The 143401-nt window shown below is 40.6% G+C and overlaps 9 protein-coding genes, 2 long non-coding RNA genes and 2 pseudogenes across 20 annotated transcripts; 4 read left to right on the top strand and 9 right to left on the bottom strand.

The window, feature by feature from the left end:
• Window positions 1-21638: 21638 nt before the first annotated feature.
• LOC148204004 (uncharacterized) lies at window positions 21639-22673 on the bottom strand. The gene is made up of 2 exons (XR_015784346.1): window positions 22178-22673; window positions 21639-21926 (listed from the first exon to the last, which is right to left on the bottom strand). It is a non-coding gene; the product is annotated as an uncharacterized LOC148204004 (long non-coding RNA).
• A 4535-nt stretch (window positions 22674-27208) lies between these two features.
• LOC148204005 (zinc finger CCCH domain-containing protein 25-like) lies at window positions 27209-27867 on the bottom strand. Of its 3 annotated transcripts, none has more exons than XM_088106822.1 (3): window positions 27639-27867; window positions 27439-27548; window positions 27209-27332 (listed from the first exon to the last, which is right to left on the bottom strand). In XM_088106822.1, exons 1-3 carry the CDS (start codon window positions 27809-27811, stop codon window positions 27247-27249), a joined length of 369 nt encoding a protein of 122 aa, XP_087962948.1. In that variant the 5' UTR covers window positions 27812-27867; the 3' UTR covers window positions 27209-27246. The 3 variants fall into 3 exon arrangements, with proteins under 3 accessions (XP_087962948.1, XP_087962947.1, XP_087962949.1); XM_088106821.1 differs by having other exon boundaries at window positions 27218-27343; window positions 27664-27867; XM_088106823.1 differs by having other exon boundaries at window positions 27235-27343.
• A 4373-nt stretch (window positions 27868-32240) lies between these two features.
• LOC148204006 (uncharacterized) lies at window positions 32241-35161 on the bottom strand. The gene is made up of 6 exons (XM_088107827.1): window positions 35002-35161; window positions 34105-34944; window positions 33434-33795; window positions 33198-33238; window positions 32502-33113; window positions 32241-32334 (listed from the first exon to the last, which is right to left on the bottom strand). Exons 1-6 carry the CDS (start codon window positions 35159-35161, stop codon window positions 32241-32243), a joined length of 2109 nt encoding a protein of 702 aa, XP_087963953.1.
• Window positions 35162-46627: 11466 nt separating this feature from the next.
• On the top strand, window positions 46628-49490 carry LOC148204007 (uncharacterized). Its single transcript, XM_088106824.1, has 4 exons — window positions 46628-46891; window positions 46982-47091; window positions 47167-47354; window positions 48560-49490. Exons 1-4 carry the CDS (start codon window positions 46719-46721, stop codon window positions 49271-49273), a joined length of 1185 nt encoding a protein of 394 aa, XP_087962950.1. The 5' UTR covers window positions 46628-46718; the 3' UTR covers window positions 49274-49490.
• A 660-nt stretch (window positions 49491-50150) lies between these two features.
• Window positions 50151-55126, bottom strand: LOC124822490 (pentatricopeptide repeat-containing protein At5g48910). Of its 2 annotated transcripts, XM_088106826.1 has the most exons (3): window positions 53068-55126; window positions 52851-52977; window positions 50151-50396 (listed from the first exon to the last, which is right to left on the bottom strand). In XM_088106826.1, exons 1-3 carry the CDS (start codon window positions 54978-54980, stop codon window positions 50304-50306), a joined length of 2133 nt encoding a protein of 710 aa, XP_087962952.1. In that variant the 5' UTR covers window positions 54981-55126; the 3' UTR covers window positions 50151-50303. The 2 variants fall into 2 exon arrangements, with proteins under 2 accessions (XP_087962952.1, XP_087962953.1); XM_088106827.1 differs by having other exon boundaries at window positions 50374-50396; window positions 52851-55126.
• Window positions 55127-55356: 230 nt separating this feature from the next.
• On the top strand, window positions 55357-56263 carry LOC124834115 (uncharacterized). Of its 2 annotated transcripts, XM_088107983.1 has the most exons (3): window positions 55357-55672; window positions 55751-55844; window positions 55918-56263. In XM_088107983.1, the coding sequence occupies exons 1-3, from the start codon at window positions 55457-55459 to the stop codon at window positions 55956-55958; spliced, it is 351 nt and encodes a 116-aa protein (XP_087964109.1). In that variant the 5' UTR covers window positions 55357-55456; the 3' UTR covers window positions 55959-56263. The 2 variants fall into 2 exon arrangements, with proteins under 2 accessions (XP_087964109.1, XP_047164686.1); XM_047308730.2 differs by having other exon boundaries at window positions 55377-55672; window positions 55751-56263.
• A 2528-nt stretch (window positions 56264-58791) lies between these two features.
• Window positions 58792-62755, top strand: LOC124834114 (cytochrome c oxidase assembly protein COX11, mitochondrial-like). 4 transcript variants are annotated; one of them, XM_047308728.2, is made up of 8 exons: window positions 58792-58983; window positions 59806-59932; window positions 60189-60537; window positions 60637-60689; window positions 61169-61241; window positions 61685-61789; window positions 62085-62165; window positions 62243-62755. In XM_047308728.2, exons 2-8 carry the CDS (start codon window positions 59853-59855, stop codon window positions 62342-62344), a joined length of 843 nt encoding a protein of 280 aa, XP_047164684.1. In that variant the 5' UTR covers window positions 58792-58983; window positions 59806-59852; the 3' UTR covers window positions 62345-62755. The 4 variants fall into 4 exon arrangements, with proteins under 4 accessions (XP_047164684.1, XP_047164685.1, XP_087962954.1 ...); XM_047308729.2 differs by having other exon boundaries at window positions 60225-60537; XM_088106828.1 differs by having other exon boundaries at window positions 58837-58854.
• A 4078-nt stretch (window positions 62756-66833) lies between these two features.
• LOC124846415 (uncharacterized) lies at window positions 66834-75568 on the bottom strand. The gene is made up of 6 exons (XM_088107828.1): window positions 74976-75568; window positions 70827-71234; window positions 70267-70721; window positions 68426-69957; window positions 66968-67114; window positions 66834-66848 (listed from the first exon to the last, which is right to left on the bottom strand). The coding sequence occupies exons 1-6, from the start codon at window positions 75566-75568 to the stop codon at window positions 66834-66836; spliced, it is 3150 nt and encodes a 1049-aa protein (XP_087963954.1).
• A 2660-nt stretch (window positions 75569-78228) lies between these two features.
• Window positions 78229-84101, bottom strand: LOC148204008 (uncharacterized; annotated as a pseudogene). The gene is made up of 7 exons (XR_015784347.1): window positions 83842-84101; window positions 83454-83751; window positions 80860-82248; window positions 79661-80196; window positions 79535-79577; window positions 79241-79318; window positions 78229-78809 (listed from the first exon to the last, which is right to left on the bottom strand). The product of XR_015784347.1 is annotated as an uncharacterized LOC148204008 (transcript).
• Window positions 84102-89374: 5273 nt separating this feature from the next.
• Window positions 89375-90683, bottom strand: LOC148204009 (zinc finger CCCH domain-containing protein 25-like; annotated as a pseudogene). The gene is made up of 3 exons (XR_015784348.1): window positions 90424-90683; window positions 90036-90333; window positions 89375-89662 (listed from the first exon to the last, which is right to left on the bottom strand). The product of XR_015784348.1 is annotated as a zinc finger CCCH domain-containing protein 25-like (transcript).
• A 28653-nt stretch (window positions 90684-119336) lies between these two features.
• Window positions 119337-122691, bottom strand: LOC148204010 (uncharacterized). The gene is made up of 2 exons (XM_088106831.1): window positions 119466-122691; window positions 119337-119352 (listed from the first exon to the last, which is right to left on the bottom strand). The coding sequence occupies exon 1, from the start codon at window positions 122284-122286 to the stop codon at window positions 121006-121008; it is 1281 nt and encodes a 426-aa protein (XP_087962957.1). The 5' UTR covers window positions 122287-122691; the 3' UTR covers window positions 119337-119352; window positions 119466-121005.
• Window positions 122692-123107: 416 nt separating this feature from the next.
• LOC148204011 (uncharacterized) lies at window positions 123108-123797 on the top strand. The gene is made up of 2 exons (XM_088107829.1): window positions 123108-123434; window positions 123576-123797. Exons 1-2 carry the CDS (start codon window positions 123108-123110, stop codon window positions 123795-123797), a joined length of 549 nt encoding a protein of 182 aa, XP_087963955.1.
• A 2972-nt stretch (window positions 123798-126769) lies between these two features.
• Window positions 126770-130321, bottom strand: LOC148204012 (uncharacterized). The gene is made up of 2 exons (XR_015784349.1): window positions 129703-130321; window positions 126770-127054 (listed from the first exon to the last, which is right to left on the bottom strand). It is a non-coding gene; the product is annotated as an uncharacterized LOC148204012 (long non-coding RNA).
• Window positions 130322-143401: the final 13080 nt, after the last annotated feature.

A 143401-nucleotide genomic window follows, 5' to 3' on the forward strand; every position in this document is an offset into this window, starting at 1 on the left:
GTAATCGATTACAATGGCCTCGTAATCGATTACCAGAGCCTCGTAATCGATTACAATAACAAATACTGGTGTGGTCATATGCATCACATACATTCATTAAAGGAATTTCATGGAAGACCATTTTAACTTTGAAAAACAGAAAAAAGTTACAAAATAAGCAGCAAACAAGTTGTATATATCAGTTGATGTTGTTATCGAAATTGTTATGTACAGCTGACAACAACGACATAAATCCAAAATGACCCATTTCGGTATCTTGTGATAGTTGGATAGTGTCCGCTTCAAATTGTTCATGGTGATCACATTCAAGAACATTACTTGGTCTTTCGCCCTGAAACAACACAACTACTAAGTTAAACATAATTGATACACTAAAAACTATTTAATAAATATTTTGACCGTAAATAATGACTCACGCATTGTTCGGTGGGTGGTGTTGAAGTGTTTGTCAATGAAGTTGACTTTCTTCTTTTGGTTTTTTTCTCAACAGTGGACTTCAACCTATTTGTGCGTGGACGTCCTTTTCGCTTAACAGTTGCAAGACTGTGTTACGTGCCTGACCACGTAACTTGCCTCTCACAGTGAACAAACGCACTTAACTGAATAAAAACTCTTTATTATTGCAACTTTGGTAATCACAAAAACACAACCAATGACTGGGAGCAGGGTCTCCTTCAGTCACACGAGAGCATAACCTCTCTTACAATACTCAAATAATCAAAAGCTGTCTTTAACCCTAGGTTCCTCCTCTATTAATACTAATTACTCCTTCCCCAAAAGGGTCGAGAATAATAACTATTATTTATTATAATTATCTGGTAAGAATATATCTATCCTTATTTATTATATTTATGCGTATTTATTATAATTATCTGGTAAGAATATATCTATCCTTATTTATTATATTTATGCGTATTTATTATATTTCCTTCTATAATATCCTACTGCTGTCAGTTCGACGCTCGTCCTCGCTCAGGCCGCTCGTCCTTGCTCTGCTCGTTCAGCCCTTGTTGCTTCCACTCGCTCAGGACGCTCGTCCTCGCCCCTCATTGCTTCCATTCGCTCAGGACGCTCGTCCTCGCCCCTCTTTGCTTCCACTCGCTCAGGACGCTCGTCCCCGTCCCGCTCGCTCAGCTCTCTTTCTCTTCCCCTTGTCGTTCGGCCATCAAGCTCCTCCCTTTCAACCGTTCGGCCATTGTCTTCTTCCGTACGGTCCCCTTCTCTCTCCTTCCTATATCTCCTTCTCTCGTAAACTCGCCAAGTCCTAACAGACTGTGTACAAGGACATCAGATGTTCCAACTGGAGTAAGTGGTATTGACGTGCATGCACCAGTATCGTATCTTAGTTGGCCTGCATCACTGATGATGTTATTTGTCATGGAAGAACTGAATCCAAATTTTGTACCCAAACAATTAAGTTCTTTTTCCAATTCAGTACTAGCTTCCTCAGACTCACATGCAACTTCAGCAATTTCATAAAAACGTTTGCACAACAGTTTGTATCTTTGCATCCGTGGTTCATTTGTCGAAGAGCTATACGATGCTGTTATTAGTGTGTGTCTTCTTCGAATGTTTTTGCTCCAGCGCCTCAAAATGTATTGTGAGGGAACACTGTAAACATCTTCTTGGCCAAATACCAACAGGGAATGGCGACATATAATTCCTCTAAACTCAAAGAGGTGGCAAGAGCAAGTGGTTGTCTGTGTGATGGGATCAAATTGAACTTTGTAAAATTTATCCGGTACACGATTACCCTCCCACATTCGTTCCTCTTTTACAGTGTAAGTGTTCCACAAGTCCTCCTTTAAGGTGTCTTTGATGAAACAATTCATCCTTGAACGGAATTCTGTTTGGACCTCCTAAAACTTTGCATGTGTGTATTCCACTTGAAATTGTCTCTCAATTGGTGACTGAGAACCACATGCAATAGTGGTGTTCATGGAGGAGAAGTCGGCTTCTATTTCCTTCTTACCATTGTTGTGTTGTGAGTCACTTCTTTAATCATCCTAGTGATGTATTGTCCTTAACCTACAATTTTTATGTGGACAGGAAATTTCTGCATAATCATGGATGCATGGGAAGACCTTGTTTATGATGATGATGTCCTTGAATCGTGTGAGAACCTGATTAATTAACGCACCCAAATCCACACTCTGATCACTCTTTTAATGCACCGTGCCACGTCAAAACACACTCACACCCATTCGGCATGCGCTTGCCAAGTGTCACGACTGTAAGTTTGGAATTTGGATAGTGGAAAACAAGTGGCATCAGGGGAACGGACGTTCGTCCTGCGTGAGAAGGAAAACAATTCCACTCTCTGCATGCACTGAATGCCATCTGTCACGTTAGAAGCTTCTAAAAGCTGTAGTGGGATCCAGGTGGCAGTGCGGGAGTGCACGACCGTTTGACGAGGAAGAGAAAATGATTTCTCTGAAAACACTTCACTCCATTCTATGCATTCACCTTCTTCCTCACGAAACCCTGGCCATTTCTCTTCTCCAACTTCTCTCTAAAACCTTTCATCTTCTCTCTAAGATAACTCACCATCAACATCTCTGCTTCCATTTCAGAAACCGTAGGATCGTTCACGGTGTCGTGAGCTTTCATTTGAACCGAACAGAACTGAAATCGGAACTGGTAAGTTCTCAAACCCTAAAACGCTCCGTTCTGAGTTACATGCAGACGCTGGTACTGCTGCATGTTAGAATATAAGCTGAGTTCTTCTACATTTCTTGTGGTTAGATTGAGTGAAACACTTGAGAAGCACGTTGAGGGTAGGAAACTGTATTTGGACAAGTTAAAAGCATTCGCTTAGGGAGTTCACTGCTAGACCAGGTAAGGGAAGCTTTGGTGATTTAATTTAATACTCGTTTGATGTGTATGAAAACGATGAAGTGTACTGGATGTCTGAAATGCATGAAATATTTGATGTTAAGTATGCATGAACGAGAAATTGTTGTACTGGACGTATATGAGTGATGTTTGTTGGATCTGTATGTTGATGATGAGATGTTTGAATTGGAAAAATGGATAATTCTGTATGGTATGGAATGATAATATGAATTCTGTAATGTATGATATGTATGTTGGAGATAAATTCTAAGTTATGGATCGTATGAAAACTGTAAAGTTATTGTGGATGAAAAATCTGGAAAAAAATCTCAAAGTCTTTGCTTGATAGTGTACGCTCGTCATCGAACGGTCTTATACCGTTCGGTTTCCCTGGAAAATAACTTAGAATGAGGATTCTTTCATTTGGAAAGGATACTGATTAAGAACGAGCGTCCTTTGTGTAAAGGGTTAGGTTTGAGCGTTCGGTTCAGCCTAGCGTGTCTAACGGTTGAAATAATGAAAGTGTATTTAGTAACGCTCGGTTTTTCATTCCAGCGTTCGTCATAGGTAGCGCTTAGTATTATACTGAGCGTTCGTCCAAATGAGCTCTCGGTCTTAAATCGAGCGTTCGTCCTGATTAGCGTTCGGTCTGATACCGAACGTTCGCTATAAATGAGCGTTCGTTCTATTTAGTGCTCGGTCATCTACCCAGCGTTCGTCCTAAATATCGTTCGGTTTGATATCGAACGATCGTCCTAAATAGCGTTCGGTCCGATACCGAACGTTCGTTCAAAGATTAGCGTTCGTTTGAGTAATGTTCGGTTTTGTAACTGAACGTTCGTCCTTATCATTGATTCCTGAGCGAACGTAAATAGCGTTCGTCCTAAATCATTATTTGACGCTCGGTCACTGACTGGCGGTGTTGTCTCTTGAAATTAATCACGCTCGGTTTATTTATCTAAAGAAATTGTATTGTATCTATCATTGGGATTCAATCTAAAATCTTGATAATTGAAATATTCTAAGTATTATTCAGAACTTCTCGAGTCAATTCCCTTTTAATTGAGTCAAGTAATTATAACGTCCGTCAGAGGACTGGGGTTCGTTTCTTTTGTTCAGAAACGATTATTTCTCTGTACTGAACTAACGTTCGTCCTTATTTTGAAAAGGATGAGCGCTCGTTATTTTATGGAAGTGGAATAAAGAATGAAAATGTGAATAATGGAAATGGTTAAGATGTGTGAACGTTATTTTAAGTGAAATATTGAAAGTGGAATTTGAACGAACGTTCCAAGGAGGAACGTCTATATGATTTGAATGTGATAAGTTGTATAGTATGACCATGGTAAAATCGCTGATGGCTGTTCATCCTGATATTCCGTGAGTGCTCATCCTCATGTAGAGGGGAGTAGGTCATGCGTGGGAATGGCAGGAGGCTCTAGTCCTATTGAGTACTTTGGACTGATAGAGTTAACCTCGGGTGGCAGCTGATGGATGGTTCCAGTTACTACACCACCCGGGTGCACGAACGCCTGCGGTTACATGGATTCATACAGTCCGGACATTCGTTAATTATGAGATTTTGAATGAGTTATTCTATGATTGGATATATATATATATTGCTGTATGAATTGTATGATTTATTGCGTATGTTAAAATATGTTGATTCTATGAATTAAATTACCTAAGCTTACCCTTGCAATTTCCTTGTGTTGTCTACTGGTTATGTACGTCCGTCTTGTCAATGCAATGATCATCCGTGTGGATGTGAGCAGATGGAGAGGCGCCACTTGAAGAGATGCTAGAAGAAGAAAATTTGGAGGACGCCAATCTGGTAGAAGTAGAGGTTAAAGCTGAGCAGTAGAACGCTCGTTCTGTAGTAGTTGTTAGAGTTTCTGTATTGAATTTTGGGACGTTCGGTGTTTAGTTTTGTAGAACCGTTCGTCCAGAACTTGATATATTGTGAATAGATTCTGAACACTGTATATCCTTGTGCGTACGGTTTAATTAGCTGGTGTAATTTAAGACTGCACTGTTAAATCTGTAAATGTGATTAGTTCTAATTAATGGTTATTACTATTTATTGGGATGTTACATTTATTGGTATCAGAGCAGTTTTGTTCTTTTAAGGACAAGTAGGGTTATGAGTACACTATGCTTTCGTTGTGTGCTTGCATTGTGTTTAATGAGTTATGGAATTATTTAACTCTTGAACATAACTAACGTACGTTTTCTCTGGTCCAGAAAACGAATGGCTCCTAGACTTCCTCCCCCACCTCAGCCGAACGAATCTGACGCTCCAAATAATGCACGAATGTTGGAGACGGTCATTGACCGGCTGCAACAACAAAACACAATCTTAATAGAGCAGAATACCGCCTTGATGAGGCAAAATCAGGAAGCCATGCAGAGTTTGGAGGCTTCGCGTGTCAACTCCGAAGCAACGCAGAGACAATTAATGGATATCCTGGCAGCTGGCCGAGGCACACCAGGAGCCTCTTCTTCTAATGCTGCACACCACGCAGAATGGAGTTTGGAAAGCTTCTTGCAACACCACCCTGCCAAGTTCAATGGAAAGAGAATTCCGGATGAAGCGGATCAATGGCTAAGGGACATGGAGAGGATTTATGATGCCAAAAGGTGCCCAGACGACAGCCGTTTGGCATTCACAGAATACTTGTTAACGGGAGAAGCTAGCCATTGGTGGTCAAGTGTGAAGATGTTGTTGACTGAAGCTCAAAGTCCCATCTCTTGGGAAGTGTTTAGGACCAAATTCTATGAAGAATATTTCCCGGACAGTGTGCGGTTTGCAAAGGAGGTGGAGTTCCTTCAATTGATTCAGGGTAGTATGTTCGTCTCGGAGTACACCAACAAATTTAAACACCTGGTCCGTTTTAATACCATGGCAACAAATGAAGAATGGCAATGCAGGAAGTTTGAAAACGGTTTGAGAAGTGACTTGAAGGTATTAATATCCTGTCTGGGTATTAGATCTTTCCCTGCCATGGTGGAAAGAGCAAAAGTACTGGAGAAGAACGTTGCTGAGGCCGAACGACACAAGAAACAGCAAGTGAGCAGGGGGCCGGTTTTATCCAGAGGTGCAACGAACGTTAGAAGACCCTCTTACGTTCGTCCAACTCAATCACCTGGCGGATCACAAGCATTGGTCACTGTCGGCCAATCTGGACAGCCAAGGAGTTTGACTTGTTATCAATGTGGAGGACCGCACTATAGGTGGGCTTGTCCTCAACTCTCGGGAGGAAAATATTGTAGCAAGTGTAATAGGAGCGGACACTCAGATCAGGAGTGCAATATGGGAGGACGTGCGGTAATGAGGCCGCCGAACGCTGGAAGAGCCCAACAAGGGAGAGGGGGACGTGCGCAAGCTACAGGAAGAGTGTATGCAATTACTGGTGCCGAAGCTGCTCGTTCAGGTACACTCATCACCAGCACTTGCTTATTGTTTGGAAAGCCGTGTGGTGTGTTGTATGATTCGGGGGCAACTCATTCCTTCATCTCGAAGGCGTGCGTTGAGAAACTGGGGCTAGTGGAGAGTGAATTACAGTTCGACTTGGTGGTGTCAACCCCAGCGGCTGGTGGGATCAAGACGTCTACAGTTTGTGTAAGATGTCCTATAGAAGTTGAGGGGCGTAGATATAAGGTCAATCTCATTTGCTTACCCCTTCAAGATTTAGAAGTAATTTTGGGGATGGATTGGTTGGCTACCAATCGGATCCTCATTGATTGTGGGAAGAAGGAGTTAGTCTTCCCAGATGAAGAAGAGGAAGAATTGTCACTCACTCTCGGTCAGTTGAAGGAAGATATCATGGAGGGAGCGAGCTGCTTCCTGATCATGACATATGAAGATGAAGTAGTGAGGGACGCGAGAGTGGAGCGTTCGTCCAACAAAGAGCACAGTAGAGGACGAACGGTAGTAGATGACTTCCCGGACGTCTTTCCGGATGAAGTCCCTGGTCTACCTCCCCGTTCGTGAGGTTGAATTCACGATCGACCTAGTAACAACTGCTGCACCCATCTCGGTTCAACCTTATAGAATGGCACCAGCCGAGTTGGTAGAGCTTAAGAAGCAAATTGAGGAGTTATTAGACAAGAGGTTCATCAGGCCGAGTGCTTCACCATGGGGAGCGCCTGTGTTATTGGTCAAGAAGAAGGATGGCAGCTCTCGGCTCTGCATTGATTATAGACAACTTAACAAGCTGACCATCAAGAACAAGTATCCCCTGCCAAGGATAGACGACCTACTGGATCAGTTGCAAGGTGCGTGCGTGTTTTCAAAGATTGATCTACGTTCGGGCTATCATCAAATTAGAGTGAAGGAGGGAGATATTCATAAGACTGCATTTCGGTCTCGTTATGGTCATTATGAATATGTGGTGATGCCCTTTGGAGTAACGAACGCACCTGCAATCTTCATGGACTACATGAACAGAATTTTTAGACCGTACCTGGATAAGTTTGTTGTGGTATTTATTGACGATATCCTCATTTATTCCAAGAGCGTTGACGAGCATGAAGACCACTTGAGGATCGTGTTGAGCGTGTTGAGGGAGAAAGAATTGTATGCCAAGCGGTCAAAGTGTGAATTCTGGATGAAGGAGATCCAGTTTTTGGGACACGTTGTTTCTGCTGGTGGTATTTCAGTGGATCCAGCCAAGGTGAAAGCAGTGCTGGATTGGGAGAGTCCACGCTCGGTCACAGAGGTTAGAAGCTTCGTGGGGCTCGCGGGCTACTACAGGCGGTTCATTGAGGGATTCTCTAAGATAGTAGCCCCTCTGACTTATCTCACCAGGAAGGATCAGCCGTTCGCCTGGACTGATCGTTGTGAGGAGAGCTTCCAGGAATTGAAGAGAAAGTTAACAAGCGCTCCTGTATTGGTTATTCCAGACACGGCCAAACCTTTTGAAGTGTATTGTGATGCGTCGTATCAAGGTTTGGGCTGCGTGTTGATGCAGGAAAGGAAGGTAGTGGCGTACGCTTCCAGACAATTGAAAGTCCATGAGAAGAACTATCCCACACACGACTTGGAGCTGGCAGCAGTCGTGTTTGCATTAAAAATCTGGAGGCATTACCTATATGGAGCAACGTTTCAAGTCTTTAGTGATCACAAGAGTCTCAAGTACCTCTTTGATCAAAAGGAATTGAATATGAGGAAAAGAAGGTGGCTTGAATTCTTGAAAGATTATGAGTTCGAGCTGTTGTATCATCCTGGAAAAGCTAACGTGGTGGCGGACGCTTTGAGCAGGAAGACAGTAAGGGTCTCGACAATGATGGTAAAAGAGTTGAGTTTGGTGGAAAGCTTTAGAGATCTAAGGTTACAGTTCGACTTAGGAACGAACGTTATTAGATGCTGTAACCTTAGACTTTCCAGTGATGTGTTTGATCGGATCAGATTGAAGCAGCGTGAGGATGAAGAATTAGTAAAGATATTGGGGACGCTCGGCACAGACCAGGCTAAGGAGTTTAGTATTGGGGCGGACGGTCTACTGCGCTATATGGGTAGAACGTGCGTTCCAAACGATGGTGAGCTGAAGAGGATTATAATGGAGGAGGGACATCACAGCCGTCTTAGCATGCATCCGGGCATGACTAAGATGTATCAAGACCTCCGTTTATCATTTTGGTGGCCTGGAATGAAGAGTGACATTGCACGTTTCGTAGCGTCTTGTTTAACTTGTCAACGTGCAAAGGCCGAACACCAAAGACCAGGTGGATTGCTGCAGCCATTGGAGATTCCAGAATGGAAGTGGGATAGCATTTCCATGGATTTCGTGACCCATCTGCCACGCACAGTCAGAAACCATGATTCGGTTTGGGTGATTGTGGATAGACTGACGAAGAGCGCCCACTTCCTGGCCGTTAACTTGAAGATGTCAATGACAAACTTGGCCAAATTATACGTTAAGGAGATCGTTCGCTTGCATGGAGTTCCTTCAAGCATCATTTCAGACCGAGACACGAGATTCACATCTCGTTTTTGGCAATCGTTGCAAGGAGAATTGGGAAGCAAGCTGCAAATGAGTTCTGCCTATCACCCTCAGACGGACGGCCAATCTGAGCGAACCATCCAGACGCTCGAGGACTTATTGAGGACGTGCGTCCTAGATCATATGGGAGTATGGGATGAAGTTCTGCCGCTCGTTGAATTCACTTATAACAACAGTTTTCAAGCAAGCATAGGAATGGCACCATTTGAAGCTCTCTATGGAAGAAAATGTCGAACCCCATTGTGTTGGTTTCAAGAGGGCGAGAATGTATTGACCGGACCAGAATTAATCCAGCAAACAACCGAGAAAGTGAAACTGATCCAGGAGCGATTGAAGACGTCTCAAAGCAGACAAAAATCTTATGCTGATAAGAGAAGAAGACCCTTAGAGTTCGCTGCTGGTGATCACGTATTTCTCAGGCTGAATCCAATCACTAGAGTGGGAAGAGTCCTTCGTCCAAAGAAGCTTTCACCCAAGTTTGTAGGACCTTATCAAATTCTGAAGAAGATTGGATCAGTGGCATATGAGTTAGCCCTACCACCTCAACTGTCCAACCTCCATCCAGTCTTTCACGTTTCTCAGCTCCGGAAGTATATAGCTGATCCATCACACATACTGGAGTTAGATGACGTTCAGCTTCGTCCTGACCGAACGCTGGAGCTACAACCAGTTTGCGTGGAAGACAGCCGCACCAGACTCTACAAAGGAAAGGACGTTCGTCTTGTGAAAGTGGTGTGGGACGCAAAGACTGGTGATTCAACATGGGAGGTTGAAGAGGCTGTGAAGGAATTGTACCCGCACTTATTTCCTGGTAAGCTTTTAGAATTTTCGAGGACGAAAATTTTTGTAGTTAGGGGGAATGTGAGAACCTGATTAATTAACGCACCCAAATCCACACTCTGATCACTCTTTTAATGCACCGTGCCACGTCAAAACACACTCACCCATTCGGCATGCGCTTGCCAAGTGTCACGACTGTAAGTTTGGAATTTGGATAGTGGAAAACAAGTGGCATCAGGGGAACGGACGTTCGTCCTGCGTGAGAAGGAAAACAATTCCACTCTCTGCATGCACTGAATGTCATCTGTCACGTTAGAAGCTTCTAAAAGCTGTAGTGGGATCCAGGTGGCAGTGCGGGAGTGCACGACCGTTTGACGAGGAAGAGAAAATGATTTCTCTGAAAACACTTCACTCCATTCTATGCATTCACCTTCTTCCTCACGAAACCCTGGCCATTTCTCTTCTCCAACTTCTCTCTAAAACCTTTCATCTTCTCTCTAAGATAACTCACCATCAACATCTCTGCTTCCATTTCAGAAACCGTAGGATCGTTCACGGTGTCGTGAGCTTTCATTTGAACCGAACAGAACTGAAATCGGAACTGGTAAGTTCTCAAACCCTAAAACGCTCCGTTCTGAGTTACATGCAGACGCTGGTACTGCTGCATGTTAGAATATAAGCTGAGTTCTTCTACATTTCTTGTGGTTAGATTGAGTGAAACACTTGAGAAGCACGTTGAGGGTAGGAAACTGTATTTGGACAAGTTAAAAGCATTCGCTTAGGGAGTTCACTGCTAGACCAGGTAAGGGAAGCTTTGGTGATTTAATTTAATACTCGTTTGATGTGTATGAAAACGATGAAGTGTACTGGATGTCTGAAATGCATGAAATATTTGATGTTAAGTATGCATGAACGAGAAATTGTTGTACTGGACGTATATGAGTGATGTTTGTTGGATCTGTATGTTGATGATGAGATGTTTGAATTGGAAAAATGGATAATTCTGTATGGTATGGAATGATAATATGAATTCTGTAATGTATGATATGTATGTTGGAGATAAATTCTAAGTTATGGATCGTATGAAAACTGTAAAGTTATTGTGGATGAAAAATCTGGAAAAAAATCTCAAAGTCTTTGCTTGATAGTGTACGCTCGTCATCGAACGGTCTTATACCGTTCGGTTTCCCTGGAAAATAACTTAGAATGAGGATTCTTTCATTTGGAAAGGATACTGATTAAGAACGAGCGTCCTTTGTGTAAAGGGTTAGGTTTGAGCGTTCGGTTCAGCCTAGCGTGTCTAACGGTTGAAATAATGAAAGTGTATTTAGTAACGCTCGGTTTTTCATTCCAGCGTTCGTCATAGGTAGCGCTTAGTATTATACTGAGCGTTCGTCCAAATGAGCTCTCGGTCTTAAATCGAGCGTTCGTCCTGATTAGCGTTCGGTCTGATACCGAACGTTCGCTATAAATGAGCGTTCGTTCTATTTAGTGCTCGGTCATCTACCCAGCGTTCGTCCTAAATATCGTTCGGTTTGATATCGAACGATCGTCCTAAATAGCGTTCGGTCCGATACCGAACGTTCGTTCAAAGATTAGCGTTCGTTTGAGTAATGTTCGGTTTTGTAACTGAACGTTCGTCCTTATCATTGATTCCTGAGCGAACGTAAATAACGTTCGTCCTAAATCATTATTTGACGCTCGGTCACTGACTGGCGGTGTTGTCTCTTGAAATTAATCACGCTCGGTTTATTTATCTAAAGAAATTGTATTGTATCTATCATTGGGATTCAATCTAAAATCTTGATAATTGAAATATTCTAAGTATTATTCAGAACTTCTCGAGTCAATTCCCTTTTAATTGAGTCAAGTAATTATAACGTCCGTCAGAGGACTGGGGTTCGTTTCTTTTGTTCAGAAACGATTATTTCTCTGTACTGAACTAACGTTCGTCCTTATTTTGAAAAGGATGAGCGCTCGTTATTTTATGGAAGTGGAATAAAGAATGAAAATGTGAATAATGGAAATGGTTAAGATGTGTGAACGTTATTTTAAGTGAAATATTGAAAGTGGAACAGATTAACATCCCACGTGGCAGAGAGTGAAGGCAGAGATCAGTGATCACGTGGCATCGCCGTTTGCCACATCCACAAAAACTTAACACCGTCCATTTTTAAGGATTAATACTCAGAGTTTCAAAACTATAAGGACTAAAAACCATCAAAGTTCTGAGCAGGGACTAAAAACAAAATCGTCTGATAGATCAGGGACTAAAAACATATTTAACCCATAAAATATTAAGGAAAATGATACTTAGACAACAAATTTTGACAACATTTCGACACAGCACACGTGTCAGCGTTTGAGAGGGCCACGTTTTGAGGGAAAAAAGCTGCTGCGTTCTGAGCATATCTGATCAAGGCTGCTTCAAATTTGACGTGGCGAGGACGGGCACGGGCAGGCTTGCGTTTGTGCGTTTCAAATTTCAAATGGTTTTTTATCACTTCGTAGAGAGAGAAGCGGCGCGAACAACCAAAACGTTTGGAGAAAAGGGTGCACGAGCGACAGAGAGAGAACGAGTCCTAGCCGGAGTGCCGTCGTGCACAGCCCGTTCCGTTTGACGGCGCCGCAGCTCCGACGTGGAGCGCTGTTCGCGAAGACGGCATCGTGTTTCCTCCGTTCCGGCCCAGCGACCTAGGGAGGCGTTGAAGGTGTCGCTTCGTCCCAGGTGCTTCCGTCCCTGTCCCGGAGTGCCACCGGAGGTTCGCCGGACCTTTCTTCTAAAGAAATTGCCGTCATGAAGAGGCGGATTGCAAATCTTCTTGAACTTGGGGAAACGGTATGTATGTATTTTATCATTCTTAATTTTCTGATTTTTTATTTCTTTGTTCTACTGAAGTATCATTGTAAAATACAATATTTATTTTCCAATTCACTCCAGAGTAGTTGTAGATCATCCATTTGTTTAGGCAATCATTGGTTTTTTATGTGGCCAAGGAGTTGTGGAATTTCTTGCTAAGGGTAGTTCATATCCTTAAAAAATATTATCCAGTTAAAAATATTATGCTTAACTTTGGCTCCTTGACCTTTTTCGCATATGTTTATCATGAAAAGTGAGAGGTTTTTGATCGTGAAGCGGGTTAGTGTTATACACTATGCTTTATTCTACTTATATTATGTTTTGTTGTTTCATTATGTTTACATTGTTAACAACATGATGTAATATGCTGTTTGATTTTATAATTTATTTGATTTAACTACTTGGTTTTACTATTATAATACTGTTCAACTTATGTTGTTATTATGGTCATGATGCAAGATAGAATTTATTGTTTTATTATCAATATCATACATGGTGTTTGGTTATTCTTAGTGTTTGGAGAAACTATCTTTGGACCTCCATATTAGTTAAGTGTTGGATTTTGGGGCAGGTTATTAATTGTCAATTTTTCCTTGGCTCTTCTTTCTTCTTTCTATGATGTTGTCGATATTTAGGTTTATGAGAACGAGTGAAGGGTGCCAGTTTCGTGGTATTAACTGCTTAATGCTTATGCCTTCTACATTCTCCCCTTTTCAGAAGGATATGAGAAGTTAGCCCGGGCAAAAGAAGGTCCATCAAATCAACATTTGGCTAGTGGAGAAGCCTCTAGCACTGGTGAAGGTGATTATGATATGTTTGCTGACGAGGATGATAACAGTAAGCCATCTACAGATGAAAATAATACAGTTAGTCAATGTTCATCGGACGCCATAAATTCTGGCACTGAGGGTGGGTAAATTGGCCTCCAAAGTCTTTGTTACTGATTTTTATTTGATTAGTATTTACTTAACATTGTTCTACTTTTCTTTCAGGTGGAGCATTGCAAAATGATTATGTGTATGATGAATCTTCTGGGTATGGCTCTTCTCTTCCATGTAAATTTTGGGAAATAGTCTGATATACATGACATTATTTATCTTTGTTGTAAATTTCAAAACCAAAAAAAAAATCATTATGGTATTAAGGAGGTGGCAAAAGTTGAGGGTTTGTACCCACTTCTTCTTCTAATGAATTCTGTTACCAAAAAGAGCTGTTATAAGCTTGTTCTGACATCAATATTTGATGGTCCAGGTACTATTATAGCAGCAGTTTGGGCTATTATTATGATCCAAATACCGGGCTTTATTGCTCTGCAGCATCAGGACAATGGTACAGCACATTCCTTTATCATCTTTTCGTGTGGTTTGTCAATTTTTATCCTGAAATCTTTTAGCCTTTGTTTACAGTAAGTGGTGCCAAACATAGATGTGGATTTGGATGTGTGTTTAGTTGTTTGTTAAAATTTAATTTTGATTTGTGATATTTTTTGTTGGAAACTATATCAAGAGATGTGATATGTGTACGTCAATTTATAGATCTTTGGTGGCATAAAAACATGCAGGGTGATTAGTTGTATAATTAACACCTTTGGCTGAGAGGAGTGATAGGTGTAAATTTTACTTGTTTTTGTTGCTTAAATTGTTGTGCTTTTGAGTAAGTTTTAGTGTTAATTCTCATGAAAAGTATATAATTGTTGATATATGTTAGGACCTGGCGAGTTTACGAGAGACGAAGATATAGGAGGGAGAGAGAAGGGGACCGTACGGAAGAAGACAATGACCGAATGGTTGAAAGGGAGGAGCTTGATGGCCGAACGACAAGGAGAAGAGAAAGAGAGCAGAGCGAGCGGGACGAGGACGAGCGTCCTGAGCGAGTGGAAGCAACGAGGGGAGGGGACGAGCGGCCTGAGCGAGGGAAAGCAACGACGGGCGAGGACGAGCGTCCTGAGCGAGTGGGAGCAACGAGGGGCGAGGACGAGCGTCCTGAGGGAGTGGAAGCAACAAGGGCTGAACGAGCAAGGGACGAGCGGCCTGAGCAAGGACGAGCGTCAATCTGACAACAGAAGGATAGTATAGAAGGAAATATAATAAATACGCATAAATATAATAAATAAGGATAGATATATTCTTACCAGATAATTATAATAAATACGCATAAATATAATAAATAAGAATAGATATATTCTTACCAGATAATTATAATAAATAATAGTTATTATTATTCTCGGCCCTTTTTGGGAAGGAGTAATTAGTATTAATAGAGGAGGAACCTAGGGAAAAAGTTATGCTTTTGATTTGGGAATTTTGTAAGAGAGGTTATGCTCTCAGATAACTGACGGAGATCCTGCTCCCAGTTATTGTTTGTTTTCTTGATCCAGTATTCTTATTTAATAAAAGAGGTTCATTCAGCTATTGTTTTCATTATCCCTTGCTTGTGAAAGTGTGTGAAGACAGCGTTCTAGTTACATTCCAGATTCAGGCACGTAACAATATAAGTATAATTTTGACTGTTTAAATATTTTTTGATGCTTTTGTTTGTTTATTTCGAAGTAGAATAAGGATTGGATACTGTCAAAGACTTGGAGCGCATCATTTGGCTGTCAGCATCGAGAAGAGAACGCCCATCCAACAGCAAGCCAGGACGCTCGTCCAGCGCGCAGCGCAGAGGACGCTCGGCCAGCGCTCAGAGAAGGCTCGTCCAGCGCGCAGAGGACGCTCGTCCAGAAAGTGGACGCTAGTCCAGAGAGCGGAGATCGTTCACCCAGCTAGCGGAGAACGCTCGCCCAGACACTTGTCGCCCAGAGGGGACGCTCGTCCAGCGCGCAGAGAGGAGGCTCGTCCAGCGCGCAGAGGACGCTCGTCCTATCAACCATTTACAGCAGATATGTGGTGTGCTACGACTGTCTCATTTTTTGTGATTGGAATTGTTATATGGATTCTTGAACACCGAGTCAATAGTGACTTTCGTGGTCCTCCTAAGAACCAAATTGTAATTATGTTAATGTACGCTTTTGTAGCGTCATATGAAAACCTTTTACGGCCAGTTTATTGAATTTGGTGCAGCAATAGGTGCCCCAATGTTCATCTTTTGTTTAAGATTCTAAATCCATTTAACGAGTTATTGATGATTTGAATTAATGCAGTATAGACTAGGAAGTATTGCGGTTCAGTCATAGATGACACACGAAAAAAGGGGGGTTTTTTTTTGGATTGTTTTGCAAGGAAAATTAAATTAATTAAAAGTTGAAAGTTAAAAACAATTGACAAAATTATGAAAATTAAAAGCTGAAATGGCTTGCTGTTCTATGGGCGTCCTCTGCGCTGCGCGCTGGACGAGCGTCCTGGCTTGCTGTTCGATGGGCGTTCATTTTATGTGTTAGTGAACGTTCGTTGTCTACGATCTTATTCTCAGTTGAACGTTCGGTCTTTACAAGGCGTTCGTCATAACAGTATATAATAGGTTTTAAAACGGTTTGCTGTTTTAAAATAGTCCTAATCACTTCCCATCATCTATCGCTCGTCCTAGTCACTGTCCCTCATCTACCGCTCGTCCTAATCACTTCCCCTCGTCTACCACTCGTCCTAATCACTTTCCCTCATCTACCGCTCGTCCTAATCCCTTCCCCTCATCTACCGCTCGTCCTGATCACTCCCTCTCTCGTCTTGATCGCTCCCCTCGTTTAGGGCCCCAGTAATGATTCCCACGATCTTCACTAATGATTCCCACGATCTTCACTAATGATTCCCACTTAACAAACTTCCACTAATGTTTCCCACTCCACCAACCCTCCAATTATGTCTGCCTACCTAATGATTCCATTATCAACAGTCATCCAATAGTCTCCTGTGGAATTTCAAACCAATAGATGTGATTAAAACATGTAAGAACCGAAACAAAATTATCATTGTATCATGATTTGTCAACTCAAATTAACAAAATAAATCCAAGAACGACAAAAATAGTTTTGGGTCTATTCAAGCAATTAAAGAACTTGATCTCAATACTCTATCAAATCTAATGAACATATATTCTAAGCATAGTTTATGAGAAATTCGTCCAAAAAGACAGCATATATTGCAACAAATTTATGTATTTCTACCATCCAATGAATCAGTACAATCTAAGGAAGTTGGTTTACTGGCAAAAGAGATTTGCAAGTCCATAAAATATCATCAAGGGAAGGGAAGGGACCAAGTGGGACTATTTTTGGTCCGACGACACTCCGACGGCAGTCCGGCGGCCACCGCAAGGGTCCGGCACAGGGAAGGAAGCGGGTGGGAGGAATCGATACTCAAAACGCAAACTTGGTTGGCTGGGCCGGAGGGAAGACGATGCCGTCTTCGGTTCGTCTGCCAACACTGGCGCTGCGGCGACCCGCAAACGGAACTGCGTGGCTGGGTGGAAGACGACGGACACCGGCGGCACTGGATGGACCGAAAACGGCAACGTCTACGGGCGGCGCGTATCCGGCGACAGCTGTGGTGGCTGGTTCGAAGGAAAGAAGGAAAGAAGGAAAGAAGGTGCTCCATCAAATGTTCTCCGTTTTCTCTCTCTCTCAAAATATTTGAATCCCAAATTTTCGAAACAACCCTAAAATTTGAATCTGCCCCCAATTCTGTCATTGCCACGTCATTTTAATTTTTGAAACGCACACCCCAATCTGCCCGTGCCCGTGCCCGTCCTCGCCACGTCAGCGTTGAAGCAGGTTTCATCAGACTTTCTCAGAACGCAGCAGCTTTTTCCAACCAAAACGTGGGCCGCTCAAACGCTGACACGTGTGCTGTGTCGAAATGTTGTCAAAATTTGTTGTCTAAGTATCATTTTCCAAATATTAATAACATTTCTCCGCAAAGCCTCCCAGATGAGCAGGACCATCCACGTATCAAATGTTGTTTACACGCGTTTGCTTGCTGCTTTCTCTCGTCATTGCCGCCATCTGACGCTGTTTTGTTTGGTCTCAACATCTGTTTCCCCAAATAAAAATAAAAATCACTTTTTTACTTGAAGATTACCGATGGTTTCAGGTATGACCAGTCTGAATTTCGTTATTTCCTCTAAAATAATTTATCTTTATCTTAAATTTAATAATTATAATTCTTTTTATTATTTTAAATATTAATTAAATAACCTGACTTATTTGTCGTCTCTAATTAAAATAAACTTAACTTTAACGCATTAACAGTCAACGGTTTTCATTTTTCTTACATATGCATAACTAACTTAGTAACTAAGAGTGGTGTATATGCAAATATTTTTAATAAAATTTGGCTAATACTTGTGAATATTTATTATTTGAAAATAAATATTTTAATATTAGTTATAAATGAGTGAAATGTAAATATAGTATTAGTGAATTATTTGTAAGAAGTTAAAATTAAAATTTAATTTATATTTAATTAAAATTAATTATATTTTATTAGATAATATTTAATTAAAATAAATTTATAATTTATATTATATTTTTTCATATCTTTTAAAATTTTATAAAATATATGTAATATTAACATATATCTACAAGTATTTTAAATATTATTTATATATATCATATTCTTATTAATAATTAGGATTACATTGAGTTGAGTCAGGCACGTATAATGTTTAAGGATGACAAAAAAATTTGTGTCTGTAGATATCCGCGGATAAAATTCGCAACGAATAGTTAATATCCACGGATATTTACTATCCGTAAGTTGCGAATAGTGAATATTTTAATATCCGCTTATAAATGAATCGAATGTGGATATTATACTATCTGTATCCGCAAATATCCGGTTATCGCAAAAAATAATAATAAAAGTTTATATTATATTATATTAAGTTAAATTTAATTAAAATTAACATTAATTTATATTTTATATTAAATTTAATTAAAATTAAATTTTAATTTATATCTAATTTAATTTATATTATATTTTTTGTAATTTTATTTTAATATTTTATAAAAATATATTTTTTTAAATATTCGTAAGTATCCGCGGGTTTTAAAATATCCGCAGATATTTTTTAAGCGGATATCCGTGTAGGTAGTGAGTAGATTTTTTTTTATCAGGTCGGGTAGCGGGTAGACACTATCCGTATCCGATCGGATTTAAAAATCTACGGATACTTATTGGCACTCGCAAATATTTTAAAAAAGTATTTAATAAATTTTTAAAATAAAACTTGAATAAAATTACAAAACATTATATAAAATATATTATAAATTAAATTAAATATAAATTAGAATTTAATTTTAATTAAATTTAATCTAATAAAATATAAATTAATTTTAATTTTAATTAAATTTAACTTAATAAAATATAAATTAAATTTTTATTTATATTCTTTTGCAAGTAACATATATTCAGATTACAAATATTATCATACCCACACTCAATGTATTTATAAGTGAATATAAAATCTCCAACGTCAATAATAAATATTCATATAGACTAACTATGAGAATTTTATTTATGGTATTCGCATACGCTACTTTTTTTGTGATATCCTTATTAATAATGCATATCAATATCAGTTTGTTTCCATCCTCAACCGAGTGTTTTGAGTCTCCATTACTTAAAGAACGTGGGGGCTATGTTATTAGATGATGAAAAGATTAATGGTGATATATGAGAAAATGAAGTAACGATCCACAATAGATTAAAAGAGTAAAATATGCCTTATGATAGGAGGAAGTGGACAAAGAAGGTGACTCCAAAATCGTAAAAGAGCTAAGATTTTGAAATGAGATTGTGTGGGTAGAAGAGGTGGTTGTAAAAGAAAAATAGTGGTTAGAATTTGATACCAAGTAGAACACGAGATGGTGCCAAAAAAACGGATCGCTAACTTTATTTATTCAAATTATTAATTTAAACTGAAAATGTAATGATTAAACTAAGGACTGCGATATTCCAACAACAGATTTTTAACATTCTTTTGACAACGCCACGTGTCGCCACCTCATTGGTTCGTTTAAATTTTTTTTTTTTTTAAAACCTATGACCGTAACCCTTATTTTGAGTGAAAATCCTAAAATACCCCTTTCCCTTTCTCTGTTCCATTGCCTTTCCCTTTCTCTGTTCCATTGCAAACGAAGGTCCGTTCTCTTGAGATAAGGAGGAATACAGACCAACACCTAAAAGAAAGGATGCTAAACCAAGAGGAAAGAAGAAACAAAAAAGAGCTCGCAGAGAAACTTTTATGCGTGCCTTAGAGGAACAAGAATTTCTAATTGAAGAACTTAAAAGGAGGGTTGCAACTTTGGAGGCACAATTGGCTGAAGAGAAGGCAAGAAGGCAAAATAAAGATGACGTTGGACAAAGTGTGCCTCGTACAGAACCATCTGTGAACACTGGTTTTGTATCCCCTACTGACATTGACGGAAATGAACAACCTTTGAAGACGTATGTTAGGGTTGGATCACGAAGGCGTTACAAGGGAAGAGCACTTAGGACTCCATACACCGGGACCGTAGTGCTTAGAATAAAAAATGAGTGATTTGTGTATTTAGTTGATTGAAAATGTTATTTGGAAAGTAATGAAAATTGTAATCATTGTAAATAGATTAAGAAAACAATGTTCAATGTATTCGATTTGGTTCAATGAAATAAAATTTGAGTTTTGGTTTGAATTGGTCTCATATTTTATCTATTCAATACCATTGTTATTATGAGTTGTGGGTTTGTCGATTTCAGAATGTCGTAATTTTTTTTGTCTCCTAAGTTGCAGGCTTGTTTGTAACATGTTGGTGTTTGAGTGGTCATTTTGAGTAACATGTGATGTGATGTGAGTCCAAGGAGTGTGGGGTGACCCCTCATGAGTTGGGGGAGCAACCTGTGCAAGGAATGAGTGAGAGTGCTGAAAAAAGGAGCTGGTAATCGTTTACAGGACCTCTGTAAACGATTACCCGAGAGAAATTGCCAATTTGTACAGAAAGTCCAACACAGGTACTCAGTCAGGTGAACACAGGTCACCATTGGAAAAAAAAGTGACTTTTAGGCATTTTTGCACCTGTCTGAGGCTGGTGAAGGTGTTGCAGTGGTGGGAGAGGGTGGGTGGTGATGTGATGTGAGTCCAAGGAGGGTGGGGAGACCCCTCATGAGTTGGAGGAGCAAGCTGTGCAAGGAATGAGTGAGACTGCTGAAAAAGGGGCTGGTAATCGTTTACAGGACCCCTGTAAACGATTACCCGAGAGAAATTAAGAATTTGTACAGAAAGTCCAACACAGGTACTCAGTCAGGTGAACACAGGTCACCATTGGCAAAAAAAGTGACTTTTAGGCACTTCTGCACCTGTCTGAGGCTGGTGCAGGTGTTCCAATGGTGGGAGAGGGTGGCTGGTGATGTGATGTGAGTCCAAGGAGGGTGGGGAGACCCCTCATGAGTTGGTGGAGCAACCTGTGCAAGGAATGAGTGAGAGTGTTCAAAAAGGGCTCTTGTAATCGTTTATAGCACCCCTGTAAACGATTACCCGAGAGAAATTGCCAATTTGTACAGAAAGTCCAACACAGGTACTCAGTCAGATGAACACAGGTCACCATTGGCAAAAAAAAGTGACTTTTAGGCACTTCTGCACCTGTCTTAGGCTGGTGCAGGTGTTCCAATGGTGGGAGAGGGTGGCTGGTGATGTGATGTGAGTCCAAGGAGGGTGGGGAGACCCCTCATGAGTTGGTGGAGCAACCTGTGCAAGGAATGAGTGAGAGTGTTCAAAAAGGGCTGTGGTAATCGTTTACAGCACCCCTGTAAACGATTATCCGAGAGAAATTGCCAATTTGTACAGAAAGTCCAACACAGGTACTCAGTCAGATGAACACAGGTCACCATTGGCAAACAAAGTGACTTTTAGGCACTTCTGCACCTGTCTGAGGCTGGTGCAGGTGTTCCAATGGTGGGAGAGGGTGGCTGGTGATGTGATGTGAGTCCAAGGAGTGTGGGGTGACCCCTCATGAGTTGGGGGAGCAAGCTGTTATTTGCCAAAGCTGAGGCCTTCATTGGAAACTTCTACAAACAATTAAAGATGTAGAAAGAGATCTATCAGGAAGCCTTTTAGGAATGCATCACTTTTTTTTCTAAAAATAAATCATTTGAATTTTGCTAAATTGTATAAACACTGGTTCTGTTATGCTTCTGTTATATTTTTTCGTCATGGGTTTGTACATATTTTAGGCTAGAACCAAGGAATGTTTGTCAATTATCATATGATATTTCTGTTGAGAGAATTTTACAGTGTCAATTTTCATGCTTCCAAAACCAAAGCAATCCAAATCTGATTGGCAATATGATAAGTAACAACTAATGGCCAAATCAAATGCATCCTTCTTAACTTTGAGATCGGGAGAACTATCATGCTTCCTATACAAGACATTTGATATCAACGCCAAAACCCTTTACCGTAAAGCTCCTAACCATAGACCTAAGTATCCGTTGCAAGACATTCAAAATCCTCAACCCCTTGAACACAACCTGCTCCTAATGAATAAACACGCAAGTGAAACTTAACAGTAACCAACAATATCAAAGTGTCATAGACCAATAAAAATCTAATTCCAATAAGTCAAAAGGCACTGCATACGAATACTAAAATTTAATTTACAAAATATAGACCTTAACTCCAAGTTTTCACTGAGTTAACAGAGCTATCATCCACATATCTAAAACATAGCATAAAAAGAAAAAGAAAAACAAATTACTCTGACATTATCATATAACAGTTATCTTACTTGCTCATCATGAGAAAACTTGCAACATTATTCTAACATCATCATACAACAGTTATCTTACTTGTTCATCATCAGAAAACTTGCAGCATTTCTCAAACATTGTCATAAAACAGTTATCTTACTTGCTCATCATGAGAAAACTTGCAGCTAGCTCCACGAGTACAATCACCCCTTTGAAACGCACGACAAACGCCCCGTGCCTCCTGTTAGGATATTTATCCTATTTTATCATCATTATAGTGTGTCAAGGGTTACCCTATTTATCATGATTATATTATGTCTAGGATTACCCTATTTATCATGATTATATTGTGTCTAGGGTTACCCTATTTATCATGTACTTGTATATCAATTTATTCTTATAAATAGAAGATTGTGAGAGGGATCAATCAAGCCCTCTAGAATTATTTTACAGTTTCAATCTTAAGTTGGTATCAGAGCGGGTCGATCCCGCTCTGGTTTCTGTCTCGTAATATATATCTGTCCGGCGCCACAGTTCTTCATCGCCCGCCACTGTCCGCCGCTGCCCGCCGCCGGCCACCGTCAACCGTCGGCCACCGTTGTCCGTCGCCGGCCACCGTCCGGCCACCGCCGCCGGCCACCGTCGCCCGTCGTCGGCCACCGTCCGGCCACCGTCGCCGCCGGCCACCGTCGTCCATCACTGTCACAGTTTCCTTCGTCTAAACCCTTAGGGTTTTCTTGTTCCTCATTAGTATTATTCGTCTTCTTCAGAAATGGCGTCTGGCAGTACTCTTTCCTTCTCTGGAAGTCCATCAATTACCTCCGAGAAGCTAAATGGAAAAAATTATCTATCATGGTCTGCTGCCGTTGAAATGTGGTTCCTTGGCCAAGGGCATTATGACCACCTTGAGCGAGATGGAAGCCATGTGCCTACTGAAAAAGCTGATCAGTGGAAACAAGCAGATTTCCAGTTGTGTGCCGTGTTATGGCAATCAGTGGAACCCAAACTTCTTGTATCTTTGAGGGCTTTCAAAACTTGTCACTCCTTTTGGAAGAAAGCCCAAAGCATTTATGCCAACGATATTCAACGTCTCTATGACACTACGAACAAGCTTGCATCTCTTAAAATGGCAGACCATGATATGGTGTCCTTCATGGCTGAAGCCCAATCTGCTGTTGAAGAACTTAGGATGTTTTTGGAAGTAGATCCATTAGAGGATATCAAAAAGAAACTAGACAAATTTTACATGGTGTTGATCCTTCGTGCCCTACATCCCGATTTTGATCATCTCAGAGATCAACTTCTAACTAGTCAGGAGGTTCCCTCTATGGAAACATTGACCACTCGCCTTCTGCGTGTCCCAGTATCTCAAACTCATGAAGCGCATGAACTAGTGGAACCATCTGTCATGGTTGCCACACGAGGAAGAGGAGGACGTGGCACTAGAGGAGGAGGACGAGGAGGTCGAGGACGTACTCAATGCACATATTGTAAAAGGATGGGTCATACTCAAGAGAATTGCTACTCCTTACATGGTTTTCCTTCCAAAACTGCCAATATTTCGAAGACTGAAACTTCCACTTCGAAATCTGAAACCTCCACTTCTATGTTTTCTGAGGATGAATATCAAGAGTATTTAAGGTTAAAGTCTAACAGCTTGGCACAACCATCTCAATCTCCCAATACATCAACAGCCTGCGTTTCTCAATCTATGGAATGTCAAAATTCATGGGTAATTGACTTAGGTGCTTCTGATCACATTTCTGGTAATACCTCTTTGTTCTCATCTATTTCCTTTCGAGAAAAACCTCATTTCATAACCCTTGCAAATGGATCTAAAACTTCTTCCAAAGGAGTCGGTCATGTTTCTTTGTCTCCCTCCCTCAATCTCCACTCAGTCCTTTTTGTCCCTAATTGTCCTTTTAATTTAATTTCTTTAAGCCAGTTGACTAAAATGTTAAATTGTTCAATAACCTTTGATCATAAATCTTTTGTTATACAGGAGCGTGGTTCGGGGAGACAGATTGGAGAAGGATATGAAGCTGGCGGATTATACCATTTTGGATCTCGTCCAAGGGTGTCTTGTGTTGCTACTCCTAATCCTAAAGTGCTACATGATCGACTTGGCCATCCTCATTTGTCCAAATTAAAAAAGATGTGTCCTGAACTTAGTGGTCTCCAAACCTTAGAATGTGAGTCATGTCAATTAGGAAAACATGTTAGATCTTCCTTTCCTAAAAGGTCTCAATCAATATGTAATTCTAGTTTTTCCATCATCCATTCTGATATATGGGGACCTAGTCGTATCTCCTCTTTTGGTTTAGATATTTTGTTACCTTTATTGATGAATATTCAAGATGTACTTGGGTTTATCTTATGAAAAATCGTTCTGAATTGTTAGTTATCTTTACATCCTTTTTGAATGAAATCAAGAATCAATTTGGTCAAGTAATCAAAATATTAAGAAGTGATAATGCAAAAGAGTATTTCTCATCCTCCTTTTCTGCCATCTTGAGTTCCCATGGTATCTTACATTAGTCTACTTGTCCTCATACACCACAGCAAAATGGTATAGCAGAACGAAAAAATAGACACTTGGTTGAAACTGCTCGTACCCTTTTGCTTGGTGCCCATATTCCTGTCCATCACTGGGGGGATGCCATCTTAACTGCATGTTATCTTATTAATAGGATGCCCTCCTCCTCTCTTGATAATAAAGTCCCTTTCTCCATTTTGTTTCCTAATGATCCTCTCTTTCATACATCTCCCCGAGTGTTTGGCTGTGTATGTTTTGTTCATGACATGTCTCCAGGTCTAGACAAACTCTCCGCTCGCGCTCTCAAATGTGTCTTTTTAGGCTATTCTCGACTTCAAAAAGGATATCGGTGTTACTCTCCTGAAACTAAGAAGTATTACATGTCTGCCAATGTCACATTCTTTGAACAGACTCCTTACTTCTCTCCATCTGTTCAAGATGTTTCTATCCTCAAGCAGGTCCTTCCTATTCCAATGGTTGAGTCAAATAGCTCCACTGTCTCTGTCATTCCAAGTCTTGATCACAATCCTTCTACACCTGTTTCTCCACATATTGAGATCATCCCACACAGGGCCCCAATGGATAGTCCACCTCCCCAAGACAATGGTGAATCTCCTACTTCAGATTCTTCTCCCTCGTCACCTCCTCCCACGCCTCCTGGTGCAAATGATTCAGCATGGCCTATTGCCCTCAGAAAAGGTACTCGTTCCACTCGGAACCCTCATCCCATTTATAATTTTCTAAGCTATCATCGATTGTCGCCCTCCTATTTTTCTCTTTTATCCTCAGTGTCCTCTGTTGTTATACCCAAGAATGTGAAAGAAGCACTTGATCATCCTGGATGGCGACAAGCTATGATTACAGAAATGCAGGCTCTTGACCACAGTAATACTTGGGAGCTGGTGCCCCTTCCCCCAGGCAAAAAGGCGGTTGGTTGTCGATGGGTGTATGCAGTTAAAGTTGGCCCTGATGGTGAAATTGATCGGCTCAAAGCCCGACTTGTTGCAAAAGGTTACACTCAGGTTTATGATCTTGATTATTGTGACACTTTCTCTCCTGTAGCCAAGATGACTACTATTCGTCTCTTCTTTGCCATGGCAGCCATTCGTCACTGGCCACTTCATCAATTGGATATCAAGAATGCCTTCCTACATGGTGATCTCGAGGAAGAAGTTTATATGGAGCAACCTCCTGGGTTTGTTGCTCAGGGGGAGTCTGGTATGGTATGCAAATTGCATCGATCTCTATATGGCCTCAAGCAATCCCCACGTGCTTGGTTTGGAAAGTTTAGCTCCATTGTTCAAAAATTTGGGCTAAAACGCAGTGAAGCAGACCATTCAGTTTTTTATTGTCATTCTTCTCTCGGGAAATGTGTTTACTTAATAGTATATGTTGATGATATTGTCATTACAGGAAATGATGCGGTTGGAATATCTCAACTAAAAGAGTACTTGTGTAGACATTTTCAAACCAAGGATCTTGGAAGTCTCAAATACTTCTTAGGCATTGAAGTAGCGCAATCAAAAGATGGAGTTGTAATCTCCCAAAGGAAGTATGCTCTTGATATATTACAAGAAACAGGCATGATTGATTATAGACCGGTAGACAGTCCCATGGACCTAAACCAGAAATTAAGGACAGAAGAAGGTGAATTATTCTCCAATCCAGAGAGGTATAGGAGGCTGGTTGGCAAACTGATTTATCTCAATATTACAAGGCCAGATCTATCCTTTGCAGTTGGAGTGGTTAGTCAGTTCATGCAGGCTCCATGTGTTGACCATTGGAATGCTCTCATTCGCATTCTAAGGTATGTAAAGAAGGCTCCCGGGCAAGGATTGTTATATGAAGATAAAGGAAGCATTCATGTCTCTGGGTATTGTGATGCAGATTGGGCAGGTTCACCTATTGATAGACGGTCTACAACAGGATATTGTGTTTTTCTGGGAGGAAACATTATTTCATGGAAAAGTAAGAAACAGAATGTAGTAGCTCGATCAACCGCGGAAGCCGAGTATAGGGCAATGGCATCACTAACATGTGAACTTATATGGGTGAAACAATTCCTTCAAGAGATTAAATTTTGTGACATCCATACTATGAAGATGTATTGCGACAATCAAGCTGCTCTCCACATTGCATCAAATCCAGTGTTTCACGAGAGGACTAAACATATAGAAATTGATTGTCATTTTGTTCGTGAAAAGTTGTTGACCAAAGAAATATGTACTGAGTTTATTGGGTCAAACGATCAACTCGCAGATGTATTGACCAAGTCATTAAGGGGTCCTCGGATTGAGTTTATTTGTTCCAAGCTTGGTACATATAATTTGTATGCTCCAGCTTGAGGGAGAGTGTTAGGATATTTATCCTATTTTATCATCATTATAGTGTGTCAAGGGTTACCCTATTTATCATGATTATATTATGTCTAGGATTACCCTATTTATCATGATTATATTGTGTCTAGGGTTACCCTATTTATCATGTACTTGTATATCAATTTATTCTTATAAATAGAAGATTGTGAGAGGGATCAATCAAGCCCTCTAGAATTATTTTACAGTTTCAATCTTAAGTCCTCCCTCTTCTGCCGCTCTGTCTCCTCGTCTTCTTCCTCTTTCTTCTTGTACTTGTCAACATGGTCCACCCTAATAATTCTACCCATAATCTGAGCCCCATTTAAATTATCCGAGTTACACAAATAAACATCACAACGAAATTCACCATTGTGTCCATTAAAAAATAAAGAAAATAGAGACCCACCCACAGCAAGATTTGTGCTCCTTTGATCCTCATACGCAAGAAACGCAAAACCCTTTGATTTTCCGGTGCCCTTGTCTCTAACGAGATTAACATCAACAACCTCCCCATATCTGACTAATAAAAAAAATATCATTCAGATTTAAAAGAAAAAGAAAATAAAAAGAGTTGATGAATTGAAATGGAAAAGGGAAGCGAAATACTGAGCAAAAACGGCGAGCAGGTCACCTTCGGTGAGATCGAAGGGAATGCCACCGACGAATACGTAAGCGGAATCTTTGTACTTGGCGTGCCACGAAGCTTGTTCGCCAATTCCGAGTGCAGCTTCTCTGGCGTTGATATTCTGAGTGCGCTTCACCAGTGTTAAAGGGTTCATCTCTCTGCTCAAAACGAAGCAGTGCAAACAGAGAAAGAGGGAAATTGGGGGTTAGGGTAAACAAGTTTTTGACTCAAAGGTTCTATTTTTTTCTGCATTTGGACTAAATACGGATTTATTCCCTTCCACACATAAAATTCAAATTTACCTTCTGTCTCATTTTAATGTAATTTATTTGATCAAATTTTAAACTTTACAACTACAACTGCATTTGGTCAAACTTTCCTCTAATGTAAAAAAACAAATTAACTCAACAAATTATATTTTTTCTAAATTAAAATATATCAAGTTTAGAATATTTCTAATTTTAAAAATATAGAAACTAAAAACTTATGTACTTCTTTTATTCTTTGGTAAATAACTTTTTTGCTTTCACATTTATTCTAGTAATAATTTTAGACATTTCATAAATAATTTTTTTCTAAAATAAATAGTTTTACGAAAGTCACTTGTTTAAGAATTAAATAAGATTTACTGTAACATCCCAAAATATAGTGATAACCATAATCAGAATTAATTACATTAATCATTAAAACAGTGCAGTCTTTACAAGAAGATACTAGGTTCAGCACGTCGAACGGCTTAAAATACAAAATGTAATGTAGCCGACGGTATCCAAATTCTAAGACTAAACAAAATTACTAACAGCTACCACTTGTCGAGCACTCTAGGGCTCGACCTTAACCTCTACTTCAACCAGATTGGCATCTTCCAAAATTTCTTCTACCAGCGCCTCTTCCAGCAGCTCACTTCCATCTGCTCCCATCCACATGGATGATCATCGCAAGGACACGACGGACGTACAAAGCCAATCGACAACACAAAGAAGAGAACACAGGGTAAGCTTATTGAATTTAATTCAAGTAAAATCATTCATTTCATAGTACATCAACATATCAAATATTTCACAACATATGATTAAATCAATCCCTTAACTCAAATCCATTCCTGATACTAGACTGACCGTCCGGACTGTATGAATCTGTGTAGCTACAGGCGTCCTTGCACCCGAGTGGTGTAGTAACTGTATTACACTCGACAGCTGCCACTCGAGGTTAGTCCGTTTCTTACGTCGCCCATGTTAACTTATGGACTAAGGACCTCCTGCCATTCCCACACATGAACCACTCTCCTCTACGTGAAGACGAGTGTCACGGAATATCAGGATGGACCAAGCCAGCATTAGCATGCCCACAGTCATACTTTACCAAATTCCACATTCAACATATGTGAGTCGTTCCTCCCTGGAACGCTCGTACAACAATCATAAACATTTAATCGTCTCATATAATGTTCATCATTCAAAACCTTTCACTTTTATTCTCATTTTTTTGTCTTTCAGTCCGAGTACGTAAATATTGAACTTTCAGCCCTCTTTGTAACGAGGACGACCGAGAACGGGTGCTCGACACTGTCGGTCGACACAGATGAATGATCTGTATTAAGAAGGGTGCTCGACACTGTCGGTCGACACAGATGAATGATCTGTATTACGAAGGGTGCTCGACATTGTCGGTCGACACAGATGAATGATCTGTATTATCAAGGGTGCTCGACACTGTCGGTCGACACAGATGAAGGATCTGTATTACGAAGATGCTCGACATTGACGGTCGACACAGATGAATGATCTGTATTACGAGGATGCTCGACACTATTGGTCGACACAGATGAAGGATCTGTATTTCAAGGATTTTTCAAGAAAGAGTAAGAGCGCTTGGTGTAAGACCGAGCACTACCCAATACGATTACTATGTGTAAGGTCGACACTGCTCATTTTGAACTCTAAGTAAAAGACCTACATAACTCATGCTCGACCAGAATCCTTCCCAAATGAAAGTATTCCAATTCCAAGAAGTTTACTGGAACACCAAACGGTCGAGAACCGTTTAATGTCGGACACACATTATCATAGGGAATTTGATATTCAAGTTTCACTTACGTTCACTACTTCTAAGCATGTATATTTCATATTCCCACGTATCACTCATATCATACATTTCAACCAACATATACCATGTTCATGCAGTACAACAACGTTCGACCATGCATACTCAACCAATATACACTTCATACTTATAATCATATACCAACAATCAAATAACACAGTTCATACTTCATGCGACACACATAATGTTCATACAATACAAGACAAACATACGAATTAAATTTAATAAGCTTCCCTTACCTGAATAGCAGTGTACTCCCGAAAAGTAAGGTTTCGTCCGACCTCTAACAGCGTCCTACCCTCAGGTTTCGCTCGACAACTTTCACTTAATCTAAAACACCAGAAATCAGAAACAACTCAGACCTATAACCCATGCATGCAACTGAATCTTAGTTTGCATGTACTACAGAACAAACGTTCAGATCGACGTCCAGAGTCGAGTGACTTACCGGTTAAAGAACTAGGATCTGTTCGGTTCGGATTGAAGCTCACGGTGCCAGGAACGTTCCTACGGTTCTGAAACGTGATCGGAGAAGAAGAGGATGAGTTACAGTAAAGAGAAGGTGAAGGTTTCTAGAGAGAAGTTGGAGAAAACGAAAAGTTGGGTTCTGAGGAAGAAGATGAATGGTGCAGGTGAGAGAGGGAATTTTCAAAAATTCTAGTTGTGTCAACTCACGTTCAGTCGACGAACGTCTCCCAAGTTGACACCTGCACACCGAACTCTGAAATGGGAAGCTTCTCCCGCGACAGGTTGCGTGTGTGCATGCAGTGTTTGGTACGTTTTTAATGTTTCAGAGAAATGATGGGCGCGGCTTTTCCGTGTACGACAGAGAGGGAGGGGATCAGATTAGGTAGTGGGTTTTACTGGCTGAGTAATGATGTGGCGTGCATTAAGGGTGAGGATGTCAGAAAATTATCTTTGCTAAAATCAAGGGTCTTACATTCTCCCTAACTACAAAAATTTTCGTCCTCGAAAATTAAAACTTACCCGTAAACAAGTGCGGGTACAAGTCCTTCATGGCGCTCTCCACTTCCCACGTTGAGTCACCGGTTTTAGCGTCCCACACTACCTTCACCAAGCGAACGTCCTTTCCTTTGTGTAGCCTGGTGCGACTGTCTTCCACACGTACTGGTTGTAACTCCAGTGTTCGGTCTGGGCGCAATTGGACGTTTTCCAACTCCAACACATGAGAAGGATTAGCTATATACTTCCGGAGTTGGGAAACGTGGAAGACAGGATGGAGGTTCGACAGTTGAGGCGGTAGTGCAAGTTCGTAAGCTACTGGTCCGATTTTCCTCAGAATTTGATAGGGTCCGACGAACTTCGGGGATAATTTCTTTGGTCGCATAGCTCTGCCGACTCCCGTGGTTGGATTCAGTCTAAGGAATACGTGATCGCCAGCTTGGAACTCTAACGGTCTTCTTCTCTTGTCGGCATAGGACTTCTGCCTGCTCCTCGACGTTTTCAACCTCTCCTGGATTAACTTCACTTTTTCTGTCGTCTGTTGGATAAGTTCGGGTCCAGTTAGCACATTCTCTCCTTCCTTGAACCAACAAAGTGGCGTTCGACATTTTCTCCCATAAAGAGCTTCAAACGGTGCCATTCCAATGCTCGCCTGGAAACTGTTGTTGTACGTGAACTCCACTAGCGGCAGGACCTCATCCCAGGCGCCTAAGTGATCTAGGACACACGTCCTCAGTAAGTCTTCAAGTGTCTGGATGGTCCGTTCGGACTGGCCGTCCGTCTGAGGGTGATAAGCTGAACTCATCTGCAGTTTGCTTCCCAACTCGCCTTGTAACGATTGCCAAAACCGAGATGTGAATCTCGTGTCTCGGTCAGAAATTATGCTCGACGGCACTCCATGCAGACGAACAATTTCCTGAATGTAGAGCTTGGCCAGATTGGTCATCGACATCTTCAAATTTACTGCCAGGAAATGGGCGCTCTTCGTCAGTCGATCCACGATCACCCAAATTGAATCATGATTTCTGATCGTACGTGGTAGGTGAGTCACGAAGTCCATGGATATGCTATCCCACTTCCATTCGGGAATCTCCAGCTGCTGAAGTAAGCCGCCTGGTCGTTGGTGTTCAGCCTTTGCACGCTGGCAAGTTAAACATGATGCCACAAAACGAGCGACATCACTCTTCATTCCAGGCCACCAAAATGATTTCCGGAGGTCTTGATACATCTTGGTCATGCCAGGATGCATGCTAAGACGGCTGTGATGACCTTCCTCCAGAATAATTCTCTTCAGATCTCCATCATTCGGAATGCACGTCCGGCCGTTATAACGTAAGAAACCGTCCGTTCCAGTATTAAACTCTTTGGCCTGATCCGTACCGAGGGTATCAAATATCTTCACTAACTCTTCATCCTCTCGTTGCTTCGTTCTGATCCGCTCAAACACGTCGCTGGATATTCTAAGGTTACAACACTTGATACTGTTCGACTCCAACTCAAATTGTAACCTTAGATCTCTAAAGCTTTCCACCAAACTCAGCTCGCGCACCATCATGGACGACACATGCACCACTTTTCTGCTTAGAGCGTCCGCTACCACGTTCGCCTTTCCTGGATGGTAGAGTAGCTCGAAATCATAATCCTTCAAGAACTCAAGCCACCTCCTCTGCCTCATATTCAACTCCTTCTGATCAAAGAGGTACTTGAGACTCTTGTGATCACTGAAAACTTGGAACGTGGATCCATACAAGAAATGCCTCCAAATCTTCAGTGCAAACACGACTGCTGCCAACTCTAAGTCGTGTGTGGGGTAATTCTTCTCGTGAATTTTTAGTTGTCGAGAGGCGTACGCCACTGCTCGTCTCTCTTGCATCAGCACACAGCCCAACCCTTGATGGGACGCGTCACAGTATACTTCAAAGGGCTTGGACGTGTCCGGAATGATTAGTACTGGAGTGCTCGTCAACTTATTCTTCAACTCCTGAAAACGCTCTTCACACAAATCAGTCCACGCGAATGGTTGGTCCTTCCTGGTAAGCTGTGTAAGTGGCGCTACTATCTTAGAAAATCCTTCAATGAAGCGTCGATAGTAGCCCGCGAGACCAATGAAACTCCTTACTTCCGTGACCGAACGCGGACTTTCCCATTCCATAACTGCTCGTACCTTTGCCGGGTCCACAGAGATTCCTTCAGCTGACACAATGTGCCCCAAGAACTGCACGTTCTTCATCCAAAATTCACACTTTGATAACTTGGCGTACAGTTTCTTCTCCCTCAACACTCCAAGCACAATCCGCAAGTGTTCTTCATGCTCTTCATGGCTCTTGGAGTAAATCAGGATATCATCAATGAAGACCACTACGAACTTGTCCAGATATGGTCGGAATATCCTGTTCATGTAGTCCATGAAGATTGCTGGCACGTTCGTCACACCAAACGGCATCACTACATACTCGTAGTGTCCGTAACGAGACCTGAAAGCAGTCTTCTGGATGTCGCTCTCCTTCACCCTGATCTGATGATATCCCGAACGCAAATCAATCTTAGAAAACACCGTCGCCCCATGCAGTTGATCCAATAAATCATCTATCCTTGGCAGCGGGTACTTATTCTTGATGGTCAGCTTGTTCAATTGCCTGTAGTCTATACATAACCGAGAGCTGCCATCCTTCTTTTTCACCAAGAGCACAGGCGCTCCCCATGGTGATACGCTCGGCCTGATAAAATTCTTCTCCATCAGCTCTTCAATCTGCTTTTTGAGTTCAATCAGCTCTGCAGGCGCCATTCGGTATGGTTGAACAGAGATAGGTGCTGCTGTCGTCACCAAGTCAATAGTGAATTCAATTTCACGAACCGGAGGAAGTCCAGGGATATCTTCCGGAAAAACATCAGAGAATTCGTCCACTACCTTGGACGATCGTTCCTCATTCGCATTCACAACTTCACTGTCTTCGTGCGTCATGATGAGGAAACAGTTGGCGCCTTCCATAATATCTTCCTTCAGCTGACCGAACGTCACTGAAAGAACTTCCTCTACTTCACCAGGAAAGATTAATTTCTTCGCTCCACAATCTATGAGAATGCGATTGGCATTCAGCCAATCCATTCCCAAAATTACCTCTAAGTCTTTTAGAGGCAAACATATGAGGTTCACCTTGTATCTATGCCCTTCTACCTCAATAGGACATCTAACACACACAGTAGATGTCCTGATCTCACCAGCTGCTGGGGTCGACACCACCATATCAAACTGCATCTCGCTCTCAGCTATTCCCAACTTATCAACGCACGCCTTCGAGATGAAGGAGTGTGTCGCCCCCGAATCAAACAACACACAACATTGCTTTCCATAAATCAAGCAGGTACTGGTGATGAGCGTACCTGAACTCGCTGCTTCCGCTCCAGTAATGGCATACACACGTCCAACAGCGTGGGCTCGACCACCTCTCCCTTGCTGGTTCCTTCCAGCGTTCGGCGGCCTCATAACAGCGCGTCCGCCCATATTGCATTCACTCTCCAGATGTCCATTTCTTCTACATCGAGTGCAGAATTTACCTCCCATCAGCTGTGGGCAGGAAGAACGGTAGTGTGGTCCTCCACACTGGAAACAAGTAACGTTCACTTGCCCAGACTGTCCGACAGGAACGATTGCTTGTGATCCGCTTGCATGAGATGGTTGACTAGGACGAGCGTACGGAGTCCTGTTCCGGTTCAGATTGGGCCTCGACAGAACTGGCCCCCTTGACGCTTGTTGTTTCTTATGTCGTTCCACCTCAGCCATATTTTTCTCTAACACCTTGGCTCTCTCCACCATGGCTGGGAACGACCGAATGCACAAACTGGATATCAACACCTTAAGATCACTTCTTAGCCCGTTTTCAAACTTTCGGCACTGCCACTCCTCACTTGTCGCCATAGTATTGAACCTCACCAAGTGCTTGAACTTATTTGTATATTCTGAAACTGACATACCCCCTTGGACCAGCTGTAGAAATTCCACCTCTTTTGCAAACCGAACGCTGTCAGGGAAGTATTCTTCATAAAATTTACTTCTAAACACTTCCCAAGTGATTGGTTGTTGAGTGTCCATCAGAATGGCTCTCGCGCTTGCCCACCAGTGGCTCGCTTCTCCAGTCAATAAATACTCCGTGTACGCCAACCTGTTCTCATCTGGACATCTCTTGGCGTTAAAAATCCTCTCTATATCCCTCAGCCACTGATCTGCCTCATCAGGGAGGCACTTCCCACTGAATTTAGCCGGATGATGTTGGAGAAAACTCTCCAAGCTCCACTCAGCAGCAGGTTGGGCAGCGTTGGAAGAGGACGCTCCCGGCGTGCCTCTGGTGGCGGCAATGAGTTCCATTAATTGTCGCTGAGTAGCTTCGGAGTTCTCGCGTGCGGCCTCAAGACTTCTTAAAGCAGCTGCGTTCTGCTCCATTAGTGTAGCATTTTGTTGTTGCAATCGTTCGATCACGGTTTCCAACAATCTGGCACTGTCGGTCGTATCCGATCCATTGGGTGGTGGAGGAGGAGGAAGTCTAGGCGCCATTTGTTCTCTGAACACAGAGAAAAACGAGCGTTAGTTCTGTCCAAGAGTTAAAATAATAATAACTCATTAAACATATAAAAGCACACAGCAAAAACACAGTGCACTCATAACCCTACAGTGTCCTTTAAAAGAACAAAACTGCTTTGATACCACTAATGTAACATCCCAAAATATAGTGATAACCATAATCAGAATTAATTACATTAATCATTAAAACAGTGCAGTCTTTACAAGAAGATACTAGGTTCAGCACGTCGAACGGCTTAAAATACAAAATGTAATGTAGCCGACGGTATCCAAATTCTAAGACTAAACAAAATTACTAACAGCTACCACTTGTCGAGCACTCTAGGGCTCGACCTTAACCTCTACTTCAACCAGATTGGCATCTTCCAAAATTTCTTCTACCAGCGCCTCTTCCAGCAGCTCACTTCCATCTGCTCCCATCCACATGGATGATCATCGCAAGGACACGACGGACGTACAAAGCCAATCGACAACACAAAGAAGAGAACACAGGGTAAGCTTATTGAATTTAATTCAAGTAAAATCATTCATTTCATAGTACATCAACATATCAAATATTTCACAACATATGATTAAATCAATCCCTTAACTCAAATCCATTCCTGATACTAGACTGACCGTCCGGACTGTATGAATCTGTGTAGCTACAGGCGTCCTTGCACCCGAGTGGTGTAGTAACTGTATTACACTCGACAGCTGCCACTCGAGGTTAGTCCGTTTCTTACGTCGCCCATGTTAACTTATGGACTAAGGACCTCCTGCCATTCCCACACATGAACCACTCTCCTCTACGTGAAGACGAGTGTCACGGAATATCAGGATGGACCCAGCCAGCATTAGCATGCCCACAGTCATACTTTACCAAATTCCACATTCAACATATGTGAGTCGTTCCTCCCTGGAACGCTCGTACAACAATCATAAACATTTAATCGTCTCATATAATGTTCATCATTCAAAACCTTTCACTTTTATTCTCATTTTTTTGTCTTTCAGTCCGAGTACGTAAATATTGAACTTTCAGCCCTCTTTGTAACGAGGACGACCGAGAACGGGTGCTCGACACTGTCGGTCGACACAGATGAATGATCTGTATTAAGAAGGGTGCTCGACACTGTCGGTCGACACAGATGAATGATCTGTATTACGAAGGGTGCTCGACATTGTCGGTCGACACAGATGAATGATCTGTATTATCAAGGGTGCTCGACACTGTCGGTCGACACAGATGAAGGATCTGTATTACGAAGATGCTCGACATTGACGGTCGACACAGATGAATGATCTGTATTACGAGGATGCTCGACACTATTGGTCGACACAGATGAAGGATCTGTATTTCAAGGATTTTTCAAGAAAGAGTAAGAGCGCTTGGTGTAAGACCGAGCACTACCCAATACGATTACTATGTGTAAGGTCGACACTGCTCATTTTGAACTCTAAGTAAAAGACCTACATAACTCATGCTCGACCAGAATCCTTCCCAAATGAAAGTATTCCAATTCCAAGAAGTTTACTGGAACACCAAACGGTCGAGAACCGTTTAATGTCGGACACACATTATCATAGGGAATTTGATATTCAAGTTTCACTTACGTTCACTACTTCTAAGCATGTATATTTCATATTCCCACGTATCACTCATATCATACATTTCAACCAACATATACCATGTTCATGCAGTACAACAACGTTCGACCATGCATACTCAACCAATATACACTTCATACTTATAATCATATACCAACAATCAAATAACACAGTTCATACTTCATGCGACACACATAATGTTCATACAATACAAGACAAACATACGAATTAAATTTAATAAGCTTCCCTTACCTGAATAGCAGTGTACTCCCGAAAAGTAAGGTTTCGTCCGACCTCTAACAGCGTCCTACCCTCAGGTTTCGCTCGACAACTTTCACTTAATCTAAAACACCAGAAATCAGAAACAACTCAGACCTATAACCCATGCATGCAACTGAATCTTAGTTTGCATGTACTACAGAACAAACGTTCAGATCGACGTCCAGAGTCGAGTGACTTACCAGTTACAGAACTAGGATCTGTTCGGTTCGGATTGAAGCTCACGGTGCCAGGAACGTTCCTACGGTTCTGAAACGTGATCGGAGAAGAAGAGGATGAGTTACAGTAAAGAGAAGGTGAAGGTTTCTAGAGAGAAGTTGGAGAAAACGAAAAGTTGGGTTCTGAGGAAGAAGATGAATGGTGCAGGTGAGAGAGGGAATTTTCAAAAATTCTAGTTGTGTCAACTCACGTTCGGTCGACGAACGTCTCCCAAGTTGACACCTGCACACCGAACTCTGAAATGGGAAGCTTCTCCCGCGACAGGTTGCGTGTGTGCATGCAGTGTTTGGTACGTTTTTAATGTTTCAGAGAAATGATGGGCGCGGCTTTTCCGTGTACGACAGAGAGGGAGGGGATCAGATTAGGTAGTGGGTTTTACTGGCTGAGTAATGATGTGGCGTGCATTAAGGGTGAGGATGTCAGAAAATTATCTTTGCTAAAATCAAGGGTCTTACATTTACTATTAAAAATAACTTATATTTTGAAGTAAATTATTAAATAAATACGTAAAAATAGAAAATTTAATTATTTAATTTAAAAATTAAAAATAAATAAACATAGATAAATCGATCGATAATGTCGTTATGGTAAAAATGTGAAATAATGTACAGTTGCTAACAGAATTTGTCGAACTTTTTAAAGATTGAGTACAAGATGATAAATAAAAATTTCAAGTTATTGAAATAATTTTTTTCTATTTAATATTATTGGCTTAACTTCAATAAAAATTATTTAAAATGAGACTAGATTTATTAACTTAATTATTGGTTTTTTTATGGGAGTAGGCAAATCAGTCTATTATATTATCATAATAGATAGATTTTAAAAAAATTACAAAAATAAACAAAATGTGCATGTTTAATGAGTGATGATTAATTTGTATTGGTACTAAAAAATCATATTTAATGAGTTAATAATGTTTTTAATAAATCATAATTTTATTTAGGAAAACAAATTATTTACTTTCTATATGTTCTTACTAATTGTTTCGGTGGATAATTTTGGGACCGAGAGACTAACCTGTTGATGTGTTTGGGCCGCTCGCTCGCTTTCAAACTCCTGCTATTGGCCGATCGGTGTTGGCACAAACCGATCGGTCTTCCTCTTGACGTGGGAGGATGTACCTGCAAAAGGTACTCCGACGCCCAAGTTAGGCGTGTGATTTGAAGAGCCTCGGCTCTTAGTTGAATATTTAGCGAATGGTTATCCCTATTGAGTATTTGAGAGTAGCGTAGAGTGAATAATGCGTAAGTGGAACGTACCTGGCTTTTGGCCCTGGCTTTGTATTTATTATTTTCCTAAACTGATATGAGCCCAATAAAATATAAACAGAATAAGATATAAACAGATTACCTGGATATCCGGTTGGTTGTTGGTAACCACTCGGTTAATATTTTATACTGTACACTAATCAATTCTGATTTTTACCTCTCTTTTTTTTTTCATTGTCTATAACTTCACATTTAGTGATTTTATTCATTGATCCTATTTTCTTTTTTAACATTACTTTAATATTCATTTTGACACATTACTACTAATTTATTCTTATCTCTTATATGATATGCATGCGTCTTGTAGTTATTTCAAGTAGTAAAAGAAGGTAGTTAATATTATTTTCCTTTTGTGCAATAATGTGTCTCTAATAATATCATGGTAATTTTTCATTGTATAAATAAGTTTTATATATTATTAAGCTTTTACCCAAATCCTAATCAACTACATTGATCTTAAAAAAAAACTTTTTTAATTGTTCTATTAATTATTAATCTGAAAATAATAAGTTTATGAAAAAGTTTAAATTTGGAAATTAAATTAAACACTTACTAAAAAAGAGCAAGAGACTTTCAAGATACTCAAATATCGAGTTTATTTTATTGAAATTTGGAATCAAGTTTTATTGCTTTAATTCATTCCTTTTTAAATACTTATATCTAGTAGTATTTTTTATATATTATAATTTTTTATTTAAAAATGTATAGATGTGTCAACTAAACAAATATGAGTCAAGCTATTCAAAACCCACAAGAAGAATTGCATCACAAAAAAGAGCTATGGATAAAATTTTAAAAGTATATAAAAAAAATGAAAATACATGTGAGTGTTTTTTGAAATAGTAAGATAATAACAAAATTGATATGAGTAAAAATAATAATAAAAAAAGAGAAGTAGTTAGTAACAAGGATATTTTTGATTTTCAACCATTATAATATACAAAATGAGTTAATAAATTTATTAGCGGATGAAACTAAAACAGAAATTATAAAAAAAATTAGGGATGCAAAATATTATTTAATCGTACTTAATTGTACTCAAGATATAAGTCATCAAAAGAAAATGTCTTTTGCATTATGATGTGTGGATATTTCATCAACTCTAATACAAGTTAACGAGTATTTTCTTAGAATTTTTAAAAGTAGATGATAAAAGTGGAAATATCTTTTTAATGATATTATAGATTAATTAAAATAATGTTAGACTTGATATTAATGACATTAAAGGACAAGATATGATAATATCTAATAAGAAAAGGAAACAGTAATGTATGAAAAAAAAATATATATTGACATTTATCTTAATCATTTTATATTATGTGGTTGTCATAGTTTAAACTTAATACTTTATGATATGGCTAACTCTAGTCCTAAAGCTACATTTTTGTGTGTTACATGTAGCATTCCAATTTAAGATGTGACCAGTAAAATATAAAACTTTTCAACTTGTAAAAAAATTAAATTTCAACCATTTCAAATATTGAAGTGTCTATTAAAATCTTAAAATAATGAAAAAAAAAGCTAAAAGAAATTCAAAATCTAATCCTTATAAATAATTGTTATGAAATAATAAAATATTATGTTATTAACTAAGGAAAAACATTTAATAACCCTGAAAATTCTCCAAACACTCACTCATTGTTTTATTCATCAACTAGAACATTTGCAAAATTGTTTACTTTCGTATAACAAATAGAGTTATACGATCATCACACAAACACAAACAAGCAATGGTGAACTAACAAAATAAACATTAAATAGTAATACATCACAATACGACAATTATAAAGTAAATTCTACATTTATACAACCCTAACCACAATCAAATCAAACCATTCATTCAATCCTTTCAAACCCAGACTTCTACTCAAACAAACCATGCCAACACTATCAGTCCAAGCACTCTTATATCCTTTTTTGTACTTCGACCACTCATCCTGTTTACTAAAATAGGGTTTGCATACCAAAACAAGGTTTTCTTGTCACTAAAACAAGGTTTACTCACCCAAGCAAGACTTTCCTGATCACTAAAATAAAATTTATTCACCAAAACAGGAATTTCTTGTTCACAAAAACACGGTCTACGGACTAAAGCAAGACTTTCTCGATTCCACTACCAATGAATACCTAAAAAACAAAGTATCGACAATTACACACAACCAACATCACAAAATGGTTCATCATATAAACATCACAACACATTCAAAGCCACATTTTCATCCCATAAAAAGAAAATACGTGGTAAGATAAATAAAATGTTGCAACCCTTATATAAGAGATATGGCAACACCAAAAGTGCACTCAATGCATACTATAACATACAATAATTCTTATGTCTAAAAATTCATTCCCATGCCTGGACCCTAGCAACATGTTTTACCCCATGATAAACCTTAAAACACAATCCAACATTACCACACAAACTCAAAATGGAAAAGAAATCCCTAGCGGTTCTCCCCATTACAAATTTACCACATACAGAGAAACCAATCAAACCACTTAAACCCCTCCCCCCCTTCTCACCCCCCCCCCCCCCCCCCCCCTCCTTCCCCGGGTGTGCACACGACAACATACAATATGGTTAACATAGTCCTACCTTTGAATGAAAAAGACAAAATATAACACTAAAACACTTAACTTACACCAAAACCACATTAATTCATAAAGTTATCATAATATCAAACACACCCACTTAACTACTCTAGGGAAAATGCACGTAACCACCAAAAACGCATTAGGCCACCCCACCCAAAGACATGCAATGTACCCCTATAGTTCCAATGCACCTCAAGGCATGTTCTAATGAAGTCCTATACAACATAGTAGCATAGCATGATCACCTCAACAACTTGGTTTATATAACAAACCTAACCTCACCCTTATCGAAACCCTGTAGAAAAAAAAAACCATGTATCCTTTCCATTTATACTCGTGTGTGTGTGTATATATATATACCTCTAACTCTACATGTTCACAGTTCAAAATAATTTGTACATGGAGCCTGTAAGCTAAACCTTCTCATGCATGATCACTTTAACATAATCTCAATCCAAAACTACATGCCTCATGTTCGACCAACCTACACCTAGACCCATATAGTATAACCACCTCTTAGTTAGACTGAGAAACTCAACCACCTCCACCCCTAAAATGTGCGGCTACAAAGACCCATACCTTGTGACGTAACCAGTGTTGCCTAACGTGAAAGTTCAACAAAACCCTTCACCTAATGAACCATAAAAACCCTTATGCACCCTAGTAAATGCTACAACCCCACACTAAAATGCAGTAAATACAATGTTTCCCTACGTGGAAAATAAGGAAACCATTGCACCACACCAAGAAACCTAGAAACTCATGTTGTTCAACGTGAATACCATGAGACTCAAGTCCCATGCAATCCATTTTCATACATAAAACACTTGTAACCCTATATTATATATAATAAACTACATAACTTTGCTTGGAAGATCCACATGCACACATGTTCTATAACTACCTCAAAGGTTGTAACCCAACCCATCATACATGCAACCAACTATTATACTTTCACAACATACGTCAAGAAGAGAAGGGAACATGTGATTTCATATAACCAAAACAATCATATATATATATATATATATATATATATATATATATATATATATATATATATATATATATATATATATATATATATATATATGTATGTACAGTATAAAATATTAACCGAGTGGTTACCAACAACCAACCGGATATCCAGGTAATCTGTTTATATCTTATTCTGTTTATATTTTATTGGGCTCATATCAGTTTAGGAAAATAATAAATACAAAGCCAGGGCCAAAAGCCAGGTACGTTCCACTTACGCATTATTCACTCTACGCTACTCTCAAATACTCAATAGGGATAACCATTCGCTAAATATTCAACTAAGAGCCGAGGCTCTTCAAATCACACGCCTAACTTGGGCGTCGGAGTACCTTTTGCAGGTACATCCTCCCACGTCAAGAGGAAGACCGATCGGTTTGTGCCAACACCGATCGGCCAATAGCAGGAGTTTGAAAGCGAGCGAGCGGCCCAAACACATCAACAGGTTAGTCTCTCGGTCCCAAAATTATCCACCGAAACATTTTGGCGCCCACCGTGGGGCCGAGCGTCAAACCCAATGATGACCACGAGGAGCATAGAGATGCAACGAAGGCACGCAGAAGAAATTGCAATGTTGAGAGCAGAGCGAGGTCGTGCCGAACGGTCCGCACAACACTCGGAGTCCACAGCCGATCGGGGTAACAACCAACACAATGATAACGCTGGAAGTCGTAATCAGCAGCCATCTCGGCATACTGACCCGAACGATCGGGGAAGAAGGGAGTCATCCCCCTTACGAACCGATCGGCCCTCCAGTCTGCTCCCTTTCACTGCGATCATCATGCAAACTCCAATGCCAGAGAAGAACCCTCCTGTGTTGGATAAGTATGATGGATCGACAGATCCCGACAATCATCTCAGGATTTTCACCAATGCAATGATGTTCTACACGGACAGTGATCCGGTTATGTGCAGAGCCTTCTCCTTATCACTCAAGGACGAAGCATTGGAGTGGTATAACACTCTTCCCCCAAACACAGTGGATTGCTTCGCCACTGTGGAAAACCTTTTTAAAAGGCAATACGCCTCCAATCGTAATCAGGAAGTAACGCCAGCGGAATTGGTAAATACTAAACAGGAAAAGGGAGAAACTTTGAAGGCCTTTATGAAAAGGTATATGGAAACTGCACGACGAGTTAAAGAGGTAAGTCAATCTTTTATCATCACCAATTTGCCTTCATGTCTAAGACCAGAGTATTTTGCTGAGAAATTATATGCACGACCGCCAAAAACTATGGAGGAGCTCCAAGAACGAATAGCAGAATTCATCCGCATGGAGGATATGCGAATTTCACAAAGAAAGCGACAACAAGAAGCTGAGGCAACCGAAGGTAGAAAGGACGGTAAAAGACCGTTCAACAATAATGGTAAAGCTGGGGAATCTCCCCGAACGTTTAAGTTTCATCACTATACAACCCTCAACGCACCTAGGGCAAAAGTTCTTGAAGAAGCTCTAAACACTGAACTTCTCACACTCCAAACGAAACCATCTCCAAGATATGCAGATGAAAGGAAGAGCTGTCATTTCCATCAGAATCGTGGGCATACTACAGAAGAATGCATTACGCTGAAAAACGAAATAGAACGTCTCATTCGGGCAGGACATCTCCGTAAGTACATACAGGAAAAAAGAAGAAGTCCCGAACGAACGTATCGGAATAACGCACGGGGGCGCGACTATAGTCACAGTCCTACTCGACATCGTGAACGATCGGTTCGCGGAGTTATAAACTGAAGAGAGGAATCCAAATCTCTATTTAATATCATATTTAAATTCTTGATTTAGACTTTTGTTATTTTCTTAAACATTCATTATGCAATAAATAAAACCGAGCAATTCATGCTCGAACATTAAGTTACCAGTTTCATTCAAGAATTTCGTCGTCAACACTAAAGCTCAAGTCTGTGACCGAGCGGTAAATCCTGCTCAGCAGAGAGGTAAAGCCCTCTCAAAGCCGAACGGTAAAGCCCGTTCCCTAGGAAGCACTCCTAGGTCAAAGACCGAGCGGTAAATCCCGCTCGGGAGAGAGGTAAAGCCCTCTCAAAGCCGAACGGTAAAGCCCGTTCACTAGGAAGCACTCCTCGATCAAAGCAGAGAGGTAAAGCCCTCTCGATTAATGTTGAAGATCGAGAGGTAAATTCCTCTCGGTTCCTGTTGAAGGACGAGCGGTAAATCCCGCTCGGTTAATGTAGAAGGTCGAGAGGTAAATCACTCTCGGTTAAAGTAGAAGGTCGAGAGGTAAATCCCTCTCGGTTAATGTCGAAGGTCGAGAGGTAAATCCCTCTCGGTTAATGTCGAAGGTCGAGAGGTAAATCCCTCTCGGTTAATGTCGAAGGTCGAGAGGTAAATCCCTCTCGGTTAAAGTCGAGGGTCGAGAGGTAAATCCCTCTCGGTTAATGTAGAAGGTCGAGAGGTAAATCCCTCTCGGTTAATGTCGAAGGTCGAGAGGTAAATCCCTCACGGTTAATGTCGAAGGTCGAGAGGTAAATCCCTCTCGGTTAAAGTCGAGGGTCGAGAGGTAAATCCCTCTCGGTTAATGTAGAAGGTCGAGAGGTAAATCCCTCTCGGTTAATGTCGAAGGTCGAGAGGTAAATCCCTCTCGGTTAAAGTCGAGGGTCGAGAGGTAAATCCCTCTCGGTTAATGTAGAAGGTCGAGAGGTAAATCCCTCTCGGTTAATGTCGAAGGTCGAGAGGTAAATCCCTCTCGGTTAATGTCGAAGGTCGAGAGGTAAATCCCTCTCGGTTAAAGTCGAAGGTCGAGAGGTAAATCCCTCTCGGTTAATGTAGAAGGTCGAGAGGTAAAGCCCTCTCGGTTAATGTCGAAGACCGAGAGGTAAATTCCTCTCAGTTCCTGTTGAAGGACGAGCGGTAAATCCCGCTCGGTTAATGTTGAAGGTCGAGCGGTAAAACGCTTTCAATTCCGCAAATGCAGCCTCCCTCAAACTCATCAGTCCTATAGTTAACCACGGCTAAAGCCAAACGCTTAACTCGGACTTGGGGGGCATAGTGTACAGTATAAAATATTAACCGAGTGGTTACCAACAACCAACCGGATATCCAGGTAATCTGTTTATATCTTATTCTGTTTATATTTTATTGGGCTCATATCAGTTTAGGAAAATAATAAATACAAAGCCAGGGCCAAAAGCCAGGTACGTTCCACTTACGCATTATTCACTCTACGCTACTCTCAAATACTCAATAGGGATAACCATTCGCTAAATATTCAACTAAGAGCCGAGGCTCTTCAAATCACACGCCTAACTTGGGCGTCGGAGTACCTTTTGCAGGTACATCCTCCCACGTCAAGAGGAAGACCGATCGGTTTGTGCCAACACCGATCGGCCAATAGCAGGAGTTTGAAAGCGAGCGAGCGGCCCAAACACATCAACAGGTTAGTCTCTCGGTCCCAAAATTATCCACCGAAACAATTAGTAAGAACATATAGAAAGTAAATAATTTGTTTTCCTAAATAAAATTATGATTTATTAAAAACATTATTAACTCATTAAATATGATTTTTTAGTACCAATACAAATTAATCATCACTCATTTAACATGCACATTTTGTTTATTTTTGTAATTTTTTTAAAATCTATCTATTATGATAATATAATAGACTGATTTGCCTACTCCCATAAAAAAACCAATAATTAAGTTAATAAATCTAGTCTCATTTTAAATAATTTTTATTGAAGTTAAGCCAATAATATTAAATAGAAAAAAATCATTTCAATAACTTGAAATTTTTATTTATCATCTTGTACTCAATCTTTAAAAAGTTCGACAAATTTTGTTAGCAACTGTACATTATTTCACATTTTTACCATAACGACATTATCGATCGATTTATCTATGTTTATTTATTTTTAATTTTTAAATTAAATAATTAAATTTTCTATTTTTACGTATTTATTTAATAATTTACTTCAAAATATAAGTTATTTTTAATAGTAAATCTTATTTAATTCTTAAACAAGTGACTTTCGTAAAACTATTTATTTTAGAAAAAAATTATTTATGAAATGTCTAAAATTATTACTAGAATAAATGTGAAAGCAAAAAAGTTATTTACCAAAGAATAAAAAAAGTACATAAGTTTTTAGTTTTAATATTTTTAAAATTAGAAATATTCTAAACTTGATATATTTTAATTTAGAAAAAATATAATTTGTTAAGTTAATTTGTTTTTTTACATTAGAGGAAAGTTTGACCAAATGCAGTTGTAGTTGTAAAGTTTAAAATTTGATCAAATAAATTACATTTAAATGAGACAGAAGGTAAATTTAAATTTTATGTGTGGAAGGGAATAAATCCGTATTTAGTCCAAATGCAGAAAAAAATAGAACCTTTGAGTCAAAAACGTTTACCCTAACCCCCAATTTCCCTCTTTCTCTGTTTGCACTGCTTCGTTTTGAGCAGAGAGATGAACCCTTTAACACTGGTGAAGCGCACTCAGAATATCAACGCCAGAGAAGCTGCACTCGGAATTGGCGAACAAGCTTCGTGGCACGCCAAGTACAAAGATTCCGCTTACGTATTCGTCGGTGGCATTCCCTTCGATCTCACCGAGGGTGACCTGCTCGCCGTTTTTGCTCAGTATTTCGCTTCCCTTTTCCATTTCAATTCATCAACTCTTTTTATTTTCTTTTTCTTTTAAATCTGAATGATATTTTTTTTATTACTCAGATATGGGGAGGTTGTTGATGTTAATCTCGTTAGAGACAAGGGCACCGGAAAATCAAAGGGTTTTGCGTTTCTTGCGTATGAGGATCAAAGGAGCACAAATCTTGCTGTGGGTGGGTCTCTATTTTCTTTATTTTTTAATGGACACAATGGTGAATTTCGTTGTGATGTTTATTTGTGTAACTCAGATAATTTAAATGGGGCTCAGATTATGGGTAGAATTATTAGGGTGGACCATGTTGACAAGTACAAGAAGAAAGAGGAAGAAGACGAGGAGACAGAGCGGCAGAAGAGGGAGGCACGGGGCGTTTGTCGTGCGTTTCAAAGGGGTGATTGTACTCGTGGAGCTAGCTGCAAGTTTTCTCATGATGAGCAAGTAAGATAACTGTTTTATGACAATGTTTGAGAAATGCTGCAAGTTTTCTGATGATGAACAAGTAAGATAACTGTTGTATGATGATGTTAGAATAATGCTGCAAGTTTTCTCATGATGAGCAAGTAAGATAACTGTTATATGATAATGTCAGAGTAATTTGTTTTTCTTTTTCTTTTTATGCTATGTTTTAGATATGTGGATGATAGCTCTATTAACTCGGTGAAAACTTGGAGTTAAGGTCTATATTTTGTAAATTAAATTTTAGTATTCGTATGCAGTGCCTTTTGACTTATTGGAATTAGATTTTTATTGGTCTATGACACTTTGATATTGTTGGTTACTGTTAAGTTTCACATGATACCTTCCCCGTGTTTAATAAAACTAATTGCAGTCTTAACAGAAATGGAATTATGGAATTGAATTGCATTCACGTTTTGATTTTTATTCAAAGATCAGCGTTATATTGGTATATAATGTCATATGTTCCTGAATGTTATTATGTAATGAAGGGGCATTGTTTGACAACATGTTAATAAATGGAAATTTGGCATTGTTTGATGAACCACTGTTTTGAATGAGAATTTTATATGTCCTGACTGTAATCTAAAATTGTAATGAGTCTAATTTGATATAGTTTGTAAGTTTGCTCATTGTAGTGTATTAATGGTTGATACAGCTTAAGTTCTAACGTGAAATCTGCATGTATTTTCCTCTGTCATCCTGGCTTTCAATTATTGAGTATTACACTTTCTTTACCCAAGAAATACTTAAATGACTGCATTTCTCTCTATATGTACAATTTACATTCCTTCATACACGAGTGAATATGCATTATACGGAAGCTCCATTTGATATAAACTAGCTTCTCAGGATTTCCTCCCTCTTGCTATTATTGTTGGCAGCATCAACAACTAGTTTAGACCTCCACTATCAAATTTTGGATATTAGCGGAAATTTAAATATTAAAATTTGAGCGAGGGCATTTTAATTGAAATATATCCTAAGGAAAAGTAGTGTAATTTGCTGCACTTTGTTGTCGTGGTTGTTCGGTTGAAAATTGTTTCTCCTCCTTTTTGATTTGCCTATAGTTGAACTTTTGAAGTTGTGCTGTAAAATGTTCAAAATTTTGGAACAACATCTTACATACAGAGGGTTTACGCAGCCACCTTTTCATCTTTTTTACTGTCTTTGTTGTCATTATACAGAGAGCTGCAAATACAGGTTGGGGTCAGAAGGAAGACAATCCAAAATGGGGTCACGACAAATTTGAGGGTCCCAAAAAAGAGAGGGGATTTGGCACCAATCAACCAAATCATAATTCAGAAACTAGAGACAGAGATTCACGTTCTAAAGCCCGTTCCAATGATGCTGCATTCGACAACCAACCTAAGAGAAGTGATAGAGAAGAGAGGTCAAGGCGGTGGCGTGATGATGATGATACATATAAGGGAAGGGAAAATAATAATAGAAGAGAAGAGAAAGGATCAAGAAGGTATGGAGATGATGAATTTGAACATAATTCGAGAGAAGAGCGATATAGGAGAGAAGAAAAGAAATCAAGAAAGGATGATTACGATGATATTCCTGAGCAAACAGATCATCGTAGAAGGGAAGACAAGAGGTCAATAAAGCCAGATGATGGTGAGTATGAACTCAAGTTGAGAGATTCGGACATAAGGGAAGATAAAGGACCCCGGAGGAAGGATGAGGATGATTTTGTAAGCAAGGCAAGAGAACCTCATAGTAACAGGGAAGACAGAAGATCTCGAAAACACAGTGAAGATGAATCTGCACCAAGGTCAAGAGAAGATTATGATAGGAAGCAAGATAACAGGTTTTATAGAAGTGATAGTGATAGACCAGAGTCAAAAGTAAGACATGATTTTGAGAGGAGGGAAGAGAAAAGGTCAAGAAGGTAATGACAGTATCGAGGTGGATACGAGCATATCATTCCTTTGTTGTGGAGAGAACCTAGTTTTAGAGTACCGGAAAATCATTTGATAACCTGAAATGTGATTCAAAGCTTCTGGAATGTCTAAGTTCATTTTGTTTGTCTGATGATTTTCACTGCTGCGAACAGTGATAATCTTACTTTTGGCGTGGCTGGTTTGATAAATATTTTCGTCGGTTCAGCGATCTCCAACTACCAATGTTAATGTATCACTTATAGACAGGTCAAGTATTTTGAATTAACAAATTATATTTTTTCTAAATTAAAATATATCAAGTTTAGAATATTTCTAATTTTAAAAATATAAAAACTAAAAACTTATGTACTTTTTTTATTCTTTGGTAAATAACTTTTTTGCTTTCACATTTATTCTAGTAATAATTTTAGACATTTCATAAATAATTTTTTTCTAAAATAAATAGTTTTACGAAAGTCACTTGTTTAAGAATTAAATAAGATTTACTATTAAAAATAAGGCTTAATTACCTACTTAGTCCCCATGTTAGGAGGTAATTTTCTGTTTAGTACCCGGTTTTAAAAATGTAGGCATTTGGTACCTATGTTTTGAAATTTGTATCAATTCAATCCTATCCAGTTAACGGCGTTATAATTGATGCGAGAAATTAAGGACGTTAATGAAGATGCATTCAAACATTTGATAGCTATTCCACCCAGGTGGACGAGCGCTCGTTCGTCATCTCAGCATCCACTCATCAATTTTTTTAACGCCGTCCAGCCAACTTAACGGAAAGGACTCAATTGATATCAATTTTCAAAATTAGGGACCATTTTGATACACTTTAAAAAACGAGGACCCAATTGAGAAATTCGTACATAAATAGGGATGTAGTAAAGGATTAAACCTATTATATAATAAAGACGTCAACATTCAAATATAGAGAACAATCAGAATATGACGTGTAATTTAAGTGTGAAATTACAATCATCCAAATAAAAGGAGTGAAAATTTAAACTTGAACAGTTGAAAGGATTGATCACTACAAGTGTTCAATCAGGAAATTTCTAAGAAGACTACTCTGCAACATCAGCAACCTCCAGCTCTTGCTCCAAGGGACTCTCCTCGACAACATCTGCTCCCATCCAAGTGGATGATTATCGCCAAAGAAAATATATCCAAATTGGCACACAACACAAACAATGCAAGGGTGAGTTAGATATAAAAAGCATGTTATACATACAACATAGTTAATTCATGTCATCATACGTAAATACATATACAGGAATAATTAAAACATACTCATTAACCCACATCTCATACCCTCATACAACTCATCTTTACACCTACATAGTTCAGCTGGCACTCCCCAACACTATGTAAGGTAAATCCACACATACGACTCATATTTATGCTCGCATAGTTCAGCTGGCACTCCTCAACACTATACAAGGTAAATTCCCAACACACGATTCATCTTTACATCTGCATAGTTCAGCTGGCACTCCCCAACACTATACAAAGTAAATTCCCAACACACGACTCATCTTTACACCTGCATAGTTCAGCTGGCACTCCCCAACACTAGCAAGGTAAATCCCAACACACGACTCATCCGGATTTTGTATAACTGTCGAACTATTGGTCGTCTTTGCACTTGCATAGTTCAGCTGGTCTCTCTCCAACACTAGCAAGGTAAATCCCCCAATCTGTCTATGTCTAAATTCAAAGACTATAGACGAGGACCTCCCTCTACTCTCACCACTCACATTGTTCTTCTCTACTTGAGTATGAACAATGCTTTGAGTTTAGGGATAGACATACCATTTCAAAGCTCCATACAATTATACAGAACAACCACAATACTTCACATAACCACTTTCGTCCATCTCTCCCCGAGATGTCCGAATCATACCCCAAATCCATCATTTACATTTATCTCATTCATTCACATACTTTCACTCATATCACTTCTCAATATATAAATATTAGTACACATAATTCAACTCAAAAGAAAAATAAACTTATACAACATAATTTGTAGAATACTATTTGGAAGACCACTATTCACTTAACCCTTTATGGAACGAACGTCATTGGACGAACGTCGTTTTCCAAGCATTAAGCCGAACCACATTTTGGACGTACGTCAGTTCCGAACGCCAGGACGAACACCATTAGGACGAACGTCATTACTGAGCACTAGGCCGAACGTCATCAAATTGCTTTGGACGAACGCTACAGGACGAACGCTCAACAACAGGCCGAACACTTCTCACCGAATACCATATATTTAAAAACTTCTGAGGACGAACGCTAAGATTGATACTTAAGCCGAACGCTCATCATCGAACCCTAAGAATTTCCACCTTAAGACCGAACGCTCACTCAGATTGAAGGACGGACGCTACACTCATATGGATGGACGAACCCTACACTTTAAGGACGAACGCCTACGCTCGTCACACTGAAGACCGAACGCGACACTCATGACGAACGCGAACTCTCGTCAAACTTAAAAGCGAACACTCAGCATATTATGGCCGAGCTTTGTGGATGAACGCTAAACCGAACGCCTGAATTACTAGCCGAGCGTCTTAGAACAGATTGAACACCTTTGCCGAACACAAACGCCGAACGCCACTATGCTATTTGGACGAACGCTATGAGATTCAACTTTATAATCTCAAATTATTACCGAACGCTCAACATCACAATTAAGCAAAAGCCGAACGCTTAATATTGAAACCTAAGAATACTATCTTAAAGTTGAACGCTCACAATCACAATTACCCATGAAGGAACGCTTATGATCCAAACTTAAGAATCCAAATTAAAATCGGACGCTCACAAACAAGAATACCTTATCAAAACCGAACGCTCAACTGAACAAGACCGAACGCTCAAGATTCCAATCTTAAGACTATTAAGCCAAGACCGAACGCTCACAATTATAATCAAGCCAAAACCGAACGCTCACAATAAGAATTAAATCAAAACCGAACACTCACAAAAAAAATTAAACCATGATCGAACGCTCAAAATCCAAACCTAAGAATACCAAATAACGGCCGGACGCTCACAATCACAATTAACCAAGGCCGAACGCTTTCTTACACACCAAAACCGAACGTTTAAAGATCCAGACTTAAACTTAAGGTCGAACGATCAAGATTAAACTTAAGAATCCATATTAAGGACGAACGACTGCAATTTCTAATACTCAATACCGAACGCTCAAGATCACGTACATATCAATTTAGGGACGAACACCTAAAATTACTAGTTTCCTGTATACCGTTGGGACGAACGTCTATTATATCACTGCAAACGAACGAACGCTCGTTAACACAAAACTGAACGCTCATGTTATTTTGGCCGACCACTATTTGGTCGAGCCATTTGGACGAACGTCCAATTTTGGCATCAAATTGGACGAACGCGCGATTCTGCTGAATTCTGCAGAATCGCAGGTTTTCCAGAAACCCAGAAATCCATAAAATCCCAATTTTTATCATCCCTTTCTTCCCAGATTTGCATCAAACACAACATATATCATCAATCAAACAAAAGATCTAGCTCCCCTTACCTCTTGAAGACTTCCTTGAATCTTGAAATGCAGTGTGCGGATCCCTTCCAACTCCTTGAATCTACCAACTCTTCTCCTTAAGAAGTAGAACCCGTGCACTCCCAGCTTCTCCCTTCCTTCCTTAGTGCTGTTCTACCATCCAAGATTTACACTTAGACAATTTGGCATACAATCTTCTTTCTCTCAGCACTTCAAGTACAGCTCTAAGAACACTCACCAGTAGTCCATACAAGAACACGAACCATGTTCAAAATGGTGAAAGCGCTTCCTGTCTCGAATAACTATCTTTCGCTCATACATTTTTGCGATTAATTTCATTGAGGAATGACAATCTTCACAAATTCTCAAATTTTTCACAATACAAAGTGATGTCTTCGGGGGTGTACTAATTAAGCCAAAAGCAACAGCAATCTTCTCACTATGGTAGTGCAGCACGATTTCTTTGTTTTTCTCATCCATCTTGAGCAACACTTGTGTGGTATCTGGCATATGACCTTCCAAGCTCAACTTGTTTGAAATTTCCTTCAACATTGAGTGTATGTCTTTGGCTCTAGGATGGGAATCATCCTCAACAAGGAACTCATGAGTAACACCATCAATTTCAATCCAGCTACATCCAGGGTCTTTTCTTATATCCATGTCTTTCATCATTAACCTCACCTCTGCAACTCCATCCCAATTCCCTGATGAGGCATACATGTTGGAGAGAGCCACATATGCCCCACTGTCATGAGGAGCCAATTGCATTAAAACCTCCGCAACACGCGTACCTATTTCGATATTTTTATGCATCTTACAAGTACCAAGTAAAGCCTTCCATATGACATCATCTGGCTTCATTGGCATGCTCAATATAAGCTGTTCTGCTTCTTCAAGATAACCAGCACGACCCAGAAGATCAACCATGCACCCATAGTGTTCAATTTTAGGCTCTAATCCAACCCTATTAACCATGTCATTAAAAAATGATCTTCCCTTGTCCACTAAGCCTGCATGGCTACAAGCACTTAAGATGGCTATGTACGTAACATCACTCGGGGATATTCCACATTTTTCCATCCTCGACAAATAATTAAACACATCATTGGCTTTACCATGCATGGCAAGACCACTAATAACAACATTCCATGTTATAACATTGTTTTGAGGTAGCTCCTCAAATACCAGAATGGCCTTCTCAATGCTCCCACACTTGGCGTACATATCAACCAGAGCCGAACCAAGCACATCATCAATCCGGATCTTATTCTTCTCTGCATATAAATGCACCCATTTCCCCAACTCAAGCGCTCCAAGACGCGAAATCGCAGGCAGCACACTGATCAAAGTGACCCGGTTCGGCGACATGTCTCCCATCTGCGTCATCCTACGAAACACTTCTATGGCCTCTCTATAAAATCCATTTTGAGCATACCCAGAAATCATCACATTCCAAGAAACCACACTCCTTTGAGCCATCCTGTCAAACAAGTCCCTAGCAGTCTTAAGGTTCCCAACTCTTACATACCCATCAACCATCACATTGCATAGAACCACATTAAACTCTCCCCTCCTCTCCTCTCTCACCAACCTCCTCACATCATCAACACCCTCAACATTCCTATAAAACAAAACATGAGCATCGTCCATACTCCCACACATCACGTACATCCTTAGCAAATTAGTGACAACAAATTCATCGTTCACCAATCCAAACTTAAGAACTAACCCATGAACCTGTTTCCCTTCTTCGAACCTGGCCATGACTGCGCACGCCTTCAGAACAGATGGGAAAGTGAACCGGTTAGGCTCCACCGTTGCCTCGGTCACCATTTGGCAGAAAACAAAGAAGGCGTCCAAGAGCCTATCTTGGGTTTCAGCAAGTGCTCTTATCACAGTGTTCCAAGCAAAGCAATTCCTGTTAGGCATTTGGTCGAACACTGAGAGGGCATGCCCAATATCACGAAAATCAGACGTGGCACTGAGCCTAAGAATCTCTGTTGCTATTGTGGTGTCATGGGTTCGTGCTGTTTTGACAAAAAACGCATGCACTTGCTTCAATTCTCGCATGCTTTTGCATGTCCTGATTTGTGGGACACCAATATGTGGATCATGACATGCTGTATTGGTCTGAAACATAAAAGCATTCATCTGTGAGCAAAATTTATCTTTTCATCCAGAACAGGCGTGAATTTCAGTATCTTGCTTATGTGCATATCTCCATCTTAACAGAAGAAAACTCTCCCTTTCTAATAGAGTTGTGAATGTTTGGTTTGGAGATTGGATACTCAAAGATAAGATGAAAGAAGCTTAAATACAACTTTTGTCCTTTTATTTTTTTTTAATCATTTAGAATATCCTATTTTTATAGGATTTTCTCGATTTTATTTTTGGTTTAATCATTTAAAATATTCTATTTTTATAGGATTTTCTTAATTAGGTTGAGTAAAATATCTTAATTAAATCTTGATTGTAAAAAATTAATCAATTGAGGCTTGTCGTTAATTTGGATAGAACATCAAAAAGTAACGTGCGTGATAGCATGACATTAGATTTTAATGATGTGGCGTTACATTACGGTTAATTGGATTTATTGTATTTAGAAATTGAGGCCTTGCCATAACCAGATGACATTAGGGTTTTGCAGGGAAAGACGTTCTCTTGCTTCTGCGGCGGCTGCATCTGGTTTCTTGGTCTTCCTCTGTAGGTCATGCGAGTGGAGGAGATGGCAGTCGAGGAAGATGACGAACATCGAGAAACACGATCTTGCCGCTGTTGATGCGCCAGTAACTTGGATGCGATTTAGGGTTTCTTTGATTTGGGATTTTGTCTCCTCTTTGCAGGTTTGAATGCTCGTAGAGGAGAAGATGCTATGGCTTCTGTTGTAGTTTTCTGGATATGGGTTTGGTTTGATTTTTCAGGTTGACGTTGCTGGTGAGTTGCGCTGCGGCGGTTCGCGCGAAGGAGATGACAGTGTAAACTGGGCTCGATGGAAACGCGAAGGCGATGATGGAGGTTCGAAGATGCGAACACGACTTCTCGCAGGATGCGAACTCGAACTCAATCGCGATTGGGTTTTCGCTTGCAGGTACGGCGAAGAAGCAAGCTTCCATGGTTGTGCGAGATTGATGACGGAGGTGCAGCGTCCATGGAATTTGGATGAGAATGAAGGCAACGACGCTTTGGCGGAGAGGCTTGCGTTTGACGGGATCTGGCGACGAAGATGGTTGCGCGTCATGGTGGCGATTTCGATGGAGGGTTAGGGTTGCTGGACATTGTGCGACTGTGGCTTGCGGTTGCTGGTGTGCGTGATGCGTTGGAGAATTGAGGGTCTCCCCCAAGCGTGATAAATGACAATTGCGTATTGGTGCAACAGACTTCAATTTCTTACTCAAACACATCTTTCTAAAACACAGAATTCAATTTCTTACTCAGACACATCAAACAACTCTCATTTCCATTAAATTTCTTACTCAGACACATCAAACAACTCTCATTTCCATTAAAATGGAATAAAGGTAGAACATAAGTACAAAACATCTTCCACTCTCATCATCATTTAAACTAAAACTGTGTTTACATAAAACACAAACCAAATTAACGGCAACGGCAAGTCCTCAATTTTTAAATAAAACAAATCCAACTAGTTTACCATAATCTGTCACGTCATTAAACATGCTAATGTCACCTTGCCAGGTACATCATTTTTTAACGTCATTCATATTTTTCACAATCTGGACCTAATCGGGAAGACCTAAGTGAAAAAATTCTGTAAAAATATAAAAATAGGATGTTATAAATGATTAAACCTTTACATTTTTTTATTTAATTTGATTTTTTTTAATTACGTCATTTATCCTATCTATGCAGGAAAATTTTTACTGTTACGTGTTTCAATTTAATTTTTATTTTGAAAAAAGCATGCAATAATACTACTAAAAGAATGTCACTTGTTATTTCATGATTTTTATTTTATTTTTTAATATTTATTTAATTTTTATTTTTATTTTTAAAAATAAAAATTTATCACTTGTATCATGTGTCACTATAATTTTATATATCATTGTTTTAATCTTATTTTATTTTGAGATTTTATTTTGTTTCTGTTTAATATTTTTTAAAATAAAGTAATTTTTTTTTAAAACTAAAACGAAATTTAACTTTTTTTATAAATGTTGTACAAATATTTTAATTAAATATTTTTAACAAGATTAAATAAATTTAAAGACATTTTGAACTGACTTTTTTGACACTACTAAAATTGATACAAAAATATGTTTATGGATGAAATCGAAAATCACTTTGCTTATTTGATCAGAAATAAGATGCACTAGATCACTTAACCACTCCAAAACACCTATGACTAATTATACACATTACAACCGACAATTTGCAAACTAAGAATCTAAACAAGTCTCAATTAACTCAAAAATAGGCCTTAAACCTTCATATTCATCACATACCTTCTCCTTTTGATTCTTACTTGTTAAAACCCTTAAAATGGACCAAGATAGCATAAAACTCAACCTACAATTCTACCTAGTTTCCACTTCTCAAATCAACATCATATTTTTGGCTAACTAAGATCCTAAACAAGTTTAAAACGACCATAAAAACATATTTCAAATATCAGTTATCACTCCAAAATTGTTCCTCTAAAAATTTACATACCAAAATCTCAAATTAGACTAAAAATAGCTCCTGGAACAATTACTTTTTACCAACTTATATCCTACATCAGTTTTGCACGTAATTATACTCCAACACAATAGCGTCAAAAGTTCAAACCAATACCACTTCTCAGACACACACAATATACATCAATATATAAGCATCACTCACAATCATCTCAACTATAGCATATTCAACAAAGATGATTTCTTATGACATCTCAGACACAAATTCATACATCTTAAAACAAAATTGAATGAAACATTAGCTCCCCTTACATGATGAAAAGCTTAAACCGCTTTAATAGCCCAAAACCCCTACCTCAACTCAAATCGTTTTAACGGTACCTATAAACCACAAAAATATAATCATAATAGGTTTTTAAGGTCACTGATTGACAAGAAATTCGAAAAGGAGGTTGGATGACACATGCATCATACCTACATGTATGGCTCAAACATAAAATAAATAAAAAAATAATAGAAACTAACTTATTCTATAGGAAAAATTGATCATATAAGGAGTTAGAAATTAAGGGATATAAAGTCTAGAAAAAAGATTTTAAAGAAATTATACATATTTTTTATAATAAGACATGTCCCTAATCTTATAATAAATTAATTATTAACATATAAGATTATCATCAAAATTTGAAGAGAGTTTTTAATATTGTAAAACCACTAAATATAAGCCTAAATGATAATAACCTATAAATCTTCAAATATAATATTCTGATTATAAAAATAAAAATAATTTTATTTTGAAAAAAAGTTTTTATTAATAATTGAACAAAATATTGATGAAGATGTCTTAGTATACTAAACTAAAAGTAAAAAATCTCTTAAAAAGTGACTTAGTAGAACTTATAAGATGTATATGTTCTTTTGATTTCAAAAGACATTATTCTTAAAATATTTTTTATTAATATATTATGTTATTTGATTTTCTCAATAACAAGGAAATATGATTATATATATTTTTTCATTCTTATTTTTTTAACTTTTTCAATTCATTCATCAACTCGTTATTTTAAAAGTGAGTTAACCAGTAAAAAAAAATAAATTTAAAACAGCTCACTCAAACAAAACGAAAAGTACTTTAAATTATTAATGAAACGATTTTCTAATAAAAATTAAATTAAAAATATACTAATTTAAGTTGAAGTTAAAACTTAATTAAATAAAAAAAATAAAATAAATTTTTGTAGGATACTACGCAAATCTCACCAGCAGCATCTTAAGCCCAGCCCAGATCGGTAAATCCTCACTCACTCAAATATGTGGATTGGGTTCACTTATGTTTTGGGTCTGATTTTGATTTTGCGTTTGCGGGGTTATGCTTCCCAGCGGAGCAAGTATTGTGGTGCACTAATTTTGTTCGATGGAATGTCTCACTGAACTAATGTTTTTTTAATGGCTGACCCTTCACTTTGGAATACTTAACCCCTTTCTAACTTCTGTTTTCTTTTAATATTCTAGCTTCGGTATTGTTCTCTGTGGCTGCTTATGCTTGTTTGAGCTACGTGCTTCTTTACCTATTGAATCACAACTTACGTGTGTGTTGAAAGCATCGTGCTCTGTTAGTTTATGTTGGGAATTTCATGTTTTTGCTTGGAATTAGGGAGAGTAGTCGAAAGAAACCTGATTCAAAGAAAAGGAGGATTTTCCTCCTCTTCCTTGGGTCCATGTTAATGTTATTTGGATCATGCTTGGTCCGTTTTGTGTAGTTTTATTCTTTTATTGTTTATTATCATTAAGACAAGAGTATAAACTTAGTCAAGTAAAATGGTTTGGGGGAAATTTAGTGACACTTTTTGACTTGATTTGATGATCATTTCCTTCACAGGAGCTGTCTGTCCTTTTGCCGTGCCAGATTTTAGTGTACTGTTATTGTGGCTTGTTTTTGTTATTAAATTTCAATTTTTTATTAACTTGTGAGTTTGTTGTTGACATTGTAGTTTTTGTTAATAGCTCTACATAATGCATGGATGGAAATTTTCATGCAATCTGATTACAAACAAAAATATTTTTCTTATTGACAAGCATATAGAAAATTTTGTCATAGAACTGAATTTTTAGGAAAACAAATTCTCTTATACCACTGTTTGTGAGAATGTATTGACATTTTGATTCTTTTTCCTAATTGCTAATGTTGAAAAAGGTTCGTTCATGTATTTTGGTCCTTGATCAAACCATACATATAACTCGGTATTAAAAAGTTGTTTTTATCCGTGATCAATTTTCCAACACTCAAACATTTCTATAGATGATTCACTTAAGTTTATACTTATTTTCTTTTCTTGCAGTTAGCACTTAATGTCCTGTTATTGTAGGGACGTAAGTCTTGCTAAACATGATATGTTCAAGGCTAAGTAGGAGAACTCATCCCTTGCCATATCTTAGGGCACTGCAAACCAACTCTCTTGAATCCAGGTTATACTATGTTGCACCAATTCCTATGGTTTTGTTATTTTTATCTCAGGTTATAGATTAATTTTCTAATGGTAATGGGGATTATTTGAAACATGTTTGTCATAGAATGAAATAAGTTATATTTTACTACTTAAGCATCCTTCTCAAACCAATTGTTCTCTCCAATTAGTTTTTGCCTCTCTAAAATCTGACTTCCAGAAAGAAATTAGTTTATACTTTAATCACTTATTTGTAGATGATTTTGTTTTTTATACAGATGCCTATCTATCCTTTCTAAAAGAACAAGTTACAGGTTCATTAATCCTAAAACCAGCTTCCAACACAATTTCTCTTGTAATATTCCGGTATCAAAGTTTAACCAAGAATTGTACCATCTGAGTTACCGTTCTTCAGCTCTTGCTTCACAGAATGTTGGAAAGTCATGTTCCATTCCTGGTTTGCGACACTTCTCATCTCATGCATCCAAAGAGCAGAAATCACAAAAAATGCTTTTATACTTGACGGGCTTAGTTTTTGCTATGGTTGGCTGCACGTATGCTGCAGTTCCCCTTTACAGGAGATTCTGCCAAGCCACTGGCTACGGGGGAACTGTCACCCGGCGTGAGGTGTGTCTGTGTTGGTTTTCAATGGCTTTGAATATTCATCAAAACTTGGTATTTTTTTCTTATTTTAACTGGTAATTATGAAATTTCACATTTTTACAGACGGTTGAAGAAAAGATTGCTCGACATGATTGCAATAATACAGTCTCCACAAGGTTTTATTTTTTTTTTTCTTATTGGATGTTACCTTTTTACCATCACTCATCATAGGATTAGTGTTTTCTTCAGGTTCATGGTTATTAGAAATAGCTGTTGAATTCCCCAGCACTTTTGAAAGAAAAAAAAAATCATCATTTCACTGTTCCTAATATGGTGGTTCAAATTATTGGAGCTGCTTTGTGTTCCTTCATTTATACTGGGAATATGTATGCGATAGTACTTAGACAAAAGACTAAGCAAAGGAAGGTTAAGATAAAAATATATTTATTCAGCTGTTGTACATGAAGATTTCTCCATAGAACTTGCCTATTATGTGTACCATAACAGTAGTACCTCTAGTGCTCTTTTGACATGTCATGGGAAATTGTATGTAATGGTTCAATAAGAGCTATGCTTATGAGGAATTATTCAATACTCCTCATTTTGGAAGCTAGCTTTTTTGCAGTCATAACTGATAATTTTTTTTTTTGTTCAGGGAAATAGTGGTGCAGTTCAATGCTGATGTTGCTGATGGGATGCAATGGAAGTTTATTCCCACACAGAGAGAGGTCAATATAACTTACCCTCTTGTACCTTAAAAAAAATATTGCTTTCCATCACACAGGATTTATTTACTTACATGTGAAAGTATTGTTTGTGATTGTGGTCAATTTATTTCCTGGAGCTGTTAGTTTTATTTATATTAGTCATCTAATTTAAGAATGGCAACTCAAAGAACTACTAATAACGAAGTCAAGTTAAAGTCTGAGCTTTTGTTTGAAAAGCCAGGTTATCATAGTTTAAATATGTGGGGTAGAAGTGGTATTTTTAAATCTAAATCTAGTTGTATGCTTACTTAAACACTTTCACATTTGCTGCGTTTGACTGCTCGATAGTGTTTCATGTCATTAAAAAAGTTGAATGTTGTAGTACACATCCCCTGGAACACTCGGGGAATCGGAGAATGAAAAAATAAGAACTAAAATGTGGCATTGTTCATTTATTGTACCAGGTTAGGGTCAAGCCCGGTGAAAGTGCCCTCGCATTTTATACTGCGGAAAACAAAAGTTCTACTCCAATAACAGGTGTTTCTACGTATAATGTGACTCCAATGAAGGTACTAACTATTGATGAATACTCTGTTCTATTCATAACAAACGATGTCCGTGAACTTTGATACTTTAAAATTTTGGAAGTTTATGATATGAATATCACTATGATTAAAACCTTGGCATATGGCTAAGAACTTAATATCTTTTGAAGTCTTCCTGTTGCAAGTCTTTTTTTTTTAAAATCTCTTTTATGCTTTACTTATTGAAGAATGTTGTTTTTGTTTCTTCCATTCTCTCTCCTTCCTAGTCCTCCAAAATAGTATTTTGAAAAAATTTCCGATTATAAATTTTCTTATTCAGGCTGCAGTGTACTTCAATAAAATACAATGCTTCTGCTTTGAAGAGCAGCGACTTCTTCCCGGAGAGCAGATTGACATGCCTGTAAGTGTTTTCGAATTGAACTCCACTTTGTGCATAATGCACTTACATCTAAATTCTATGCTGCTTGGACAATGTAGGTATTTTTTTATATTGACCCGGAATTTGAGACGGATCCTAAAATGAATGGTATCAATAACATCATGTTATCATATACCTTCTTCAAGGTTCCTGAGGAATAAGACCAACATGAATGTTCACGTGAAATTCAAATAAAATCTCCTTCCAATTCAAAGTACAAAGAGGCAGAGCACATTGATGAAGCTTGAGTTTTCGTTACTTATGATAACCTTGTGATCAAGTTTTGAAGGTTCCAGGTACAATGCCATGACATCAGTGAATTATGCTGATTTTCTGGTGCTTCTAAGTTAAAACAGCATTTGGAGTACCTCCTGAAGTTAGCCATTTAGATTAATTATTTTGCTTTAAAAGTTATTGAAATTCATGTTGGCAAAAAAGGTATGTTAGAATAACGTGTATGGTCAATGGAAACTAGGAAGGTTTGAGTTTTGGTGTAAGTCTAATGAGGCATTTATTTTATACTTTTATAAAACTCAATTATTTATAGATGATACTTTATAGAGTTTGTTTCTTTTCGAAAATGTTCTAAAATAATTATTTTCTTGAAGAGTGCTAGAAACAAATCTCTTAACTATTAGTTAATACTTATTTAAAACCACAAAATCGTTAGTATGACTAGTTAAATAATAAGACTCCGCAATTTTTTAAAATAAACTTTAGTTCAAGTGTAAGTTAAATAGTAAAGAAAATATTATTATTTAGATTGTGGGGTCAAGGTCAACATTCATGATTGTATTGTGTTGTTTGAAGTCCAAATGTTGTCCAATAAATGGTCTTTTGTGTGGTCAAATTAGTTTGATGGTACCTGCAAAAGGTATTTGAATAACAAAGTTAGAACGTTTGATAGATAACAATTAATGCAATAGTTAATACAAGTAATTTATCTTACTTCAAATATTTATTTATCGATTTTGTGATAAATTTTTTATTAAAGTTGGCTTAATTACATTTAATTGTGACTAATTATATTTTATTCTTAATTTAATTAATTTTAAGGTTAATCTATTTGAGATTATTCATCTCAATCTATTCAACTCAAGGTTGAACAATTTGTTTAGTGATCAGCCAAGCTCGATTTGTTATCTGAGTCAATTTTGACTCATCTGAGCTAATTCATAGTCAACTGACCTATTTGGTGGCCGATCAGACTTAGTGTTCTGTTCACCCTGATGATTGGTATCTGGGTTAGTATGGTTGGTTAGCCTGATTGGTGAAAGGCCGGACTTGGTGGCTTGTGCTTTAGGTTGTGGGATGTCTCTCTAAACTAGTGTATGATCAATCGGTCTTTTTTTGGTGTTCGACTGAGTTCGTCAATTAGCTTTCCAAGCTGTAGGTTAACTATTTGAATTTATTCATGACTAGCTTAGCTGTTTAGTGATTGTTTTGTTAGTTAACTACCTAGACTATATTTGATTATCTGAACGGTAGCTGACTGAATAGTCATATATTATAATTATAAATCATTTCAATTAATCAATTTTCAATTCAACAAACCATGTAATTAAACTATAGATATAAGTATAACAATTGTCTACTTTCATGAGCACGAGTAATTTTGCTTTATTATGTTATTAATATTACATGTAGTCTAGGTTTACAAATGAAAAAAAAAAACTGCTTTGACCATAACACATAATATAAACATTTTATTAGTCTACTATTTTATAACGAAGGAGATGGTATTTACTTTTTCTTTTTTATTTATTTAAATCAATGTTACGATTAAATATACAGTTAGAAACAGCGGTAAAATTTTGGTAAATGTTCTGTGTAACATCCCAAAATACAGTAATCACCATAAATCAGAATTAATTACAATTAACAGTAATCACAAACAGTCTTTGTATTAAATCAGATTCACAAAAGCCCAAACGGCATCAGTACAGGGAACGCTTATAAACGCATACAAAGGAAACCCAAAACGGACGTTCTTATATGCACAAAACAACGTACGCAAAATAGGGGGATACATGATTAAGACGAACGGCCTTACAAAATACTTGGCCGAACGTTCTTTAAGCACTAACTTTTACAACTCCTATTCTAACGAGCGCCTCTAAGGCTCGGCCTTCACTTCAACCTCTACCAGATTGGCTTCATCCAAATTTTCTTCTTCCAGCACTTGCTCAAGGGATGCACCACCATCTGCTCACATCCACAACGGATGATCATTGCATTTTGACAAGACGGATTATACATGAACAATAGACAACACAATGGAAATGCAAGGGTAAGCTTATAATATTTAATTTATACAATCAACACATACATTTACATTTCAAAACACACATACAGCTTGTGATTCATCAAATAATAAACATAGAAAGACGTATAATAAGACAGACCGTCCGGACTGTATGAACCATGTAGTTACAAGCGTCCTTGCACCCGAGTGGTGTAGTAACTGATCAATCCCCAGCTGCCACTCGAGGTTAACCCTATCTGTCCGGAGTACTCAATGGACTAGGGCCTCCTGCCATTCCCACGCATGAATACCCCCTTCTACTTGAAGAGGCGTATCACGGAATATCAGGATGGACCGCGAGGCTTAACTTATCCAGGTTCATACTTTACCATTTAATATTTCACACATCTGAGACATTCCTCCTTGGAACGCTCGTTAAAATCCACTTCCAATTATCCATTCAAAATATCATTCGCCCATAATAACCAGTTCTCTTTATTCACATTTTCATTCTGTGTTTCATTCTCTTAACATTAACAAAATGCATCCTTTAATCAAATAAAACGCAAGTATTCCAGTTCGTTTGACCACACGTTTCTGAACAAAAGAAACAAACTCTTTTCCAATTACGGACGTTTAGAAAACTTAACTTATTTAAATAAGATTGAATTTAGAAGATCAGGATAATACTTAGGAGATTTGGAGTACAAGGACTTTAGGTTGAATCAAGAGGACAAATACCTTACAAAATGACTTGGATAAATAATCAGAGTAATTGTAAATCAGAAAACAACACTTACTGTCAATGACCGAACGTTCCATAAATAACTGTGGACGAACGCCAGATACGTTCGCTCAGAATTCAATAATAAGGACGAGCGTTCAGTTATAAAACCGAACCCTGCTTGGACGAACGCTGGGTCAATGACCGAGCACAAATCAGAACGAACGCTTGATATAAACCGAGCGCTATTTAGGACGAACGCTTCGATATATGACCGAGCGCCAATTGGGACGAACGTTCAATATAAGGCCGAACGCTCTGTAGAACGAACGTTCGACATAAGGTCGAACGACATTAAGGACGAACGCTCGACTTAAGGCCGAACGTCATTGATGGACGAACGCTCGACTTAAGGCCGAACGTCACGTATTTATAAAGTTTCAAGTATTTATCTATACTGAGCTGAACCGAACGCTCATTCACAAAAATGGGGACGCTCGTTCTCGAGCAGAATTCTTTCCAAATGAAAGAATCCCAATCTAAGTTATTTTAATGAAAACCGAACGGTCTAAGACCGTACAGTGACGAGCGTCATTTAGCAAAGGGGATGATCAAATTTCAGATTTTTCCAACTTTAACAGAATTTTCCAGATTTCAAATTTACAAACTTTATAACTTTCATTCCAGATTTAATTCACCTTAAACATCATCATCATACAGATCTCAACATTTTTAATCATTCCCAACTATACAATATCCATTCTTCATTCATACATAATCAAATCAACATGCATTTCAAACCACCAACAACATATATATTCCATGCAACCAGTGATCGTTCATGACAGATAAATCAAACCAGAAACCATATCAGATATCAGTAAACTTCCATAGCAGCAAAATCTTCAGATGTATCACCCATGCAAATCAAAGCATATAACATACAGTATAAATTAAACATATAAGCTCCCCTTACCCGGATTGCAGTGAACGTTTAACAGTATAACTTGATTCTGTCCAACTAGGGCTTTCTACCCGTTAAGCTCTTCCTTACGCTCCTCAACTAGGTTTAACCAAAGAGAACTCAGAAACTCAGATTTTACTCTTTGCATGCAACTGAAACAGTGTTCCTAGAAATTCTAGAACTAGGTTATGGCTTGGAACTTACCAGTTACAGGATCAAAAGAGGTTCGGATCAAAACGAAGCTTACTGGCCCGTGAACGTTTCTATGGTTTCAGAAAACTGATTGGAGTTGAAAGAAGTGAGTAATGGTAGAGAGAAGATGAAAGTTCTTAGTGAGAAGTTAGAGAAGATGGAAGGTTTGGTTTTCTGAGGAAGACGAAGTGTGCGTGCAAGTGAGAGAGTTTCTCAAAACTCAGAATTTTGGTGGATTCCACGTCAAAACAGGCGAGCGTCTCCCAGCCTGCCACCTGCACACCAAACCCTGCTTTGGAAGCTTCTCCTGCGACACGTGGCGTGCGTGCATGCACAGATTGGTGCGTTTTTAATGCACTGAATGTGTGCAGTGGTGCGTGTTTCAGAGAACGATGTGGCACGGTATTAGTGCACAGCAGAGGGATTTTTAGCAGATTTGAAATGGGATTTAATAGGATAAGCATTGATTATAATGTGCATAAATCTGGTTTAACACAGAATTATTATTGCTAATTATATAGGGTTTTACATTCTCCCTAACTACAAAAATTTTCGTCCTCGAAAATTCAGAAATTACAAGCAAATAAGTGCGGATACAAATCCTTCATTGCACTCTCCACTTCCCACGTTGAATCTCCAGTCTTAGCGTCCCACACTACCTTCACCAAACGAATATCTTTTCCTTTATGTAACTTGGTGCATTCATCTTCAATGCGGACTGGTTGTAGCTCCAACGTTCGGTCTGGACGCAGTTGAATGTTTTCCAGCTCCAAGACATGAGAAGGATTAGCTATGTATCTCCTAAGCTGAGACACATGGAAGACTGGATGCAGATTTGATAGCTGAGGAGGCAATGCGAGTTCATAGGCTACTGGTCCAATCTTCTTCAATATTTGATACGGCCCTATGAACTTGGGAGATAGTTTCTTTGGACGAACAACTCTTCCCACTCCAGTGATTGGATTCAACCTCAAAAATACATGATCACCTGCAGCGAATTCCAATGGTCTTCTTCTTCTATCCGCATAGGATTTCTGCCTGCTCAAGGACGTCTTTAATCTATCTTGGATCAACTTAACCTTCTCGGTTGTTTGCTGGATGAGTTCAGGTCCAGTTAGCACGTTCTCTCCCTCTTGAAACCAGCAAAGTGGCGTTCTGCACTTCCTCCCATAGAGAGCTTCAAACGGCGCCATCCCAATGCTAGCTTGAAAGCTGTTGTTATACGTGAATTCCACAAGAGGCAGTACCTCATCCCATGCGCCTAAGTGATCTAGGACGCACGTCCTCAGTAGGTCTTCTAGCGTCTGTATAGTACGTTCGGATTGGCCGTCCGTTTGTGGATGGTATGCTGAACTCATCTGCAGCTTGCTCCCCAACTCACCTTGTAAAGATTGCCAAAACCGAGAGGTGAATCTCGTGTCTCGGTCAGAAATGATGCTTGAAGGCACTCCATGCAGACGAACGATCTCATTTATATACAACTTGGCCAAATTAGTCATTGACATCTTCAGGTTCACGGCCAAGAAGTGTGCGCTCTTCGTTAATCTGTCCACGATCACCCAGATTGAATCATGATTCCTCACCGTTCGTGGTAGATGAGTCACGAAGTCCATGGAAATGCTGTCCCACTTCCATTCAGGAATTTCCAGTGGTTGAAGCAAACCACCTGGTCGTTGGTGTTCGGCCTTAGCACGCTGGCAAGTTAAGCAAGATGCCACAAAACGAGCGACATCACTCTTCATTCCAGGCCACCAGAACGAACGCCTAAGATCTTGGTACATCTTAGTCATACCGGGATGTATGCTAAGACGACTATGGTGTGCTTCCTCCAGTATGATCCGTTTCAGCTCGCCATCATTAGGAACGCACGTCCTACCCATGTACCGCAATAGGCCGTCCGTCCCTGCATTGAATCCCTTTGTTTTATCTGAACCGAGCGCGCTAAAGATCTTCACCAACTCTTCGTCCTCACGTTGCTTCCTCCAGATACGGTCAAATACGTTGCTTGATATCCTAAGGTTGCAGCACTTGATGCTATTCGATTCCAACTCAAACTGCAACCTTAGATCCCTGAAGCTCTCCACCAAATTTAACTCTTTCACCATCATAACCGAGACATGCACTGCCTTCCTGCTTAGAGCATCCGCCACTACATTGGCCTTCCCAGGGTGATAGAGCAACTCAAACTCATAGTCTTTTAAGAATTCTAGCCAACGCCTCTGCCTCATGTTCAACTCCTTCTGATCAAATAAATATTTGAGGCTCTTGTGATCACTGAAGACTTGGAAGGTGGATCCGTATAGATAATGCCTCCAAATCTTCAATGCGAACACGACCGCTGCCAATTCCAGGTCGTGTGTGGGGTAGTTCTTCTCATGAATTTTCAATTGGCGGGATGCGTAAGCTACTGCTCGTTTCTCCTGCATCAGCACACAGCCCAACCCTTGATGAGACGCGTCACAGTAGACTTCAAAGGGCTTGGACGTGTCTGGAATAACCAGCACTGGAGCACTCGTCAACTTCACTTTCAACTCCTGGAAACGTTCCTCACACAAGTCAGTCCAAGCAAACGGCTGGTCTTTCCTTGTAAGCTGCGTCAACGGTGCTACTATCTTGGAAAACCCTTCAATGAAACGCCTATAGTAGCCCGCAAGACCAACAAAGCTTCTCACTTCCGTGACTGAACGAGGACGTTCCCATTCCATAACTGCACGCACCTTGGCTGGATCTACCGAGATCCCTCCAGCGGACACAATATGTCCAAGAAACTGCACCTCCTTCATCCAGAATTCACACTTGGACAGTTTGGCATACAACTCCTTCTCTCTCAACACGTTTAGTACTGCCCTCAAGTGTTCTTCATGTTCGTCATTGGTCTTGGAGTAGATGAGAATATCATCAATAAAAACGACCACAAATTTGTCCAGATACGGCCTGAAAATACGGTTCATATAATCCATGAACACTGCAGGAGCGTTCGTTACTCCAAATGGCATCACCACGTACTCGTAGTGTCCATAACGAGACCTGAACGCTGTCTTCTGGATGTCGTCCTCCTTCACCCTGATTTGGTGATATCCCGAACGCAGATCAATCTTAGAGAACACCGTTGCCCCATGCAGTTGATCCAACAAGTCATCAATCCTTGGTAACGGGTACTTGTTCTTGATGGTCAGCTTGTTTAATTGTCTGTAATCTATGCACAAACGAGAGCTGCCATCCTTCTTCTTCACCAAGAGCACAGGCGCTCCCCAAGGTGATACGCTCGGCCTTATGAATTGCTTCTCCATCAGTTCTTCAATTTGCTTCTTGAGTTCAACCAACTCTGCAGGCGCCATACGGTATGGTTGAACTGAGATAGGTGCAACTGTTGTCACCAAATCAATGGTGAATTCAACTTCCCTAACAGGAGGTAACCCAGGTATTTCCTCTGGAAAAACGTCCTGAAACTCCTTCAAAATGGACGTTCGTTCCTTACTGCCCATAACGGACGTTCGCTCTCGCCTCAATTCTCCCTGCTCTTGGTCCTCATGCGTCATGATGAGGAAACAAGCCGCGCCCTCCATAATGTCCTCTTTCAATTGACCGAGCGTCACACCTACGCATTCTTCTTCTTCGTCAGGAAACACTAACTCCTTATTGCCACAATCTATGAGAATGTGGTTGGCAGCCAACCAATCCATCCCTAGAATGATTTCCAAGTCCTTCAAAGGTAAACAGATTAAGTTCACCTTATAGCTATGCCCCTCAACCACAATAGGACATCTAATGCACACGGTAGATGTCCTAAGCTCTCCAGCCGCTGGTGTTGATACCACCAAGTCGAACTGCATGTCTCTCTCCACTAATCCCAGTCTTTCAACACACGCCTTCGAGATGAAGGAGTGCGTCGCCCCAGAGTCAAACAACACACAACAGGGTATTCCATGAACTAAGCAGGTACCAGTGACGAGCGTACCTGAGCTCGCTGCCTCCGCTCCAGCGATTGCATATACACGCCCAGTAGCTTGGGCTCGACCACCCCTTCCTTGCTGATTTCTTCCTGCGTTTGGTGGCCTCATCACAGCACGTCCGCCCATGTTGCACTCGTTCTCCAGATGTCCATTTCGCCTACAACGAGTGCAATATTTTACTCCAACCAGCTGAGGACATGATGAACGATAATGGGGTCCTCCACACTTGTAACAGACAACACTACCTTGCTGCCCAGACTGTCCAGCAGGAATCAAGGCTTGAGATCCACTCGTGTTGGTTGAAGGACGAGCGTAAGGGGATCCTCTTTGATTCACATTTCCCCTTGAGACAATTGGCCCCCTTACTGTTTGCTGTTTCTTGTACCGTTCTGCCTCTGCCAAATTCTTCTCTAACACCTTAGCTCTTTCCACCATAGCAGGGAACGTTCGGATACACAAGCTGGAAATTACAACCTTCAAATCACTGCGCAAACCGTTCTCAAATTTTCTGCACTGCCACTCCTCACTAGTGGCCATTGTATTGAATCGGACAAGGTGTTTAAACTTGTTGGTATATTCTGAAACCGACATTCCACCTTGAACCAATTGCAAAAACTCCACCTCCTTTGCAAACTTGACACTATCAGGGAAATACTCCTCGTAGAACTTATTACGAAATACTTCCCAAGTAATAGGGCGTTGAGCGTCTACCAGGATGGCTCTTGTACTCGCCCACCAGTGGCTTGCTTCTCCCGTCAACAAGTATTCCGTATACGCCAACCTGTTCTCGTCCGGGCACCTCTTGGCGTTGAAAATTTTCTCCATGTCCCTTAGCCACTGGTCCGCCTCATCAGGGAGACACTTGCCACTGAACTTGGACGGATGGTGCTGGAGAAAACTCTCCAAACTCCATTCAGCATTTGGTTGAGCAGCATGTGGTGTGGCGTTTGAAGAAGAAGCTCCAGGCGCACCTCTAGTGGCAGCCAAGATCTCCATCAATTGCCTTTGCGTGTTTTCAGAATTGACACGCGAGGCCTCCAAGCCTTGCATAGCAGCTTGGTTTTGCTGCATCAGAGTGGCGTTTTGTTCTAGGAGGGTGGTATTCTGTTGTTGGAGTCTCTCAATGACGCTCTCCAACAATCTAGAGCTGTTGGAAGTATCAGGGTCATTCGGTTGAGGAGGGGGAGGCAATCTAGGTGCCATTGGTTCTTTGGATACAGAGAAAAACGAACGTTAGTTATGTCCAAGAGTTAAATCAATAATAACTCATCAAACATACAATAAGCACACAGCAAAAACACAGTACACTCATAACCCTACAGTGTCCTCTAATTAGAACAAAACTGCTCTGATACCACTAATGTAACATCCCAAAATACAGTAATCACCATAAATCAGAATTAATTACAATTAACAGTAATCACAAACAGTCTTTGTATTAAATCAGATTCACAAAAGCCCAAACGGCATCAGTACAGGGAACGCTTATAAACGCATACAAAGGAAACCCAAAACGGACGTTCTTATATGCACAAAACAACGTACGCAAAATAGGGGGATACATGATTAAGACGAACGGCCTTACAAAATACTTGGCCGAACGTTCTTTAAGCACTAACTTTTACAACTCCTATTCTAACGAGCGCCTCTAAGGCTCGGCCTTCACTTCAACCTCTACCAGATTGGCTTCATCCAAATTTTCTTCTTCCAGCACTTGCTCAAGGGATGCACCACCATCTGCTCACATCCACAACGGATGATCATTGCATTTTGACAAGACGGATTATACATGAACAATAGACAACACAATGGAAATGCAAGGGTAAGCTTATAATATTTAATTTATACAATCAACACATACATTTACATTTCAAAACACACATACAGCTTGTGATTCATCAAATAATAAACATAGAAAGACGTATAATAAGACAGACCGTCCGGACTGTATGAACCATGTAGTTACAAGCGTCCTTGCACCCGAGTGGTGTAGTAACTGATCAATCCCCAGCTGCCACTCGAGGTTAACCCTATCTGTCCGGAGTACTCAATGGACTAGGGCCTCCTGCCATTCCCACGCATGAATACCCCCTTCTACTTGAAGAGGCGTATCACGGAATATCAGGATGGACCGCGAGGCTTAACTTATCCAGGTTCATACTTTACCATTTAATATTTCACACATCTGAGACATTCCTCCTTGGAACGCTCGTTAAAATCCACTTCCAATTATCCATTCAAAATATCATTCGCCCATAATAACCAGTTCTCTTTATTCACATTTTCATTCTGTGTTTCATTCTCTTAACATTAACAAAATGCATCCTTTAATCAAATAAAACGCAAGTATTCCAGTTCGTTTGACCACACGTTTCTGAACAAAAGAAACAAACTCTTTTCCAATTACGGACGTTTAGAAAACTTAACTTATTTAAATAAGATTGAATTTAGAAGATCAGGATAATACTTAGGAGATTTGGAGTACAAGGACTTTAGGTTGAATCAAGAGGACAAATACCTTACAAAATGACTTGGATAAATAATCAGAGTAATTGTAAATCAGAAAACAACACTTACTGTCAATGACCGAACGTTCCATAAATAACTGTGGACGAACGCCAGATACGTTCGCTCAGAATTCAATAATAAGGACGAGCGTTCAGTTATAAAACCGAACCCTGCTTGGACGAACGCTGGGTCAATGACCGAGCACAAATCAGAACGAACGCTTGATATAAACCGAGCGCTATTTAGGACGAACGCTTCGATATATGACCGAGCGCCAATTGGGACGAACGTTCAATATAAGGCCGAACGCTCTGTAGAACGAACGTTCGACATAAGGTCGAACGACATTAAGGACGAACGCTCGACTTAAGGCCGAACGTCATTGATGGACGAACGCTCGACTTAAGGCCGAACGTCACGTATTTATAAAGTTTCAAGTATTTATCTATACTGAGCTGAACCGAACGCTCATTCACAAAAATGGGGACGCTCGTTCTCGAGCAGAATTCTTTCCAAATGAAAGAATCCCAATCTAAGTTATTTTAATGAAAACCGAACGGTCTAAGACCGTACAGTGACGAGCGTCATTTAGCAAAGGGGATGATCAAATTTCAGATTTTTCCAACTTTAACAGAATTTTCCAGATTTCAAATTTACAAACTTTATAACTTTCATTCCAGATTTAATTCACCTTAAACATCATCATCATACAGATCTCAACATTTTTAATCATTCCCAACTATACAATATCCATTCTTCATTCATACATAATCAAATCAACATGCATTTCAAACCACCAACAACATATATATTCCATGCAACCAGTGATCGTTCATGACAGATAAATCAAACCAGAAACCATATCAGATATCAGTAAACTTCCATAGCAGCAAAATCTTCAGATGTATCACCCATGCAAATCAAAGCATATAACATACAGTATAAATTAAACATATAAGCTCCCCTTACCCGGATTGCAGTGAACGTTTAACAGTATAACTTGATTCTGTCCAACTAGGGCTTTCTACCCGTTAAGCTCTTCCTTACGCTCCTCAACTAGGTTTAACCAAAGAGAACTCAGAAACTCAGATTTTACTCTTTGCATGCAACTGAAACAGTGTTCCTAGAAATTCTAGAACTAGGTTATGGCTTGGAACTTACCAGTTACAGGATCAAAAGAGGTTCGGATCAAAACGAAGCTTACTGGCCCGTGAACGTTTCTATGGTTTCAGAAAACTGATTGGAGTTGAAAGAAGTGAGTAATGGTAGAGAGAAGATGAAAGTTCTTAGTGAGAAGTTAGAGAAGATGGAAGGTTTGGTTTTCTGAGGAAGACGAAGTGTGCGTGCAAGTGAGAGAGTTTCTCAAAACTCAGAATTTTGGTGGATTCCACGTCAAAACAGGCGAGCGTCTCCCAGCCTGCCACCTGCACACCAAACCCTGCTTTGGAAGCTTCTCCTGCGACACGTGGCGTGCGTGCATGCACAGATTGGTGCGTTTTTAATGCACTGAATGTGTGCAGTGGTGCGTGTTTCAGAGAACGATGTGGCACGGTATTAGTGCACAGCAGAGGGATTTTTAGCAGATTTGAAATGGGATTTAATAGGATAAGCATTGATTATAATGTGCATAAATCTGGTTTAACACAGAATTATTATTGCTAATTATATAGGGTTTTACATTCTGCAGCAAGAAAAATCCCTTTTTTCTTTCTATTTGTATTAGGATAAAATTTAAGTGCAGTATTTTAATATGCTCTTCCTCGTTTTAATAACTTTACTAGTTCTAATGCGCTCTTTGTTGTAATTTATTTTAATAAAATGTTAAGTTAATTTAAATACTTATCTGAATAATTGTTTTTAAGCTCCACTTTTTAACTCTGTTACATTTTTGTAAGTTCTATTTTAATCCGTGAAAATATATCATTTAGTTCATCCTTAATGGTTGAAATTTGGAACGGAATATAGCACTGACAAAAAAAAAATACTCCATACTGTTATTTGATGGAAAAAAGAAATCCCATTGGGCTCGGTTTTCCTTTCGGCATCTTCTTCCTCGCCTTCATAATTTCTTCTTGCACTCTTATACGAAAATTTCAATTTTATCCTCTTTTCATTTTAAGTTCTGAAACGCACAATTGAGATACGTTTCCAAATTGGAAAACGATACTTAGACAACAAATTTTGACAACATTTGGACACAGCACACGTGTCAGCGTTTGAGAGGGCCACGTTTTGAGGGAAAAAAGCTGCTGCGTTCTGAGCATATCTGATCAAGCCTGCTTCAAATTTGACGTGGCGAGGACGGGCACGGGCAGGCTTGCGTTTGTGCGTTTCAAATTTCAAATGGTTTTTTATTACTTCGTAGAGAGAGAAGCGGCGCGAACAACCAAAACGTTTGGAGAAAAGGGTGCACGAGCGACAGAGAGAGAAGCGGCGCGAAGACGAGAGAGTTGGAGAAAAGGGTGCACGAGCGAGAGAGAGAGAACGAGTCCTAGCCAGAGTGCCGTCGTGCACAGCCCGTTCCGTTTGACGGCGCCGCAGCTCCGACGTGGAGCGCTGTTCGCGAAGACGGCATCGTGTTTCCTCCGTTCCGGCCCAGCGACCTAGGGAGGCGTTGAAGGTGTCGCTTCGTTCCAGGGGGTTCCGTCCCTGTCCCGGAGTGCCGCTGGACGTTCGCCGGAGTCTCGCCGGAGTGTGGGCTGTGAGGTGGACCAAAAAGAGGGGTTTTCCGCCACACGTCGTCTTCACTGAAGGTTGGTTTGTTTTTTGATTTTTCAGTGGAATGAATGTTGAATACATGGATGATGTTGTTTTTGGATTGGATTTGGTGTTGTTCTGTTACTCATTTTTATACAAGTTCTGTGGTTAATCTTACATTGTTGCTGTAATTCTGTTCGATTGGTAGTCATGGATTGCGTTGGCCTTGCTGTCAAAAAACTTCAACCCAATAACCCACTTTATTCGGCTTTGGTAGTAGTAATGTTGGTGAACCAAGGGTCCTAGAGAATGTATTTTTATGCGAGACGAATTTGTTAATAAAATGTTAAGATTTGTTCCGAAACTACTTAGAAGTAGCTGAAATGAGGGAAAATAAACAAGCCACACCAAAATGAGAGTGATGGACGTAGTTGGCCTTGGTGTGCAAAAACTGGCACCCAGGTACCCACTTATTTTGCCTAAGGTACCAGTTCTGTTCCTGTGCCATTAGTGTTAGAAAATGTTGTTTTATGTGGCACTCGAATATGTTAAAAAAATGTTAAGAAATTGTTCCCAGATTACTTAGAAGTAGATAAAATGAGGGAAAACAAAGAAGACACCCCAAAATGAGAGTGATGGACGTAGTTGGCCTTGGTGTGCAAAAACTAGCACCCAGGTACCCACTTATTTTGCCTAAGGTACCAGTTCTGTTCCTGTGCCATTAGTGTTAGAAAATGTTGTTTTATGTGGCATGATTTATATGAATTAGTAAATGACTAATATTTTTTTGTTCTCTTTTTTTTTCGTGGTTTAACAAATGCTGACAATGTTTGTTATGATTTCCAATTTGTTGTTTTAGTTGATTGTGTTGGTGTAGTGTTATTATACATTGAATTCTGTGTTATTTTGATTTGGGGATTACTGTCATGTTGGTCACCTCCTGTCTAGTTCAAATATCTGGCATTTCGTAAAGAGAGTTTAAATTAAATTCATTGTGCTTGAATATGAATACTATGTATTAAGTTTCCGTTTTCTGTTCATTCACACCCCATCCGTCTAGCAGTTCCAGCAGCACGCCCATGAGAAGCTTGGGAGCTGCAACGTTGGAAGCATTCACGTCCAGCTGCATCAAACAGCAGCAACGACAACACACACCGTCTTCAAGTCCAGCCGAATTGGATGCACATGTTGAGATGGGAGAGAAGTGGAAAGCTGACACAGACCTTGTTTATTCCAGCATGGGCAACGATGGTGTGCAGAACATGCAGAAGTGTAAACAAAATGGAGGGCCCCACATGGCTTTATCTGACAGAGAAGCAAAAGAGTGATGGAAGAAATTCATTAAAGGTTGGTAATGGGAGACAACAACATGGCAACCTGGCTGGAAACGCACGAGGCAGCACCAGAACGAGACTTGAGAATTTGGCTTTAAAAGAGTGAGAGGCCGTGAGTGAGAGGGTTACGCTTGGGAGGAGGCTCTCGGTTCTTCTCCTCCAAGTTCAGTAGATTAGTTTTGAACTCCAGATAATGTAATGTAGTGAGATTGTTGTATGAGAGTAGAGGTGCCGTGAGGTGCCGTGAGGTGCATAGGGAGTTCCAGCCGAGGAGAAGTCACGGCAGTAGGAGCTGTTGGTGATTGGCACAGTAGACGTTTACCATTTTGAGGTGTACGGTTCGAATTTAATTTTCTGTATTGTAATGAATTTTAATTTGAATGAACAATGTCATTTAATTTCCTGTTACTGAATTGTCAATTTTATTCTACTGATGCGATTAAATTTCTTCTGAAATCTGATCTGTGTTGTTGTGTGTCTGCCATTTAATTTATACTGTTGTTGATTGTTTGCAATTTAATTTTTACGTTCGTTTGTACTGATAGCTTTATTGTGCGAGTTTACTGTTCCTGCAATTGCGTTTCTGCTGGTTTTGAATTCTGCACGTTTACTGTTTCTGCCTGTCAAACCGTTCGGTCTTTAACGTCACTGTTAGAGTCGTTCGTCCATCTTTCATCTGATTTTTATTTGCTCTGTGACGTTCGGCTTGTCTCTGTGTTCGTGCTTGTTGTTTATCGACCGTTTGTTCTTAATCTTCATACCGTTCGGTTAGAGATCGAATGGCTCCTTCATTTATACTTACATCTACCGTTCGGTCACAGTATGGACGTTCGGTCTTTACCTTGCTGCTTTAACCGTTCGGTTGATTCTTTATTTTCTGGTTTAGCTCTGGTCTTGGTACCTTTAGCTTGATGAATGAATATTCTTGTACCGTTCGTCTTTGTGTTTGGTTTAGTTTTCAATATCATTTTCCATTGCCTGTTATCTTCATACCGTTCGGTCACCTAATACCGTTCGTCCTGTTTGTTTAAGCTGCTTTTACCGTTCGGCTTTATTGTGCTCATTTCTGATTTACTGCCTTAACCGATCGGCCTTGTTATAAGAACCGTGCGGTTAGGACGCTCGGTATTTAGCGTTCGCTCAAATCCATTATCGGAGACCGCTCGGTCTCAATGTTATTACAGCTCGGTTTTTACTTTGCAATTTATACTTCAACCTTTCGTTCTGTGCTTTGGACCGTTCGGTCTTTTATATCACCGTTCGGTTTTCTGCTTTCAACTTTTAAATTCATAATTTTGTCAATTGTTTTTAACTTTCAACTTTTAATTAATTTAATTTTCCTTGCAAAACAATCCAAAAAACCCCCCCCTTTTTTTCGTGTGTCATCTATGACTGAACCGCAATACTTCCTAGTCTATACTGCATTAATTCAAATCATCAATAACTCGTTAAATGGATTTAGAATCTTAAACAAAAGATGAACATTGGGGCACCTATTGCTGCACCAAATTCAATAAACTGGCCGTAAAAGGTTTTCATATGACGCTACAAAAGCGTACATTAACATAATTACAATTTGCTTCTTAGGAGGACCACGAAAGTCAGTATTGACTCGGTGTTCAAGAATCCATATAACAATTCCAATCACAAAAAATGAGACAGTCGTAGCACACCACATATCTGCTGTAAATGGTTGATAGGACGAGCGTCCTATGCGCGCTGGACGAGCCTCCTCTCTGCGCGCTGGACGAGCGTCCCCTCTGGGCGACAAGCGTCTGGGCGAGCGTTCTCCGCTAGCTGGCCGAACGATCTCCGCTCTCTGGACGAGCGTCCACTTTCTGGACGAGCGTCCTCTTCGCGCTGGACGAGCCTTCTCTGAGCGCTGGCCGAGCGTCCTCTGCGCTGCGCGCTGGACGAGCGTCCTGGCTTGCTGTTGGATGGGCGTTCTCTTCTCGATGCTGACAGCCAAATGATGCGCTCCAAGTCTTTGACAGTATCCAATCCTTATTCTACTTCGAAATAAACAAACAAAAGCATCAAAAAATATTTAAACAGTCAAAATTATACTTATATCAACAATTATATACTTTTCATGAGAATTAACACTAAAACTTACTCAAAAGCACAACAATTTAAGCAACAAAAACAAGTAAAATTTACACCTATCACTCCTCTCAGCCAAAGGTGTTAATTATACAACTAATCACCCTGCATGTTTTTATGCCACCAAAGATCTATAAATTGACGTACACATATCACATCTCTTGATATAGTTTCCAACAAAAAATATCACAAATCAAAATTAAATTTTAACAAACAACTAAACACACATCCAAATCCACATCTATGTTTGGCACCACTTACTGTAAACAAAGGCTAAAAGATTTCAGGATAAAAATTGACAAACCACACGAAAAGATGATAAAGGAATGTGTTGTACCATTGTCCTGATGCTGCAGAGCAATAAAGCCTGGTATTTGGATCATAATAATAGCCCAAACTGCTGCTATAATAGTACCTGGACCATCAAATATTGATGTCAGAACAAGCTTATAACAGCTCTTTTTGGTAACAGAATTCATTAGAAGAAGAAGTGGGTACAAACCCTCAACTTTTGCCACCTCCTTAATACCATAATGATTTTTTTTTTGGTTTTGAAATTTACAACAAAGATAAATAATGTCATGTATATCAGACTATTTCCCAAAATTTACATGGAAGAGAAGAGCCATACCCAGAAGATTCATCATACACATAATCATTTTGCAATGCTCCACCTGAAAGAAAAGTAGAACAATGTTAAGTAAATACTAATCAAATAAAAATCAGTAACAAAGACTTTGGAGGCCAATTTACCTACCCTCAGTGCCAGAATTTATGGCGTCCGATGAAGATTGACTAACTGTATTATTTTCATCTGTAGATGGCTTACTGTTATCATCCTCGTCAGCAAACATATCATAATGTTAACAATGTAAACATAATGTTGTTAACAATGTAAACATAATGAAACAACAAAACATAATATAAGTAGAATAAAGCATAGTGTATAACACTAACCCGCTTCACGATCAAAAACCTCTCACTTTTCATGATAAACATATGCGAAAAAGGTCAAGGAGCCAAAGTTAAGCATAATGTAGGCATAGCAACTAAAGATACAGTGAATCAAAACAAGTCGCATGACATAGAGTCTCATCAGCCTATCTAAATGATTACATGTTTACACAATGCATAATATCTACAAAGCCCGGAGGGATTAACTCAACTGTATTCACCATTCTCCATCAGCTTCATAGCATCCTCAGTTAGCTGGTCAAATACAACCTTAGTCTCAGCAGACATTTTTGCCTTTCTGTCACTGTTACCTTTTAGCCTTCTCAAGGCTTGCAAAACCTATTGGAAGAATATCGGTTAATACTGCCCAACTAATGAACCTCAAAAAACTCTTAACGAAGTAGATATATGATATATAATTCCAGCCTAGTCAAGTATAAAGATTTACAAGATATAAAGAGAACATGTAAATGAACATGATATAAAATTAATAATTGCAGTTAGATACAAGCCAAATATAACTTTAAATATTGTTTCTTATATTTTTATCTTTATGAACACCATTAATCCTTTATTTTGAAAAAATGGCAATTAACAGGCTTTCTCAGATAACGGTTTAGGGTTGCCATACTCAACTCAAGTTAAAAGTAAATTTGCATACGCAACTATGGAGTCAACAGCAGATTCGGGTTCTCTTATTTTCTGTATTTATTTGTTCCAACTTGAAAAGCACAATGTCAAAATTACACATTCCTTACACGTTCAGATTTGAGAGTAAAATATTTTTAACTGGATAATATTTTTTAAGGATATGAACTACCCTTAGCAAGAAATTCCACAACTCCTTGGCCACATAAAAAACCAATGATTGCCTAAACAAATGGATGATCTACAACTACTCTGGAGTGAATTGGAAAATAAATATTGTATTTTACAATGATACTTCAGTAGAACAAAGAAATAAAAAATCAGAAAATTAAGAATGATAAAATACATACATACCGTTTCCCCAAGTTCAAGAACATTTGCAATCCGCCTCTTCATGACGGCAATATCTTTAGAAGAAAGGTCCGGCGGCACTCCGGGACAGGGACGGAAGCAGCTGGGACGAAGCGACACCTTCAACGCCTCCCTAAGTTGCTGGGCCGGAACGGACGGAACACGATGCCGTGTTCGCTTCGACCGGTCGACGTCGGACCTGCGGCGCCCCTGAAACGGAACGGGCTGGAGGCGTTCGATCTCTCCGACACGGCCTTCGACAGTGAACGGCGGCACTCCGGCAAGGACTCGGTCTCTCTCTCTGTTCGCTGGTGAACCCTTTCTCCAACTCTCTCGTCTAGGTCACACAAGTGGGTTTCTGTTGTTCGCGCTTCTCTGTCTACGAAGGTCGAATACCATTTGAAATTTGAAACGCACAAACGCAAGCTGCCCGTGCCCGTCCTCGCCACGTCAAATTTGAAGCAGGTTTGATCAGATTTTCTCAGAACGCAGCAGCTTTTTTCGTTGTAAACGTGGCCCTCTCATTCGCTGACACGTGGGCTGTGTCGAAATGTTGTCAAAATCTGTTGTCTAAGTATCATTTTCCTTTCAGGTTATCAAATGATTTTCCGGTACTCTAAAACTAGGTTCTCTCCACAACAAAGGAATGATATGCTCGTATCCACCTCGATACTGTCATTACCTTCTTGACCTTTTCTCTTCCCTCCTCTCAAAATCATGTCTTACTTTTGACTCTGGTCTATCACTATCACTTCTATAAAACCTGTGATCTTGCTTCCTATCATAATCTTCTCTTGACCTTGGTGCAGATTCATCTTCACTGTGTTTTCGAGATCTTCTGTCTTCCCTGTTACTATGAGGGTCTCTTGCCTTGCTTACAAAATCATCCTCATCCTTCCTCCGGGGTCCTTTATCTTCCCTTATGTCCGAATCTCTCAACTTGAGTTCATACTCACCATCATCTGGCTTTATTGACCTCTTGTCTTCCCTTCTACGATGATCTGTTTGCTCAGGAATATCATCGTAATCATCCTTTCTTGATTTCTTTTCTTCTCTCCTATATCGCTATTCTCTCGAATTATGTTCAAATTCATCATCTCCATACCTTCTTGATCCTTTCTCTTCTCTTCTATTATTATTTTCCCTTCCCTTATATGTATCATCATCATCACGCCACCGCCTTGACCTCTCTTCTCTATCACTTCTCTTAGGTTGGTTGTCGAATGCAGCATCATTGGAACGGGCTTTAGAACGTGAATCTCTGTCTCTAGTTTCTGAATTATGATTTGGTTGATTGGTGCCAAATCCCCTCTCTTTTTTGGGACCCTCAAATTTGTCGTGACCCCATTTTGGATTGTCTTCCTTCTGACCCCAACCTGTATTTGCAGCTCTCTGTATAATGACAACAAAGACAGTACAAAAGATGAAAAGGTGGCTGCGTAAACCCTCTGTATGTAAGATGTTGTTCCAAAATTTTGAACATTTTACAGCACAACTTCAAAAGTTCAACTATAGGCAAATCAAAAAGGAGGAGAAACAATTTTCAACCGAACAACCACGACAACAAAGTGCAGCAAATTACACTACTTTTCCTTAGGATATATTTCAATTAAAATGCCCTCGCTCAAATTTTAATATTTAAATTTCTGCTAATATCCAAAATTTGATAGTGGAGGTCTAAACTAGTTGTTGATGCTGCCAACAATAATAGCAAGAGGGAGGAAATCCTGAGAAGCTAGTTTATATCAAATGGAGCTTCCGTATAATGCATATTCACTCGTGTATGAAGGAATGTAAATTGTACATATAGAGAGAAATGCAGTCATTTAAGTATTTCTTGGGTAAAGAAAGTGTAATACTCAATAATTGAAAGCCAGGATGACAGAGGAAAATACATGCAGATTTCACGTTAGAACTTAAGCTGTATCAACCATTAATACACTACAATGAGCAAACTTACAAACTATATCAAATTAGACTCATTACAATTTTAGATTACAGTCAGGACATATAAAATTCTCATTCAAAACAGTGGTTCATCAAACAATGCCAAATTTCCATTTATTAACATGTTGTCAAACAATGCCCCTTCATTACATAATAACATTCAGGAACATATGACATTATATACCAATATAACGCTGATCTTTGAATAAAAATCAAAACGTGAATGCAATTCAATTCCATAATTCCATTTCTGTTAAGACTGCAATTAGTTTTATTAAACACGGGGAAGGTATCAAGTGAAACTTAACAGTAACCAACAATATCAAAGTGTCATAGACCAATAAAAATCTAATTCCAATAAGTCAAAAGGCACTGCATACGAATACTAAAATTTAATTTACAAAATATAGACCTTAACTCCAAGTTTTCACTGAGTTAACAGAGCTATCATCCACATATCTAAAACATAGCATAAAAAGAAAAAGAAAAACAAATTACTCTGACATTATCATATAACAGTTATCTTACTTGCTCATCATGAGAAAACTTGTAGCATTATTCTAACATCATCATACAACAGTTATCTTACTTGTTCATCATCAGAAAACTTGCAGCATTTCTCAAACATTGTCATAAAACAGTTATCTTACTTGCTCATCATGAGAAAACTTGCAGCTAGCTCCACGAATACAATCACCCCTTTGAAACGCACGACAAACGCCCCGTGCCTCCCTCTTCTGCCGCTCTGTCTCCTCGTCTTCTTCCTCTTTCTTCTTGTACTTGTCAACATGGTCCACCCTAATAATTCTACCCATAATCTGAGCCCCATTTAAATTACCCACAGCAAGATTTGTGCTCCTTTGATCCTCATACGCAAGAAACGCAAAACCCTTTGATTTTCCGGTGCCCTTGTCTCTAACGAGATTAAGATCAACAACCTCCCCATATCTGAGTAATAAAAAAAATATCATTCAGATTTAAAAGAAAAAGAAAATAAAAAGAGTTGATGAATTGAAATGGAAAAGGGAAGCGAAATACTGAGCAAAAACGGCGAGCAGGTCACCCTCGGTGAGATCGAAGGGAATGCCACCGACGAATACGTAAGCGGAATCTTTGTACTTGGCGTGCCACGAAGCTTGTTCGCCAATTCCGAGTGCAGCTTCTCTGGCGTTGATATTCTGAGTGCGCTTCACCAGTGTTAAAGGGTTCATCTCTCTGCTCAAAACGAAGCAGTGCAAACAGAGAAAGAGGGAAATTGGGGGTTAGGGTAAACGTTTTTGACTCAAAGGTTCTATTTTTTTTCTGCATTTGGACTAAATACGGATTTATTCCCTTCCACACATAAAATTCAAATTTACCTTCTGTCTCATTTAAATGTAATTTATTTGATCAAATTTTAAACTTTACAACTACAACTGCATTTGGTCAAACTTTCCTCTAATGTAAAAAAACAAATTAACTTAACAAATTATATTTTTTCTAAATTAAAATATATCAAGTTTAGAATATTTCTAATTTTAAAAATATAAAAACTAAAAACTTATGTAATTTTTTTATTCTTTGGTAAATAACTTTTTTGCTTTCACATTTATTCTAGTAATAATTTTAGACATTTCATAAATAATTTTTTTCTAAAATAAATAGTTTTACGAAAGTCACTTGTTTAAGAATTAAATAAGATTTACTATTAAAAATAACTTATATTTTGAAGTAAATTATTAAATAAATACGTAAAAATAGAAAATTTAATTATTTAATTTAAAAATTAAAAATAAATAAACATAGATAAATCGATCGATAATGTCGTTATGGTAAAAATGTGAAATAATGTACAGTTGCTAACAAAATTTGTCGAACTTTTTAAAGATTGAGTACAAGATGATAAATAAAAATTTCAAGTTATTGAAATAATTTTTTTCTATTTAATATTATTGGCTTAACTTCAATAAAAATTATTTAAAATGAGACTAGATTTATTAACTTAATTATTGGTTTTTTTATGGGAGTAGGCAAATCAGTCTATTATATTATCATAATAGATAGATTTTAAAAAAATTACAAAAATAAACAAAATGTGCATGTTTAATGAGTGATGATTAATTTGTATTGGTACTAAAAAATCATATTTAATGAGTTAATAATGTTTTTAATAAATCATAATTTTATTTAGGAAAACAAATTATTTACTTTCTATATGTTCTTACTAATTGTTTCGGTGGATAATTTTGGGACCGAGAGACTAACCTTATGATGTGTTTGGGCCGCTCGCTCGCTTTCAAACTCCTGCTATTGGCCGATCGATGTTGGCACAAACCGATCGGTCTTCCTCTTGACGTGGGAGGATGTACCTGCAAAAGGTACTCCGACGCCCAAGTTAGGCGTGTGATTTGAAGAGCCTCGGCTCTTAGTTGAATATTTAGCGAATGGTTATCCCTATTGAGTATTTGAGAGTAGCGTAGAGTGAATAATGCGTAAGTGGAACATACCTGGCTTTTGGCCCGTGCTTTGTATTTATTATTTTCCTAAACTGATATGAGCCCAATAAAATATAAACAGAATAAGATATAAACAGATTACCTGGATATCCGGTTGGTTGTTGGTAACCACTCGGTTAATATTTTATACTGTACAAAAAAAAATATATATATATATATATATATAAAAGTAAACTTCCCTTACAAACCAGGAAAAACAAACCTTTGTTCTACTCTACTTCCACACACAAGCCTTAGCTTTAGCAAATGTTGAATCTCTTCCTCTCAATTCACTTTTCACGGCTGCTAGGGTTCCTTCTTCTATCCCTCACTAACCTAAAATTTATAATCTCCCAAAATAGTCCATAGACCCCCCTTTGACCCATGTATCGTAAAATAAGTTTCCCTAAACTCGTTGTTTTTGGACCTATAATAAAAGGAAGAAAAAGAAGAAAGAGAAAAAAAAAATTAAATGCTCTAAACCTTTTCCCTTACCAAACCACTCAAATTGGGTTGAATCTCTTCCTCTTAATTCACTATTCACAATTTTTAGGGTTCCTTCCCTTATGCCTTACTAATCTAAAATGTATAATCTCTCATAATAGGCCATAGACCCCCTTTAACCTATGAACCTATCGTGAAACAAATTTCCTAAACTCACTATTTTTGGGCTTATAATAAAAGGAAGAAAAAGAAGAAAGAGAAAAAAAAACTTCTTTAAATGCTCTAAACCACTTCCCACACCAAACCACTCAAACTAGGTAGAGCTCAACAACTTCATCCCAATTCACGGACCATAACAGGCCCAATAGCATGAACAAGGGAAATAAATCCCCAAATGTTGTAGCCATGGTTCAAGCAGGGGCTCTTCATGCATAGGACTAACCTTTACCCTACCCAACCAACATGCATGTTGTTACATATACCGCAAAAACATTTATATAATCCTTATTCGAACCCCTTTGGCATTCAAAACAAAATGCAAGAAAACATGCACATATATGGATTATTAATGTCTTATCGTCACAAAACCAAACTACAATAAAATATTCCTCATTTTCCTTATCCTCACGCAACCAAAATATAATAAAATATTTTCCATTTTTCCTAGATCTTACATTCTTTCCAATTCCTGGATACAAATACTCCTTCTTCGTGCTCTCGTTTAATTCTCAAGTTTCTTCTTGCATTCTTTCATCCCAAAGAACCTTCACCGTCCTAATATATTTTCCACAAAGCTTTTTAGTCCGAACATCAAATACTCACATTGGTCTAAATCCACAGTTAAATCCTCAAGGACTTGGATATCATCAGCTTCTAACACATGATCTAGAATTGGAACATATTTCCTCAATTGTGATACATCAAACACATTATGTAAATCTGATAACTGATGTGGTACTTTCATTTCATAAGCTATTGGCGCAATCCTTCTGAGAATCTTATACATTGTAAGAAACTTTGGTGTCTTACCTTAAAGTCCAACAATCTCCTCCTATGATATGCATAAGACTGTTTTCTTCTATGAGTTTCTCGCATTCGTTCCTGAATCAACTTTACCTTATTCGTAGTCTACTGTAACAACTCAGGGGCCACTGTTACCACTTTCCCATCCTGGTACCAACACAAAGGTGTTTAACATCACCTCCCATACAAAGCTTCAAAAGGCGTCATCCTGATACTTGAATGATAATTATTATTATACATGAACTATACCAATGACAAGACCTCACTTCAATCTCCGAGATGATTAAGCACACACATCCTCAACAAATCATCCAAAGATTGAATAATCCTTTTAGACTATCTATCTGGATGATATGTTGAACTCATCCTTAATTTCATACTCAAAGCTTCTTGTAACGTCTGCTAAAACCTCGATGTGAACTTTGGATCTCGATCTGATACAATACTTGTAGGCACTCCATGAAATCTTATTATCTCTCGGATATACAACTTTGTCAGCTTCTCCAAAATCATTCTCTAATTGTTGGAGAAAATGAGCATTCTTTGTTAGCTTGTTCACTATCACCCAGATGGAATCGTGACCTCTCAATGATTTTGGTAGACGAGTTACAAAATTCATTGAAATATTGTCTCACTTTCATTAAGGAATATCCAATTGTTCTAACATCTCTCCCGACCTCTAGTGTTTTACCTTGGCTTTCTAACATACCAAACAAGACAACACAAACTTTGTCACATCTTTCTTCATTCAACTTAAAAATAATGATTTCAACATATATAAAAGGGATTTGTTTGTCTTTTCACCAACAAACATTAGCAGAAGCTCAATGATACGTTCCTCTTAGAATTAATTTGACATAATTAATCTAGGGTTAAATATGTTTTTAGTCTCTCAACTATCATGCGATTTTAGATTTAGTCCCTTTTTCAAACTTTGCTATACTTTGATCATTGTCCTTAAGAAAACTATAATTTCTAGTCCTCCAAAACCAACGCCGTTAAAATTAGGCTGAGTTGGCTACTAGTGTGTCATACTGTAAACTTAGAAAGTCTCCCTCTCTCCACAACCACCACCACCTCCTCTTCTTTTTATCCTCCGTCAGCAACGACGCCAGTTCTTTTCTTCCTCCCTCCGCCACCAAACCTCCTCTCTCCTCCTCCCACTGGAAAACAGAGTCCCTAACCCACAGACCTGCGAACCCACAAACAAAAATCATAATTTTTGCAATTGTCGCAACCCGTTCTTCCTCATTTTCCTTCTTCATCGCAAACTCTTAATTGTGCCATCTCTTCCCCTTCCTCCAAGCCCTAAACCCTAGTTTCCAGCTTCTTGCACCGCTTCAACCTCTTCCCTTTGTCCATGCACAATTACTATACCAATAATTTACTTCTGAAATACCTTTCCCCTTGCTTCGTGAACGCATATAATGCCAACTATTCGTGATTGAATTTCCAAATCTGGAGAGGTTAACATAATCTAGGAGCTTCACCGATTGAATATTTTGATGTTAGAGAGAAGGGTCATTGTGCAGTCCTAATCATTCAGTCAACATTGGAAAGTGCAGTAGAGAAATTTCACTACCAATTACACTTTTTTATTTTTTTTTTGTTTCTTTTGGGTGTTTAAAGCCTATTTTATTCCCGTGGTTGCTGAACCTAGAATAATTTTGTCATTAACATTTTCCATTTGTTTACCTTTTGTAGTATTGACTTTATGCAATCAAGAAATTTTTACTTTGCTATTCATTTATATAACTGTTTTCAATGATAACTCTTTTAGATAAGTATAAAATTTGTATCAATAATATATAAAATATATAAAATAAATATAAAATTAGAGTTTTTATTTGAATTGAATTCTTTTAGTTGGTTCAATTATGAGTTGTCTTCAATTTTATTCAGCTTATATTTCAAGTTTTGAAATTCAAAACCCATGTCACGCTTTCATTCGTTATTTGGGTGTGGTTTTTTTTTCCTTTGAGTTCTTAAGAGACTTTACGAGGAAATGTGGTAATACCTTGCTGCTTCATGATAAGGAAAATATGAATGATACTCAAATGAAAGTTTATCTTGATACTGAAAAGTTGCTCGCACCATGTTATGCAATGAACTAATATGATTGTTGGAGTGAATTCAATTCTTACTTTACTGAGTGAAATATGAATCTACGAAAACATGTTCTCCAACTGCAATCTTTGTGAAATTTGTTTACATTATCTTCTAATCATTCAATTCTATAACAACAATTATCGTCCCAGACTTCCTTTTTAGCTCACTAGTATGGTATCAGTACAAGTTATATATGAAACCAAACATATAAAGCAATAATCAAGCATAAAAATTCAACCCTTTACTTTCATCTCTCGGTGAAATGAACAAATAGATGAGGAGATTAAAACAGATAATGAGCAAGAGTTATTTGCCAAAGCTGAGGCCTTCATTGGAAACTTCTACAAACAATTAAAGATGTAGAAAGAGATCTATCAGGAAGCCTTTTAGGAATGCATCACTTTTTTCTCTAAAAATAAATCATTTGAATTTTGCTAAATTGTATAAACACTGGTTCTGTTATGCTTCTGTCATATTTTTTCGTCATGGGTTTGTACATATTTTAGGCTAGAACCAAGGAATGTTTGTCAATTATCATATGATATTTCTGTTGAGAGAATTTTACAGTGTCAATTTTCATGCTTCCAAAACCAAAGCAATCCAAATCTGATTGGCAATATGATAAGTAACAACTAATGGCCAAATCAAATGCATCCTTCTTAACTTTGAGATCGGGAGAACTATCATGCTTCCTATACAAGACATTTGATATCAACGCCAAAACCCTTTACCGTAAAGCTCCTAACCATAGACCTAAGTATCCGTTGCAAGACATTCAAAATCCTCAACCCCTTGAACACAACCTGCTCCTAATGAATAAACACGCAAGTGAAACTTAACAGTAACCAACAATATCAAAGTGTCATAGACCAATAAAAATCTAATTCCAATAAGTCAAAAGGCACTGCATACGAATACTAAAATTTAATTTACAAAATATAGACCTTAACTCCAAGTTTTCACTGAGTTAATAGAGCTATCATCCACATATCTAAAACATAGCATAAAAAGAAAAAGAAAAACAAATTACTCTGACATTATCATATAACAGTTATCTTACTTGCTCATCATGAGAAAACTTGCAGCATTATTCTAACATCATCATACAACAGTTATCTTACTTGTTCATCATCAGAAAACTTGCAGCATTTCTCAAACATTGTCATAAAACAGTTATCTTACTTGCTCATCATGAGAAAACTTGCAGCTAGCTCCACGAATACAATCACCCCTTTGAAACGCACGACAAACGCCCCGTGCCTCCCTCTTCTGCCGCTCTGTCTCCTCGTCTTCTTCCTCTTTCTTCTTGTACTTGTCAACATGGTCCACCCTAATAATTCTACCCATAATCTGAGCCCCATTTAAATTACCCACAGCAAGATTTGTGCTCCTTTGATCCTCATACGCAAGAAACGCAAAACCCTTTGATTTTCCGGTGCCCTTGTCTCTAACGAGATTAAGATCAACAACCTCCCCATATCTGAGTAATAAAAAAAATATCATTCAGATTTAAAAGAAAAAGAAAATAAAAAGAGTTGATGAATTGAAATGGAAAAGGGAAGCGAAATACTGAGCAAAAACGGCGAGCAGGTCACCCTCGGTGAGATCGAAGGGAATGACACCGACGAATACGTAAGCGGAATCTTTGTACTTGGCGTGCCACGAAGCTTGTTAGCCAATTCCGAGTGCAGCTTCTCTGGCGTTGATATTCTGAGTGCGCTTCACCAGTGTTAAAGGGTTCATCTCTCTGCTCAAAACGAAGCAGTGCAAACAGAGAAAGAGGGAAATTGGGGGTTAGGGTAAACGTTTTTGACTCAAAGGTTCTATTTTTTTGGAAAATATACTTGAACAACTTCATTTGACAACATTTAGACACGGGACACGTGTCTAAATGTGAGCGGTCCACGTTTTTAATGAAAAAGCTGTTCAAATCTGACGTGGCAAGGGCCGGCCAGGGGTTAGAAGTTGCGTTTGAAATTTGAAATTCATTTCCAACATTGTACAGAGAGAAGCGGCGCGAACATTCAGAGGGAGGCTGTGACCTAGAGAGAGAGCCCGAGAGAGTTGGAGAAAGGGAGTTCGAGCGAGAGGTCCGACGGATTGCTTGCCGGAGTGTCGCCGGACAACGTTGAAGGCCGTCGGAGGTCCTCAAGCCCTCCAGCCGGTTCCGATTCACGGTCGTCGCAGCTCCGACGTTGGCGAACGAACCGAAGACGGCGTCGTCTTCCCTCTGGCCCAACGAACTAGGTGCGCGTTCTGAGTCTCGCTTCGTCCCACCTGCTTCCCTCCCTGTGCCGGACCTTTGCATTCACCGCCGGAGTGCCGCCGGAGTGGCGACTGTACGGTGGACGAAAAAGAGGGGTTTTCGGGGTTGTTAGTCCCACCCACACATTTTTCTTCTTGTGTGTTCCAACCGGCACACGTTGTGTTCACTGAAGGTTCGTTTGTTTTATTTCAGTGGAATGAAGCTTTAATCTATGTAGGTTTAATCCTTTACTACATCCCTATTTATGTACGAATGTCTCAATTGGGTCCTCGTTTTTTAAAGTGGAGCAAAATGGTCCCTAATTTTGAAAATTGATATCAATTGAGTCCTTTCCGTTAAGTTGGCTGGACGGCGTTAAAAAAATTGATGAGTGGGATGCTGAGATGACGAACGAGCGCTCGTCCACCAGCGAACGAACGCTCGTCCATCAGCGAACGAACGCTCGTCGACCACCGAACGAACGGTCGTCCAGTGTGGAACGAACGGTTGTCCAGCAGTAAGAGGTCGACGAGCGTTCGTTCTCTGGTGGACGAGCGTTCGTTCGCTGCTGGACGAGCGTTCGTTCGCTGGTGGACGAGCGCTCGTTCGTCATCTCAGCATCCACTCATCAATTTTTTTAACGCCGTCCAGCCAACTTAACGGAAAGGACTCAATTGATATCAATTTTCAAAATTAGGGACCATTTTGATACACTTTAAAAAACGAGGACCCAATTGAGAAATTCGTACATAAATAGGGATGTACTAAAGGATTAAACCATCTATGTATGATGTTGTTTGTGGATGATTTTGGTTATGTATGATATGTTGTTTGTAAGCTGTAAAAATATGACTTGTTAGATGACGGTGGAATGTTGTTTATGTACGATGGAGGTGGTTTGTTAATAGTATTTGTTGGATGAATTAAATGTGTGGTGATTGATACTATGGACATGACACATGGGTTATCACATGGAATCATTAAAAGTGTAGAACTGTAGCACACTGATTCACATTTTATTCGAATTGTTGGAGAAACAAAAGTGCATTATTACATTCAAACTGTAGCAGACTGGAAAGAAACACACGCAGCTGCCACGGTTCACATTGGACAATTGGGCTTTGGCAATTTTAGGAAGCAGCTACTAATTCACTTGAGCTGGGAGGGTGCACTCGGTCCAAACAGCTGATGCTTGTCCAGCTTAGTGAAGCCACGGTCCAACACAAGATCACACATCCCGCACCAAGGCAATGAGGCCCACGGAAGAAGGGAATGTAGCACTCCAGCCGAAGAGAAAACAGAAGAAAGCAAGAAGTGGTGTACACGTGATGTAGAGCTGGACACGGTGCATTCCATTTTCGAACAAGAAGCACACTACACGTTGGAGGCAGCAGAGCATACAAGAAGCGTGGGAGATATTATTTTCTTTGGTTCAACTGGAAGACGCATGGCCTGCACACTGACGCCCCAAGAGAATAACAAACACATCCAGCATGGTCCGGAGGAAGAAAATAGAAAAGAAAGAGGCTGCACTCATTCACTCTCGGGGACTGATAACTGCCACCTCCAGAAATGCAGAAAGAATAGCTGCACGCTTGCTGCCACTTTGGTTCAGGAATTCTCTGAAAAGAGGAGTGGGGAAATTATTTTTGTAAGAGAGGTGGAGAACAAGAGAAGGTGGACGGCCAGGAGCAGGGAGATTCTCCAACAACAACTCTAGGTTCTCATCTTTTTTCCAGGGGCTCTGGAAGAAAGGGGGACGACATTCAGCATGCAGATGGGGACGGGAGAACTCTCTCATATTGTTTTTGTTTCTTGGAGAACGTTGCCTTGAGAGAGGAGAACTGCACCCAACCCACACCTCAGTACACATCCAGCTGCCATATACTTCTCAGACGGACTCTCTCACCTTTGGCTCTTGGTCTTTGGAACGTTGCTTTTGGAGATAGGAGGACTGCATCCAGCTGCCAACTTGGAGGCGCACGTTCACTAGCCAACGCGTACGTACACATCCAGCTGCAAATGGTTTCGCTTGGAACGTCTTTGGAGAGCTTGGAATGAGAGATTGAAGCAGCACTGCATCCAGCTTGGAACGTTCTCTAATATTAATTTTATATTTTCAGGTATAGAAAGTTGAAGCAGCACTGTATCAAATCCAATTTTTAAACAATTTAAGATAGGATATTTTAAATCTATTTAAACTGATACTTGTCAACACCCAATTTTGTCCGGATTGACTAATAGATTTGTTTTATTCATGAGTGTAAAATAAAAATAAAAAAATAAAATAAAAATAAAATTAAAACATAACAATAAAAAAAAGAGCGTTCGTCCTCGACCGTTCGTCCTTTGCCTTATTCGACCGTTCGTCCATTCATTCCTTTACGACGTTCGGCAATTCTCAGCTTCAACCGTTCGATCATAGTGTTTTAGTGAACGTTCGGTCTTCATTTGAACGTTCGGTCTTGGTGAATTCTCATTTCAACGCTCGGTCTCCATGATGTTTCTCTTCAGCGTTCGGTTTTGAGCGTTCGGTCCAGTATGGTTTGATCAGCAAACAGTGCTCAGCAAAATAGCGTTCAGTCACATTATGTGAATGCTCGTTCGGTATGCTTACTCTCAGTTGAACTTTCGATCTTGATGGGCGTACTTCCAAACAGTATATAATAGGTGTTAATCTGGTACCGTTTGGTCAGGCTTTGATTTGATACTGTTCGGTTAGGTGCTGATGTGATACCGATCGGTCATGTGTTGTGATCTTTCGGCCAGGGTGCAAAACGTTCGTCCCAGTGGTATCCGGTTTAATGTTTGATCATATTTGTTTTTAGGTGGCGAGCGTTCGGTTTTGGCATTTTGACATGCTAGTGATTTTAACGCTCGGTAACTCTTAAGCGTTCGACCTGGATCAGAGGTTTGTGTATGGTCGTTCGTCATACAGCGTTCGGTAGCAGATCCCGTATTGCCCGAGCGTCCAAAAGTAGTGGAGGCTGCGTTTTTAAATTTGTTTTTAAATTTGTCTGAGCATTACAGTGTAGAGGACGAACGGTCACGAAAGATAGAAAGTGAACGAACGGTCGTGCAGTGGGAGGATCCGAACGGTTGTATAGTGTGCAGGACGAACGACATAAAGATATGGAGAATAGGAATGATCAGGACGAGCGGTAGATGATAGAGAGTAACCGGGACGAGCGGTAGAGTCCGAAAAGCCGAACGTCTATGCAGAAACGCTCCTCGCCAGGAGAACGAACGCTCGCCCTCTGGACGCAAAAGAGCACGCTCGTCCAGCGAACAGGAGTTGACGCTCGTCCTTCAAGCAGAAATGGACCCTTGTCCAGCGAGGACGCTCGTCCGGATCAGTGGACGCCCCCCCCCCCCCCCCCCCCCCCCCCTTTTTTATTTTTTTTATTTTACACTCATGATGAAAATAAATAAATCTATTTGTCATTCCGGACGAAATTGGGTGTTGATACACAGGCTAAATAAGTGGGTACTTAGGTTAAACTTTTTCCACACAAATGCGAACTTGGTACACCACACTCATTCAGGGGTGCCTAATGTGTTCTCCCTCATTCGTTGTCTTTGTGATTAATTTCGAAACAATTATTTGTCAATTTATTAACAAATTCGTCCCAATCCAACCTCAATTGGTAACGCTCCAGGTGTAGGACCAGAACTGGTACCAAAGGCTAAATAAGTGGGTACTTTGGTATAACTCTTTGCACAGACAGGCCAAGTAGGTACTTGGATAAAACGTTTTGCACATGAAAGTCAATTAAGTACAACAAACTGAATTTTAACTACCAAATATATTTGTCAACAATTTCTGAAATCAGATTGGATGTGCAACCAATACATAAATATGAAATGTAACAACAACTATTCTTTCATCAATAATCCCCAACATTCTACAAAAGGCCTAAATCTTCCAACACTTGATTCCTCTGCATGTTGTCCACATCCAAAATCCATTGACAAACATATTGCTCCCTAAATTGTTGTAGTTCTTCCTGTAAAGACAATAATGCACAAAACATGAATCCAATGCAACATTTGTATGAAAGATGCACAACATAGAAATTTTGACAGCTTACAGTTGTGTAACTGGGCATTGTGTTTCTTTCATATTTGTCAATGCCATCCCACAACTCCATAATTTTCAAAACAATTACTCCACAATCAAATCTACAACAACACAAGTCCAACAACGCAAGTATCATATTTAACATATCATTTATACAAGAAAATATTATATTTACAAAAATCAACATTACAAACATACTTGTTTGGTTGGATTGGAGTATGCAACTGTTGTCCCTCAAATGATGGTTTCTTGTCTTCCGAACAATTCAACAAATGTCCAAAAAGCAATGCAAGATTATGTGCTTGGAAACAACATACTTCCCTTATAAATTTGTAATTACAAAGTAAACATCAATTACTATACATACAATGACATTGTCAATCTTTTGTCGTTCTTTTCTTTTGTGCCCTAAAGAGTCCAGTGCAAACAGTCAAACAACAAATCTATGGAAGTCAAATACAATCCTGCGTACCTTCTTCCTTCTATCACGTCCTTTACTTTGTTCACCAAGTTCCTCCATGACACTACACCAACACAAAAAGTTAAATTACATTACACCAACACAATCAAGTAAAAGAACAAAATGGAAATGATAACAAACATTGTCAGCATTTGTTAAAAGACAACCAAAAAGAGAACAAAAAAATAATACTAATTTATTAATTCATATCATTCGTGCCACATAAAAATACATTTTGTAAGACTCGTGGTACAGGAACAGAACTGGTACCTAAGGCAAATTAACTGGGTACCTGGGTTCAAGTTTTAGCACACCGAGGCCAACAACGACCACCACACTAATTTTGGGGTGCCTTCTTTATTTTCCCTCATTTGATCTACTTCTACGTTATCTGGGAACAATTTCTTAACAATTTTTTAACAAATTCGTGCCACATAAAAATACATTTTCTAACACTCATGGAACAGGAACATAACTGGTACCTTAGGCAGAATATGTGGGTACCTGGGTTCCAATTTTTGCACACCAAGGCCAACTAAGTCCACCACTCTTATTTTGGGGTGCCTTGTTTGTTTTCCCTCGTTTCAGCTACTTCTAAGTAATCTGGGAACAATTTCTTAACATTTTTTTAACAAATTCGTGTCACATAAAAATACATTTTCTAGGACCCTGGGTTCACCAACATAACTCGTACCAAAGTCGAATGAACTGGGTAATTGGGTTCAAGTTTTTTCACAGCAAGGCCAACTAGGTTCACCACTCTCATTTTGAGGTGGCTTGTTTTTTTTCACAGCAAGGCCAACGCGGTCCATGACTATCAATCGAAAAAAATTACAACAACAATGTAAGATTAAGCAAACAACAAGTATACAAATCAGTAACACAACAAAATCCACTTGGGAGACATTTCATACATAAGCAAAACCATCCACAAACAACATCATGCATGTATGAAACCTTCATTCTGTTGGAACAATCGGTACCGTTATAGAATTTTGCACAGCGGAATAACTTATAAAGCGGAAAGCGTGTTCAGTCAAACTCTTAATAAGATGGTCAGTTTTAGAAATTTAATTTTCTTAGAGACAAATTTCCAAACCGTTGATGTACGTACAATAAAATAAGTATAGGGAATAAGAAGAACAACACAGAATTTTTATCCTGGTTCGAATCAAAAGATTCTACGTCCAGTCGTTAATCACTATAAATAGTGATTAACCTTTTTCACTAAAAATTGTTTAACAGATTACAAGATAATGAACAATAAAAATGAATAGAACTACTCTACCAACTTGAAGAGAACCACTTCAGCAATCGACCAACGATTCACAAGCTTCTCCTTTCACAAGACCAGGCAGAGCACCTTGCTAACTTGAAGAGAGTCTGCTCCGACTATCGACACACGATACGCGAGCCTCTCCTTTCACAAGACCAAGCAAGGGAACAATGAACAAAAAGCTTTCTGAGAACGTTCCTCTGACACACAGTGTTCTAAGCTTTCTCAGTTCAAAAACAACGTTAACGTTCTAATTTCTCCAAAACAAAATATATAGCCAAGTACACTGAATGCCAAAGGTCAGCTCCCAACTGCCATGAATAATCGATTATTGTAAGTGATAATCGACTATTCAAGTCCGTTATAGGTTTTCAAAAATGTGATAATCGATTATATGAAGTGATAATCGATTATTCAAGTATGACTTGTGATAATCGATTATTGCTTCATCATAATCGATTATTGTAGTTAAAAATGTAAGTTTACAAGGTTTACAAGAATTTCCTACTACATTTAATTTCTACAAATTGCTTTTAACTAATTCTAATATCTTCTGCAACTAAAACTTCTTGTAACATCATCAAAACAAATTTCTTCAAGATTTACCAATACTCCTTATTGGTAACAATCTCCCCCTTTTTGATGATGATCAAAAATTCAATTTTAAAAGCAAATTTGGCTTACCTGCAAAACATACAAGCTAACAAACAACAACAAGGTTAGCAATACCTGTAATAATTTATACTTCTCCCCCTTTTTGATCAGAAGCAAAAAGATCAGATGTTAAAGGCTCCCCCTAAATATGATCTCCCCCTTAATTAATCAAAGGATGCATATAATCAAGAGATCATTTTATTTATGAAAATAAAGATTACATTGGAAGAAGACACATAACAGACTGAATTATAACATAGATGAAATGGCAAGTAAACAACAAAACAGTCTTACAGAGAACCTATATCTAAAACTCAGGACTAGGAGATCTCTCGGGAGGTTGAATGTTGAGATGATGCTCGATGTTAGAAAGGCGAACATCAAGATCAAGAAATTGATCAACCATGTACTCTTCAACAGATCGTTGCCAATCATAAATCTCCTCAAAGTGAGTCTTTTGTGCAAGACTCATATCCTCCAATTGTTTAGATAACCTTGCAAAATGTTCTTCCATAGAAGTTGAGGAAGAAGAGAGTATGTTGGATGGTCCAGCATCAGATGGAGCAGCAGCACTTACTGGGTCAGCCATATGAGTGTCCATGTCATCATCTTCATCGACATCAGGATGATCATCATCTTTGTGAATAAGGACTCTGCCTCTAGTAATGAATCCCATCTGACGAAAGGTAGTATCGCCAATTTCCGAGCCAACAACTTGAGTGGCTTGGACAAGTTCTCCTTCAACATTGACACCTTTGTACTCCAAGATTCTAGAAATAAGAAGAGCATAAGGAAGGTGATAGGAAGGGGATTTCTTAGCTTTTACCATAGTGTCAGCAATGAGAGCAGGCCAATCGATGTGTATGTGATTTAGGATCCCATACAGAAGAAGTAGATCCTGTTCAGAGCATTGAGCATGATTGGTTGCTCTAGGACATAGGATCCAGACAAGTAAGTAGTGAATCATCCTTTCTTCAACCTTGAAACCTCCAACAAGCAATTGCCTTCGATTAGTCTGTTGTTCAGGGTGACGTAGGAAGGATTGGAAGGTCAATAATCGATCGAAATCTTGGAGTCCGAGATGAACTTTGACAGCATCATCCCAGATGGGTAGTTGGGCAACGTTGGTCCACACATCATCATCTAAAATTATGCGGACACCCTTGACTTTAGTGGAAATAATCCCATCTCGATATCTCATGTTGAAATAGAACACTCTGATAAGATCGGGATAAATGCAACCTTTTTGCTCCACCAGATTTGAGAGTCCTTGATCATTAAAAAACTCTGGAAATTGAAATCCATAGAAACGGAAAAAATCAAGGCGAATATACTTTACTGCCATGATTCTTCTCTCTTGCCAGGAAGAAACATAGTCCGCATGTCTTTCTTGATCTGAAATCCATCCATCAATCGTTGCCGGACGTGGTTGAGAGGAAGAAGATGCTCCAACAGCTCTGCGGCGATGTCTGTAAGACCCTTGTAAACTCAAAATTTTACCAAGTTGTAAAAATTTCAAGTTATAATGTAAAATAGAATGCTGTCAAAGTTTGACATGGTTTACTATTTTATGTATAACTTTTTATACAATTAATATTTTGGGTTGATTCTTTTTCCATTGGAAAGTAGACTCAAAGAGCTTCGATTCGAGTACTCATAAGCCTATTTTCGACTTCGGGAAGAGGTTCAACCAAACTGTCAAAGTTGTGACAGTTGTGCTGCTGGAAGGACTGCGCTCCAGCGCCCATCCCTCAAGGGCGCCCCAGCGCGAGATGTGTCAGATTTCACTTTTTAGATCTTAAACACGTGGGACTTACGTGGAAAGTTGGGGAATATGCTCTAGACCCATAATGTTGGTCCCTTGGGTCCGAGAGGAGCGTGGGCAGATCTCTTTTGCATTGTTTAAGTGGTTCTTTGTGGATCAAGGGGGCCATGATGTCTCTTGGGCAGATCTACAAGTGTGGGAAGGGAGGAAATGGGTTCTGTGTAAGACCCGTAATTTTGGGGCATGGTGGGGACATGGTGGTTACCCACCTTTTTCATTATTGGAAGTAATTATTGGAGGTGTGTTTACGGGGAAGCTTAGCAAGGGAGGACTTTCATTTTTGGCAGGTGAGAAAGAAAGAGAGAGAGAGAGAGCAGCCAAGGGAGGGAACCCTTTCTCCCATTTTCACCCGTCCAAAGAGCACCCATGGGAAGCTGTTCCAACCTTGGAAGGGGCTTAGAGGAGGACCTGAGTTGGGCATCTGGTGATGATGGAGTTCTTGCATCAAGAGCTGGAAAAGGAAGTGAAGAGCTGCTGAAGTTCCTACAAGATCTTGATCTGCACGTCTGGGAGGAGATTGATCCCAAAACTTACATGGAAGTCTTCAAGAGGTAAGGGGAGTTTGATTTATTTCATTAATTGTTGAAATAATCTGTATTTGATGCAAATCTGGGAAGAAGGAATGAAAATGGAGGTTTTCTGGGCTTTCTGGACTCTGGTGCGATTCTGCAGAATTTCTGCAGAATGCGCGTTCGTCCAATTTTGGGAAGTCAAAATTGGACGTTCGTCCTAACAGTGCTCGACCAAATAGTGGTCGGTCAACTTCTGAACGTTCGTCCAATTCTGGTGAAATTGGACGTTCGTCCAAATTGTTGAGCGTTCGGTTCTGAACGAACGTCCGCGTTCGTTCGTCATAATATATGGGACGCTCGTCCAAGTGGTATTTAAACAGTGAATTATGAGCGTTCGTCCGTAACTTAGTATCTTCGTGGAGTAATCTTGAACGTTCGGCCTAGGTCTCAAGACGAACGTCCGTAGGTTATGTAGAGCGTTCGGTCTTTGAGGACGTTTAATCTTATGCGCTCGTCCAAAGCGTCCAATGATTTAGCGTTCGGCCTAAATGATTGATCTTAGCGTTCGGCTCAGTTATTGAGCGTTCGGCCTTGTGATAATTATGAGCGTTCGGCTTTTGGGGTATAACGAGCGTTCGGTTTTTGAGTATAAGTGAACGTTCGGTTTTTGGATATAAGGGAGCGTTCGGTTTTAAGTGTTCGGTGTGGATCTTGGACGTTCGTCCTTGGTTTAGTGAGCGTTCGTCCTTGCTTTCTGGGAGCGTTCGTCCTTGTTTTCTGGGAGCGTTCGTCCTTTGTTTTGGGAGCGTTCGTCCTTGATTTTGATGACGTTCGTCCTTGGTTTTATGAGCGTTCGTCCTTGGAGCTCGGCAGCGTTCGGTTTTGATGAGGATTGATTTCAGGACGTTCGTTCAGACAGCATCAGAGTTGGAGATAGCGTTCGGTAATAATGCATGAATCCGTGGGAGTATTTTGAAGCAATTATTGAGAATTGTTGGTTATTTTCCTTGATCCAATATTGGTTTAGTTATACATATTATTGAGAATATGTATGACTTCGTGATTGAGCACGTATATTCTAGTTATACATATTATTGAGAATATGTATGACTTCGTGATTGAGCACGTATATTCTAGTTATACATATTATTGAGAATATGTATGACTTCGTGATTGAGCACGTTTATTCAGTTGGAGGTGGTACATACACTATGTTATTTACTTGTAACTTCGTCGGTCTTTTTAGCATTTTTGCTAGTCTCACGCGTGAGACGGAGATTCGAGTGTCACCTTCTTCTGCGCGAGGAGGTGAATGTCTCGCCCACTGACTTCGGCTCGTGTTGAGTATAGTGCATCGTTACGCGTAGTATCGATGTTTTTACTCGTTAGTCCTTGAGGAGTCGGGGAGATAGGTCTGAAGTCGCGATGGATGACGGCTCGGGTCGCCTGTTATTGAGAGCAGGTTATGACGACGAATTACAAGTAAACGACATCAGTTTATGAAAGACTAGTATGCAGTGTCATGTGAGTCGATTTATCATGGGAATTATTATAGTATATGTAGTGGGTTTATAATGTGATAATTCTGGTTATTCATTCTTGCATGTTGTGGCTGTGGTTTCTAACCGTGATGGTCGTACGGATACAGGAGAGATGGTAGTGCAGATAAAGTTGGATTTGGAATACTTCGAGAGAGAGACGGGAAGTAAACTTGTTGGATCTATAGGTAGTAACGAGCGTTCTTACTAGTGACGTTCGGTCTTGGTGTTATTTATTTCCAGGTAGCGAGTGTTATTAGGTAACAGTTGATCTTGATGTTAGTGGATCTGAGGTAGCTAGCGTCCGATCTTAATTTGGTAACCTGAGGTTTAGTTTGATTACGTTCGGTCAGTACTGAGGTGTTCAGTAGAGTACTCTAGGCGTTTAACCCAGACTCAAGCGTTCTTTATTATAGTGTTCTGTCTCGTAGCGATGGTTCATAGGGAATGATCTTTATTGGTGATGTTGCTCTGAGGTTGTAATCATTTATAGTGAGTGACCAGCCTTGATAGTCGTTGAGGTAACGATTGATTAATAAATAGTGATTAGTTGTGATGATGCATGATTCAGGAAGTGATCATTCATAGGTAATGCTCGGGTCGGATGATGATTGTCTCAGGTAGGGATCATTAATAGTTAGTGGTTGTACGTAGGGAACATCCGGTCTCGATGAGGTTACCCTCAGATAGAATTAAATCCAGTAAAGTGATCAATAAAGTGTTCGTCTGAATGGTACTTAATCTGTGGTGTGCGAGATTTGATCTTTGAGCAATCGTTCGAATAGTGTTTGAAATAATAGTAATTGTTCTAGCAGAGTACACTGTTTTAACGTGAAGTCTAAGTACTTGATCTTAATCAGCGTTTGATCTTTTGGTATTCGACCTAATGGTAATCGGTATAATAGCGGTTGATGTTTAGTTTCGAGCTTAAGTGATCAATCTTAATGTTCGTGTAAACAGTATCCGATGTAATATAAGTTCGTTGTTTTATCGTTTGATTCAGTAATGATATGATATCTGGGTATGTATTGAGGTTGAGGGTAATGTAGTAGGATGTCTTGATTTGTGGTTGATTGTGGACATATTGAGGGGACTAAGAATGAAATTACAAGTGGGGCACTTTCCGTTGATTTGTTCATCAACGTATCGTCCGGATGAGAGTTTATTGTGTACTGGGTTGATTATTAGGTACTATGGAATGAGTGTCCAACAGGAATTGTGGTACGTTGGCTTGAGGATGTCTGATTTAATTATTATATGATATTTGTATTGAAATAACTATGCACGTTTTATAAATGATGTGTTTCAGGTTAGCTCACCCTTACTTTGCTTGTTTGTGCATGTGAATGCGATGATCGTATAATGTGTGATGTTATACGGGAGCAGTTGAAGGATTGTCACGTGATCCTGTGCAAATGGAGGAAGAGATGGAAGATCGAATTAGAAGGATTCAAGGTTATCTTTGCAGTTGCGTCTGAGCTTAAAACTGATGTATAGATTTTAGTTTATGTTCGGGATGTTATGTATTATTACAACATTTAAGTTTTGAATATAAATTTTAATTTTTAGGGTGAATTTTTGGGATGTTACATTCTGCACTTGTGTGAGTGAAGTCCTTGCTGCAGAATCCGTGAGAGAGGTGGAGTTGGGAGCTTTTGGAGTTGCAAGGAGGCCAAGGTGCTACAAATCTTTTGGAGATGGATTCAAGGTGTCCCAAGGAGGTCTTCAAGAGGTAAGGGGAGCTAACTCAACTTGGTTTCTAGATTTTTGTGGATGTGACTATGATTCCAATTGCTTGATTTTGATGTGGGGAGCTGTATGGAAATTGATTTTTGGTTAAATGAGTGGAATGATTTCAAGAAAATGATTCAAGTGGGTTGTTACTATGGTTTTGACCTATGAAATTTTGGTATGAACTTTATGATGCAAAATTGTTGAATATATGATGGATTAATGGTGGATTTTCGTTCTAGCATGATAATCTATATGTGTATGAAGTTTTTGGTGGATTTGAATGTGAAATGAGATGGAAACCATGATAGTTTACCCTACTTTTTCATCAAGTGCGAAAATGGTTTGTTTTGGATGATTGATGAAATTTAGATGGATAAATTGATGATTATGGAAAGAATGGTGTGGTGTGAATGATTAATTGGTTAAAGACTAATACAAAGTGGAATGATATTGTTTGAAGGTATTTTGGAGTTGATTTTGAGATCAAATGTATGGGGGTTTAAGAATTGACTTAATGAAGTATTGGTTTTAAGTGAGAATCTGTAATGAATATCAATTGATTGGATATTTACAGAGTTGTTTATGATGGAAGTTAGCTAATATGTGGTGAAGGATGAATTAGTAGTTGTTATAGTGTGTTTGCCATGTGGATTCAAAGGTATTTTAGGGGTATTGATAGGTGAAAATCTAAAGAAGGTAAATCTGATGTAAACTAAACATTTTAAGCTTGATAGTGAGTAATTCAAAACTGGTTTGAACGTTGAAAGTGGTAGAAAATGGAAGTTAGGTTCCTTGGTAGTTTATATGTTGAAGTTGGATTGATTTTGGACTATTTTTAGGGGTTTTAACAAGTGATATTTTGAATTATATGTTCTGGGCTGTAGGTGTTGATTTGTAATCTGTTATAGAGCCAATTAGAACTTGTCCAAGTGGTTAGTTTGCATAAAACAAGAGTATAAGGTGTAAATTTGAGTTTAGGTGTTTTTGGAGTGTCAAACATGATGTGAGATACCAAGTTTCGGGTTTGATGATCAATAGATGTTTGATTCGAGTTATAAATATGTTTTCTCATCAATCCTAATGTTTAGGAGGTCACTTTGATCATTAGAATAAGTCTCAAGTGCATAAAAAGCCAAATCTGCACTTGCTGTCAACTGATACGGCGCTCCAGCGCCCTCGGGACGCTCTCCAGCGCGCTTAAACTGGTGCAGGTCGCGCTCCAGCGCCCTTTGGTCGCGCTCCAGCGCCCTTTGGTCGCGCTCCAGCGCGCCTAAACGCAGCAGCAAACTGCAGAATTTGTTTTTGATAGTTTTGGGGGTTCCGGATGTCCGTTTTGGACGTTCTCTAGGTCGTTTTGGGGGTTCTTGACCCTTCCGGAACTGTTGGTGATGGTTTCAAAGTTGTTTGAGTTACCTAAATATGAGTATTAAAAGGATATAAAGAAAATGTGTTATGTGTACACTGTTTTGAATTGTTTGATATATCTATTTGATATGGGAATGTTGGGTGATCTGTTTGAGATTGTAAATTGATATGAGAGTGATGTTTGGATGGTTAAGTACTGTTGAAATCATAGTTGTATATGATTTAATTATGAGTTTCATGTTAAAAGAAGAACTTGAATTGTTTACAATTTGGTATTGTGATGCTTATGTGATGATGATATGATAGGTACGTTATGGTATGGTTGGATTGGTATTATGAGGATTATTGGAGATGTATATTTTTGGTCAGATGATGTTATTAAACGAGTGGTGGATAGTAAGCGTTGTGCGTGTTGTCCCGGGGAATCTCTTTAGGTGAGTGATGGGGGGTATACTTGCACTTGTCCGGGGAAGCTCTTGTTCAGAGTGATGGAAGGTGACATTGTGTACTTGCCCGGGGAATATTTTGGACGTACGTCACGAATGCTCAATATCGAACGTCATCTTCGATCACCAGTCAAATTTGGACGAACGTCATTTAACAATTTGGACGAGCGCTCAAAATAGGGACGAACGCTGTGGGACGAACGCTCAAGGTCGAATAGTCTGGACGAACGCTCACTGCCGAACAGTCTGGACGAACGCTCACTGCTGAGCAGTCTGGACGAACGCTCGTAGTCTGACGAACGCGGACGAACGCACAGTTGGACGAACGCGGACGAACGCTCAGTTGGACGAACGCGGACGAACGCTCAGTTTGGATGAACGTGGACGAACGCGCAGTTGGACGAACGCGGACGAACGCTCAGTTTGGACGAACGTGGACGAACGCGCAGTTGGACGAACGCGGACGAACGCTCACAATCACTACAGCAGGCCGAGCGCTCAACATAGACCAAAGGCCGAACGCTCAACTTAGAATAAAGGCCGAACGCTTGATCGAGCTATTTGGGCGAACGTCCAATGTGGCTCAAAACGGACGAACGTCCAATTTGGGTCAAATTGGACGAACGCACTCCGCTGCATCTCGCGCTCGGGCGCGAGATGCTGGGCGCGGTATTTCCAGCGCCACTCGCGCCTGGCGCCTGGCACAACAGAGGCGCCGGGCGCGAATTCTGCAGAATGCAGAATTCTGCATAATTGAGTCCAGAATCTCGTTTTATCATTTTCAACCCTTTTTATTAACTTCTAACACCCTTAATTCATGTTTTATACTAGATTGGACTTACCTAATTGATTATAACCGTTCCTTATTCCATTCTCAAGGGATTCATACTCAAATTCAACCACAAAATTCCAATTTTCACAACTTAGATACCCAAAATCCAATTCTACAACTTTGCACCTATTTTGATCAATTTGATGGCTCTAACAAGTCATAATACAGTGGGTGAAACTGTTCCAAATACTCAATAACACTCTAGACCCCAAATACTCAAAATCACTACCTCACTTCCTCTCCAAATGACTAAAAAGCTATGAAATTCCAATTTCATTCAATTCTAAAACATACAAGATTACATACATGAATCAACACATCAATTTCGGTCCAACCATACATACAACTCCAATTTTTCCAGCATCTACAACATGCAACAACTACCAACATACAGAAAATCCAACTCCCCTTACCTCTTGAAGACTTCCTAGCCAAACTTGAATGCAGAATTCTTCTGGACGTTCCCTGCCTCACCACTGGATGCAGCAGCTTCTTCTTCTCCTTCTCCCGTACGTGCAGCAAGCTTTCCCCTTCCTCCAGATGCAGAATCCAAAACTCCCTTCAATCCCTGGTTCTCTCTTTAAGAAGAAAGGAATTGGTGTACCCCACTGCTGGTGTCAGCTCAGCCGTCCCCTTCTCCATCCTCAGTGCTCAATCCCACTATGAAGGTAAGTGATGATGGTGCTTGGAGCACTTCCTGGTGATTGGAACACTCTAAGGTGGGAAGACCCACCACTCACCTTTGCTTCCCACTGAAAACCACTAGCCGCCCACTACCAAGCTGCAGCCGTTCCCATTTTGAGCTTCTTCTCCCACTAAAAATGCAGCCGTCCACTCCTTTTTCTTCCAGGAATGTGCCTCCCTTTGCCCCACCACTTTCTTCTTTTTTTTTTTTTTTTTAAATATGCACGGTCCTTACATTCTCCCCAACAACAAAAATTTTCGTCCTCGAAAATTCAGCTTTACCAGAACAAGTCGAGATAAGTTACTCCCATCTCACCTCCAACTTCTAGGTAGAGTCGCTTGTTCTACCCTCCCAGATGACCTTGACTCGCTTGACAGTTCATCCTTAATCCTTACTGGTTGTACTTGAACTGACAAATCTTCTCTTAACGTCAAGCATTGTCCTAAGGTGATCTTCAGGCGCACGTGAAGGAGGTAAACCAGAAACTTCTTCACGAAACCTACTGCGAGACTTACACTCCAACTCTCCCGTGCCGCATGCTTCGAAACTTGAGTCGCTTCGACCGGTGATAACACTAAGAAGCAACTAACACCTTCCAGGGGTCTTGCTTCACGATGCCGATCGACAAAGTCTTCATCCGGAAAACGACATCTCCTTATCATCGCAGTTGATAAGGATGCGCTTGATGGATAGCCAATCCATTCTCGAAATACTTCTAATCCTTGCAAAGGTAAACTGATGAGATTTACCTTGAACCGACGTCCCTTTACGACATTCGAATAACGGACACACACAGAAGAAGTCCCAATTAATCCTGATGTTGGTGTAGACACCAACAGGTCAACGCCTAACTCTTCTACAGACATACCCAAATATTCAACACCTGCCTTCGCTATGAAGGAGTGTGTTGCCCCCAAATCCAAAAGCACAATACAAAGCATACCAAGGAAGTAAACAATCACAGATGAGGATGTTACCTGAGTTGACCGCCTCTGATCCAATCAAGGCATACACTCTGCCCGTCGTCTGAGGTCTGCTACCTTCCCTGGGTGGAGGCAAACCAATCTTTGGTGCTTGAGACCCTGATCCTATTGCAGAAGTACACTCATCAGCAAAGTGTCCCTCTTTCCCGCACTTGAAACACTTCACTGTTCTCTTTCTAAGAGGGCAGTCGCTTCGATAATGAGGTCCTCCACAATTAAAGCATTTAACGGTGCCGGATGACCCAGCTGGTCCTGACTGCACAGTTGGTTGATAGGATGAATCCTTAGACCCAGAAGAGAAGGATGGTCTAGCGTAAGGCGTCTTCTTAATGCTAATTCCACCACGAGATCTAGATGGTCCCCCATTCTTAGCAGGCTGATCCGGCTGTCCTTCAGATTCACTCTTCGTCTTCTCTAGATCACGAGACATCTCCACCAATGTAGGGAACTCTCTGATGCGTAATCCTTTTACCAGCAACTTGATATCTTTCCTCAAGCCATTCTCAAATTTTCTGCACTGCCACTCTTCATCTACTGCCATAGTGTTGAAACGAAGCAAATGCTTGAAGCGGTTTGCATAATCCGACACCGATCCGTCGCCTTGCACCAGCTCTAGGAATTCCACTTCCTTTGCAAATCTCACACTGTTTGGGAAGTACTCAGTGTAAAATTTGGTCTTAAACAACTCCCAAGTAATAGGAGTCCCACTCCTTTCAAGGATCATCTTCATGCTGTTCCACCAATGGCCAGCTTCTCCGGTAAGCAGATATTGAGTATAGGCTAACTTCTTCTCATCAGGACATCCCTTAGCTTCAAATATCCTCTCCATGTCCCCAAACCAGTGATCAGCTTCATCAGGGCTGCACTTGCCATTAAATCTTGCTGGGCGATGCTGCAGAAAACTCTCCAAGCTCCACTCTTGCGCAGGAATAACACCAGAAGAAACACTTGGAGGAGTCCTAGCACTAGTCATCAATTCCATGAACTCCCTCTGAGTGTTCTCAGAAGACACTCTTGCGTTCTCTGCCGATACCCTTGCGGCTTCAAGATTTTGCAATGCAAAGGTATTCTGTTGAATCAACGTAGCATTCTGCTGTTGCAACGCCTGGAGCACCGCATTCAGCATCTGATTAGAGTCCGGTTGATCGACTCGCGGAGGAGAACGATGAGGAGACGTAGGTGCCATCTTCTGTTCACACAGAAAGAAAGATCATTAGCCTGACTTAAATTAACACAACCTCTTACGCGAGACCAGAGTACACAATCACAAACGAAGCACACCCACAACCTACAGGTTTCTAAGGAAAGAACTGCTCCCCAAACCCTTCTTCTTCTACTTCCTATCAGAATAACGATTTCCCATGGTCCACTTATTTCTTTCTTAACTTAAGCTTTAAACCATCTATCACTTCTCTTATTCAGATTCCAACCATCATTGATATACTATACCCAACTCATTTTTTTCAAACCTTGTTACAACCATGCTTATCCAAAGCTTCTCTAAATCTAACCTCTGAACTTCTTGCGAACGTACGATATAAGATCTTCTGACTTTGTCTTCTTGAAATTTTCTTCACCCATAACATTTCTTCCAAACTCTAATATCTTCACTAGCCCTCCTAAGCTTGACTTTTAGTCTTCTAACTTTGATCTTCGAGGCAAGAACTTGTTGTCTCAACGGTTTAAACCAATTCCACTAAAATATACAACTCAAGTTGTCCTTGAATATGCAGTTCTCTACTACTCTAGGGCACAACACACCACCACAAAAACAAGAACCAGACAGGAAGTACTACAGGAAATAACACTAAAACTCTAACTCATTCTTTCCTCAAACCTTCAGATTTAAGAAAGGAAAACCATCTATGGTGAAAGTCATGAGTGTGCACCCTCATTACTCTTACTAAGACGTTTTCTGTTCTTAAAACTTCTAGTTAGATACACACCTTACTATATAGACTTGAAAGAAATGGTAAATCATACCATCTACCCTCCAATCCTCACAGAGAAGACACGGCAAACCCACAACGCAAAGGTCATCCTAAGGACGAACTGCTCTGATACCATGAGTTAACTGTGATATTGATATAACATGCTTTTTATATCTAGCTCACCCTTGCATTGTTTGTGTTGTGTGCCAATTTGGATATATGTCTTTGGCGATGATCATCCACTTGGATGGGAGCAGATGCTGTCGGGAAGAGTCATTTGGAGCAAGAGCTGGGGAATACCGAGTTTGTGGAATAGTCTTCTTAGGAATTTCCTATCTGAACACGTGTAGTGTTCGAACCTATAAACTGTTTAAGTTTAAATTTTCAGTTTCATTTTATTTGGATGACTGTAATTTTACATTTAATTACACGTCATGATCCGACTGTTCTCTTTATTGGAATGTTGACGTCTTTATTATGTAATATTTGTTATTATATAATCGGGATGTTACATTAATGGTATCAGAGCTAGCAGAACTTTATATTAAGGAGATAATAAGGTTGCATGGAGCAAGGTGCTGCCCAGATTGTCCGACAGCCACTGACGGACGCCAGCCGCCACACGTCCGGGTGAGTCAGCAGCGTCAGTGGAGCGCCGACTGCCAGGCTGTGAACGTGCGTTCGGCGTGGTGGATTACACGTGGCGAGCGCAGAGTGGACGTCCGGTAGTGGGGAACAGTGTGTCGGCCAGCTGAACGTGCGTCGGCGATGGTGGAAGACGCGTGGCAACAGTACAGTGGTCGACCGTCCAGAGTGGGTTGGTGTAGTGCGTCCGGCCGAGCGCGCACTGGCATAGTGGAGACGTGCGTTCGGCTGAGTGGAGCACTCACCTCCTAATTTAATTCTGATAGATCTCTCTCTTCACCCTCTTTCCCATTTCTCAGACTCAATTCTCTCCTCCTTCTCTCTACACTCTCTGCACCCTTCTCTCTCTAAGAAACCACCACTGCACCTCCTCCGTTACACACTCCTGCAAGATTGAAGGACGCTCGGCGTAGGAGTTCCAGAGAGAACGTTCGACTGGTGAAGCTGGTAGGTTCTTCCTTCCTCTCTGACGTTCGTCCTTAGCTGTGTTTGTGTTGTACGTTCGTATTTCTTAGAGTAGAGCGGTTCTGATTTTTCATTATTGGGGTTCTTCTGACATCCCAAAAATACAGTATTAAACCATAAAATCAGAAAATCACATTTAATAATAATCAAAACAGTTTTTCCACTAGAAATAAAAAAAAACCAAACGATCGCTCAAGGACGAACGTCCTTGAGTACAATCTTACAGCAATAAGGACGAACGCGCAAAAGCCGAACGTCCATACATAAAGGTTACAAATTTAAAACGAACGGTACATGAAATCTTGACCGAACGGCTTACAAAGGGAATTACCGAACGGTCGTAATCTTAAAATGCAAACATAAGGTGGTCGAACGACCACTGAATCCAACTACTACACTACCAGCCGAGCGTCTCACTGCTCGGTCTTCACTTCGACTTCAACCAAGTTCTCTTCATTCAGCGCCTCTTCCAAACGCTCGTCTCCTTCTGCTCACATCCACACGGATGATCATTGCAATGACAAGACGGACGTACAAGGACAATGGACAACACAAGGAAAACGAAAGGGTAAGCTTACGTAATTTAACTCATGCATCAACATACAATTCCAGGTAAACAGTTCAACATACTTGCATATCTCAACATACACATTCATTACATAACAACCCACTTTAACGTACTCACTAAATAAAACTCAACACGACTGACTGTCCGGACTGTATGAACTCTGTGTAGCTTCGGTGTTCGTGCACCCGGGTGATGTAGTAACTGGAACTCTCATCAGCTGCCACCCGAGGTTAATCCTATCTGTCCAAATAACTATCAGGACTAGGACCTCCTGCCGTTCCCACACATGATGTACCCCCTCTACGTGAGGACGAGTACTCACGGAACATCAGGATGAACAACCGGCTAAGCTTACCACATTCATACATTACAAATCTTAATAATCAAGTTCTGAGTCGTTCCTCCCCGGAACGCTCTTTCAAAAATCATAACTTTCCATTCATCTCATATACTCTTCATCATTCACTATTCATCATGTATTTATACTTTCATTTCATCTCATATACTCTTCATCATTCATTTTTCATCATTCGTAAGAAAACCATCAAAAACGAACGTTCTGTCCCCAATAAGTCCGAGGACGAACGCTGTGAAATGAGACCCAAAAGGGACGCTCGTTCGAATCAAAGAACGAACGCTAAAAGCGAGACCAAAAGACGCTCGTTCGGAGCGAAGACCGAACGCTAAAAGCGAGACCAAAAGACGCTCGTTCGGAACGAAGACCGAACGCTAAAAGCGAGACCAAGAGACGCTCGTTCGTAACACAGACCGAACGCTAAAATCTGCAGAAAATTCCAATAGTACTGTTCATTGGACGAACGCTCAGCATAAGGCCGAGCCTTACTTTGAGCGAGCGCTCGGTTTAAGACCGAGCCTCATTTATAGCAAACGCACGGTATGAGACCATCCGTCACTTTGAGCGTACGTTCAGTGTAAGACCGAACGCTTTCCACAACGATCGTCCGGTGTGAGACCGAACGTTCAATAACTTAAATTAACAGATATTGATAAATAAACTAAAGCATATTTGGAGAAGTAATACGGACGGGAACATGCACTGTTTACACATAATTATACAAGTACAAAAGAGAGAAATTTATCAAAAATATCAGATTCAACCAGTCAAGACCGAACGCTCAAACAGAGTGTTCTGGGATGAGGACGTTCGTCCACAGCCAGGGAATTTTATCATGTTGGACAACAAAAACCGAACGGTCAGATACCGTCTCAGTAACGAACGTAAAATATCATGGGAATTAAAAAGAGATTATCAAACAGTGCTTGGCCGAACGCTCAAGCATGGCAATTTAGGACGAGGACGTTCGTCCTTAAACAGTGATTTATCAAAATGACAGGATCAACATTTCAAACCTTTTATCAGGGGAAAAACCGAACGGTAAATGACTGTTCAGTACGAACGCACATGTTCATAAAGTCCTCTTAGAATTCATTTTTCATTTCCAGTTCATTTTTCATAGTTCCACTCGTTCACATAAAGAAAATCTCATTTTCATCCAAGCAACGAACGTTCATGCATCTAAATCACATCCAAATCAACATATAATATTCTCATACTTTCAAAATAACGAACGTTCATGCAAATCAGTCATGGCAACATCATACAGTGAAATAACGAACGTTCATACCATCATTTATATCATTCATCATGCAGTACTACCATACGGTAAAATAACGAACGTTCACACATGACATGCCTCAAAACAGTTAAATTAAGTAAGCTTCCCTTACCCGGAAATGACGGACGTTCACAGATTCTCTACTCAAATTCCAATAACTAGCGCTCGTTAATCCACTGTTCAGACGAACCCCAATAATGAAAAATCAGAACCGCTCTACTCTAAGAAATACGAACGTACAACTCAAACACAGCTAAGGACGAACGTCAGAGAGGAAGGAAGAACCTACCAGCTTCACCAGTCGAACGTTCTCTCTGGAATTCCTACGCCGAGCGTCCTTCAATCTTGCAGGAGTGTGTAACGGAGGAGGTGCAGTGGTGGTTTCTTAGAGAGAGAAGGGTGCAGAGAGTGTAGAGAGAAGGAGGAGAGAATTGACGCACGTTCAGCTGGCCGACACACTGTTCCCCACTACCGGACGTCCACTCTGCGCTCGCCACGTGTAATCCACCACGCCGAACGCACGTTCACAGCCTGGCAGTCGGCGCTCCACTGACGCTGCTGACTCACCCGGACGTGTGGCGGACGCCTATACAGTCTCCAGATCCCTCTCATTCCGGTGTATGTTCGATTCATCCGTGTACCCCTTCCACCCGAAGCTGCCAGGAGCCGCTCCTTGTCTGTGCCCCTGCACCATGCTTCTTGCACCGGCGTCACTCCCCGCCCTCGTCTCCGTGCCCGGGTGTCACATGCCCACCAGCTTCCGTCTGGTTCGTCCTCGAACCACATCGTACTGGGAGAGGCTAGGCTCTGATACCATCTGTAACGTCCCGGCAACTCGCAGGGACCGTTGACTGCCCCCACAGATCACCACCAGGCTTTCCAGTGTGCTTTGTCCTCACTCGCACACTTTCTGGGAGAACTTCCCAGAAGGGATCTGGAGTACATGGATGAATCGAACATACACCGGAATGAGAGGGATCTGGAGACTGTATAGGTATGGGACTATACGGTTGAAGGATAGCTTAAAGGAATTGATTTGACTACTCATATCACCAAAATGCATTTGCTTTTCGGTAGCCTGACTCATAAGAACTCTATGGTTAAGCGTGCTTAGCCTGGAGTAATTCTGGGATGGGTGACCTTTTGGGAAGTTTTCCCAGAAAGTGTGCGAGTGAGGACAAAGCACACTGGAAAGCCTGGTGGTGGTCTGTGGGGGCAGTCGACGGTCTGGACAGCAGGGATCAGTAAGATGTTTTAAGTGTGGAGGACCACACTACAGATCGTCGTGTCCTCTGTTGGAGGGAGTAAAATACTGCACTCGCTGTAGAAGAAATGGTCACATGGAGCACGAGTGTAATATGGGCGGGCGAGCCGTAATGAGGCCGCCAAATGCCGGGAGGATGCAACAGGATCGGGGTGGAAGAGCACAAGCGGTTGGTCGTGTTTACGCTATAACAGGCGCCGAAGCTGCCAGTTCAGGTACGCTCATCACCAGTACATGTTTATTATTTGGGAAGCCTTGCTGTGTGTTGTATGATTCGGGGGCGACACATTCCTTCATCTCGAAGGCGTGCGTCGAAAAATTGGGTATAGCCGAACGCGAGATGCAGTTCGACTTGGTAGTATCAACCCCAGCGGCAGGTGAGGTTAGGACGTCTACTGTATGTGTTAAATGTCCTATAGAGGTTGAGGGGCGTAATTATAAGGTGAATCTCATCTGTCTACCCTTGAAAGATCTAGAAGTAATCTTAGGAATGGATTGGTTGACTACCAACCGCATTCTCATAGATTGTGGTGCAAAGGAATTGGTGTTTCCGGACGAGTATGAAGTGGATCTATTAGTGACGCTCGGTCAACTGAAAGAAGACATCGTGGATGGCGCCAGTTGCTTTCTGATCATGACGCATTCGGACGAACGATTTGAAGATTTGAATCATGAGCAATCGTCCAATAAACTGAATGGAGGACGATCCGTCGTGGATGAATTCCCTGATGTATTTCCTGATGAAGTGCCTGGATTACCTCCCCCACGCGAGGTGGAATTTACTATCGACCTAGTGTCGAATGCTGGACCTATCTCTATTGCACCCTATCGGATGTCGCCAGCAGAGTTAGCTGAACTCAAGGAGCAGATTGAAGAGTTAATGGACAAGTAGTTTATCAGACCAAGCGCATCACCTTGGGGAGCGCCGGTACTCTTAGTAAAGAAGAAGGATGGCAGTTCACGTCTCTGCATTGATTACAGACAGTTAAACAAGCTGACTATCAAAAACAAGTATCCTTTGCCTCGGATAGACGACCTGCTAGATCAATTACATGGCGCGGTCATATTTTCAAAGATTGATTTACGGTCGGGATATCATCAGATTCGGGTGAAGGAAGAAGACATCCAGAAGACAGCCTTCCGATCTCGATACGGGCACTACGAGTATGTAGTAATGCCGTTCGGTGTGACAAACGCCCCAGCAATATTTATGGACTACATGAATCGTATCTTCAGACCGTATCTAGACAAGTTCGTAGTCGTCTTCATTGATGACATTCTTGTCTATTCCAAAAGCTATGAAGAGCATGAAGATCACTTGAGGATCGTTCTAGGTGTGCTAAGAGAAAAGGAGTTATATGCCAAATTCTCTAAATGTGAATTCTGGATGAAGGAAGTACCATTCTTGGGACACGTGGTTTCAGCTGGAGGAATCTCAGTGGATCCGACTAAAGTGCGAGCAGTGTTGGAATGGGAGAGTCCACGTTCGGTAACTGAAGTTCGCAGTTTTGTGGGACTCGCGGGATACTATAGACGGTTCATTGAAGGATTTTCCAAAATAGTAGCTCCGCTTACTCAGCTGACCAGAAAGGATCAACCGTTCGCTTGGACCGATCGGTGTGAAGCGAGTTTTCAAGCATTGAAGGAGAAGTTAACGAGTGCCCCAGTATTAGTCATTCCTGACACGTCCAAACCGTTCGAAGTATATTGTGACGCGTCTCATCAGGGTTTGGGCTGTGTACTCATGCAAGAAAAGAGGGTGGTTGCGTATGCTTCTCGACAACTGAAGGTTCATGAGAAAAACTACCCAACTCACGACTTGGAATTAGCGGCAGTCGTCTTTGCTTTGAAGATCTGGAGATCACGTCTTCCTTAGACTACATCCAACCACTGGAGTGGGGAGAGCCATTCGACCCAAGAAGTTGTCTCCCAAGTTCATCGGACCTTATCAGATCTTGAGGAAGATCGGACCAGTCGCATACGAGTTATCCTTGCCGCCTCAGTTATCCAACTTGCATCCAGTCTTCCACGTTTCTCAACTCCGGAAGTACGTATCCGATCCATCGCACATACTGGAGTTGGAAGACATTCGTCTTCGTCAAGACCGTACACTAGAAATGCAACCCGTTAGAGTTGAAGATAGCAACACCAGGTACTACAAGGATAAAGCTGTCAGATTGGTGAAAGTCGTATGGGATGAAAAGACGGGCGACTCTACTTGGGAAGTAGAAGATGCTATGAAAGATTTGTATCCCCATCTGTTCGAGACTCCGTCCTAATTTTCGAGGACGAAAATTTTTGTAGTTGGGGGGAATGTGAGGACTTAAAAAAAAAAAAAAAAAAAAAAAACGTGCGTCCACGTGGCGGCGGGAGAGCGCGCCACATCAGCAGACTGCATGGCCGACAACAGTGCCCGACAGCCACTGACGGACGCCAGCCGCCACACGTCCGGGTGAGTCAGCAGCGTCAGTGGAGCGCCGACTGCCAGGCTGTGAACGTGCGTTCGGCGTGGTGGATTACACGTGGCGAGCGCAGAGTGGACGTCCGGTAGTGGGGAACAGTGTGTCGGCCAGCTGAACGTGCGTCGGCGATGGTGGAAGACGCGTGGCAACAGTACAGTGGTCGACCGTCCAGAGTGGGTTGGTGTAGTGCGTCCGGCCGAGCGCGCACTGGCATAGTGGAGACGTGCGTTCGGCTGAGTGGAGCACTCACCTCCTAATTTAATTCTGATAGATCTCTCTCTTCACCCTCTTTCCCATTTCTCAGACTCAATTCTCTCCTCCTTCTCTCTACACTCTCTGCACCCTTCTCTCTCTAAGAAACCACCACTGCACCTCCTCCGTTACACACTCCTGCAAGATTGAAGGACGCTCGGCGTAGGAATTCCAGAGAGAACGTTCGACTGGTGAAGCTGGTAGGTTCTTCCTTCCTCTCTGACGTTCGTCCTTAGCTGTGTTTGAGTTGTACGTTCGTATTTCTTAGAGTAGAGCGGTTCTGATTTTTCATTATTGGGGTTCGTCTGAACAGTGGATTAACGAGCGCTAGTTATTGGAATTTGAGTAGAGAATCTGTGAACGTCCGTCATTTCCGGGTAAGGGAAGCTTACTTAATTTAACTGTTTTGCTGTATGTGTGGGTGTGAACGTCCGTTATTTTACTGTATAGATGCATGATGAATGACATTGATGTATGCTATGTGAACGTTCGTTATTTGGCTGCATGAAAGTAATGCATGATGTATGAATGATGGTATGAACGTTCGTTACTTTGATTGTATGAAGCTGTTATGCTTGATTTATGTTGAACGTTCGTTTTTATGGAATGAGAATGATATATGATTGAGTTACATATTATGCATGAGATGTTGGATAGAATGAGATATATGAAATTTGAGAGTTTGGAATGATATGAACGAATGAGATGATATGATTTTTCTGAGAAATGAATCTTCCATGAACAGTTGTACGTTCGTTCTGGACGGTCATTTACCGTTCGGTTTTTCCTTAGAAAAATGTTTGGAATGTTGATTCTATCATTTGACTAACTCTGTGGTTGAGGACGAACGTCCTCACTGGTTGAGCGTTCGGTTCGGCACTGTTGAATCTTGTACGTTTGATAAACTTCTTTCTTTTTGTACTCATATATATATATATATGTAATAGTGCATATTCCCGTTCGTATTACTCCTCCAAACTTCTCTTAGTTTATTTTCAAGATTTATCAATCTGAGTTACTGGACGTTCGGTTTTTACACCTGACGTTCGCCCAGAATAGCGTTCGGTCTTACACTGGACGATCGTACTGGAAGGCGTTCGGTCTTACACTGAACGTACGCTCAAAGTGTCGTTCGGTTTCATACCGAGCGTTCGTCATAAATGAGGCTCGGCCTTATAATGGGCGTCCGCCCGAAATAGTGCTCGGTCTCCAACTGAGCGTTCGTCTAAATAGTGCTCGGTTTTGCAAAGAGCGTTCGTCCAAATAGTGCTCGGTTCTGAAATGAGCGTTCGTCTAAATAGTGCTCGGTTTTGAAAACTGAGCGTTCGTCCTAAATGACGCTCAGTATTATTTTTAGCGCTCGTTCTCTTTTCCCACTAAATAGCGTTCGTCCAATGAACAGTATTAGACTTGGACATTTTTGAACTTAAACCGTTCGTTCTTTGATTCGAACGAGTGTCCTTTTGGTTTCACTTACAGCGTTCGTCCTCGGTCTTTGGGGACAGAACGTTCGGCTTTTGGTGATTTTCTTATGAATGATGAAAATGATTATGGAATGATGAATAGTGATTGATGAACAGTAAGTGAGAGGAAATGAAAATATGAATGTTTGATGAATAGTGAATGATGTACAGTATATGAGATGAAATGAAAGTATGAATGTTGAACGAGCGTTCCGGGGAGGAATGACTCTTGGATGATTATGAGAATTTGTAAAGTATGACCGTGGCCAGACTTAGCAGGCGATTCGATCCTGATATTCCGTGACTACTCGTCTTCACATAGAAGGGGTATGTCATGCGTGGGAATGGCAGGAGGTCCCCGTCACATAACTGTAATTTGGACGGAACCGTCACATAACTGTAATTTGGACGGAATGGACTAACCTCGGGTGGCAGCTGATGAGAATGCCAGTTACCACACCACCTGGGTGCGCGATCGTCGTAGCTACACGGGGAAATCTTACAGTATGGACAGTTGTGTTGAGTTTTATTTTCGGATGTGTGTTAAAATATATTGATAGGTGATGAATGCGTACGTTGATATGTATGTGTGAAATGAACTGTTTACTGGAACTTATATGTTGATGCATGAGTTAAATTACGTAAGCTTACCCTTTCGTTTTCCTTGTGTTGTCCATTGTCCTTGTACGTCCGTCTTGTCATTGCAATGATCATCCGTGTGGATGTGAGCAGAAGGAGACGAGCGTTTGGAAGAGGCGCTGAATGAAGAGAACTTGGTTGAAGTCGAAGTGAAGACCGAGCAGTGAGACGCTCGGCTGGTAGTGTAGTAGTTGGATTCAGTGGTCGTTCGACCACCTTATGTTTGCATTTTAAGATTACGACCGTTCGGTAATTCCCTTTGTAAGCCGTTCGGTCAAGATTTCATGTACCGTTCGTTTTAAATTTGTAACCTTTATGTATGGACGTTCGGCTTTTGCGCGTTCGTCCTTATTGCTGTAAGATTGTACTCAAGGACGTTCGTCCTTGAGCGATCGTTTGGTTTTTTTTTTTTATTTCTAGTGGAAAAACTGTTTGGATTATTATTAAATGTGATTTTCTGATTTTATGGTTTAATACTGTATTTTTGGGATGTCACATTAGCTACTCAAATTCCAACAACTAGCGCTCGTTAATCCACTGTTCAGACGAACCCCAATAATGAAAAATCAGAACCGCTCTACTCTAAGAAATACGAACGTACAACTCAAACACAGCTAAGGACGAACGTCAGAGAGGAAGGAAGAACCTACCAGCTTCACCAGTCGAACGTTCTCTCTGGAACTCCTACGCCGAGCGTCCTTCAATCTTGCAGGAGTGTGTAACGGAGGAGGTGCAGTGGTGGTTTCTTAGAGAGAGAAGGGTGCAGAGAGTGTAGAGAGAAGGAGGAGAGAATTGAGTCTGAGAAATGGGAAAGAGGGTGAAGAGAGAGATCTATCAGAATTAAATTAGGAGGTGAGTGCTCCACTCAGCCGAACGCACGTCTCCACTATGCCAGTGCGCGCTCGGCCGGACGCACTACACCAACCCACTCTGGACGGTCGACCATTGTACTGTTGCCACGCGTCTTCCACCATCGCCGACGCACGTTCAGCTGGCCGACACACTGTTCCCCACTACCGGACGTCCACTCTGCGCTCGCCACGTGTAATCCACCACGCCGAACGCACGTTCACAGCCTGGCAGTCGGCGCTCCACTGACGCTGCTGACTCACCCGGACGTGTGGCGGCTGGCGTCCGTCAGTGGCTGTCGGGCACTGTTGTCGGCCATGCAGTCTGCTGATGTGGCGCGCTCTCCCGCCGCCACGTGGACGCACGTTTTTTTTTTTTTTTTTTTTTTTTTTTTTTTTTAAGTCCTCACATTATGCAACAACTACCAACATACAGAAAATCCAACTCCCCTTACCTCTTGAAGACCTCCTAGCAATCTTGAATGCAGTAAAGCTCTGGACGTTCTCTGCCTCACCTCTGGATGCAGCACCCAACACTTCACTTGAATCTACCTTCCTCAAGCTTGCAGCTGCAACGCCGGACGACCTCTGTCTCACTTCTCCCAAATCTGCAGCAAGCTTCCTCTCCTTCTCCAAGTGCCGAACCCAACCCCTTCATACCCAAAGTTCTTTCCTTTTTGAAGAAAGAAACGATGCACTCCTCAGCCTATCAAAACCTCAACTGTCCCACTCTCCATCCCCAGTGCTCAAACCACTAGGAAAAGTGATGATGGTGCTTGGAGCACTTCCTGGTGACTGGAATACTCTAAGGTGGGAAGACCCACCACTCACCTTTGCTTCCCACTGAAAACCACTAGCCGCCCACTACCAAGCTGCAGCCGTTCCCATTTTGAGCTTCTTCTCCCACTAAAAAAATGCAGCCAATTATAAGTCCTACCCTACCATTTCCACTACAGCCGCTCCCCCTCACTTTCCCTGCCAAAATGGACGCTCGGTCCTCACATTCTCCCCAACAACAAAAATTTTCGTCCTCGAAAATAGGGCTTAACAGAATAAGTGGGGGTAAGCTTCTCTCATCTCGTCCTCTAACTCCCAGGTAGAGTCGCTTGTTCTACCATCCCAGATGACCTTGACTCGCTTGACAGTTCATCCTTAATCCTTACTGGTTGTACTTGAACTGACAAATCTTCTCTTAACGTCAAGCATTGTCCTAAGGTGATCTTCAGGCTCACGTGAAGGAGGTAAACCAGAAACTTCTTCACGAAACCTACTGCGAGACTTACACTCCAACTCTCCCGTGCCGCATGCTTCGAAACTTGAGTCGCTTCGACCGGTGTTAACACTAAGAAGCAACTAACACCTTCCAGGGGGGTCTTGCTTCACGATGCCGATCGACAAAGTCTTCATCCGGAAAACGACATCTCCTTATCATCGCAGTTGATAAGGATGCGCTTGATGGATAGCCAATCCATTCTCGAAATACTTCTAATCCTTGCAAAGGTAAACTGATGAGATTTACCTCGAACCGACGTCCCTTTACGACATTCGGATAACGGACACACACAGAGGAAGTCCCAATTAATCCTGATGTTGGTGTAGACACCAAAAGGTCAACACCTAACTCTTCTACAGACATACCCAAATTTTCAACACCTGCCTTCGCTATGAAGGAGTGTGTTGTCCCCAAATCCAAAAGCACAACACAAATCACACCAAGAAATGAACAACTACAAATGAGGATGTTACCTGAGTTGACCGCCTCTGATCCAACCAAGGCATAGACTCTGCCCACCGTCGGAGTTCTGCCACCTTCCCTGGGTGGAGGCAAACCAGTCCTTTGTGCCTGAGGTCCTGATCCTACTGCAGAAGTACACTCATCAGCAAAATGCCCCTCCTTCCCGCACTTAAAACACTTCACTGCTCTTCTTCTACTAGGGCAGTTGTTCCGGTAATGAGGTCCTCCACATTTAAAACATTTAACGTTGCCGGATGGCCTGGATGGTCCTGACTGTACCGATGGTTGATAGGATGGACCCTTAGACCCAGAAGAGAAGGATGGTCTAGCGTATGGCTTCTTCTTAATGCTAATTCCACCACGAGATCCAGATGGTCCCTCACTTCTAGCAGGCTGATCCTGCTGTCCTTCAGATTCACTCTTCGTCTTCACACTGTTCCACCAATGTCCTGCTTCACCTATCAGCAAGTATTGGGTGTAGGCCAGCTTCTTCTCATCAGGACATCCCTTGGCTTCGAATATCCTCTCCATGTCCCCAAACCAGTGATCGGCTTCATCAGGGCTACACTTACCAGTGAATCTCGCTGGGCGATGTTGCAGAAAACTCTCCAAACTCCACTCTTGCGCAGGAATAATAACGGAAGAAACGCTTGGAGGAGTCCTAGCATTAGTCATAAATTCCGTCAACTCCCTCTGAGTGTTCTCGGAAGACACTCTCGCATTCTCTGCCGATACCCTTGCGGCTTCAAGATTTTGCAATGCAAAGGTATTCTGTTGAACCAACGCAGCATTTTGCTGTTGCAACGTCTGGAGCACCTCATTCAGCATCTGATTAGAGTCAAGTTGATCGACTCGCGGAGGAGAACGATGAGGAGACGTGGGTGCCATCTTCTGTTCACACAGAAAGAAAGATCATTAGCCTGACTTAAATTAACACAACCTCTTACGCGAGACCAGAGTACACAATCACAAACGAAGCACACCCACAACCTACCGGTTTCTAAGGAAAGAACTACTCCTCAATCCCTTCTTCTTCTACTTCCTATCAGAATAACGATTTCCCATGGTCCACTTATTTCTTTCTTAACTTAAGATTTAAACCATCTATCACTTCTCTTATTCAGATTCCAACCATCACTGATATACTATACCTAACTCATTTTTCAAACCTTGTTACAACCATGCTTATCCAAAGCTTCTCTAAATCTAACCTCTGAACTTCTTGCGAACGTACGATGCAAGATCTTGTGACTTTGTCTTCTTGAAATTTTCTTCACCCATAACATTTCTTCCAACTCTAATATCTTCACTAGCCCTCCGAAGCTTAACTTTTAGTCTTCTAACTTTTATCTTCGAGGCAAGAACTTGTCTCAACGGTTAAACCAATTCCACTAAAAGTATACAACTCAAGTTGTCCTTGAATATGCATTCCTCTACTACTCTAGGGCACAACACACCACCACAAAAACAAGAACCAGACAGGAAGTACTACAGGAAATAACACTAAAACTCTAACTCTTTCTTACCTCAAACCTTCAGAATTAAGAAAGGAAAATCATCTACGATGAAAGTCATGAGTGTGCACCCTCATTACTCTTATCAAGACATTTTCTGTTCTCAAAACTTCTAGTTAGATACACACCTTATTATATAGACTCGGAGGAAAAGGTAGGTCATACCATTTACACTCAATTCTTCACAGAGAAGACATGGGCGTCTGGGATGAAGTGTTACCTTTAGTGGATTTCACCTACAGTAGTAGCTTCCAAGCCAGTATAGGAATGGCTCCCTTTGAAGCTCTGTATGGGAGAAAGTGTCGAACGCCTTGGTGTTGGTTACAGGAAGGAGAAAAGGTCTTAACTGGACCAGAGCTCATTCAGCAGATGACTGAGAAGGTGAAATTGATCCAAGAAGGGCTGAAGGCATCTCGAAGCGGACAGAAGTCATACGCTGATAAAAGAAGAAGGCCGATAGAATTCAATGCCGGAGATCACGTTTTCCTCAGACTACACCCAACCACTGGAGTTGGGAGAGCTGTTCGACCCAAGAAGTTGTCTCCCAAGTTCATCGGGCCCTATCAGATCTAGAGGAAGATCGGGCCAGTCGCGTACGAGTTATCTTTATCGCCTCAGCTATCAAATTTTCATCCGGTCTTTCATGTTTCTCAACTCTGGAAGTACGTATCCGATCCTTCTCACGTATTGAAGTTAGAAGATATTCGTCTTCTTCAAGACCGTACGCTGGAGATGCAGCCGGTACGCATTGAAGATAGCAACACCAAAGTACTAGCAGGAAGATTGGTGAAGGTCGTCTGGGACGAGAAGACGGGCGACTCTACGTGGGACGTGGTAGATGCCATGAAGGATTTGTATTCCCATCTATTCGAGACTCAGTCCTAATTTTCGAGGACGAAAATTTTTGTAGTTGGGGGGAATGTCAGGCCTCAGAAAATAACGTGCGTAGTGGAGTCCACGTGGCAGCAGGAGGACGCGCCACACCAGCAGGGCACATGGACGACAGCAGCGCCTGACAACCACTAACGGACGCCAGGTGCCGCACATGGAGGTGAGTCAGGAATGTTGGTGGAAAGCTGACTGGCATGGTGCGAACGTGCGCTGCAGAAGGGACGTCCGGCATGGGCAGTCAGGAAGAACGTGCGTCGACGGTAGTGGAAGACGCGTGGCAACTGTAGAGTGGTCGACCGTCCGTTATGGGCTGTCAGAGGCGTGGTGGAGTGCGCTGGCGAGTGCGGACGTGCGCTGGCAGAGTGGAAAGTAAATCTGAGAATTTGAATTAATTCCCCACTTCCCCTGCACGTCCCTCTCTTTCCCATTTCTCAGACTCAATTCTCTCCTCCTTCTCTCTACACTCTCTGCACCCTTCTCTCTCTAAGGAACCACCTCTGCACCTCCTCCGTTCTACACTCCGACACTGCTGAAGGACGCTCGGCATAGGAATTCCAGAGAGAACGTTCGGCTGGTGAAGCTGGTAAGTCCTTTCCTTCCTCTCTGACGTTCGTCCTTCGTGCATGAAAACTATGTTTGAATTGTACGTTCGTTATTCTCTTAGAGTAGAGTGGTTCTGACTTTTGGTGTTGGGGTCGTTCGCTCGTACAGCGGATTAACGAGCGTTGGCAAGTAGGATTTGAGTGGAGAAGCGTCTGTGTGTGTCTGTGAACGTTCGTTCATTTCCGGGTAAGGGAAGCTTACTTAATTTAACTGTTTTGTTGTATGTGTGGGTGTGAACGTCCGTTATTTTACTGTATAGATGCATGATGAATGACATTGATGTATGCTATGTGAACGTTCGTTATTTGGCTGCATGAAAGTAATGCATGATGTATGAATGATGGTATGAACGTTCGTTACTTTGATTGTATGAAGCTGTTATGCTTGATTTATGTTGAACGTTCGTTTTTATGGAATGAGAATGATATATGACTGAGTTACATATTATGCATGAGATGTTGGATAGAATGAGATATATGAAATTTGAGAGTTTGGAATGATATGAACGAATGAGATGATATGATTTTTCTGAGAAATGAATCTTCCATGAACAGTTGTACGTTCGTTCTGGACGGTCATTTACCGTTCGGTTTTTCCTTAGAAAAATGTTTGGAATGTTGATTCTATCATTTGACTAACTCTGTGGTTGAGGACGAACGTCCTCACTGGTTGAGCGTTCGGTTCGGCACTGTTGAATCTTGTACGTTTGATAAACTTCTTTCTTTTTGTACTCATATATATATATATGTAACAGTGCATATTCCCGTTCGTATTACTCCTCCAAACTTCTCTTAGTTTATTTTCAAGATTTATCAATCTGAGTTACTGGACGTTCGGTTTTTACACCTGACGTTCGCCCAGAATAGCGTTCGGTCTTACACTGGACGATCGTACTGGAAGGCGTTCGGTCTTACACTGAACGTACGCTCAAAGTGTCGTTCGGTTTCATACCGAGCGTTCGTCATAAATGAGGCTCGGCCTTATAATGGGCGTCCGCCCGAAATAGTGCTCGGTCTCCAACTGAGCGTTCGTCTAAATAGTGCTCGGTTCTGAAATGAGCGTTCGTCTAAATAGTGCTCGGTTTTGAAAACTGAGCGTTCGTCCTAAATGACGCTCAGTATTATTTTTAGCGCTCGTTCTCTTTTCCCACTAAATAGCGTTCGTCCAATGAACAGTATTAGACTTGGACATTTTTGAACTTAAACCGTTCGTTCTTTGATTCGAACGAGTGTCCTTTTGGTTTCACTTACGTCCTCGGTCTTTGGGGACAGAACGTTCGGCTTTTGGTGATTTTCTTATGAATGATGAAAATGATTATGGAATGATGAATAGTGATTGATGAACAGTAAGTGAGAGGAAATGGAAATATGAATGTTTGATGAATAGTGAATGATGTACAGTATATGAGATGAAATGAAAGTATGAATGTTGAACGAGCGTTCCGGGGAGGAATGACTCTTGGATGATTATGAGAATTTGTAAAGTATGACCGTGGCCAGACTTAGCAGGCGATTCGATCCTGATATTCCGTGACTACTCGTCTTCACATAGAAGGGGTATGTCATGCGTGGGAATGGCAGGAGGTCCCCGTCACATAACTGTAATTTGGACGGAACCGTCACATAACTGTAATTTGGACGGAATGGACTAACCTCGGGTGGCAGCTGATGAGAATGCCAGTTACCACACCACCTGGGTGCGCGATCGTCGTAGCTACACGGGGAAATCTTACAGTATGGACAGTTGTGTTGAGTTTTATTTTCGGATGTGTGTTAAAATATATTGATAGGTGATGAATGCGTACGTTGATATGTATGTGTGAAATGAACTGTTTACTGGAACTTATATGTTGATGCATGAGTTAAATTACGTAAGCTTACCCTTTCGTTTTCCTTGTGTTGTCCTTTGTTCTTGTACGTCCGTCTTGTCATTGCGATGATCATCCGTGTGGATGTGAGCAGAGGGAGACGAGCGTTTGGAAGAGGCGCTGAATGAAGAGAACCTGATAGAAGTTGAATTGAAGACCGAGCAGTGAGACGCTCGGCTATTAATTGTTGGCAGGGAGTGGTCGTTCGACCACCTCTAGTTTTCGTTTAAGTTGAATTCGGCCGTTCGGTATTTGTCCTGTGTAAACCGTTCGGTCAGATTTTCTTGTACGTTCGGTTTTAAATTGTAAACTCTTGTATGGACGTGCAGTTGTGCACGCTCGTCCCTAAGTGTTGTATCTGTACTCAAGGACGTTCGTCCTTGAGCGTTCGTTCGGTTTTGATTTTTTTTTTTTTTTTTTAGTGGAAAACTGTACTGAATTATTATTAAATGTGATTTTCTAAATTTATAGTTTTGACTGTATTTTTGGGATAATGTAACGTCCCAAAAATATACATCAAGTATATATATTAAAGACGTCATCATACATAATATGAGAAAGCAGTCAAGAGTAATTTTAAGGATTACAGCCATCCTCAGAATAGTGCGGGAATTACAACAAGGGTAAATGGAATGTCTCCATGAAAAACAAAGAGAATTTAAACTTAGAATACACACGAGTTTATTCCAAACATTAGGAACCACAAAGAGAAACTAGCTATACTAAACTGCAGCACTGCTGTCCCCATCAATAGTTGCTTCCAAAGTATCCTCCTCGCCATCTGCTCCCATCCAAGTGGATGATCATCGCCACAGAATCATACCCAAACAGCACACAACACAAACAATGCAAGGGTGAGCTAGATATAAAAAGCATGTTATCTCCTAGCACAATTAATTCATGCAATCATTCATAGGTTCATATAAAATAACAATTAAAGCATACTCATTGATCCATATTTCACATACTTCCATTACATGTAAACATTCATCCAAACATGGTAAATCAATATCATAAGACTTATTACATTAGACTCCGACTTGTTACTTTATATCCCGACTCGTCCGGACCAGAATGATTACCGAGCTATGGCGGGTTATGCACTCGTGGTGGCCTCTACTGCTTTGCAAAGCCATTGCCAATGGGTTTCACCCTACCACACTCACGAGGTTAGTCCGTTCCGCGCCTTGGAGCATACTGGAAGCCTCCGAGACTAGGACCTCCTGCTACTCCTCACCACATGGATCAATCCTCTCTATTTGAGAATGAAAGACCATTGGAGCGTCAGGAAAACCCCCAAGACTGAGCTACCATGCAATCATTCTGTACACCCCAAATCACCACCATGTCTCCTTTTCTTTAGGATCATGGAATTACGTCCACCACCATGTATCCCCTCCTTGAGGACCATGGAATTACGTCCACCACCATGTATCCCCGTCTTGAGGACCATGGAATTACGTCTACCACCATGTATCCCCGTCTTGAGGACCATGGAATTACGTCTGTGAATTATACTGTTACTGACAAATACCAGATATCCCCATATATTACAGTAAATCCAACACATATCATACATTCACGTAAAACACTTCATAGTATATAATTTCCAAACATTTCACGTAATTCAACTCATGAGAAAATAAATTTAAAATCCAACATTTTCAAAACACCCTTTGGACGAGCACTGTTCACTGAGCACAGTGAACGAGCGCTACAGAACGAACGCTCACTGCCGTACAATCTGGACGAACGCTCACTGCTGAGGACGAACGCTCACTGCTGAACAATCTGGACGAACGCGAACGAACGCTCAAACTGGACGAACGCTCATTACTTAAACAAACGACCGAACGCTCAACTTAACCAAAAGGACGAACGCTCAACTTTAGAATTTAAGGCCGAACGCTTTGTCCAGCCATTTGGACGAACGCTATTAACACCATAGACGAACGCTAATTACCAAACACCAGGCCGAACACTGTTTTACCAATTACCATATTGATTTAAACACTATTGGGACGAACGCTACAATTTCTAATACACTAAGACCGAACGTTCATGATCCAACCTTAAGAATATCAATTTACAACCGAACGTCCCAGATCTAAATTTAGGAATATCAATTTAAAACCGAACGCACACTAACACATCTAAACCGAACGTTTCAAGATTAAATCCTAAGAATATCAATCTAACACTGAACGCTTACGAACAACCGTACACCAAAACGGATCACTCAAGATCAAACACTGTTAAATTCAGCATCCTTAGAACGAACGTTTATACTTACTAATACACAAAGGCCGTACGTCTAAGATTCAGACTTAGAATACTAATTATAACGAACGCTCACAATCAGAATCAAACCATTACCGAACGCTCACAGAACAAAACCGAACGCTCCAGATTTAAACTTAAGACTATCAAATTATTACCGAACGTTCACATCACAATTAACCAAGGCCGAACGCTTACTAATACACCAAAACCGAACGTTTAAAGATCCAGACATAACAGTATCAACTTAAGGTCGAACGATCAAGATTAAACTTAAGAATCCATATCAAGGACGAACGACTGCAATTTCTAATACCCAATGTCGAACGCTCAAGATTACGTAAATATCAATTTAGGGACGAACGCCTAAAATTTCAAATCCCCTGTATACAGTTGGGACGAACGTCTAATATATCAATGCAAACGAACGAACGCTCGTTAACACAAAACCGAACGCTCATGCTATTTTGGCCGACCACTAATTGGTCGAGCCATTTGGACGAACGTCCAATTTGGCTCGGACGAACGCACTCCGCTGCATCTCGCGCTCGGGCGCGAGATGCTGGGCGCGGCATTTCCAGCGCCACTCGCGCCTGGCGCCTGGCACAACAGGGGCGCCGGGCGCGAATTCTGCAGAATGCAGAATTCTGCATAATTGAGTCCAGAATCTCGTTTTTTCCAATTCTAACCATTTTTATTAACTTCTAACACCCTTAATTCATGTTTTATACTAGATTGGACTTACCTAATTGATTATAACCGTTCCTTATTCCATTCTCAAGGGATTCATACTCAAATTCAACCACAAAATTCCAATTTTCACAACTTAGATACCCAAAATCCAATTCTACAACTTTGCACCTATTTTGATCAATTTGATGGCTCTAACAAGTCATAATACAGTGGGTGAAACTGTTCCAAATGCTCAATAACACTCTAGACCCCAAATACTCAAAATCACTACCTCACTTCCTCTCCAAATGACAAAAAAACTACAAAATCCTAATTTTCCTTCAATTCCAAAACATCCAAGATTTCATACATGAATCAACACATCAATTCCAGTCCAACCATACATACAACTCCAATTTTTCCAGCATCTACAACATGCAACAACTACCAACATACAGAAAATCCAACTCCCCTTACCTCTTGAAGACCTCCTAGCAATCTTGAATGCAGTAAAGCTCTGGACGTTCTCTGCCTCACCTCTGGATGCAGCACCCAACACTTCACTTGAATCTACCTTCCTCAAGCTTGCAGCTGCAACGCCGGACGACCTCTGTCTCACTTCTCCCAAATCTGCAGCAAGCTTCCTCTCCTTCTCCAAGTGCCGAACCCAACCCCTTCATACCCAAAGTTCTTTCCTTTTTGAAGAAAGAAACGATGCACTCCTCAGCCTATCAAAACCTCAACTGTCCCACTCTCCATCCCCAGTGCTCAAACCACTAGGAAAAGTGATGATGGTGCTTGGAGCGCTTCCTGGTGACTGGAATACTCTAAGGTGGGAAGACCCACCACTCACCTTTGCTTCCCACTGAAAACCACTAGCCGCCCACTACCAAGCTGCAGCCGTTCCCATTTTGAGCTTCTTCTCCCACTAAAAAATGCAGCCAATTATAAGTCCTACCCTACCATTTCCACTACAGCCGCTCCCCCTCACTTTCCCTGCCAAAATGGACGCTCGGTCCTCACATTCTCCCCAACAACAAAAATTTTCGTCCTCGAAAATAGGGCTTAACAGAATAAGTGGGGGTAAGCTTCTCTCATCTCGTCCTCTAACTCCCAGGTAGAGTCGCTTGTTCTACCATCCCAGATGACCTTGACTCGCTTGACAGTTCATCCTTAATCCTTACTGGTTGTACTTGAACTGACAAATCTTCTCTTAACGTCAAGCATTGTCCTAAGGTGATCTTCAGGCTCACGTGAAGGAGGTAAACCAGAAACTTCTTCACGAAACCTACTGCGAGACTTACACTCCAACTCTCCCGTGCCGCATGCTTCGAAACTTGAGTCGCTTCGACCAGTGTTAACACTAAGAAGCAACTAACACCTTCCAGGGGGGTCTTGCTTACAAATTTAAAACGAACGGTACATGAAATCTTGACCGAACGGCTTACAAAGGGAATTACCGAACGGTCGTAATCTTAAAATGTAAACATAAGGTGGTCGAACGACCACTGAATCCAACTACTACACTACCAGCCGAGCGTCTCACTGCTCGGTCTTCACTTCGACTTCAACCAAGTTCTCTTCATTCAGCGCCTCTTCCAAACGCTCGTCTCCTTCTGCTCACATCCACACGGATGATCATTGCAATGACAAGACGGACGTACAAGGACAATGGACAACACAAGGAAAACGAAAGGGTAAGCTTACGTAATTTAACTCATGCATCAACATACAATTCCAGGTAAACAGTTCAACATACTTGCATATCTCAACATACACATTCATTACATAACAACCCACTTTAACGTACTCACTAAATAAAACTCAACACGACTGACTGTCCGGACTGTATGAACTCTGTGTAGCTTCGGTGTTCGTGCACCCGGGTGATGTAGTAACTGGAACTCTCATCAGCTGCCACCCGAGGTTAATCCTATCTGTCCAAATAACTATCAGGACTAGGACCTCCTGCCGTTCCCACACATGATGTACCCCCTCTACGTGAGGACGAGTACTCACGGAACATCAGGATGAACAACCGGCTAAGCTTACCACATTCATACATTACAAATCTCAATAATCAAGTTCTGAGTCGTTCCTCCCCGGAACGCTCTTTCAAAAATCATAACTTTCCATTCATCTCATATACTCTTCATCATTCACTATTCATCATGTATTTATACTTTCATTTCATCTCATATACTCTTCATCATTCATTTTTCATCATTCTTAAGAAAACCATCAAAAACGAACGTTCTGTCCCCAATAAGTCCGAGGACGAACGCTGTGAAATGAGACCCAAAAGGGACGCTCGTTCGAATCAAAGAACGAACGCTAAAAGCGAGACCAAAAGACGCTCGTTCGGAGCGAAGACCGAACGCTAAAAGCGAGACCAAAAGACGCTCGTTCGGAACGAAGACCGAACGCTAAAAGCGAGACCAAGAGACGCTCGTTCGTAACACAGACCGAACGCTAAAATCTGCAGAAAATTCCAATAGTACTGTTCATTGGACGAACGCTCAGCATAAGGCCGAGCCTTACTTTGAGCGAGCGCTCGGTTTAAGACCGAGCCTCATTTATAGCAAACGCACGGTATGAGACCATCCGTCACTTTGAGCGTACGTTCGGTGTAAGACCGAACGCTTTCCACAACGATCGTCCGGTGTGAGACCGAACGTTCAATAACTTAAATTAACAGATATTGATAAATAAACTAAAGCATATTTGGAGAAGTAATACGGACGGGAACATGCACTGTTTACACATAATTATACAAGTACAAAAGAGAGAAATTTATCAAAAATATCAGATTCAACCAGTCAAGATCGAACGCTCAAACAGAGTGTACTGGGATGAGGACGTTCGTCCACAGCCAGGGAATTTTATCATGTTGGACAACAAAAACCGAACGGTCAGATACCGTCTCAGTAACGAACGTAAAATATCATGGGAATTAAAAAGAGATTATCAAACAGTGCTTGGCCGAACGCTCAAGCATGGCAATTTAGGACGAGGACGTTCGTCCTTAAACAGTGATTTATCAAAATGACAGGATCAACATTTCAAACCTTTTATCAGGGGAAAAACCGAACGGTAAATGACTGTTCAGTACGAACGCACATGTTCATAAAGTCCTCTTAGAATTCATTTTTCATTTCCAGTTCATTTTTCATAGTTCCACTCGTTCACATAAAGAAAATCTCATTTTCATCCAAGCAACGAACGTTCATGCATCTAAATCACATCCAAATCAACATATAATATTCTCATACTTTCAAAATAACGAACGTTCATGCAAATCAGTCATGGCAACATCATACAGTGAAATAACGAACGTTCATACCATCATTTATATCATTCATCATGCAGTACTACCATACGGTAAAATAACGAACGTTCACACATGACATGCCTCAAAACAGTTAAATTAAGTAAGCTTCCCTTACCCGGAAATGACGGACGTTCACAGATTCTCTACTCAAATTCCAATAACTAGCGCTCGTTAATCCACTGTTCAGACGAACCCCAATAATGAAAAATCAGAACCGCTCTACTCTAAGAAATACGAACGTACAACTCAAACACAGCTAAGGACGAACGTCAGAGAGGAAGGAAGAACCTACCAGCTTCACCAGTCGAACGTTCTCTCTGGAACTCCTACGCCGAGCGTCCTTCAATCTTGCAGGAGTGTGTAACGGAGGAGGTGCAGTGGTGGTTTCTTAGAGAGAGAAGGGTGCAGAGAGTGTAGAGAGAAGGAGGAGAGAATTGAGTCTGAGAAATGGGAAAGAGGGTGAAGAGAGAGATCTATCAGAATTAAATTAGGAGGTGAGTGCTCCACTCAGCCGAACGCACGTCTCCACTATGCCAGTGCGCGCTCGGCCGGACGCACTACACCAACCCACTCTGGACGGTCGACCACTGTACTGTTGCCACGCGTCTTCCACCATCGCCGACGCACGTTCAGCTGGCCGACACACTGTTCCCCACTACCGGACGTCCACTCTGCGCTCGCCACGTGTAATCCACCACGCCGAACGCACGTTCACAGCCTGGCAGTCGGCGCTCCACTGACGCTGCTGACTCACCCGGACGTGTGGCGGCTGGCGTCCGTCAGTGGCTGTCGGGCACTGTTGTCGGCCATGCAGTCTGCTGATGTGGCGCGCTCTCCCGCCGCCACGTGGACGCACGTTTTTTTTTTTTTTTTTTTTTTTTAAGTCCTCACATTCCCCCCAACTACAAAAATTTTCGTCCTCGAAAATTAGGACGGAGTCTCGAACAGATGGGGATACAAATCTTTCATAGCATCTTCTACTTCCCAAGTAGAGTCGCCCGTCTTTTCATCCCATACGACTTTCACCAATCTGACAGCTTTATCCTTGTAGTACCTGGTGTTGCTATCTTCAACTCTAACGGGTTGCATTTCTAGTGTACGGTCTTGACGAAGACGAATGTCTTCCAACTCCAGTATGTGCGATGGATCGGATACGTACTTCCGGAGTTGAGAAACGTGGAAGACTGGATGCAAGTTGGATAACTGAGGCGGCAAGGATAACTCGTATGCGACTGGTCCGATCTTCCTCAAGATCTGATAAGGTCCGATGAACTTGGGAGACAACTTCTTGGGTCGAATGGCTCTCCCCACTCCAGTGGTTGGATGTAGTCTAAGGAAGACGTGATCTCCAGCCTCGAACTCCAATGGCCTTCTTCTTTTGTCAGCGTATGACTTCTGTCTGCTCCGAGATGCCTTTAGCCTTTCTTGAATCAATTTCACCTTCTCAGTCGTCTGCTGAATGAGCTCTGGTCCAGTTAAGACCTTTTCCCCTTCTTGAAACCAACACAATGGCGTTCGACATTTCCTGCCATACAGAGCTTCAAAGGGAGCCATTCCTATGCTGGCTTGGAAACTGTTGTTGTAGGTGAATTCTACCAAGGGTAAGACTTCATCCCAGACGCCCATGTGATCTAGGACACACGTCCTCAATAAGTCTTCAAGCGTCTGAATGGTTCTCTCGGACTGACCGTCCGTCTGAGGATGATAGGCCGAACTCATTTGAAGTTTGCTACCGAGCTCACTTTGTAACGATCGCCAAAACCGAGAAGTAAACCGTGTGTCTCGGTCTGAAACAATGCTAGACGGAACTCCATGTAGACGAACGATCTCCTTGATGTAAAGTTTAGCCAGGTTCGTCATTGACATCTTCAGATTGACTGCTAGGAAATGAGCACTCTTCGTCAGCCGATCCACAATTACCCATACGGAATCATGATTCCTGACCGTTCGAGGTAAGTGAGTCACGAAGTCCATTGCAATGCCGTCCCACTTCCATTCTGGAATCTCTAACTGCTGAAGTAGACCGCCAGGCCTCTGATGTTCAGCCTTGGCTCGTTGGCACGTTAAACAAGATGCCACAAAACGTGCAACATCACTCTTCATTCCTGGCCACCAGAACGACTTCCTGAGATCTTGATACATCTTAGTCATACCAGGGTGTATGCTAAGACGGCTGTGATGTCCTTCCTCAAGAATGATTCTTTTCAACTCGCCATCATTCGGAATGCACGTTCTATCCATGTAGCGTAACATACCATCAGTTCCAGTGTTAAAATGTTTTGCTTGCTCTGTACCGAGTGCGCTTAAGATCTTCACTAACTCTTCATCTTCTCGCTGCTTCACTCTGATCCGGTCGAATACGTCACTAGAGATTCTAAGAGTACAGCATTTGATAACATTCGGTTGCAAGTCAAACTGTAACCTTAGATCTCTAAAACTTTCTACCAAACTCAACTCTCGGACCATCATGGAGGAGACGTGAACTACTTTTCTGCTTAAAGCATCTGCTACCACATTTGCTTTTCCTGGATGGTAGAGTAGTTCAAAGTCGTAATCCTTCAAGAACTCCAGCCAACGTCTCTGTCTCATATTCAGCTCTTTCTGATCAAACAGGTACTTGAGACTCTTGTGATCACTGAATACTTGGAATGTCGATCCATACAAGTAGTGTCTCCAGATCTTCAAAGCAAAGACGACTGCCGCTAATTCCAAGTCGTGAGTTGGGTAGTTTTTCTCATGAACCTTCAGTTGTCGAGAAGCATACGCAACCACCCTCTTTTCTTGCATGAGTACACAGCCCAAACCCTGATGAGACGCGTCACAATATACTTCGAACGGTTTGGACGTGTCAGGAATGACTAATACTGGGGCACTCGTTAACTTCTCCTTCAATGCTTGAAAACTCGCTTCACACCGATCGGTCCAAGCGAACGGTTGATCCTTTCTGGTCAGCTGAGTAAGCAGAGCTACTATTTTGGAAAATCCTTCAATGAACCGTCTATAGTATCCCGCGAGTCCCACAAAACTGCGAACTTCAGTTACCGAGCGTGGACTCTCCCATTCCAACACTGCTCGCACTTTGGCCGGATCCACTGAGATTCCTCCAGCTGAAACCACGTGCCCCAAGAATTGCACTTCCTTCATCCAAAATTCACATTTTGAGAACTTGGCGTACAACTCTTTCTCTCTTAATATGCCTAGAACGATCCTCAAGTGATCCTCATGCTCTTCATAGCTCTTGGAGTAGACAAGAATATCATCAATGAAGACTACTACGAATTTGTCTAGGTACGGTCTGAAGATACGATTCATGTAGTCCATGAAAACTGCTGGTGCATTTGTTACACCGAACGGCATTACTACATATTCGTAGTGTCCATAACGAGACCTGAAAGCTGTTTTCTGGATGTCTTCTTCCTTTACCCGAATTTGATGATATCCCGATCGCAAATCAATCTTGGAAAATACGGTCGCACCATGTAACTGATCCAGTAGGTCATCAATCCTAGGTAGCGGATATTTGTTCTTGATGGTTAGCTTGTTCAGTTGCCTGTAATCAATGCAAAGACGAGAGCTGCCATCCTTCTTTTTCACTAAGAGTACCGGCGCTCCCCAAGGTGATACGCTTGGTCTGATAAACTGCTTATCCATTAACTCTTCAATCTGTTCCTTGAGTTCAGCTAACTCTGCTGGCGACATCCGATAGGGTGCAATAGAGATGGGTCCAGCATTCGACACTAGATCGATAGTAAATTCTACCTCGCGTGGTGGAGGTAGTCCAGGAACTTCATCAGGAAATACATCAGGAAATTCATCCACGACTGATCGTCCTCCATTCAGCTTACTGGATGATTGTTCATAATTTGATCCCTCAAATCGTTCGTCCGAATGCGTCATGATCAGAAAGCAACTGGCGCCATCCACTATGTCTTCTTTTAGCTGACCGAGCGTCACAGATAGCTCTACTTCATACTCGTCTGGAAACACCAATTCCTTCGCACCACAGTCAATGAGAATGCGGTTGGTAGCCAGCCAATCCATTCCTAAGATTACTTCTAGATCCTTCAAGGGTAGACAGATGAGATTTACCTTATAATTACGCCCCTCAACCTCTATAGGACATTTAACACATACAGTAGACGTCCTAACCTCACCAGCCGCTGGAGTTGATACTACCAAGTCGAACTGCATTTCGCGTTCGACTAATCCCAATTTCTCAACGCACGCCTTCGAAATGAAGGAGTGTGTAGCCCCGAATCATACAACACACAAACAGGCATTCCATGTAATAAACAAGTACCGGTGACGAGCGTACCTGAACTGGCAGCTTCAGCGCCTGTTATTGCATAGACTCGACCAACGGCTTGTGCTCGTCCACCCCTTCCTTGTTGCATTCTCCCAGCATTTGGCGGCCTCATTGCCGCTCGTCCGCCCATATTACACTCGCGCTCTAGATGTCCGTTCTTCCCACAGCGAATGCATATCTTTACCCCCAACAATTGAGGACACGAAGATCGGTAGTGTGGTCCTCCACACTGAAAACACCTGACTGTTCCATGCTGCCCAGACTGTCCGGCAACAACCATAGCTTGAGAATTCGATGGTTGTGCTGGTCGAGCGTACGGCATCCTGCCCCGATTCAGATTAGGTCTGGACATGACTGGTCTCCTAGCTATTTGTTGCTGCTTCTTCTGTCGTTCTGCTTCGGCCACATTCCTCTCCAACACTTTGGCCCTCTCAACCAAGGCAGGAAACGACTTAATACAAAGGCTGGATATCAGTACCTTCAGATCGCTCCTCAGTCTATTCTCAAACTTCCGACACTGCCATTCCTCATTGGTAGCCATAGTATTAAAACGAACCAGATGCTTGAACTTGTTGGTGTACTCAGAAACGGACATACCACCTTGCACCAACTGAAGAAATTCTACTTCCTTGGCGAAACGAACGCTGTCAGGGAAATACTCCTCATAAAACTTAGCCCTGAAGACTTCCCAGGAAATGGGACTATGAACGTCTATCAGTAACATCTTTGCACTTGACCACCAATGACTGGCCTCTCCAGTCAACAGATACTTAGTGAAAGCCAACCTACGGTCATCTGGACATCCCTTGGCGTCGTAAATCCGTTCCATGTCACGTAGCCACTGGTCTGCCTCGTCAGGAAGGCACTTCCCATCAAACTTGGCCGGACGATGCTGCAAGAAATTTTCCAAGCTCCACTCGGTCTGAGGATTAGCGTTTGAAGCAGACGCCCCAGGTGTACCCCTCGTGGTCGTAATGATCTCCATCAACTGTCTCTGGGTCGCTTCAGAATTTGCGCGAGCGGCCTCCAAACTCTGTAAGGCAGCTGCATTTTGCTGCATCAAAACAGCGTTCTGTTCTTGTAACCTTTCGATCACTGATTCCAACAACCTGGTGTTGTTGGGCGCATCATGTTCATTGGTCTGTGGTGGAGGAGGAGGAAGTCTTGGTGCCATTTGTTCTCTGAGAAACAGAGAAAACGGTCATTAATTAAATTCAAAGAGTCTAAAACACTCAATAAAGAACGTTGAGCACACAGCAAAACAAGCATGGTGTACTCACAACCTACAATGTCCTTAAAAGAACAAAACTGCTCTGATACCACTAATGTGACATCCCAAAAATACAGTAAAAACCATATAATTAGAAAATCACAGTTAATAATAAAACAGTACAGTTTTATAACTAAAATAAAACCAAACGAACACTCAAGAACGAACGTCCTTGAATATAGTCTTACAACAATAAATAACGAACGCGCAAAACCGCACGTTCATACAATAGTCACGAATTACAACCGAACATAAAATTTAAAACCTGACCGAACGGTTCACATAGGAAAACACCGAACAGTCATACGTAATAGAATTTAAAGGATTTGCCAAACGTCTCACTGCTCAGTCTTCACTTCAACTTCAACCAGATTCTCTTCGTTCAGCACATCCTCCAAATGGTCGTCTCCCTCTGCTCACATCCACACGGATGATCATTGCAATGACAGGACGGACGTACAAAACGAGACAACACAAGGAAAACGCAGGGTGAGCTTATGTAATTTAACTCATGCATCAACATACAAATTCATGAAATTAATTCATCACACATGAACATAATTCAACATACATGCTTATTTCAACGCACTCTTAACATAAAATTTAATACACGACTGACTGTCCGGACTGTATGATTTCCCGTGTAGCTACGACGTTCGCGCACCCGGGTGGTGTAGTAGCTGGCACTCTCATCAGCTTCCACCCGAGGTTAGTCCGTTCCGTCCAAATTACTGTTATGTGACGGTTCCGTCCAAATTACTGTTATGTGACGGGGACCTCCTGCCATTCCCACGCATGACGTACCCCCTCTATGTGAGGACGAGGAGTCACGGAATATCAGGATCGAATCGCCTGCTAAGTCTGGCCACGGTCATACTTTACAAATTCTCATAATCATCCGAGAGTCATTCCTCCCCGGAACGCTCGTTCAATATTCATACTTTCATTTCATTTCATATACTGTACATCATTCACTATTCATCATTCCATAATCAATTTCATCATTCATAGGGAAACCATAAAAAAAACGAACGTTCTGTCCCCAATAAGACCGAGGACGAACGCTGTGAGCAAGACCAGAAGACGCTCGTTCGAATCAGAGCACGAACGGCAGAATTTCAATGACGTACACTGTTCATTGGACGAACGTTATTTATCTGGAAATTAATGAACGGACGCTCGTTAAGAATCAGAAAACGAACGTGGTAAATCTGAAGTTGGACGTACGCTATTTCAATAAAACCGAACACCATTTAGAGCGAGCGCTCAGTATAATACCGAGCCCCATTTTAGGACGAACGCTCATTTCAATAACCGAGCACCATTAGGACGAGCGTTCAGTATACAACCGAACACTTAAGGACGAACGCTCAAATCAAAACCGAGCACCATTAGGACGAACGCTCTGTGTGAGACCGAGCACCATTATGGACGAACGTTCAATTCGAAGCACTAATTGGACGAACGCTGAATTCAAAACCGAGCGCCATTTTGGACGAACACTCAATGTGAGACCGAGCACCAATTAGAACGAGCGTTCGGTTTAAGACCGAACACTCCTAAGTACGAACGTCAGGTATGAGACCGAACGTTAATAATCTTACAATAATAGATTTCAAGAAATAATCTAAGGGCTGTTACGACAGTGTTTACGAACGGGAAATATACTATTTCAAATGTATGAATATATGTAAATATGAAAGAATAGAGTTTATCAAAGACTACCAGATATCACAGTGTTTGGCCGAACGCTCAAGCAAGGCATTGGAACATGAGGACGTTCGTCCTCATTGAGGGATCCATTCAAAGGAACAAATCCCACTGTGACCATTTTAGATAAGGAAAAACCGAACGGTTAAAGACCGTTCGGCACCAACATTCATTATCATGGAAGACTCTTTTCAATTCATTTACATTCCAGTTTAATCTCAACATGTAATTCTCATAATTTCATACGTCCATATCAATCATCAACTTCCACATTTTCATTCAATCCATATCATGTAAATTCATATATCTCATTTCACCAAAATAACGAACGTTCATGCATTTAAGAAAATCCAATATCATGCCTTATATTCATACAATCAAATAACGAACGTTCACACAGGCATACATCAAATCAGTTAAATTAAATAAGCTTCCCTTACTTGGAATGACGAACGTTCACAAATGCACAAAAATACTTCTTTTCTACGAAATCTCCTAACGTCAACGCTCGTTAATTCAACAATCCAGCTTTGCCAACCGAACGTCTTCTTTGAAAATTCTTAATGCCGTGCGTCCTTCTATGGTGCCGAAACACAGAACGGAGGAGAATATCGGTGATTCTTAGAGAGAAGGTGCAGAGGAATGAAGAGAGAAGGAGGAGAAAAATTTCCAGAAATGAAAAATGGTGGAGCGTGTGGAGTGTGGAGCATATTTCAGAATTCTCAGATCTGCTTTCCACCTCACCAGCGTTCGTCCGCACTCGCCAGCGCACGTCCCACTCGCCAGCACACGTCCCACTTTGCCAGGCTGGACGCACGTTCTGCAGTCCTGATTCCCGACAGTTCACGCTGGACGTCCATTCAGCGGTCGCCACGTGGTTTCCACTTCCGGTTCCTGACTCAGCTCCATGTGCAACAGCTGGCGTTCGTTAGTGTGTGTCGGGTGCTGCTGTCGTCCAAGTGCGTCGCTGAGGTGGCGCGCTCTCCAACTGCCACGTTTTTTTTTTTTTTTTCAAGGCCTGACATTCCCCCCAACTACAAAAATTTTCGTCCTCGAAAATTAAGACGTACTCTCAAACAGATGGGGATACAAATCCTTCATGGTATCTTCCACTTCCCATGTAGAGTCACCCGTCTTTTCGTCCCAGACGACTTTCACCAATCTGACAGCTTTATCTTGTAGTACCTGGTGTTGCTATCTTCAACTCTCACGGGTTGCATTTCTATCGTACGGTCTTGACGAAGACGAACGTCTTCCAACTCCAGTACGTGCGATGGATCGGATACGTACTTTCGAAGTTGAGAAACGTGGAAGACTGGATGCAAGTTGGATAACTGAGGCGGCAAGGATAACTCGTATGATCTTGGTTCAACTGTAAACCCAAGTTCATATCTCTAAACTTTTCTATTAGCTCTAGTTCCTTAACCATCATAGCTGACATCTGTATCCGCTTCCTGCTCAAAGCATCTGCAACAACATTTGCCTTTCCTGGATGGTACTGTAAGTCAAAGTCAAAGTCCTTCAAGTATTCCATCCATCTTCTCTGCCTCATATTTAACTCCTTCTGATCGAAAAGATACTTCAAGCTCTTATGATCATTAAAGACCTGAAAACGTGATCCATAAAGATAATGTCTCCAAGCCTTCAGAGCGAAAACAACAGCGGCTAACTCGAGGTCGTGTGTTGGGTAATTCCTTTCATGTACCTTCAATTGCCTCGATGCGTAGGCCACTGGTCTCTTTTCTTGCATTAACACACATCCGAGTCCTTGGTGTGAAGCGTCGCAAAACACTTCAAAAACCTTCGAAGTATCTGGGATCATTAGCACTGGAGCACTTGTCAGCCTTCTCTTCATCTCTTCAAAGCTTGCTTCACACTTGTCTGTCCAAGAGAATGGTTGGTCCTTCCGAGTCAACTGCGTCAATGGACCTACTATCCTTGAGAAATCTTTGACAAACCTCCTGTAGTACCCGGCCAGGCCCACAAAACTCCTCACTTCGGATACTGTTTTTGGACGTTCCCACTTCAACACTGCTTCTACTTTGGTTGGATCCACAGAAATTCCTTGGGCAGAAATCACATGACCTAGAAACTGTACCTCACCCAACCAAAACTCGCACTTGGATAATTTCCCGAACAACTGGTGCTCCCTGAGTGTTTCTAACACTGTCCTCAAATTTTTAGCATGCTCTTCCTGATCCTTAGAATAAATGAGAATGTCGTCTATGAACACAACAACAAACTTATCTAACCAAGGCCGGAAGATTCGATTCATGTAATCCATAAATATTGCAGGGGCATTGGTTACTCCGAACGGCATCACCACAAACTCGTAGTGACCGTAACGTGACCGAAAGGCTGTCTTCTGTATGTCTTCAGGCTTCACTAGGATTTGATGGTACCCAGACCTTAAGTCGATCTTTGAAAACACGCTAGCTCCACGCAATTGATCCAACAAGTCTTCAATCCTCGGTAATGGATACTTGTTCTTGATCGTCAGCTTGTTTAACTGCCGGTAGTCAATGCATAACCTCGAACTTCCATTCTACTTCTTCACTAATAGTACTGGTGCCCCCAAGGTGAAGCACTTGGCCTGATGAATTTCTTTTCTAACAACTCTTCAATCTGCTTCTTTAGTTCGACCAATTCTACCGGAGTCATCCTGTACGGGGCCACAGACACTGGTCCAGCTCCTGGTACTAGATCAATGGAGAACTCTACTTCTCTACTTGGTGGTAAATCCTGGAACTTCATCCGGAAACACATCCGTAAACTCCTCTACCACTGGGATTCTCATTGCTTTTTCTCCAGAACTCTTCTTCTTCTCCTGAGCCATCACTACAAAACATGTGGCTCCATTACTGACCTCCTTCAAGGCTTCCTTAGTTGTGATCAACTTAAAATCGTCATAGTCCGGAAACACCAACTGTTGTCGTCCACAGTCGAGAAGAATGTGATTTGCAATCAACCAATACATTCCTAGGATGAAATCTAAACCATAGGATGGTAGAAAATCAAGTTCTCCTTGAACTTGTGTCCAGCCAAAAGATCGTGATTCCAACATAGACTAAACTGGTTGAGATCTAACCCGATATGTGTTGTAGAAAACACTAGTTTACACTAGTTTCTCATAAGAAACTACACCAACAATTCCTTCGATTCTCTCAGTCACATTGTGAGAAATTGATTTTAAGTGTTAAATGAGTGGAATGATTTCAAGAAAATGATTCAAGTGGGTTGTTACTATGGTTTTGACCTATGAAATTTTGGTATGAACTTTATGATGCAAAATTGTTGAATATATGATGGATTAATGGTGGATTTTCGTTCTAGCATGATGATCTATATGTGTATGAAGTTTTTGGTGGATTTGAATGTGAAATGAGATGGAAACCATGATAGTTTACCCTACTTTTTCATCAAGTGCGAAAATGGTTTGTTTTGGATGATTGATGAAATTTAGATGGATAAATTGATGATTATGGAAAGAATGGTGTGGTGTGAATGATTAATTGGTTAAAGACTAATACAAAGTGGAATGATATTGTTTGAAGGTATT

This window comes from Vigna umbellata, chromosome 2 (assembly GCF_029865625.1).
Source record: "Vigna umbellata cultivar VRB3 chromosome 2, Vumbellata_1.0, whole genome shotgun sequence".
NCBI classification, from domain to species: Eukaryota; Viridiplantae; Streptophyta; class Magnoliopsida; order Fabales; family Fabaceae; genus Vigna; species Vigna umbellata.

Excerpts from the sequence above, each read along its gene's own strand:
- LOC148204010 (XM_088106831.1), bottom strand. The coding sequence starts at position 122,286 with ATGGCACCCACGTCTCCTCATCGTTCTCCTCCGCGAGTCGATCAACTT.
- LOC148204007 (XM_088106824.1), top strand. The coding sequence starts at position 46,719 with ATGAACCCTTTAACACTGGTGAAGCGCACTCAGAATATCAACGCCAGA. Across the intron at positions 46,892-46,981 it reads CTGCTCGCCGTTTTTGCTCA|ATATGGGGAGGTTGTTGATG; the intron begins GTATTTCGCTTC and ends TTTATTACTCAG. Across the intron at positions 47,092-47,166 it reads GAGCACAAATCTTGCTGTGG|ATAATTTAAATGGGGCTCAG; the intron begins GTGGGTCTCTAT and ends TGTGTAACTCAG.
- LOC148204005 (XM_088106822.1), bottom strand. The coding sequence starts at position 27,811 with ATGAACCCTTTAACACTGGTGAAGCGCACTCAGAATATCAACGCCAGA. Across the intron at positions 27,549-27,638 it reads CTGCTCGCCGTTTTTGCTCA|ATATGGGGAGGTTGTTGATG; the intron begins GTATTTCGCTTC and ends TTTATTAGTCAG. Across the intron at positions 27,333-27,438 it reads GAGCACAAATCTTGCTGTGG|AATTATTAGGGTGGACCATG; the intron begins GTGGGTCTCTAT and ends GATTATGGGTAG.
- LOC148204006 (XM_088107827.1), bottom strand. The coding sequence starts at position 35,161 with ATGGAGCAGAACGCAGCTGCTTTAAGAAGTCTTGAGGCCGCACGCGAG. Across the intron at positions 33,796-34,104 it reads AGCGGAAGCAGCGAGTTCAG|ATTGTGGAGCGAAGAAATTA; the intron begins GTACGCTCATCA and ends GCATTCTCATAG. Across the intron at positions 33,114-33,197 it reads ATCCAGAAGACTGCTTTCAG|GATATTCCGACCATATCTGG; the intron begins GTCTCGTTACGG and ends CTACATGAACAG.
- LOC124834115 (XM_047308730.2), top strand. The coding sequence starts at position 55,457 with ATGACATTAGGGTTTTGCAGGGAAAGACGTTCTCTTGCTTCTGCGGCG. Across the intron at positions 55,673-55,750 it reads ATTTTGTCTCCTCTTTGCAG|GTTGACGTTGCTGGTGAGTT; the intron begins GTTTGAATGCTC and ends TTGATTTTTCAG.
- LOC148204011 (XM_088107829.1), top strand. The coding sequence starts at position 123,108 with ATGGGCGTCTGGGATGAAGTGTTACCTTTAGTGGATTTCACCTACAGT. Across the intron at positions 123,435-123,575 it reads CCACTGGAGTTGGGAGAGCT|TACGTATCCGATCCTTCTCA; the intron begins GTTCGACCCAAG and ends CAACTCTGGAAG.
- LOC124846415 (XM_088107828.1), bottom strand. The coding sequence starts at position 75,568 with ATGTATTCAACATTCATTCCACTGAAAAATCAAAAAACAAACCAACCT. Across the intron at positions 71,235-74,975 it reads GCCCTCTCAAACGCTGACAC|AGGTGCGCCTGGAGCTTCTT; the intron begins GTGTGCTGTGTC and ends GGCTGCCACTAG. Across the intron at positions 67,115-68,425 it reads TAAGCAGGAAGGCAGTGCAT|CTTAGGAGATACATAGCTAA; the intron begins GTCTCGGTTATG and ends CATGTGTCTCAG.
- LOC124822490 (XM_088106826.1), bottom strand. The coding sequence starts at position 54,980 with ATGAATGCTTTTATGTTTCAGACCAATACAGCATGTCATGATCCACAT. Across the intron at positions 52,978-53,067 it reads TGTTCTTGTATGGACTACTG|CACTAAGGAAGGAAGGGAGA; the intron begins GTGAGTGTTCTT and ends ATGGTAGAACAG. Across the intron at positions 50,397-52,850 it reads TTCAAGGAAGTCTTCAAGAG|ATGTTGTCGAGGAGAGTCCC; the intron begins GTAAGGGGAGCT and ends GGATGGGAGCAG.
- LOC124834114 (XM_047308728.2), top strand. The coding sequence starts at position 59,853 with ATGATATGTTCAAGGCTAAGTAGGAGAACTCATCCCTTGCCATATCTT. Across the intron at positions 60,538-60,636 it reads GAACTGTCACCCGGCGTGAG|ACGGTTGAAGAAAAGATTGC; the intron begins GTGTGTCTGTGT and ends ACATTTTTACAG. Across the intron at positions 61,790-62,084 it reads ATAATGTGACTCCAATGAAG|GCTGCAGTGTACTTCAATAA; the intron begins GTACTAACTATT and ends TTTCTTATTCAG.